Source organism: Ceratotherium simum, chromosome 39, assembly GCF_057802395.1.
Source record: "Ceratotherium simum simum isolate JZ-2026a chromosome 39, ASM5780239v1, whole genome shotgun sequence".
Classification (NCBI taxonomy): Eukaryota; Metazoa; Chordata; class Mammalia; order Perissodactyla; family Rhinocerotidae; genus Ceratotherium; species Ceratotherium simum.
In genome coordinates, this window is record NC_141938.1 from 5,163,406 (window position 1) to 5,307,584 (window position 144,179).

Below are 144,179 nucleotides of genomic sequence, written 5' to 3' on the forward strand. Positions count from 1 at the left end.
CTGCACATCCTTCTAGTTGCTGTATGTGGGATGTGGCCTCAGCATGGCCGGAGAAGCAGTGCGTCGGTGCACGCCCGGGATCCGAACCCCGGCCACCAGCAGCAGAGCGCGTGCGCTTAACCACTAAGCCACCAGCCGGCCCAACTCCCAATCCTCTTATTGTGAATCTGACTATAGTGTTGGAAGGATGCCCACCCAGTGCAGCCCTGATATTGTAATTGAACTCAATGGGTTCGCCTCTTGGTCAATTTTGGAGCCAAAAAGCACAACCAAGGCAAAAGTCGGTGAAATAAGGTTTATTACTTGCACAGGCAGTGGAGAACACCAGACACCTCTCCCAAGCCGCGTGTCCCATCATAAGGGTTGGGGGGTCCTTTTATTGTTAGATCATAGCCCAATGCATGAATATTCAGTTAAGGAAAACGCAGAAGATCAGGTTTGTTGCCTAACAGTCACATTCCTTTAAGGCTCACGGGGTAGTCTGTACACGTGCTACTACATATATCATACGATCTAGAAATATCTTCTTGGCCCCTCCCAGAGGAGGAGAATTTAAAATGTTAATGAGATTATAATGGGGACAGTTCGCTTAAGAGCAGTTTGGGGCGGCTAGAACTGGCTTCAGCTAGCTTTCTTGTGGGAACCCTCTGTGGTTAGGCTCTTCCTGAAACTTTCCCTCTGCAAACACTCAACACATGTTAGTTTTTATCAGATCCTTGGTACCCCTTTCTTTGCCTAGTTCCCTAGTCACAGTATCTGTGCCTGTGCACCTATTTGGCAAAACTATATCAGACTCCAGTTGTCAACAAAGATCAAAACGGAGAGAGACTAATTATTGCATATGGTGAGGGGACTTTCAATTGTGTGTGTAAAGAAGGATCACAGTTCCACCAGTCGCCTCCCCACACAACCTTTCAATGCAATTTCCCTGCAGAGGTCGAGCTCTGGCTGGCATTCTACTGAGACACCTAAACTAAGTGAGCTGTCACTCAGACACAAGGGGGCGAGTCTTTTGAACTGTCCAATCAGAGGCGGCGCTGGGGCAGGTGGGTGGGGCGAAGCGCCCCAGCCACCCCGGAAGTTGTTGCTCGCTGCAGCCACGCTGGGGATCGCGTCTCCCCGCCATTAAAGGCTCTAGGTGGCTCTGCCGCCTCTTCTGTCGGGTCGTGACCTGTAGCGATCGTGGGAGTCATAGGAAGGACGCCAGGAGACCCAGGAAACCTAGAAATGGTGAGATTTAGGGCCCGGAGTCAGGATTTGGGGGAGGAGTGTCTGGCCAAACGTGGACTTCCCTTCTCGCTCCTGCCGTGCTCGGGGTCGGCTGTCACCTGCCGTTAACGGTCCCTGGTGGCTCTGTCACAGCCTCTGTCACGCTGTGATCTGCACTGGCCGTGGGAGTCATAGGAAGGACTCAGGGGGACCCGGGAGACTAGAAATGGTGAGTGTGCGGCCCCGGGTGAGGAGACGGGGAGGAGGGTCTGGTCGGAACCGGCCGTGGGGAGACCGGCCTCCCCGCGGTCACCTCCGAGTCTGCGGACCCGAGTCCGCGGGGGCGCCGCTCGGACCTCAGTCCCCTCCGGCCGCAGCGTGGGGGCGGGGCCGGCAGCCGGGACCCCGGGCGTCCTGTGGTCACTGCGCGCGGCGACTTCGGCCCCGGAGCCTCTCTGGGCAGCTCTGCGCCCGCAGCCCCGCGTGTCCCCAGATGGTGCGGCGACCACGGGGAGGGTCACCAGGGACAAGCGTGACTCGGTCTCTGCGGTTCATTCGTGGGAGGAGCTGTGGCCTGTGGTGTCCCCAGTCCCTCCTTTCTCCCTGGAGGTCACCTGTTTTCTACTGATTTTTCTATATATTTGGGGAGCAGAGTCTCAGATCCATCACACTATCCCCCCAGTCTAGGTCTTCCTAGGGCTGGCCACAAATGCCTAAATTTCCAATTTCGCCCAGCATTCCCAAATGCTAACTTCCTGGCTGTGATTCACAGCATTATTATCAAATGTTTGTCCTCCTGGTGGATTTGGAACAGATCCAGTATTTTAATTGTTTATGGTTTTCACACCATCAACCGATGGCTGTTTTAAAAAGATTTATTTTGTGTATGTGGGTATTTTTCATGAGTGAAAAGCAGCCTATAACCACCTGGAACTACGTTGTATGAAATCCTTGCGCCCCTCCCACCAGGTCTTTCCGGGGTACAGACAGCCTAGGGGAAGTCTTCTGGGTGGTGGTCCCTTTTTAGAAAAGTTTTGGATGATCTGTCCTGTCAGCACTGCCCCTACCTGAATTAGTCACCTTTAAAAGATTTCTTCACTTCATTTTAGTCTCAGCTTTTCAATGAATAAAAACTTATTTAATCAGTATGATTTGAAACGCAATATAACATATTTCTAAAGAGGCGAGAAAGAGGTGAATTTCAGGAAAAATAAAATATTCCAGTTTTACACTGCATGTAGTAAATTCTTCTTTCCCTTTTTTCCTCCCGTCGTGGGTAGTAATATTCTGAGGTCTGTTCTTTCATTTTGGGTGAATTCAAATGGATTTCCAGGGCTTAGACTTGCAGACCTGAAGTGTTCAAGTGTGATTAATAGTTTATAGAACAGTTTCTTGTCATGGAAATAATACTATATTAACATCTTCTTTTTCCCCCAGATTGCAATACATTCTTGTGGGGTTTCTTGTTGTGCCAGCAAAGTGTCATAGAATTTTCTTCCTCATTTCTACGTAACGACTGGTTTGAGTGTTGTACCTGGATTGTTCAAACAATGGGTTTGTGTATTTAAAATATCAATAGTGGTCCAAAAAAACTCCAGTGAGGGCAGAGGCGTGAGGGCAGTGGATCTAAGCTAAGGCCCCCTTGGGCCTGCAAAGGGAAGGACTTGAAGGCCCAGTTGTTCTTCCTGGGGAGCCTCCCCCTGCAGGTGTCCTGCTGCTCACACCCCCCATGGAAGGAGCCTCTATACTGTGAGGAGCTGCAGAGCCCTGGAAAGCTCATGGGGGTGGGGTGGTGATGCCCTTTCTGAGGTTGTAACTGGTTTCCTTGGGCCTATTTCTAGACGTAAGTGGGAGTTTTGCATCTACGGAGTAGATGCACTCAGAGTGTCATTTGTTTACATTGAGAAAGTCTGTGAAAGTCAGGAGTTCTGTGTCCTGGATTAGGGTCCGTTAATTTGGGAGTTCATTTGGGTCAGAACCTTTAACTGAATCCAGCTGAGTTTTCCTCATTGTGGGAAGGGAAGCCTGAGAGAGGGAGTATTTGCATTATTCCCTGGGGAGAGGAGGGTGTGTGGCGCTCCCAGAGTTCACTCCTGTGGCTGCTCAGGTGCCCCACCCTCCTCCACCAGGGACTGACCCACTCCAGGGGTTCTGTCTCAACCAGGAGGGTCAGGAATATGGAAGCTTCTGAGTGTGGCTTTCCTTCTGTCCTGTGGGAAGCAGGCTGCTTATCTGTGCTGATTCCACTATTTCTTTCCTTTGGATTCCTTTATCGCTTGAATAATCCAGCCCTTAGGCTCTAGTTTCCCTTAGCACTTGGGCCCTGAAACTATAAGTTGATTGAGAGAGAGGATGTGAGGAAAGCAAGAAAATGTTTTCATTTTTAGACCAGTTTTTCTATGTGCATGTCTCTAGAGAACATAGAAATTAAAAAGGCTAAAGCAATTGACATTCTGTTTTAATTGATGTGAGGAAAACATCTAAAAGCTTATGTAAATCTTTGAAAATCCAATAGATTTAAGGGGTTAAACTCAAACCCTGCATTATAATATGCCACTTATTTTTGAAAATACCCCGGTGTTAGATATAGGGGAAGGACAAACAAGGATATCGTATATCCTTTCATTAAGAAAGAGATTTCAAAATTTTGTTTCGTATGGTGTACACTCTTGTAACTGTTAGTGTTTAAAGGAATTAAATTTTAAAATGTTTTCCTATATACGAGTTAAAATTTAAAAATGTAAATTTCTCTGTTTATTTGAAATAAATCTATAAGATAGCAAAGTCTCACTCAAGAAGACTCACTGTCAACACAGTCTGGTCCCCTCTACCTCTGTTACTCAAGCCACCCCGAAATACGTAGTTTTGATCATTTTTGAGCCTCCTGTTAGTGTTTCTTTGTATAAGTCAATCAAGAATCCATATTTCTCTTACCCACTTTGTTTTTGTAATGAGCAGTCACACTACACATTTTCTGATGAGTGCTCACAGCTTCAGCCTCACCCCACCCTCTTCCCCTTGTGTCCCCACCTGGACAAGCTGATGAGAAAGCCTGGGTGTTCTCTCCTCTAGAGCAGGCAGGAGATTCCACCACACAAGCCCCTGACTGTATGCAGAACTGTTGCCCCAGCCCCACCCTCAAGCCCAGTGCACACCCAGGCCAGGCTCCATTCCTTGCTTTCTGAGCCCTTTCAGAGCTGCTTGAGAGGCTGGCCCTGCCCTCCCCTTCAGACCACTGTTATATGAATCCTAAGCCTTTTCCTTCCCTGTGTGTCTGACTGTGTGCGCCACACTGGCATCAGTCTCAACAAGGAACCTCCCCTCCGCAGTGACCATAACAATTGGTGCCCTGAGCAGCATGTCTAGACATGACCCCCACCTCCACCCCACCCGTGGGTCTGTCTTCTGCTCGGACTTGCTCACCTGCTCTCTGCCTGGTGGCGGCCTGCACTGTGGGCTGCTGCTTGCTGGGGAGGCTGTGCTGTGAGCTGTGCTGCCCCCTGTTGCAGTGTTGACCCACCAAGCCTCAGTTCTAGGCTCAGCTGACCAGAGTTGGGAGTTTCAAGAATGTATAGGCATTTAGCAGCAGGACGATGGGATTGGGGCCTCCTTAAATGAGTCCTGGGTCAGGGTCTTTTTCAGGATTTATCTGTGCATTAGAGTGAAGCTGTGCCACAGGCTATGTTGGCCTGACATTCCCCAGGGATGGGGGTATAGACAGGAACTACACCCTTTGCAAGAGGTGAGTCCATCAGTTGGTCACTCCTGAAAGAGCAGTCAATTTGAAATAAAAGAGAAGAGGGGGGAAAGGCAGGCAGTAGGTGGCAGGCTGAGTCCACACTCCTAACATCAGAGGGCTCACCAGGACCCTTAAGTACCTCTGCTGCTGCTGCCTCTGCCTCTACTGCCACAAAGATCCTGACCTTCAGGGTTATAGGGGACAACATCCATGGCTCCCATGTGGCACAAGGTATTAGTTCAAACCTAACTTAAGCCCAGGGTTTAAACCCTGTAAAGAACCAGTTGTCACAGGGGAGGCTCCTAACCCTGATGGTGCTGTTTTGAGGCTCTTGGGGGGAAACAATTTATAAATACCAGGATAGAGACGCATTCCCTCCCCTAAGGTATATCCCGTGAGAAAGAAAACAAAACAGGGAAGATCAGGAGGAGGGAAACAATAGATAAAATACTGAAACAAAAGCTCACAATTGAACCCAACTGGAAATCCAAAATATATTGAAGAGTTTACATAACAAAACAGATAGAGGTACACTGGTTGGCTTTTGGGCCTGTACAACATAGGTTCTGAATTAATTTTGCTATCTGATGTAATATACTAATTCAGAAACTAATTCAGATATTGATTAACTTCAAGCAGTTAATCAATACTAGGGGTCAAATTATAGTTATACCTGGGATCCCACTAAATTTAAGGAAGGTACCCCTGATGATCTTAGCGGTGTTTTTTTTTGTTTGTTTGTTTTCCCCCAAAGCCCCAGTAGATAGTTGTATGTCATAGCTGCACATCCTTCTAGTTGCTGTATGTGGGACGTGGCCTCAGCATGGCCGGAGAGGCAGTGCGTCGGTGCGCGCCCGGGATCCGAACCCCGGGCCGCCAGTAGCGGAGCGCACGCACTTAACCGCTAAGCCACGGGGCCGGCCCTTAACGGTGTTAATGAGTATAATATAGAGGATGAATAGGACAAATGTTTCATCTTTAGCCATCAGGACTGTGCTCTTGCCTAAATTCTCCTTAGTCATAACGCCCATTGGCTCACAGTATCCCATAGTGAGCTGGGAAGCTCTGAACCAATGATCAAGAATTAAATAAGTTATTTGCCACTTACAAATTGGCTTGACACATTGGGACCCCAGGGACCTTACCCCCCAAATCAATATGGCCCAATGTAAATTACCCAGGGCCTTGAAGGATTGAAAACTGTATGGGAAACCTAGTTAGTGAAAGGTTGGCTGTTCCCAGTGCTTCTTTTAACAGCCCAATTTGTCCTGTAATTAAACCTGGAAAAAATCAAGGACACTTCAGACTAGTTTACCTCAACTTGAGGCTATGGTTGCACCACACAGACCTCTATACCCAGTCCCCAGCAGTATGGAAATTACTGACTACAACCAATCAGCTATTGGTAAATATCCTGCTATCACTGATTTGGCTAGGTCTGTTCTGTTCAGTGCCTATGTCAACAGCCTCCCAGCTGCACTTGGCCTTCCCCTCTGAAGGGACATGATGCACCTTTACTGGGTTATCCTCATGGATCTCAACAGCTGTGCCCTCCCACACAGTCACTGCAGCAGGATCTGAACTGCATCCTGGTTTCTCCAAGGACACAGGTACGATGTTACATTAATGACATGTCCTCTGAGAATATTTAGGTCTTACAAATATTTTAAAAAGGAGCTCACAAAAAGTGGATGGGACATTGCCATACATATAATATGAGGTCCTGACAACTTTGCTAAATTTGTGGAAATTATTTGATAATCTGATTCCCGCTCCTTCTCTGACACGTGAAGAAATAGCTATTGTTCTCTTCAGCACCCACATCTACTAGGTTCTTTTGTTGTTCCAGACGTAACATATTCCTTGTTTACAAATTTTATGTGACCCCATTTGTGCTGTTACTTGCAAATTTGCCATCTTGAATGGGCACCCCTACCACAAAATCTAGAGACTCTCCTGTAATTGTCATACAATCTACAGTCCTGTTAGTGCCCTCAGAGACTCCTTCATTGTAGAGGCCTCAGTGACCTTCTGTCATGCCTCCTGGGGTACCCGTGATGGCCTTTGTTGTCAGTAGGCTTCTGACACAAGAACCTGCCCTGGGCCCTATACTGTATGCCATTAGAGCTGCAATGACCTCTGCTTATGAGGCTATCCTGTAAGTAGATGGCCCTGAGCATGAGACCATCTACCCAGCAGTCCATTTTGAGTTGGGACCTGGAAGGAGCACCTCAGGGGCTCAGTATGGTTACCAATACCCTGTGGAGACATTGTGGAGCCAAACCTGGGTCCTCTGGGATATCCTACCTGCAGGAGGAGGTGGTCTTCCCTGTCTTCTGTCTCTTGCTATTGCCATGCTGTTGAAGGAGGTCACCCATTTTCCAGAACCCCCAGGCTCGGGGGATATCTTTCAGATTCCCTGAGTGAAAAGCAATGAGTGTTCATAGACTTTAGGGATGACATCACCACATTTGTATGTGGTGGAGCTCAGGCAGAGTTGTTGCTTTTCCTGTCTTAATTGGGACATGTCTGATGAAGGACTGGACCCAAAGGTCATCACACTGACCATACATCCAGCAGTCATCTTAGCACCCACCAACAATGGGCTCCAGCTGCGGACATTACAGACTATGGGTGATTCCCTGAGAGTTGCCCCTTTGTAGTAAAAGAACTCCAAGGATCTCTTGCCTCACAGTTACCTACAATAGAAATCAAAGTAACACTTGTCTCTACACATGTGAAGGCTACACACAAGCCTTGTCAGGACACTCTATCCACATGGGAGTCCCAGACACTACTGATAATAATGAAGGCCCTCATTTCACTTCTCAGAATATACAGTGCTGGGCTCTTAACAAGGCATTCAGTGGAAGGTTCTCCTCTCTTCCAAGTCTGAGGGTGCAGGCCTCATGGAGCACCATTATGGTTTATTAAAATAAGTTCTAATTAATTGAATGAAAGATGGTCTGTTTCTGTCATCACTTGGTCATCAGAGGTGGATGTTAATGCATCTCTCTTTATCTTATTTTTGTGTGTGTGAGGAAGACTGGCCCTGGGCTAAAATCCATGCCCATCTTCCTCTACTTTATATGGGATGCCACCACAGCATGGCTTGACAAGCCGGGTGTCAGTCCACACCTGGGATCCCAACCTGCGAACCCCGGGCCACCAAAGCAGAGCCTGCAAACTTAACCACTACGCCACTGGGCCTGCCCCTGTCTTTATCTTTTTTTCCCTAGTAAACTTTACTTTTTTTTTAAGAGCAGTTTTACGTTTAGAGAAAACTTGATGGGAAAGTACAGAGATTTCCCACATAATCCGTCTGCCGCCACACAGTTTGCCCTATATTTTATATCTTGTATTACTGTCATACATTTGTTACATTTGATGAGCCAATGTAATTCATGAAAGTTCATAGTTTACATCAGTGTTGACTCTGTTATACAATCTATGGGCTTTTGCTAATGTCAAATGACGTGTCTCCATCATTTCTGGATCGTATGGAAGACTTGCACTGTCCTAAAAATCTCCTGTGCTCCGTCTATTCATTCATCCCTCCCTCCCTCCCCAAAACCCCTGGCAACCAGTGATCTTTCAGTGTCTTGTATTTGGTCTTTTCCAGAATGTCACATGCTTGGAATCACTGTGTGTAGCATTGAATTGACTTCTTTGACTAGCAATATGATTTTAAAGTTTCTCCATGTCCTTTTGGCTTCATAACCTCATTTCTATTTGTCATTGAAGAATATTTTTTCCTATGGATGTACCAGCAATTGTTTATTTATTCACCAATTGAAATTATCTTGGTTACATCCAGGTCTTGGCAGTTATGCATAAAGCTTCTATAAACATTCACATGCAGGGTTTTTTTGTGAACATCAGTTTTCAGCTCATTTGGGTAAATTTGAAGTGTGATTGCTACATTGTGTGGTGAGAGTAGGCTTAGTTTTAAGAAACTGCCTTTCTTCCAAAGTAGGCATACCATTCTGCATTCCCACCAGCAATGAATGAGAATTCCTATTGCTCTCCATCTTTACCATTGTTCGGTGTTCTCAGTGTTTTTAATTTGCACCATTGTAATAAGTGTCTGGTAATATCTCATTCTTCTTTTATTTGCAGTTTCCTAGTGACATGATTTTGAGCATCTTTTCATGTGTTGGTAAATAATCTGTATATCATTGTTGAAGTGTGCATTCAGATCTTTTGCCTATGTTTAACTGGGTGGTGTGTGTTCTTCTTTTTGAGTTTTAGGAGTTTTTTGGATGTTTTGGGTACCAGTCCTTTATCAGATAAGTGATTTCCAAAGATTTTCTGCCAGTTTGTGGCTTGTATTTGCATTCTCTTAATACCGTGTTTCATTGAACAGAAGTTTTTCATTTTAACGAAGTCAAATTAATCACCAAACCCAAGGTCACTTAAGATTTTCTCATATGTCATCTTTTGAGTGTTGTAGTATTACATTTTATAGTAAGATCTATGATTTATTTTGAACTGATTTTTTTTTTGTGTGAGGAAGATCAGCCCTGAGCTAACATCCATGCTAATCCTCCTCTTTTTTTTTGCTGAGGAAGACTGGCTCTGAGCTAACATCTATTGCCAATCCTCCTCCTTTTTTTTCCCCAAAGCCCCAGTAATAGTTGTATGTCATAGTTGCACATCCTTCTAGTTGCTGTATGTGGGACACGGCCTCAGCATGGCCGGAGATGTGGTGCGTCGGTGCACGCCCGGGATCCGAACCTGGGCTGCCAGTAGCAGAGCTCGCGTACTTAACTGCTAAGCCATGGGGCCGGCCCTTTTGAACTGATTTTTGTGAAAAAGGTAAAGTCTGTGTCTAGATCCTTTTTTTTTTGTATGTGGATGGCCAGTGTTTCTGATATTATTTGTTGAAAAGACTTTTTTCCCCCAATGAATTGCCTTTGTTCCTTTATCAAAGATGAGTTCAGTGTATTTGTGTGTATCTATAGGAAATAAATGACTTTTGTATATTAACATTTTATCTTTCAGCCTCCTCTTCTCTCTTCTTAGTTCAAGGGCTTTTCTTTGTTATTGAGGATTCTTTGAGATTTTCTCCATAGACAATCTTGTGCCACACAGACAGTTTTATTTCCTGCTTCCCAATCTATGCACCTTATATTTCCTTTTCATATCTAATTGTATTAGCTAAGAATTCCGGTACAAAGTTGAGTAGGAGTGGTGGAAGGGGACATCCTGACCTTCTTCCTGAGTTACTGGAAAGCGTCTAGTTCTTTCAGTGTAGTCCACTAATATTAAACAAGAGCCGAGTTGATGTAGAGGTAGGTGTGGCCAGAGGGGAAGCATTCTCTAGTCCAGTGATTGGGTCTCAATCTTTAGTGAATCTGTGTCCCTGGGCTTGACCTTCTGTGATATAATAAGGAAGATATTTGGTCTTTGGCCTCAGTTCCTAGCAAAAGCCTCTTGAAACCCTTGGAATTACTTGAGTGATAAGGATGGTAGAGTGTCTTTTGTTTTAATGAGGCAACTCTTGGCCAGCTCCTAGATGGCTTCAGGATGGGGGTTAGATACCAGAAACACCAAGCCTTGATTATAGGCTTGAAACTTGTCAGTCCCAACTCTCAGCCTCTGTGGAGATGAGAGGGGCAGGAGATTTAGTTGGCCAATGTCTAGTGATTTAATAAATTTTGCCCATATAATGAAACCAGCATAAAAACACTTTCAGACAGAATTCAGAGAGTTTCTGGGTTGGTGAACACATCCAGGTGCAGGAAGGGTGTAGAGTCCACAGAGGATGTGGAGTCTCTGCAGCCCCCTCCATCTCCACTCCCTTGACCTGTACCACTGCCCTACTTTGCCCTGTGCATCTCTACCTTTTGTCTGCTCCTGAGTTGTATCCTTTATAGTAAACCACCAATAGTAAATAAAGTGGTTTGCTGAATTCTCAGAAACATTTCAGTAAATTACCAGTTGTAATGAGGTGTTGAGAGAATCTAGGAATCTGTAGATGGCTGAGTAGAAATGTTGGTGGCCTGGGCACCCCGTTTGTGGTTGGCATCTAAAGAAGGGGTAGTTTGTGGGACTGAGCTCTCAACCTGTGGAGTCTGACATGAACTCTGGGTAGTTAGTGTTAGAATTGAGTCAGACTGTTGGACAGCTCTTTGGTGATATAGAGTTAGAGAAGGGGCATTGGAACAGACACCAAATATTCAGCGTGAGGAAGGTAAAAAACCCATCATCCTCACAATTGCACCACCTTTGAGAGCAGAAAGGCTGGGAAAGTCTCAAGTTGGCTATTTCAGTGCCCCCTGGTCAGTTAGGCTTCGGGAAAATCCCAGTCAATTATGTTCTTGTGAAATAGGTTGTTTTCATGTATTTTTTTAAATTGCTATCTTTTTGTCTCTCTTTCTAATTGTGGAGACAGTGGTTTACCCCACGACCTCAATTCTCTGATGGAAGAATTGTTGATTTCAAGTTTCTTGGCTTTTTTCTTTTGAGAGCTGGAATCTGGCTTCTGAGCTCCTGGCATGACAGTCCAGACACTAGAAGTCTCTGACTCCTTTTTTTTTCAGTTTTTTTCAGTAAAAAAATGACATATATGAGTGTATAATTTTAAGGTGTATAACATGATGGTTTTATTTATACATATTGTAAAATGATTACAATAGTTCAGTTAACATCCGTCTTCTCATATAGATAAAATGAAAAGAAAAGAAAGAAAGAAAGAGTAATGAAATAAATTTTCTCTTTGTGATGAGAACTCTTAGGATTTACTCTCTTTAACAGCTTTCCTACATATTACACATCAGTGTTTGGTATAGTTGTCATGTTGTACATTACATCCCTAGTAAATATTTATCTTACAACTGGAAGTTTGTACCTTCTAAGCATCTTCCTCCAGTTGCCCCTTCCTCCCCCTCCCCCCACTCCTCACCTCTGGTAACAAGTCTGATCTTTTTTCTATGAGTTTTTTCTTACATTCCATGTATAAGTGAGAGCATAAAGTATTTGTCTTTCTCTTTTTGACTTATTTCACTTTGCATAATGCCTTCAAGTTTCATCTGTGTTTTCACAAATGGTAAGATTTCCTTGTTTTTTATGGCTGAATAATTTATATACCACAACTTCTGTGTCCATTCATCCATTGATGCTTGTATACCTTCTTTATGGTAGGCAGGAGACTCAGTGAGTGAGGGTGTCATCATTGATCGTTGTTTTCTCACCATCTAATACATCTTAAGCACTGTTGGAGGAACTGCTCGTGTGTGGATGTAAACAATGGACAGAAAAGTAAAAGTCCTGCATTCTTGGGGTTAACAGTAATGGTTTCCCATAAAGATAAAGGTTTAGACAGAGTTCAACTTCATTTTAGCCATGGTTAAACATTTTACTTAATGTGCTGTTTGATCATGGTCCAGATACTTCCATTGCTTTGGGTCATGGAGATTTGTGGTATTTATATTTCTATTTAATATCAGTTGAAAGGATTTGAAATTGCCTTTTGATTCACCATATCATTTCACTGCTATTCAGACTGAGTGACAGAATTTGGACCCAATGAAACCTTTGAATTTCTCCTAGTCTGAGGAAGGTTCTGGTCATCTGCACAGTGGTAACCCATCATGGGTTTTCCTACGAGTAGAGTGATGTCTGTGCAAGTTCAATGTGATTTCCTGGTTAAAACACTGAAAAGAGCTGTGAATGTGTAGAGCGTGATGATCTGAGCAGTAACTGAGGTGAGCTGTAGACAGACACACAGTGTCACTTTGAGTAACGTTCTGTGTGGTGGCAAAGGAGGTAAATTTGACATCCTCAAACTGGGAGATTTTCTATGCGTTTTTATAAGAGGAGTAGCTGGGAGGTTTTTGTTTCAGTGATGCACAAAGCCCTCAAAGCCCATTTTTACTGTTTTCAGGGATCATTTCTGTATGTTTGTATTTCCAGGAGACTTTATGAAGTCAGGGTAAAACTTGACAGTTTTTGTTTCATTAAACAATGGAAATCCAAACTTGTTTCCTTTTTTCAGTGCTAATTTATGTTTTCTTAGCAATGTAGAGATTGTGTGATTTTATAATTATTAGAATTTCTTTTGATCCTCTTCCCCCATCCTACCTCCCATGATGCAAATGAAGAAAGTTAAGCACGGTCTTACTCAAATTCACATAGCTCATAACAGTGGAAAATGTTAGTTTTGAAGGCTAATGTGTGCCCCTCTCCTGGGTAATGTCAAAAATTTCAAACTCACAAGAACACTGCAAGATTTGTGTAATTATGCACTTTTACAAATGTGGCATCAAAGTTTCCAAACAGAACCCATAAGGCAACATGGTGTTCCACTTATATGACATTCTGGAAAAGGCAAAGGTATAGGAACTTAAAACAAATCAGTTCTTAAGGGTGTTCGGGTTCAGTATAAATGGGCACCCTGAGAGTCTACCTTTGGGGTGATGGAGTGTTCTCCCTCCTGATGGTGTGAAAGCTCAAAACTACTCAAATTAGTGTGAGTATATACTAAAAACAATTAATAGAAAACAACAAAAATGTCTTCACATGCTAGGAGAATGTGAAACTCTCCTGAACTTTGACTGCTATGTGTGCAAAACTTCCTTCCACCCCCTTGGGTTCCTTCCTGGGAAAAGAAGAAGTACTGGGGAAGAAGGACATAGGCCACTGGTACCCAGTCTGAAGTTAGAAAACTCCCTCTAGTGTTACACGTGCCCTCATGTCATTCCCGTAACTGGTGAGAAAGTGATAGGGCTTCCAGCCTCCGTCTTGTAGTTGACACCAGGTTTCTGGGTCATATCCTGGGAATGTTGCCATATGCAAGAGAAAGAGGTTTTATCCTTACATGACACCACATACAATAATTTACGAGAAATGATAAGACCTAAACATAAGAGTAAGTGATAACACAATTAGATAAAATATAGGAAAAAATTCACCACCCTGGATTTGGCAAAGAATTGTTAGATAAGAGACCAAGAGCAAAAACAGGAAAAAAATAGGTAATTTGGACTTCATCAAATTAATGACTTTTATGCTTCAAAGGACACCATCAAGAGAGTGAAAACACCCTTTGGAACCCTTGTGCGCTATCGCTGGGAATATAAAATTGTATTTTTTTATATAATTTAATTAATTAATTTATTTTTTCCCCCAAAGCCCCAGTAGATAGTTGTATGTCATAGCTGCACATCCCCCAGTTGCTGTATGTGGGACGCAGCCTCAGCATGGCCAGAGAAGCAGTGCGTGGGTGCGCGCCCGGAATCCGAACCCGGGCCGCCAGCAGCAGAGTGCGCGCACTTAACCACTAAGCCACGGGGCCGGCCCCTATAAAATTGTATTGATGGTGTGAAATACAACATGGCAATTCTTCCAGAAATTACAAATGGAGTTACCATTTGAACTAGCAATTCTACTTCTGAGAATTGAAGTAGAATTAAAAGGAGGGACTTAAACAGATATATGTCCACTTGTGTTTATATTAGCAGTATTCATAATAGCCAAAAGGTGGAAGTAATCCAAGTGCCCTTCAACAGATGAATGTATCAAAAAATTTGGGGACATACATACAATGGCGTATTATTCAGCTTTAAAAAGAAAGCAAATTCTGACATGAACTACATCTGAGCTATACACTTAAAAATGGTTAAAGTGTAAGTTTTATGGCATATGTATATTACCACGATTAAAAGTAAAATTTTTTTTGTGTGTGTGAGGAAGATCACGCCTGAGCTAACATCCATGCTAATCCTCCTCTTTTTGCTGAGGAAGACCGACTCTGAGCTAACATCTGTTGCCAGTCTTCTCCTTTTTTTCCCCCAAAGCCCCAGTAGATAGTTGCAAATGTCATAGTTGCACATCCTTCTAGTTGCTGTATGTGGGACACTGCCTCAGCATGGCCGGACAAGCAGTGCGTTGGTGCGCCCGGGATCCGAACCCCGGCCACCAGCAGCGGAGCGCGCGCTCTTAACCACTAAGTCATGGGGCCGGCCCCTAAAAGTAAAATTTTTAAGGCAGGAGAGTGAAAACACAAGCCACGGAATGGAAGAAAATTTTGCAACTCATATATCTGATAAGGAGCTGGTATCAAAAATAGCTAAAGACCTCTTAAACTTAATTATAAAAAGTCAAATAACTATTTAAATATGACAAAGGATCTGAGTACACCTTTTTCCAAGGAAGATAGACAAATGGCCAAGAGCATATGAGAAGATGCTGAACATTGTTAGTCATCAAGGAAATGCAAATCACAACCCCAATGAGATACCACCTCACAACCACTGGGATGGCCAGAGTCAAGAAGTGATGTAAGAACAAGTTTTGTTGAGGATATGTTTAGAAATTTGAACTCTTGTACATGAGTGGTGCGAATATAAAATGGTGTAGTCACTGTGAGAAAAGGTCTGGGAGTTCCTCAAATATAAAACCTAACATTACCATATGACCATCAATTCCACTCCTAGTACTTATCTCTGTGTGTGTGTGTGTGTGTGTGTGTGTGTGAGTGTGTGAGTGTGTGTGGTGAGAATGCTTAATCCACTGTTTTAGCAATTTCAAATATACAAATTATATATGTATATCAAATCATCACGTTGTAATCTTTTTCTTTTATTTATTATTTTTTTATGAGGAAGATCAGCCCTGAGCTAACATCCATGCTAATCCTTCTCTTTTTTGCTGAGGAAGACCGGCTCCGAGCTAACATCTATTGCCAATCCTCCTCATTTTTTTTTCCGCCAAAGCCCCAGTAGATAGTTGTATGTCATAGTTGCACATCCTTCCAGTTGCTGTATGTGGGATGTGGCCTCAGCATGGCCAGAGAAGCGGTGCGTCGGTGCGCGCTGGGGATGGGAACCCCGGCCGCCAGTAGCGGAGTGCAGGCGCTTAACTGCTAAGCCACGTGGCCGGCCCCCTGTAATCTTTAAATATAGGCAATTTTATTAGTCAGTTATACCTCGATAAAACTGGGGGTGGGGGAAGAGTTTCCAGGTCTATCCCACATTTACATAAGGATTTATTTTTTTTTTATATCAGTGAAATAGGAGTCAGTTGCCTTAGATCTGGATATTATAGCGGTTAACATTTAAAATGTCTCTAGGGACATGGGCAAAAACTGATCTAAAATAAATTTCCTTCCAGTGTAAAATGTACACCTGAGACTTTAATGAGTGTATGTCACGCCCTGTGGTTAGACTGAAAGGGACCTTGCATTCAGGCTAGGGCTGTGGGATTCAAACTTCCCACCAGAGCCAAGTGCTCTGGGATTCTTTATCTTAAGCACCAAATGAGTGGGGTGGGGTAGGGATGGGTGGTAGCTAGGATCGCAGATTAAAACGGAGCCTGACTCGGTTACAGATGGTGAGGTCACATTCAAATGCGTTTCTAAAAAAGGGTCACAGTTCCATGACTGGCCTGGGAACTTTATGACAAGTCCTTGACACATAGAGCACATGAGACCCTCTTGTGTCATTGTGGCCTGGCCTGGGCCACCCTCGTTTTCTGTACTTGCTCCGTTTGAAACTCAGTCAGGAGTTCCCAGTGCACAGTGGTGCCCACGTGTTTTCAAAGAGCTGAGTGAAAACGATAGAGGCAACCCCAGGCCTCGAAAAAATTCTGTTTAAATTCAAATGTGCCCGGTGAGTTAGGTTCCTGCTCACCAGCCTGGGCTGATTCCACTGAGACCTGCAGCCACCCGCCCACTGTCACTCAGGCATAAGGGGGCGGGGCCTTGTGGACTGTCCAATCAGGGGAGCCGCTGGGGCAAGTGGGTGGGATGATGCTCCACGCCTACGTGCATGTCCCTTCTAGGTACTGCGGTGCTGCAGATCGGTTGTCGCCTCGTTAACAGTCCTGGGTGGCTCTGCCGCAGCCTCTGTCACGCTGTGATCTGCACTGGCCGTGGGAGTCATTGGAAGGACTCAGGGGGACCCAGGAGACCTAGAAATGGTGAGTGTGCGGCCCCGGGGTGAGGAGACGGGGAGGAGGGGGTAGTCGGAACCAGCTGTGGGCGGACCCGAGTCCGCTGGTGGCCCCTCAGACCTCAGTCACCTCCGGCTGCAGCCTGCAGCGTGGGGGCTGGGCCGGCAGCCAGGACCCTGGGCGTTCTGTTCATCACTGTGCATGGTGGCATCAGACCTGGATCTTCCCTGGACAGCTCTGTGCCCACAGCCCTGCGTTGTCCCTAGATTGTGTGGTGACCACAAGGAGGGTCATCAGGGACAATGGTGACTCAGTCTCCAGGATTCATGTATGGGAAGAGCTCTGGTCGGTGGGGTCCTCAGTGCCTCTTTTCTCCTGAGTGGACACCCGTTTTCTCCTGAGTCTTCCAGTTGTTTGGGGAGCAGGGTCTCAAATCCAGGGCCCTGTCCCTCCAACCTAGCTCTTCCTAGGACTGAGAATAAGTCTCTAAATTTTTATATTTCTCACCGCATTCCCAAAGCCAACTTCCCCTTTCCGATTCACAGCATCTTTATCAACTCTTCATTCTCCATGGTGCGTTTCAAACAGACCCAGTATTTTAACTGTTAATCCTTATTCTGCCGAGCCATGCATAGCTCTTTTCTAAAGAGTTTATATTTGTCTGTGGATGTTTTACATGAGAGGAAAGCAGAGAATAACCGCCTGGAACTACATTGTATGAAATCCTTGTGCCCCTCCCCCCAGGATCTTTCTGGGCACAGACATCCTATGGGAAGTCCTTTCGAGGTTCCTCTTGAGAAACTTTCCTGGGTGATCTTGTCCATTGGCACTGCCCCTCCCTAGGTTTGTGACCTAGAAAAATTTTATTCACTTATTTAACTCTGTTTTTCAATAAGGGTAAGTATATTTAATCAATAGAGCTTGGAAGACAATATAAAAGAGTTCCAAGCAGGCAACAAAGAGGTGAATTTTAGAAAAAATATAATGTCCCTGTGTTACATTCCATTTGTTAAGAATAGTTGTTTCACTCTTTCTTCCCCTAAATGTGTGTAGTAAGTTTCTGAGGTCTATTCTTTACTTTGTATGTTTTCAAATGAAATTCCAGGGCTTAGACATGCAGACCACAAGCGTTCAAGTGTGATTTCTTGCCATGGAAATAATGTAACCACAGGACCAGGAACAGAATTTGCCAGCCCAAAACATACGTCTTTGGCATAAGGGCTGTTTTGAGCTGATGATTATTAAAAAACAGCAGACACAGGAAAAGCTCTGAAAATCTAGAAGAAGTTACCGTTTTGTAAGGGAAATTTACATTTATAAGAGAAATGTCCATTTTTAAGGGTGCCTCCCTCTCTGTGCCAGGAAGGGGAGGATGACTCTAAATCTCTAGAAACTCTTATCAGTGGAGAAGGCAATGACTTAAATCTGCATTACAACTTTACCCTTGTTTACTGTGCTTTTCCTGATAATCTCCCATAACTAACCTCAGCTTAACTACTGGATGTTAAAGCTATTTTTCTGGGGAGGTGAGCCAGGCAGGAGCATGTGCAGAAGAGAAAGTTTTGATCTGCCAATCAAATCTCATCCTGCCAAGGGCCTCTGCATACCAGCTGGCCCTCCCTGCTCCCTTGAACCTCACCCCATAGTTTGGGGGAGACAGAGTTGAGAGCCTGTCCTTCTGTCTCCTTGCCAATGAATGCACAATAAACTGTTTCTTCTTTCCAAGATTGGTGTGCCACAGTATCAGCTTCTGTGTGCATCGAGTGGTGAGTCCTTGCTCAGTAACAGTAATAAATTACTGACTTCTTTTTTCTGAAAGAAATAGATATTTTGTGTTTTCTAGTCGAAGTAGTAAAAGTACCTTATGATTTTCTTCTCGATTTTCCATGGAGAGACTGGATTTAAGTGATTTTTCTGGATTATTCAAACATTGGGTTTGTGTCATTTAAAATAACAATGATGTTCCAAAGCATCTCCAGTGGGAGCAGAGGTCCACAGTCAGACTAAGGCCCCCTTGGGCCTGCAAAGAGAAGGAATGAAGGCCCAGTTCTTCCTGGGGAGCCCCCCCTGCAGGTGTCCTGCCTGCTCACACCCCCCATGGAAGGAGCCTCTATACTGAGAGGAGCTGCAGAGCCCTGGAAAGCTGGGGGTGCACGTGCTCATGGGGGTGGGGAGTGATGCCCTTTCTGAGGCTGATGCCCTTCCTTAGGCCTGGACATTTTAAACATTTGAGTTTTGCATCCACATTGTAGGTGCACTGAGAGTGCAATTTGTATACATTGAGAAAATCTGTGACGATCAGGAGTTCTGTCCTGTGCACAGAGGGTTTATAAATTTGGGAGTTCCATTGGGTCAGAACCTTAAACTGAATCAGGCTGAGAGTCTCCTCAGTTGTGAGAATGGAAGCCTGGGGGAGGCAGTGCTTCCATGCTCACAGGAGAGGGGAGGGTGTGTGGAGCTCCCAGAGTTCACTCCTGTGGCTGCTCAGGTGCCCCACCCCCCTCCACCAGGGACTGACCCACTCTAGGGGTTACTTCTCAACCGGGAGTGTTTAGACGCTAAATTTGGAAATATGGTCAACTTTCTGAATGTGGGTTTTTCTTGTGAACTGTGGACAAGCAGACTGCTTCTATGAGCTGATTCAAATATTAATGTTTCTGTCCCTGCATTCCTTTATCAACTGAATATTGCAGACTTTGATTCTAGTTTCCATTAGTACTTGGGGTTTTAAAATGTAAGTTGATTGAGAGAGATGATATTAGTAAAGCAAGAAAATGTAGAACCAAATAGAATTTCTGTTCCATTTAGATAAGAGAACAAGATCTGAGATGGGTGTACTAAGTTCTCACGTGCATTTTCAAATTTTAGGTCAGTTCTTGTGTCCATGTCCCTAGAGAACTTTGACATTTAAAAGGCTATACTATTCCTAAGGCAAATGAATTCCTATTTTAATGGATGTGAGGAAAAAGCACTTGAATTTCTGTTTTCATTTTTTTTTTTTTTTTAAAGATTTTATTTATTTATTTTTCCCCCAAAGCCCCAGTACATAGTTGTCTGTCACAGCTGCACATCCCTCCAGCTGCTGTATGTGGGACGCGGCCTCAGCATGGCTGGAGGAGCGGTGCTTCGGTGCGCACCCGGGATCCGAACCCGGGCCGCCGGCAGCGGAGCGCACGCACCCAACCGCCAAGCCACGGGCCGGCCCCTGAATTTCTGTTTTCATTGATATGAGGAAACAGGTCAATCCTTATGTAAATCTTTGGAATTTCTAGTTCATTGCAGGGCTTAATTGCAAACCTCTAATATATTATAATATGCTACTCTTTCCTGAAAATATCCCCAGTGTGAAATATACTGGAGGGGGTACAAACTAAACTGCCCCTTGTCTTTTTGTTACAAAGGGATTTGTAAATTTTTTATTGTCTGCAGTTTTATATTGGTTGATATTTAAAGGATTAAGTCTTAGAGAAGTTTTGTATGTAGAAACATTAATATTAAGTTAATTTTAAAAAGCCAAAGTTAATTAAAAATAATGATCATGCATAGGAAAATATGGTGTATATAAATTTATCTCTTTATTTTAAATAAATAATGCATGAGAAGGTTAAAATATTTCTAAGAGAGGAAACTAACTTTTTTTTTTTTTTTTTTTCTTTTTTTAAGGATTTTATTTATTCATTTTTTTCCCCCCAAAGCCCCAGTAGATAGTTGTACGTCATAGGTCCGCATCCTTCTAGTTGCTGTACGTGGGACTCGGCCCCGGGTTGGACGGAGAAGTGGTGCCTCGGGGCGCGCCCGGGATCCGAACCCGGGCCGCCAGCATCAGAGCGCGCGCACTTAACCGCTAAGCCACGGAGCCGGCCCAGAGGAAACTAACTTAAGGAGACTCCCTGCCTGCACGTCCTGCCCCACTCTTCTGCTCTCACTCCAGCCTCCCTCAAATGACCAGTTTTGATCACTGCTTCATCATCCTGTTAGTGTTTCTTTATATAAAAACAAGCCAGTGTGAATGCCTATTTTTCTTACCTGTGTCTGTTCTTATAATGAGTGTCCAGGGTCCACACATTTGGTGTTTGGCTTCTGAACACTTAAGCCTCACCCCTCCCTTTCCCCTAGGCCTTCTTGTCTGGACGGGCTGATGAGAAAGCCTGGAGGCTCCTGCACTGTGAGCTGCTGCTTGCTGGGCAGCTCCTCCTGTGAGCTGTGCTGCCCTGTGTGCACTGTTCACCCACCACGCCTGGTTCTGTTATGTACAGAGGACTCTGAATTGGCAGTTTCAGGTCCTTTGGGAGCTGGAGTCTGGGAATGGGGCCCTCCTCAATGAGGTCCTGGGTTTTGTCTTTGGTGGAAACTATCTGTGTGTTTAGACTGCAGGTGAGACTGAGGCCAGGGTTACCTTGACGTTACAGGGTGTCTTGCGTTATGAGGATGATTATACTCTGTGAATGAGCTGAGCTCCTCAGATTGTCGCTGGTTAAAGAGCAATAATTTCAGAGAGAAAGAGACTGGAAAATGATCCAGTAGGTAGCAAGATTCCAGAGGGATCGCCAGGACCCGTAAATAACTCTGCTGCAGCTGCCACCCCTGTGTCTATTGCCACAAAGATCCTGACCCTCTGGGTTATAGTGGACAGCACACACAGTCTGAGTTTCGCCCAGCAAAGGGATTAGTGCAAACTCGACTTAGGCCCGGGTTCCTTAAACTCCATGAAGCAGCCAGCTGTCATGGAGGTGGCCTCTAACCCTGATGACAGTGATTTGAGGCTCACTAGAGGAGGGCCTTAAGTTGTCATTAGGCTTCTGATGCAAAAAACTGCCCCACGCCCCACACTATATGCCATTAGAGCTGCTATTGTCACCAGGTACTGAGATCTCTTGAAAATAGAGGCTCTCACAAGCACTGAGCATTTTACCTTCTACCAAGGTGCCTATTTTGCCTTTGGCCCTGGAAACAGCCTCCAATCAACTCAGCCAGGGTGGTGACACCTACTTGTGATGTGATGGAGCTGAACCTTGGCCCTGCAGCTTATGCCGCCTGCAGGAGGGCATAGACTTTCTTCAGTTCATTGAAAGATGCTAGGGTGCTGGAGGAGGTCACCCCTCTCCCAGACACCTTGGTTCTCTGAGTAGTTCCTCAGGACTAAGTGAATGCACAGCCCTGGGGACTGTATAGACTTTAAGGATGACAATGCACATTCATACATGATGGAGCTCAGTGGAGAGTTGCTGCTCTTCATCCCTTAATTGGGACATGCCTGATGAAGAACCAAACCCAGGTGTCACCAGAGCTAAGCAAATATCAGTCAGTCATTTTACTAGTGGCCACAAAATGGCGTCATCTGCATGTGTTCACAAACTCTTGGATGATGGTCTAAGGGATGCCCCTTTCTTTTTTTTTTTTTTTTTATAAGAGAATATTTATTGATAAATGGTTTCTTGCTTATTTCAACATTCTGAGTATATTTGTTTCACCAACAGTCTTTTTTTTTGTTTTTTTTTTTTGTGTTTTATTTTTTGTTTATTGCAGTAACATTGGTTTATAACATTGTAAAAATTTCAGGTGTACATCATTGTACTTCTATTTCTGCATGGACTACATCATGTTCACCACCAAAATACTAATTACAACCCATCACCACACACATGTACCCAATTATCCCTTTCACCCTCCTCCCTCCCCCCTTCCCCTCTGGTAACCACCAATCCAATCTCTGTCCCTATGTGTTTGTTTATTGTTGTTATTATCTACTACTTAATGAAGGAAATCATACGGTATTTGACCTTGTCCCTCTGACTTATTTCACTTTGCATCATACCCTCAATGTCCATCCATGTTGTCACAAATGGCTGGATTTCATCGTTTCTTATGGCTGAGTAGTATTCCATTGTGTATATATACCACAGCTTTTTTATCCATTCGTCCCTTGATGGGCACTTAGGTTGCTTCCAAGTCTTGGCTATCGTGAATAAGGCTGCAATGAACACAGGAGTGCATGTACCTTTGCAAATTGGTGTTTTCAAGTTCTTTGGATAAATACCCAACAGTGGAATAGCTGGATCATATGGTAGTTCTATCCTTGATTTTTTGAGGAATCTCCATACTGTTTTCCATAGTGGCTGCACCAGTTTGCACTCCCACCAGCAGTGTATGAGAGTTCCCTTCTCTCCACAACCTCTCCAACACATGTTGTTTCCTGTCTTGTTAATTATAGCCATTCTGACAGGCGTGAGGTGATATCTCATTGTAGTTTTGATTTGCATTTCCCTGATAGTTAGTGATTTTGAACATCTTTTCATGTGTCTGATGGCCATCTGTATATCTTCTTTGGAGAAATGTCTGTTCAGGTCTTTTGCCCATTTTTAATTGGGTTGTTAGTTTTTGTTGTTGAGATGCATGAGTTCTTTATATATTTTGGAGATTAAGCCCTTATCAGATGTATGGTTTGCAAATATCTTCTCCCAATTGTTAGGTTGTCTTTTTGTTTTGTTGATGGTTTCCTTTGCTGTGCAGAAGCTTTTTAGTTTGATGTAGTCCCATTTGTTTATTTTTTCTATTGTTTCTCTTGCCCGGTCAGATGTGGTGTTTGAAAAGATGTTGCTAAGACTGATGTCGAAGAGCGTACTGCCTATGTTTTCTTCTAGAACTTTCACAGTTTCAGGTCTTACATTCAAGTCTTTAATCCATTTGGAGTTAATTTTTGTGTATGGTGTAAGGTAAGGGTCTACTTTCATTTTTGCATATGCCTATCCAGTTTTCCCAACACCATTTGTTGAAGAGACTTTCTTTTCCCCATTGTATGTTCTTGGCTCCTTTGTCAAAGATTAGCTGTCCATAGATGTGTGGGTTTATTTCTGGGCTTTCGATTCTATTCCATTGATCTGTGTGTCTGTTTTTGTGCCAGTACCATGCTGTTTTGGTTACTATAGCTTTGTAGTATATTTTGAAATCAGGAGTGTGATACCTCCAGCTTTGTTCTTTTTTCTCAGGATTCCTTTAGCTATTCGGGGTCTTTTGTTGTTCCATATAAATTTTAGGATTCTTTGTTCTATTTCTGTGAAAAATGTTGTTGGAACTTTGATAGGGATTGCATTGAATCTATAGATGGCTTTAGGAAGTATGGACATCTTAACTATGTTAATTCTTCCAATCCAAGAGCATGGAATATCTTTCCATTTCTTTGTGTCTTCTTCAATTTCTTTCAGAAATGTTTTATAGTTTTCGGTGTACAGATCTTTCACCTCTTTGGTTAAGTTTATTCCTAGGTATTTTATTCTTTTTGTTGCAATTGTAAATGGGATGGTATTCTTTTTTTTTTTTTTAAAGATTTTATTTATTCAGTTTTTCCCCCCAAAGCCCCAGTAGATAGTTGTACGTCATAGGTTCACATCCTTCTAGTTGCTGTACGTGGGACTCGGCCTCGCGTTGGACGGAGAAGTGGTGCCTCGGGGCGCTCCCGGGATCCGAACCCGGGCCGCCAGCATCAGAGCGCGCGCACTTAACCGCTAAGCCACGGGGCCGGCCCTGGGATGGTATTCTTGATTTCTCTTTCTGCTACTTCGTTGTTAGTGTGCAGAAATGCAACTGATTTTTGTATGTTGATTTTGTATCCTGCAACTTTCCCATATTCGTTTATTACTTCTAAGAGTTTTCTGGTGGATTCTTTAGGGTTTTCTATATATAAAATCATGTCATCTGCAAATAGTGACAGTTTCACTTCTTCCTTTCCCATTTGGATCCCTTTTATTTCTTTCTCTTGCCTGATTGCTCTGGCTAGGACTTCCAATACTATGTTAAATAGGAGTGGTGACAGTGGGCGGGATGCCCCTTTCTGGTTAAAGAACTCTGGCAACCTCTTTAATCAGAGATACTCCAAATAGAAGTCAAAGTAACACTTAAGTCCGCAATACAAGGACTCACCAGGACACTCGTTATCCACCTTGGAGTTCTGACACTACTGATAGTAACCATGGCACCTCTCAGAGTATGCAGTGCCCTGCTCTCCAACAAGGCATTCGGTGGAAGTTTCGCCTCCCTTATGGGTCTCAGGCTCGTAGAGCACCATACTGGCTTATTGAAATCAGTTGGATGAGAGATGTCCTATTTCAGTCATATGGGGTGAAGTGTAATGAGTTTGTCTTCATCTCTTTTTTTTGAAAGTCTTCAGGTTTTTTTAGAGCAGTTTTTGGTTTACAGAAAAATTGATCAGAATTTACAGAGAGTTCTCACAAAATCCTTCTCTTCTGCACACAGTTTGAACTCTCTTTCACATGTTTTACTACTGTGATACATTTCTTATGATTTCCAAACCCATATTGATGCATCACATGCTCAGTGTACATTATTATTGACTCTGTGTTATACAATGTGTGGGTTTTGGCAAAAGTATAATGACGTGGATCCATCATTTCTGTTTCACATAGTACAGTTTCACTTCCCTAAAAATACTCTGTGCTCCATCTATTGCTTCATCCCTCCCTCCAGCCATCAGTCCTTCACAATCAATGATCTTTCTACTGACTCATGCTTTTGTCTTTTGCAGAATGCCATGTACTACATAGCTTTGTCACATTGGCTTCTTTCCCTTAGCCGTATAATTTTAAGGTTCCTCTATGTGTTTACATGGCTTGATACCTCATTTCTTTTTATCACTGAACAGTGTTTCATTGTATGGATACACCATTGATTGTTTTTGTCTATTCCAGTCTTGAAAGACATCTCGTTTAAAACTCTTAACTCTTGCCAATTATGAATAAACCACCTATAAACATTCATGTGTAGGTTTTGTGTGAACTTAAGGTTACAGTTCATTTGGAAAAATACCAAGGAGTGTGATTGTTGGATCTTACTCTACGTAGTAACAGTGTATTTTGTTTTGAAGGAAAGTTCCTGTCTTCCGCTGTAGGTGTACCAAATTCCATGTCCATCAGCAGTGAATGAAGATTTACCTGTAGCTTCACATCTTCACCTATATCTGATCTTCTGAGTGTTTTGAGTTTTAATCATTTAATAAGTGTTTAATGATACATCACTGTTGTTTTATTTGCAATTTCCCAATGACATTTGATGTGGAGCAAGTTTTCATATTGCTTATTTCCCATCTATATATCTTCTTCAGTGAGCTGTCTGTTTAGATCTTTTGCCCATTTTTTAATTGTGTTCTTTGTCTTCTGACTGGTGAGTTTTAAGAGTTCTTTGGGTATTTCGGATACCAATCGTTTACCCAATAACAGTTTTACAAAGATTTTCTCTGACTCTGGGAATTGTATTTTTATTCTCTTAGCACTGTCTTTCTCAGAGCAGGAGTTTTTTATTTTAATGAAATAAATATTTTGGTTTTTTCTTTATGGGCCTTTCTTTTTGCTTTCTTATCTAAAACTTCAGTTCAAAATAAGTTTTCTAACTTTTGAGACTTCTTCTTTGATCCTTTGTATTACTTTGAAGTATCTTGTTGAATCTCCACATATTTTGGGGTTTTCCAACTCTCTGTTATTGACTTCTAGATGAATGCCTATGTGGTATCAGAGCATATTTTGTATGAGTTCTGTTCTTTCACATTTGTTAAGGTGTGCTTTATGTCCCAGAACATGGGTTGTCCTGGTGAATGTTCCCTGTGAACTTGAGAAGAGTGTATATTCTGCTGTTGTATGAAGTATTCCATAGACTACAATGAAATCCAGTTGTTTCACGGTGCTGTTCAGTTCACCTCTCTCCTCCCTCATTTCCTGCCTCCTGGAATTTATAATTCGCCATAAGGGGGTGTTGAATTCTACAGCTGTAGTACTGGATTCATCTGTTTCTCTTTGCATTCTATCAGTTCTAGCCTGATATATGTTGCCCCTCTGTTGTTATGCACATACGCATGAAGGATTGCTGTGCTTTCTTGGAGAATAGACCCCTTTGTCAATATCTAATGCCCCTCTCTATCTCTGAATTTTCATTGATTTAGAATCTGCATTTTCTATAATTCGTATAGGTATGACAACTTTCTTCTGATTAGTGTTGGCGTGGTCTGTATTTCTCCATCCCTTTACCCTTCATCTATCTGTGTCTTTATACTTAAAGTGGGTTTCTTGTAGACAATACATAATTGTGATTTCTGATATCCGATATTACTATGTCTTTCAATTGTATCCAGACTATTGATGATTAAAGTGGTTATTAATACAGTTGGATTAATATTTACCAAACCTCTTACTATTTTTCATTTGTACCCTTGTTATTCTTTTCTTTTTGCCTTACACTTTTTTCTGCCTTCTCTGGCTGAAATAGAGCATTTACTCTGATTCTTGTTTTTCTCCTCTGTAAGCGTATCAGCTACACATTTTTCAAGAACAGTTTGTAGTGGTTGCCCTTGAGTTTTTAGTGTACATTTAAAACTAACCCACCACTTTTGCCAAATAACACTATATCAATTCATGTTGTGTAAGTAGCTCTTAACACACTATCCCCAATTTCCCCTTCCCTGTCCCTCATCACACTGCTGTCATTTATTTCACTTGTCTGTAAGCTTCGCATTACCAAATACATTGTTGCTGATATCATTTTAAACAAAGCATTGCCTGTTATATTAATTATAGGAAATATAAATGATATTTTACTTTCATTTTTTCTTTTTCTAATCCTCTACCTTTATCATTTACATTCTTTCTGATAAATTTTTGAACATTTCATTCAAAGTAGGTGTACTCATGACATATTTTCTCAACTTTTGTCTCAGAAAGTCCTTATTTCTCCTTTATTTTTCAAAGATAATTTTCCTTTTTTTTTTTTTTAAAGATTTTATTTATTTATTTTTCACCCCGCAAAGCCCCAGTAGATAGTTGTATGTCATAGCTGCACATCCTTCCAGTTGCTGTATGTGGGACGCGGCCCCAGCATGGCCAGAGAAGCGGTGCATTGGTGCACGCCCGGGATCTGAACCTTGGGCCGCCAGCAGCGGAGCGCGCACACTCAACCTCCAAGCCACGGGGCCGGCCCCTCAAAGATAATTTTCCTTGACAGAGCATTCTAGGGTAGTGTTTTTTTATTTTCAAAACTTTATATCACTCTACTCTGTTCTTTCTTGCATGGTTTTTGAAAAGAAGTCCAATTTAGTTCAAATCTTTGTTTCTTTATACCTAAGGTGTGTTTCTTCTCTGGCATTTCCCAATATATTCTCTGTCTCTGATTTTTCTGTGGTTTGAACAGGATATCCTTGGGTGTGCACTTTTGTAGTTTATCATGTTTAGTGTCCTCTGAGCTTCCTAGATGAACAGTTTGCCAGCTATGATTAAATTGAATGGGTTCACGGATACTGGGTTCTGTCTTTGCATTAGATTCGGGTGAAATACATTTTCTGTTTAGTACAGGCCTTATTTTTTTTTTTTTTTAATAATTTTATTTATTTATTTTTCCCCCCAAAGCCCCAGTAGATAGTTGTATGTCATAGCTGCACATCCTTCTAGTTGCTGCATGTGGGATGCGGCCTCAGCATGGCCGGACAAGCGGTGCGTCGGTGCGCGCCCGGGATCTGAACCCGGGCCGCCAGCGGCGGAGCGCGCACACCCAACCGCTAAGCCACGGGGCCGGCCCATTACAGGCCTTATTAAGAATAGAATATCTGGGGCATATTTCAGAAATGCCATCTTCTTTTCTCTTTCCTAATTATAGAGACGCTGGCTTGCTCTATGACCTCAAAGATCTCATGGATCTAAGAAGAGTATTTCATTTCAAGATTGTTCATTTTCTTGTGAGATCAAGAATGACAGCTTCTAAGTTCCTTAAGTGTAGGATCAGAAGTTGACAGGACGTCATCTAGAGTGTCTGGTTAGGAAACACTTCCTCTTGAAGTTGGAGAATTGAGATTTTATGTTCTTTTGGAGGAAAGCAGTGTTAAATCCTTCACATATTTTATAATCATGGGCAAATTTACTGTCAAACCATTGTGAACTCCCCGCAATCTGCAGCTCTTAACCTGCCCCTCAAGGCCAGCAAGGCCCAGGGTCCACTGTTAGTGTTTGACCTGAAAGAGCTCTTATGGCACATTATCTCACTGTGTGTTCTAGAAATTGGTGGGAAGTAGCTTTGAGGCACATGAGTATAGGAATTTTATGGTTTAAGTTGTCATGCCTTCTTCCTTTTGTCTGAGCTCAAAGTTCCAAATAACTTTCTAGCCCCATCAAATCATATGCATAGAGAAAGGAAGAACTAAGTCTATGATAAGTATACACAAGTTAAAAGCAATGCTTCCCCAGAAGAATATTTACATTCAGCCAGCTGCATCTCATTACTTGTAATAACCTGGAGTACTTTAGGAAAATAGGGCCAGCTGGGCTTTGTTAAATGATTGGTTTCTAGAGACCTCCTGGACTGTGTTTGGTGATGGGATTAGACAAAAAAAGCCTCTACTCCTTCACTGTGTTTTTATCCACTGAAACCTCATGCAGATTTGACCCTCTGCCTCATGGAGTGCTGTAACTGGTGGGTAATAAGGAAGAAGATGAAAGAATTTTTCTCACAAGGAACCATCAGTCTTAAGAGGATAATATTTGTTTGATTTGTATTTCATTTCTCTCATTTCCAAACATGCTCCACACCCTGCCATTAGAGAGAAATACAACGTAATGTGATCACAGTAAAAATGTGTAAAATATTTCCATGTGTTCATCATGCTGTTAAATTGATGATGAAGTATGTGCAGAAAAACAGTGAGTTTTTTATGATTACGACAGAGAATAAATGTTTGGAGATGAGAGAATCATATGTAACTTTCCTACAAATGGAGTATAGGTCTCCACTGCTGTTACACTTATGCATCCTACTCTACACATATATATGATGTTTTAGGACTCAGTCACCATTGAGGATGTGGCTGTGAACTTCACCGCAGAGGAGTGGGCTTTACTGGATCCTTCACAGAAGAAACTCTACAGAGATGTGATGTGGGAAACCTTCAGGAACCTGGCCTCAATAGGTAAGAATGAGGACATTTCTTCACTTCATCAGTCAGAGAACAAGTGTCTCTTGCCCATCAACATATTTCCAAGATGTAGAATGGGAAAAGGGGAGATGTTGGTAAATAAACTAGAAATGATCATAGCTCATCATGGACTTAGAATCTAAAAAGTTTTATAATTTCTAATACTTTGGGATCAACTTTGTGAGTCTGCATTTCAGGAAAAACATGGGAAGATCATGATATTGAAGATCAGTACAAAATCCAAGGGAGAAAACAGAGGTGAGTCACAGTCACAATAGAAAACAGTGTCTCATGTGAGAATCCTGGTATCTTAGGAAATTTTAAAAAGATGTAAACAAAACAAATAATCCTTGCTTCAAATTTAGCTATTGTTAGAAAATTTTCACCAAATATACTTTCTGAAATGTGATTTAGAGGTTCAGTTTTTGCAAAAGAGTTTACTTGGAAACGAATCAATCAACCCTACATTTGAATATCACTCTTTGGATAATAGTAAGGGTGATGCCCTCTTGCAGAGCATTCGGTGTATTCGGTTTCTGAGCATTCAGACAAGGCAGAAAACCAACACTTTTCCTATAAATCAATAAGTATAACAAATATAAAATCATTAATGAAGAAATCATTAAGAATGTGCTTCTCATTTTTTACAGAAGTCATATGGTAGGGAGACTCGGTGAAAGTGAAGAGGGTAGTCAGTGTGGAGAAAACTTCAGCGTTATTCCAAATCTCAATCTGAACAAGAAAACTACTGGAGCTAAACCATGTGAATGCAGTGCATGTGGAAAAGTCTTCATGCATCATTCGTCCCTTAATAGGCATGTTAGATGTCACACTGAACACAAACCATATGCATTTCAAAAATATGGAGAGAAGCCACATACATGTAAGGAATGTGGGAAAGCCTTCACTTTTCCCAGTTCTCTTCGAATTCATGAAAGAACTCACACTGGAGAGAAACCTTATGAATGTAAAAACTGCAGTAAAGCATTCATTTCTCTCAGTTCACTTCAAAAACATGAACGAATTCATACTGGAAAGAAACCCTTTGAATGTAAAATATGTGGTAAAGCATTCAGTTTTCCCAGTAATGTTCAAGTACATGAAAGAACTCATACTGGAGAGAAACCGTATAACTGTAAGACATGTGGGAAAGCCTTCAGTTTATCTTGTAGTGTTCAAGTACATGAAAGAATTCATACCGGAGAGAAACCCTATGAGTGTAAGGAATGTGGGAAAGCCTTTATAACTTCCTCAAGCCTTCAAGCACACATGATTTCTCACACTGGAGATGGGCCTTATAAATGTAAGGAATGCAATAAAGCATTCATTTCTCCCAGTGCATTTCGAACACATGAAAGAATTCATACTGGAGAGAAACCCTTTGAATGTAAAATATGTAGTAAAGCCTTCAGGTTTTCCTATTCTCTTCGAAAACATCAAAGAACTCACACGGGAGAGAAGCCCTATGAATGTAAAAAATGCAGTAAAGCATTCACTTCTTCCTGTTCTCTTCAAAAACATGAAAGAACTCATACCGGAGAAAAACCTTATGAATGTAAAAAATGCAGTAAAGCATTCAGTTCTTGCAGTTCTCTTCGATTACATGAAAGAAATCACACTGGAGAGAAACCCTATGAATGCAAAAAATGTAGTAAAGCATTCACTTCTGCCAGTTGTCTTCGAAAACATGAAAGAACTCATACTGGATAGAAACTGTATGAATGTAAAAAATGTAGTAAAGCATTTAGTTTTCCCAGTTCACTTCAAAGACATGAATGAAGTCACAATGGAGAGAATTCCTGAGGATGTCAATAAAATGGGAAAGCCTTTATTTTTCATGAATACTTTCAAGGATATGCAAGAATGTGCACTAGAGGAAAAACCATGTAAATGTAAAGAATGTGGGAGAGCTTTATGTCATCCCAGTTCTTTCTGAAGGCATGAAGGACTCACTTGATAAACACCTCTTGAATGTAAACAGTGAGGGAAGGATTTCAATTGGCCTACATCCTTCTCTGTGAAACTCCCTCCAAAAAGAAATATAAATGTAAGTCAGGAAAGCTTGATGGAAATTAATTTGCATGTAATGTTCTAAAAAACTTTCAACATGAAAGAGTTGTTATAAAAGTTATAAATATATTGTTTACTAAGCTTCTTTCTTAAAGTGCAACATTGGATTGTGGATTTCTACTAATAACTTTCAGAAATGAATATTGAGGTGAGAAAATTCTGCAAGTCACTCTTTCTTAATACTACATAAAGATTAATAGGTGGTGCTTTTTTCTTAAATCAGTTAATAATATTTTCTCCTTTAATTTTTTTTATAATGTTTTAATTGTTCTGTGTTAAGGGGCCATTGAAAAATGGCAGTTTGTTGTTGTCCAAACTTTTTTACTCGCATTGTATTGAAATTCCTGGATATGCCTAATCTGTTGTATATATTGTACCTTTCTTACAGAAAGCTCCTTTTTTGGGGTGATAGGTGTAGGAACCTGTTTTTATTTTCTATATTATTAAACAGTTGGAATAAATTTTAATGTACGGCAAGTTTGTCAAAGAATATGCTTTCCTGTGAATTGTTATTTTCATATTTGGGCCTTTGCTCTTTGTCCTTCCTTCTGACTGGTGTTTGGTGAATAGACCTTGAATTAAGTAGAGGCCAGTGATAGGGCAGCAAAATCTAGAGCTGGACATATCATCCCTGTATTGTTTTATGTAAATGAGGGTAATATGGAGAACTTCATCTTCAACAATCCATCCCTTTATGGTTCCGTGTTGGAATTCACCAGTAGCCTCACTTTTATGAGATTTGGAAGGCAGAAGCAAATAAAGCGTTAGTCCGATTTTGGAGCCACCATACTGGGAGAGAGACGGTTACATAGGAGCTCTGAGGACACCGTGTTCCATCCCATTCTCTGGATTCTTTGCCCTCCTAGTCAAGAGTATCTTGAAAACCACCACCAACTGTTTGATTTACATTTTCTTACAGGTGTATTTTCCACTGATCTTTTCACAAGTTTCACACCAAAGTCCGTTAGAGTTAGGATTTTTTTGTAAGGCCTCTTGTGCCCACAAGGAAATCTAATTCAGACTTTAGTGGTTGGGAGTATTCTCTGATTCCCCTCTTCTCTAGATGATATCTGAATAAGGTCCAGTGTGTATAGGAAACACCTTATGATGTTAATAGTGCTAGTGAGCATGTTTCCTGATTCACCATGACAGCTACAGTGGGGCATAAACAGAAGGACTTGGGCGTTTGTTTCTCTGCTGCATTGTGCAGTGGCTGCCTTGACCTAGTTCTTCCACGTGAGAACAGTCACCTTTCTCATGTCAGGAAGACTGTGTGTGTTTCCTGTTACTTGCTGAACATAGTCCCTCAATAAGTTTTCAATAATGTTTGATCGTGTGCCATTAAAACTACATGAATTTCAGGGCTGCCCGGTGGCGCAGCAGTTAAGTGCATGTGCTCCACTGTGGTGACTGGGAGTTTGCAGGTTGGGATCCCAGGTGCGCACCGACGCACCACTTGTTAAGCCATGCTGTGGCGGCATCCCATATAAAGTGGAGGAAGATGGGCACGGATGTTAGCCCAGGATCAGTCTTCCTCAAGAAAAAAGGGGAAGATTGGCATTGGATGTTAGCTCAGGGCTAGTCCTCCTCACACATACACACACATAAAACTACCTGAATTTCCTTGTGAAATGAATACTTCTGTAGTTGTTTCATTGGTATATTTTATCAACTGTTTTCTAATTTATCATATGGTGATAAATATTACTGTGGTTTTCATTTCCTTAGAGAATATATTAAAACCTATTTTAATTATGGATTTTCAGATATACTTTACAATTTTCTTCATTTAATCATTTTGCATTGTGATTCAATTTATCATTTGCATTCAAATTCAAGTATTCTTTCCTTAGGCTAGCTTTATTTTTTTGTAGTTGCAATTTTTGTCATGAAACTAATTTCTTGTTCATTCTTAACCCAAGTCTTTAAAATCATGTCTTTTCAGTGCTCTCTTCCAGTGACCTGGGGGATTGCACCTGTAATCAAAGAGAGGAATGTAATGCACTCTAGTAAGAATGACTACAGACCATAAGGGACTGTGAGGTATAACAGTGACAGTGTGCTCAGAAGGACTTCTTACAAGATTTTGGCATGTGATTGTGGATTTGATTGCTATTCAGGGAAGCAAGTTGTTTTCTGTATTGAATGTAGTGAGGAGGTAAACTTTATTCTATCTTTGGTAAACATTTTATCTTTGGTAAACCTAATCATTGTTTTCTAGAAGGCAAAAACAACGTAGTGAAACTAAAGTTAATTTATAAGAAGTTCCAGTCAGTCATGTTAGTAAGAAGAGGGGGATATTAGTCATTTTTATGATTTGGGATTTTATCTTTTACCATTTTTACTGGTATGGTTACAAAATACCCTTAGTTTTGTCTTGGTAACTGTGTACCTTTGATGAAGGAGGTGTGTGAGATTTTTCTTTTCAGCAGGATGAGACTTGGCCTTGCAGTGACTGCAGGCAGCTCCTGGTCCTCTGGGACAGCTTTTTCCTTTCCTGCTTATTATCAAAACACTGATGTATTTCCTGTGGCGTATTAGACACTGTTGACCATGAAGTACCTCAGTTAAAATACATAAATTCACTTCTTAGTATACTACATAATATTTTTTTTTTTTTTTTTAAAGATTTTATTTATTTATTTTCCCCCCAAAACCCCAGTCGATAGTTGTGTGTCATAGCTGCACATCCTTCTAGTTGCTGTATGTGGGACGCGGCCTCAGCATGGCTGGAGAAGCAGCGCGTCGGCGCGAGCCCGGGATCCGAACCCGGGTTGCCAGCAGTGGAGCACGCTCACTTAACCACCAAGCCACGGGGCCGGCCCCATAATATTTTTAATATTAACTTTTTGACTCAACGGAGGCCTTTGAGTTTAGGTAAATTGTGAAACAATACAAACCTAGCAAGGGAGAGAGACAGGAGCACTCTGCCAATCAAGCCTTTCTTTCTCAGAGACTGTGCTCTTGATGCTAATGTTTCAACATCCCTCACATGCCATGTACTTTAGACTCTGTGTACCCAATTTAGCAGAAATGAGGCAGGATAGGATTTGGATATAGTGACATGAAACAAGTTCTTGCAGTCCTGGTGCTTATATGTTTGTGGGAAAAAAGATGGTCAACAAATGGTAACGCTTTGTTGGATAAGATGGAAATAAGGGCTTTGAAGGAAAGTACAAAATAACATTGAGCTAATAGGCAGGCTGAGGTGTGTACATATCTTTTCTACGAGGGTAGGAGTGAGTGAGGGCATCATTATTGTTGTTTAGAGGTAATCATCTAAGGAATAATTCAGGGGAGCTGCAGAGATATTATTTTGAATAATATCCTAATTGAGTATAAATGGAGAATGGGAAATTTTCAACATCTTTTCATCACAGGAGTGGGTGGAAGTCTTTAGTTTCAATGCTACACAAAGCCCCACAGCCCATGTAGCTGTTCACAGGTTTCATTTCCATGTGCTTAGATGCCCAGGCCATTGGTGTGGAAAAGTGGGAAACAGCAGTAATAGCTTTCAGGTTTAAAACAGCAAAGGAAATGGAATGTTTTCCTTTTGTTTTTAGTGTGAATTTATGTAATGGACAGGTTTTGTTCAAGTGGCCACCACAAGAGTGTTCTTTTGGAGTGATGGTACGTTTTTCATCCTCTGATGGCAGTGTTTCTAACATTTTGTGAAAACTCATTAGTGCACATAATATATTTTATATATGTTTATATATGTGTTAAATAATTATTGGAAAATTAATAATATAATTGCTTTCATATGCTAGAAGAATGTTAAGCTTTCTTGAACCTTGATTTTTATGTGTTTAAATCTACTTTCCATCACTGTGGGATCCTTCTTAGGAAAAATTGGAGGACTGAACAAGAAGGACTTAGTCGTCAACCGGGCTTTCTTGCAACCCTGTCTTAATTGAAAAATAACCATGCTCTAGAGCTGCACCTGCCCTCATCTCGTACTCATAACTAGGAGTGAAGTGAAAGAGCTCCCAGAATCTGTCTTTGAGTTTAAATCAGGTTCATGGACAGATCTTTAGTAATACTATGGTTCTAAAACATAAAATTATGTCCCGAAAGGGATCTGCCTGGGGACATCCTCGCTCATGTGCATCAGCATCAGTTCTTTTCACTGCCATCCATAGACCATTTCCAGCTGTTCGTTTCCCACATCAAGCCTACCCTGTGCCTGCTTACTTGGAACCATCTTTAGAAATCCACACGTGTCCCCCTCTGGAATATTTCTCTGAGGCAATAGGAGGAGCTGTGAGCTGAGAGGGGGACAGAAGCCGTGGTAGAACCCATGTCACGGGCACATTCTGTCAGCTGTCAGCCACAGTGACCACAACATCCCATATTTATCGGATCTGCTTGCTTACTTATTCATACAACACTTAGAAATGGACTGACTTTGAATTGGGAAACATGTTGCTCTAGAATTTTTTGAAATATCAATCCCTCCATTAATGCCTCCCTTAACACACCCTTTTACCATAGAGGCTTTAGTGGCCTCCCATTATGCATCCAAGAGTCTCTAAACCTCACAGTGAACATAAGTTGCCCAAGGCATTCTTGTACTGAAATTATTCTCATCCAGTGCGGCACACAATTAGAGAAGCCACTGCTGGCAACTGACAGAGTCTTTTTGTAACTAGAGGCCCTCCCAGGGCCTGAGTTGATGGTCTTCCACAGCCAGCTTCTCATTTTGCCTTAGGCCGTGAATGCAGGACCCCTCATGCTTGCTAATCAGAGAGACCCCTTCATTGAAGAGATATGGGAACTTAGAGTGTAGAACGAAATACTGTGCTTCTGGCATATCCTACTTAGAGGAGGGAGTGTGTTCCCCTCTTCTCTGATTGATATAATCCATGTGGGAGAGTACACTTCCTTTACAGGCACAATGGCCACTTGGGGAGTCATCTGGGAGCCCATGAGTAGCTGGCGTGTTCATATACTTTATAGAGAGTGTGCTGCCATGATGCCTGATGGAGTCCAGTGCAGAGATGCTGCGTTCTTTTCCTAGATCAAACAGGCCATCTTGGATCAAAGATTGGACCCAAGCATGAGATCAGTTACTCAAACCCCAGACAGTCATGCTATCAACCAAAAATTCCCCAGCTAAGAATCAAACTCAGGCACATTTTTACAGATCCCTTGGCCATTGCAAATGATCTAGCTGTCTCATCACAACACTAACAACAACTTCTTTTGTAAAGTTGCCCCTGTTGCCACACAAAGGGCTTGATCTGCTCACCACAGGACAAAAGCCAATCCGTCAAGAGGCAAGATGGTGGTAGAGAAAGGACTTTTATTAGCAAAAAGCCAGCTAATCAGAAGATGGTGGACTCGTGTCCTAAAGAACCATCTTAAAGAGAATAGAGAATCTTGAAGCAGTTATATAGGGCTAGTGGCCTATAGAGGAGGGGGTCCAGAATGTTGACCATCTGATGCTGCACACTGGGGGTCGCCACAGCATCTGTTGCTGACACCACACAAGACTTTTCAGCTGTCATTGATGATGTATACCAGTACAGAATCTCTCTCCAGGGGTTGTTGGAGGAGAAGGTCAAGAAGGTTGTCCATCTGGCACCACAGACTGGGGGTCGCTACACTTCTAAGGAAAGCAAAAGAACAAAGTTACTCTCTTATCGCAGCTGGGAGGTATAAAGCTAAGCAGGGGTCATAAGTCATAATGCTTAATGCGGTTTTCTTTATGTTTCAGTTATTTATTCTCTAGCTTACGTGCAAGCCAGAGTATGTCCAGCTGGGTTAATTACTTAGAGGTTTTCCATAGTTACAACATGGCTCCCTTTCTACAAAAATGGCTTCCTGTATGTCAAGCTCATGTTGAGCCAGTATCAAAACCAATAACCCCCAAACAAGAGACTGATAGAGAAAAACCACTTACCCAGAATGGAAGCCATTGGAGCCAGCAACATCTAGGAACACATAAACTGTAATATGTGAATTGCTGGAGACACAGTATAGATTATCTTGAGAGTTAAATGCTCTCGGGAGGCCAGCCTTAGGGGGCCCCCACAGTTCATGAACGTTTCCTTCAGCAGCCCAACCTGGTTCTCATAGTGAAGATAGGAATACATTGCCTCCTGCTTCATGCAGGAAATGGAGGAAAACAGTTTGATATGCACACAAAGTATTTTGTTCTTTGTAACTTGGACCTTCCCTCAAAGGAAACTAATGTGCCAGAGTCTTATCTGAAGTGCGAATAGACACCTGCAGTCACTTCAGGCTCCTCTCTGACAAAAGTGGAGGAAATATAAGTGCTGAGAACCTGTTTTGAAGTTCATAATCCAGGGATTCTTTACCACCAAATACTGCAGTTTTAATCGTAACAGAAGGGGACATTTGCCCTTTCAAATACCTGACACCACATCAGCAGGGTCCCAGTATAAAAACAGTGGATTAAAACATAGACCTGCAGGACACAGACTCTACTTAAGAATAAGCTACTAGGGAAATCCAAACACACCAGGGAGATAAGTACAAGGAAGCTACAGACTATGAAGCCCCTGACACCTCCAGCTGCAGCACACATAAACATAGTCTGATATCCATTCAAGAAATAACACGTCACTCTAAAGGTCTATTCATCTGAAATCCTATTTCTTCATACATCATGTCTGGGTTTCAGATCAAAAATTAGAGGGCATACGAAAAGGAAAGAAAAAAACATTTTAAAGAGACAAAGCAATCATCAACACAAGATTTGGGTACAACAGAGATTTTGAATGACCAGACTGAATTTAAAATAACTATTAATTTCACACAAAGCCGACTTCAGAAGAGGTAATATATCTGAAAAGGCACATGTATTGAAAATGTATAAAGACCTATTATAACGTAATAATAAAAAGTCAAATATCTCAATTTAAAAATTGGAAAGGATCTGCATACACGTTTTTCCAAGGAAGGTAGACAAATGGCCAAGAGCATATGAAAAACTGCTGGACATCATTAGTCATCAAGGAAATTCAAATCAAAACCCCAATGAGATACCACTTTGCAACCACTAGGATGGCTAGAATAAAAAAGTGAGATAATATCAAATCTTGTCGGGCCGGCTCTGTGGCTTAGCGGTTAAGTGCGCGCGCTCTGATGCTGGCGGCCCGGGTTCGGATCCCGGGCACGCCCCAAGGCACCACTTCTCCGACCAACCCGAGGCCGAGTCCCACGTACAGCAACTAGAAGGATGTGAACCTATGACATACAACTATCTACTGGGGCTTTGGGGGGAAAAAAATGAATAAATAAAATCTTTAAAAAAAAAAAAAAAAAATCTTGTCGAGGATACATGGCGAAATTGGAACCCTCCTACGTGGGTGATATGAATATAAAATGGTGCAGACACTCTGGAAAACAGTCTGGGAGTTCCTCAAAACTTAAACCTGTAATTCCCACATGATCCATCAGTTCCTCTCCTAGGTATATGCCCAAGAAAAATGAAAACACATGTTCACACAAAAACTTGTACATGAATTTTTAGCACCTTTATAGAATCCAAAAGGTGAAAACAAATCCAAATATCATTTAAAGGATGAGTAGATAAATGTGTTTTAGCCATACACTGGAATTATTCGGCCATAAAAATGAATCAAGTATTGATACATGCTACAACATGGATGTGCTTTGAAAAATTATGCTAATGCTAAGTGAAGTCAATCACAAAGACCATATATTATATAATTCTATTCATATGTAAGACCTGAATAGGGAAAACTATAGACAGAAAGCATATGAGTGGTTGTCTGGGGCTGGGATTGGAGAAGGAAGATGGGTAGATTGGGAGCGATAGCTAAAGGGCAGAGGAGTTTCTTTTGAAGTGACAAAATGTTCAAAAAATATCGTGATGATGATCACACGTATCTGTGAATATACTGAAAACCGTGGAACTGTACACTTTAACGGGCCACACTGTACAGTATGTGCATTACATCTCAACAAAGCTGTTGAAGTAAATCAATAAATGCATTCAAGCTCTGCAATCCAGGCTTTTAGGCATATAAGAATTTCCAGGTTAATTAACTGAATACCGTGGAACTGTACACTTTAACGGGCCACACTGTACAGTATGTGCATTACATCTCAACAAAGCTGTTGAAGTAAATCAATAAATGCATTCAAGCTCTGCAATCCAGGCTTTTAGGCATATAAGAATTTCCAGGTTAATTAACACATCCATTACCTCACATAGTTACCTTGTGTGTGTGTGTGTGGTTGTGTGGTGAGAATGGTTAAGAGCCATTCTCTTAACTAATTTCAATTGTACAATACAGAATAAATATATCGAATCACTCCGTTGTAGTCTTTGAGTACAGACACATTTATTAGTCAATTATATCTTATCAAAGCTGGGGGGAAAAGAGTTTCCAGTTGCATCCCATATTTACATAACAATATAGTAGTGAAAATGGGAATCAGCTGCCATAGGGATATTATACCGTTTACATTTCAAACCTCTAGGGACACACGAAAAAACTGATCCAAAATCAATCTCCTTCCAGTGTAAAACGTACACTTGAGAATTTGGTGAACACATCTCATTGCTTGTGGTTGGTGAGAAGAGACCCTGTACCCAGCTAGGGCTGTGAGGTTCCAACTTCCCACGCGAGTCAAGTGCCCCGGGATTCTTGATCTTGAGAACCAAATGAGTGGGGGTGGTGCAGGGACGGGTGGAAGGCTGAACGCTGGCAAGGAGGAAAGATCAAAATGGAGCCAGAGTCTTTATTATAGATGGTAAGGTCACACTTAAGTGTCTGCGTTTCTAAACAAGGGTCAGTGTTCCACGAGTGGCCTCGCAGCCTTACCCCAAGCCCTTGACCCTTAGAGGACATAAGAGCCTCTTTTCCAGTCTGTCCTGGCCCGGGCACCGTCTTGTCTGCACTTGCTCCTTCTTGAAACTGAATCAGAAATTCCCAGTGCACACCTGTGACCACTTGTTTTGCAGAAGCTGCGGGAAGAGCGGAGTCAGCCCCAGGCCGGGAAGGTGTGACCCAGATGGGGGCAGATTCCGGCCCTCCTGGGGAAGGTGGTTCCCTGGAGCCGAGCGTCCTCGCTGTGTGATGTCACTCAGCGGCGAGGGGGCGCGGCCTTGGGAGCTGTCCAACTAGGGGCGGTGCTGGCGCTGTGGGCGGGGCGACGCAACGCACCTGCGTGGACGTCCGTATTCCGGCCTCGCTCACAGTCGCGCGTCGCCTGCCTTTCACAGTCCCTGGTGGCTCTGCTGCGGCCCCTGTCACTCTGTGATCTGCACTGGCCGTGGACGACATAGGAAGGACTCGGGGGACCCAGGAGACTAGAAATGGCGCGTGCGCGGCCCCGGGTGAGGAGACGGGGAGGAGGGCTGGGCGGGACCGGCTTCCCCGCGGTCACCTCCGAGTCTGCGGACCCGAGTCCGCGGGGGCGCCGCTCGGACCTCAGTCCCCTCCGGCCGCAGCGTGGGGGCCGGGCCAGCGGCCGGGATCCCGGGCGTCCTGTGGTCACTGCGCGCGGCGACTGCGGCCCCGGAGCCTCTCTGGGCAGCTCTGCGCCCGCAGCCCCGCGTGTCCCCAGATGCTGCGGTGACCACGGGGAGGGTCATCGGGGACAATCGTGACTCGGTCTCCGGGGCTCCTGCGTGGGAGGAGCTGTGGTCCGTGGGGAGGGACCCAGTCCCTCCTTTCTCCGCAGGGGGAACCTTTTTTCCCTGAATTTTCCATATATTTGGGGAGTACAGTCTCAAATCCACGACCGTGTCCCCCAGTCCAGGTCTTCCTAGGGCTGACAACAAATACCTAAATTTCCAGTCTCTCACCGCGTTCCCAAAGCCAATTTCCCGTCTCCAGTTCACAGCATCGTTATCGACTATTTGTCCTTCTTGGTGCATTTCGAACAGGCACAGTATTTTGTTTATCCTTTTCCCCCAGAGCCATGGCTGGCTCTTTTGTAAAGATAATGTTTGTGGATATTTTACACGAGAGAAAAGCAGCCTATAACCACCTGGAACTACGTTGTGTGAAACCCTTGTGCCCCTCCCCCCAGGGTCTTTCTGGGCGCAGACAGCCTCTGGGAAGTCCTTGGAGTGGAGGTTCCTTTTTGAAACTTTCCTGGGTGGTCTGCGCTGTCAGCACTGCCTCTCCCTGGGTTTGTCATCTTGAAAAGATTTATTCACTTATTTAAGTCTCCGTTTTTCAATATGGGTAAAATGTATTTAATTGAGCTTGAAAGACAGTGTAAAATATTTCCAAACTGGCAAGAAAGAGGTAAATTTCAGAAAAAGTAAGATATTGCATTCCATTTGTTGAGAATTCTGCTTTCAGTGTTTCCTCCCCTGAGCATGTGTAGTTTCTGCGTCTGTTCTTTACTTTTGAGTGTTTTAAAATGACATTTCAAGGCTTAGACTTGCAGACCACAAGTGTTCAAGTGTGATTAATTTTTACAAAACAGTCTTGCCATGTTAATAATAATTAAAATTGACATCTTTTTTCCTTAAAGGAACAGAAATTAGGGGTTTTCTGCTTGAACTAGTGAAAGTGCCTTACAGTTTTTTTCCCTCCTTTCACATAAAAAATGGGTTTGAGAGATGTTGCTGGATTGTTGAAACTCTGGGTTTGTATCATTTAAATAACAGTGTTGTTCCACAGGGGCTCCAGTGGGGGCAGAGGCCTGAGGGCAGTGAATCTAAGCTAAGGCCCCCTTGGGCCTGCACAGGGAAGGACTTGAAGGCCCAGTTGTTCTTCCTGGGGAGCCTCCCCCTGCGGGTGTCCTGCTGCTCACACCCCCCATGGAAGGAGCCTCTATACTGAGAGGAGCTGCAGAGCCCTGGAAAGCTGGGGGTGCACGTGCTCATGGGGGTGGGGGGAGATGCCCTTTCTGAGGTTGTGATTTTCTTAGGCCTGGACATTTTTTTTTCAATTATTTTATTGAAATCATAAAGGTTTATAACATTGTATAATTTCAGGTGTACATTGTTGTTTATCGATTGCTGTATAGACTGAATCCTGCTCACTATCCTTAGTCTAACTTTTATCCGTCACCATAGGTATGCACCCCTTTTTCCTTTTTGCCCACACCCCAGCCTCCTTTCCCTCTGGTAACTACTAGTTTGTTCTCTTTACCCATGTGTTTATCTTCCACGGATGAGTGAAATCATGTGGTATTTGTCTTTCTCTGTCTGGTTTATTTTGCATAACGTCTTACCCTCAAGGTCCATCCACGTTGTCGCAAATGGGACAATTTTGTCTTTTTTTTTTTTTTTTTTTTAAAGATTTTATTTATTTTATTTTTTCCCCCCAAAGCCCCAGTAGATAGTTGTATGTCATAGCTGCACATCCTTCTAGTTGCTGTATGTGGGACTCGGCCTCAGGATGGAGGGAGAAGTGGTGCCTCGATGCGCACCCGGGATCCGAACCCGGGCCACCAGCATTGCAGCGCGCGCACTTAACCACCAAGCCACAGGGCCGGCCCAATTTTGTCTTTTTTTATGGCTGAGTATATATATCCATTGTATATATATGCCACATCTTCTTTATCCAGTCATCTGCAGAAGGGCACTTGGGTTGCTTACACGTCTTGGGTATTGTGAATAATGCTGCAGTGAACATAGGGGTGCATAAATATCTTTCCATTGTTGATTTCAAGATCTTTGAATGAATACCCAGTAGTGGGATAGTTGGATCATAGGGTACTTCTATTTTTAATTTTTTGAGGAATCTCCATACTGTTTTCCATAGAGGCTGCACCAGTTTGCACTCCCATCAGCAGTGTATGAGGGTTCCCTTTTCTCCACATTCTCTCCAACATTTGTTACTTTTTGTCATGGTGATTACAGCCGTTCTGACAGGTGTAAGGTGGTATCTCATTGTAGTTTTGATTTACATTTCCCTAATAATTAGTGATGTTGAACTTCTTTTCATGCACCTGTTGATCGTCTATAAATCTTCCTTGGAGAAATGTCTGTTCATATCCTCTGCCCATTTTTTGATCAAGTTGTTTTTTTTTGTTGAGTCAAATGAGTTCTTTATATAGTTTGGAAATTAACCCTTTGTTGGATATATGATTCACAAATATTTTCTCCCAGTTGGCAGGTTGTCTTTTCTTTTTGTTCACGGTTTTCCTTTGCCTTGCAGAAGCTTTTTAGTCTGATGTGGTTCCATTTGTTTATTTTTTGTTTCCCTTGCCTGAGTAGACATCGTATTCAAAAAGATGCTGCTAAGACCAATGTCAAAGAATGTATTGTCCATGTTGTCTTCTAGGAGTTTTATGGTTTCAGATCTTACGTTCAAGTCTTTAATCCACCTTGAGTTAATTTTTGTGAATGGCGAAAGCAGATGGTCTACTTTCATTCTTTTGCATGTGGCTGTCCAGTTTTCCCAGCACCATTTATTGAAGAGCCTTTCCTTTCTTCCTTGTATGTTCTTGGCTCCTTTGTCGAAGATTAGCTGTCTGTAGATGTGAGGTTTTATTTCTGCGCTTTCAATTCTGTTCCATTGATCTGTGTGTCTGTTTTTGTACAAGTACCATGGTGTTTGGATTACTATAGCTTTGTAGCATATTTTGAAGTCCGGGATTGTGATGCCTCCAGCTTTGTTCTTTTTTCTCAGGATTGCTTTGGCTATTTGAGGTATTTTGTTGTTCTGTATAAAGTTTAGGATTCTTTGTTCTATTTCTGTGGAGCATGTCATTGGGATCCTGATTGGGATTGCATTGAATCTGTTGATTGCTTTAGGTAATATGGACGTTTTAACTATGTTTGTTCTTCCAATCCATAAGCATGGAATATCTTTCCATTTCTTTATATTTTCTTGAATTTCTTTCAGTTAATGTCTTATAGTTTTCAGTGTACAGGTCTTTCACCTTTTTGGTTAAATTTATTCCTAGATATTTTATTCTTTTTCTTGTGATTGTAAATGGGGTTGTATTCTTGACTTCTCTTTCTGCTAGTTTGTTAGTAGTAGTATGGAAATGCTACTGATTTTAGTAAGTTGATATTGTACCCTGCAATTTTGCTGTAGTTGTTGATTATTTCTAATAGTTTTCTGATGGATTCTTTAGGGTTTACTATATATAGAATCATGTCATCTGCAGAGTTTCATTTCTTCCTTTCCATATTATTTGTGACTTTCCCAGCTTTTTTCTTGTAGTTGATTTCTAGTCTCCTAGCATTGTGATTGGAAGAGATGCTTGATGTGATTTCAATCTTAAATTTGTTGAGGCTTGCCTTGTCTCCCCACATATAGTCTATCTTTGAGAATGCTTCTCGATACACATTGAGAAAAATGTGTATTCTGCTGTTTTTGGGTGGAATGCTCTCTATATATCTGTTAAGTCCATCTGATCAAGTGCTTCATTTAAATCCACTATTTCCCTGTTGATGTTCTATCTGGATGATCTGTCTATTGACAGAAGTGGGGTGTTGAGGTCTCCTACTATTGTGTTGCCATCAGTTTCTCCCTTTAGGTCTATTAATAGTTGCTTTATATACTTTGGTGCTCCCTGTGTTAGGTGCATATATATTTGAAAGTGTATATGTCCTCTTGAAAGTGGAAAGTCCCTTTTATCGTTATATACTGCCCCTCTTTGTCTCTCATTGCCTTTTTTATCTTGAAGTCTACTTTGTCTGATATAAGTATGGCAACACCTGCTTTCTTTTGTTTGCCATTAGCTTGGAGTATTGTCTTCCATCCCTTCACTCTGAGCCTATGTTTGTCTTTAGAGCTGAGATGTGTTTCCTGGAAGCAGCATATTGTTGGGTCTTGTTTTCTAATCCATCCAGCTACTCTGTGTCTTTTGATTGGAGAATTCAATCCATTTACATGTGGAGTGATTATTGAGATATGAGGGTTTAATACTGCCATTTTATTTCTTGTTTTCTAGTTGTTCTATATTTCTATTGTTTCTTTCGTTTGTATTTCTGACTGCCGGTCATTTTGGTGCTTTTCTGTGGGGGTTTTCTCTCTTTTATGAATCGTGGCTCTGCTCTGATTTTTTGTTTAGTGGTTACTGTGAGGTTTGTATAAAAGATCTTGTAGATGAGATAGTACATTTTCTCATAGCCCCTTATCTCCATTAGCCTAAGCAGGTTCCATTCCTTTCCTCTTCCCCTTCTGAGTTATCGTCACAAATTATTCTGTTTTGTGTTGTGAGTTAGTGGCTAAGTTGAAGTGTTTATAGTTAACTTTTGATGCTTTCCTTCCCTTTATCTTTTAAGGAAAAATTAATTATTTGCTACCATGTTCTGAAAGAGAGCTGCAGTTTCTTATTTTGTCTGTCTTCTTGCTCAAAGCTTCGTAGATCTTTTCCTTTTTTTTTTCAGGTATGAGGGTATCCTTAATAATTTCTTGTAGGGAAGGTCTAGTGGCGATGAACTCCCTCAGTTTTTGTTTATCTGGGAAAGCTTGTATTTCTCCATCATATCTGAAGGATAGTTTCACTGGATGGAGTATTCTTGACTGCAAGTTTTTGTCTTTCAGTATTTTGAATATATCATTCCATTCTCTCCTAGCCTGTAAGGTTTCTGCGGAGAAATTTGCCGAAAATCTGATAGGGGGTCCTTTGTAGGTTATTTTCTTCTGTGTTGCTGCCCTTAATATTTTTCCTGTCATTGACTTTTGCCAGTTTTACTATTATATGTCTTGGAGAAGATCTTTTAGCATTGATGTAATTAGGAGTTCTCTTGGCTTCATGAATTCATAAGTCCAGTTCCTTGCCCAGGTTTGGGAAGTTTTCATCTATTATTTCTTTGAGCAAGCTCTCTGCTCCTTTCTCTTTCCCTTTTCCCTCTGGAATACCTATAATCCTTACATTGCTTTTCCTAACTGAATCAGATATTTCTCAAAGAATTCCTTCATTTTTTAAAAATCTTGGTTCTTTCCTCTCCTCCACCTGAAGCATTTCTATCCTCTGACTCACTAATTCTTTCTTCTGTAATGTCAGCTCTATTTTTTTTTTTTTAAGATTTTATTTATTTATTTTTTTCCCCCCAAAGCCCCAGTAGATAGTTGTATGTCACAGCTGCACATCCTTCTAGTTGCTGTATGTGGGACATGGCCTCAGCATAGCCAGAGAAGTGGTGTGTCGGTGCGCGCCCGGGATCTGAACCCGGGCCGCCAGCAGCGGAGCGCGAGCACTTAACCGCTAAGCCACGGGGCCGGCCCTCAGCTCTATTTTTTTGTGTGTGTGAGGAAAATCAGCCCTGAGCTAACATCCATGCTAATCCTCCTCTTTTTTTTGCTGAGGAAGACCGGCTCTGAGCTAACATCTATTGCCAATCCTCCTCCTTTTTTTTCCCCCCAAAGCCCCAGTAGATAGTGGTATGTCATAGTTGCACATCCTTCTAGCTGCTGTATGTGGGACGCGGCCTCAGCATGGCCGGAGAAGCGGTGCGTCAGTGTGTGCCCAGGATCCGAACCTGGGCTGCCAGTAGCAGAGTGTGCGCCCTTAACCGCTAAGCCACGGGGCTGGCCCCTCAGCTCTATTTTTTAAGGATTCTAGATTATTTTTTATCTCCTTAATTGTGTTCTTCATATCCAGAATTTCTGCTTGGTTTTGTTTTATAGTTTCAGTCTCTTTGGTGATATATTCCTTATTAATTTTATTCCTGAGCTCATGGAACTGTCTTTCTGAGTTTTCTTGTAACTCATTGAATTTCTTTATGACAGCTATTTTGAATTCTCTGTCATTTGGATTGTAAATTTCTGTGACTTCAGGGTTGGTTCCTGGATATTGGTCATTCTCCTTTGACTCTGAATTGTTTCTGTAGTTTCTCTTGGTGTTTGATGAACTAAGCTTTTGCAGGGGCATTTGTGGTAGTGTCATGTCACAGATTCCACCTGCAACCACTAGGGGGAAGCAGGAGCTGTGTTTCTGATCCTACTCCATCTGCTGGAAGTTGTGCAAGTATGGTGGATGGTCCCACCAGCCGCGAAGGTGTTCACACGCAGGCTCCGGGCTTCCCCCACATGGAGGTGTTCCCACTTGTGGGGCCTCAGTGGTACTATGGGCACTTGTGCTGGCCAGGAAAGCTTTCGTGTGTGCGTATATCTGCCGTCGCCTCTTCTTCCGGTCGCACCAGCCACCGTGCTTGGTGAGTGGGGCTTCTTCACAGAGTCTGAGCAGTGTGGGCTCTCTCACCAACCAGGAAAGCGTTCCCTCACAGGCCCCAGGCTACCACCACCCCTTCCCGTAGTTGTGCCAAGGTGTGCTCCCACTTTTGGGGCAGCAGCAGTACTGTGGTCACTCACACCACCCGGGAAAGCATTTGGGCATGTGCACAGGGCTGCTGAGGAAGGAAGGGTTGCACTCAGCTCTCTCTATCACTTCCCAGGGGCCAGTCCATCCACCTTCATATGTATAGCTGCGTGGGTCTCTCAGCTGTCCTGTAGTGCTGTGTGGGTATGTATGTTCCATTGGTCAGGGAATGTCTGTTTAGTCGTAGTTTATTTTTTTTTATTTTTTGTGAGGAAGATCAGCCCTGAGCTAACATCTGCCAATCCTCCTCTTTTTGCTGAGGAAGACTGGCTCTGGGCTAACATCCATGCCCATGTTCCTCTACTATATTTTTTTATTTTTTATTTTTTTTTAAAGATTTTATTTATTTATTTTTTTCCCCCCAAAGCCTCAGTAGATTGTTGTATGTCATAGCTGCACATCCTTCTAGGTGCTGTATGTGGGACACGGCCTCAGCGTGGCTGGAGAAGCGGTGTGTTGGTGCATGCCCGGGATCTAAACCCGGGCCGCCAGCAGCGGAGCGCACGCACTTAACCGCTAAGCCACGGGGCCGGCCCCATCTTCCTCTACTTTATATGGGACGCTGCCACAGCATGGCTTGCCAAGCGGTGCGTCGGTATGCGCCCGGGATCTGAACCAGCGAACCCCGGGCCGCAGCAGCGGAGCGCGCACACTTAACCGCTTGCACCACCGGGCCGGCCCCTTAGTTGTAGTTTAAAGGGGGAAAGATAAAGGGAACAGCTCACTCTACCATGTTGCTGACATAACTCCTAGGCCTGGACATTTTTATACATTATGTTCAAGTTTTGCATCCACAGTGTAGGTGACTCAGGGCATGATTTGTGGACATTGACAAGTCTGTGAAGATCAGGTGTTTTGTCTCCTGGACAAAGGGGTTTATGAATTTGGGAGTTCATCTGTGTCAGAACCTTAAACTGAATCAGGCTGAGAGTTTTCTCACTTGTGAGAAAGGAAGCCTGGAGGAGGCAGTGCTTCCATGCTCACAGGAGAGGGGAAGGTGTGTGGAGCTCCCAGAGTTCATTCTTGTGGCCGCTCAGGTGTCCCCTCCCTCCTTCACCAGGCACAAAGCGCTCTAGGGCTTACATCTCAACCGGGAGTGTTTAGACCCCAAGTTTGGGAATATGTTCAATTTTCTGAATGTGAGTTTTCCTTTTCAACTGAGGAGAAGCAGGCTGCTTATCCATTTTGATTCTAATATTTGTGTTTTATTCTTTTGGATTCCTTTATCAATTGAAGATTGTAGCCCTTTGATCCTAGTTTCTGTTAGCACTTGGGACCTGAAACTGTAAGTTGATTGAGAGGTAGGATGTGAGTAAGGGAGGAATATTGTGGAACCAAGTAGATTTTTTTGTTCCATTTAGACAAGAGAACCTCAGGATGTGAGATGGGTATGTTTAAGCTCTCAGTGCATTTACCAGTGTTAAGTCCCTGACTGTATGTCTATGCCTCCAGAGATCCTTGACGTATTAATGGCTATCCTATCTCTAAGGCAAATGAATTCCTATTTTAATGGATATGAGGGAGAACCAATTGAGTTTCTATTCTAATTGATATGAAGAAAACACTGCAAAGCTTCTGTAAATCTCTCAAATTCCTGTACATTTCAGGGCTTAATTGCAAAACCCCTAATGCACTGTAATATGCTATCCATTTCTGAAAATATCTCCAGTGTGAAATATAGTGGAGGGACAAACTGTAATGCGCCTTGTCCTTTTAGTCAGAAAGGATTTGTGAATTTTTTATGGTTTACATTTTATATCCATTAGTGTTTAAAGGATTAAATCTTGGAGTGGTTTCCTATGTAGAACAGTTTAAATGAAGTTAGTTAATAATGGAAAAGTTAATTAAAAATAATCCTCATGCATAGGAAAATATGATTATATAAATTTGTCTCCTCATTTTAAATAAATAACACATGGGAAGGTTAAAAAAATTCCTAAGAGAGGAAACTAACTTAAGGAGACTCCCTGCCTGCATATCCTGCCCCACTCCTCTGCTCTCACTCCAGCCCCCCTCAAATGACCAGTTTTGATCACTGCTTCATCATCCTGTTAGTGTTTCTTTATATAAAAACAAGCCAGTGTGAATGCCTATTTTTCTTACCTGTGTCTGTTCTTATAAGGAGTGCCCAGGGTCCACACATTTGATGTTTGACTTCTGAGAACTTAAGCCTCACCCCTCCCTTTCCCCTAGGCCTTCTTGTCTGGACGGGCTGATGAGAAAGCCTGGAGGCTCCTGCACTGTGAGCTGCTGCTTGCTGGGCAGCTCCTCCTGTGAGCTGTGCTGCCCTGTGTGCATTGTTGACACACCACGCCTGGGTTCTATATACGGAAGACTCTGAGTTGGCAATTTCAGTTCCTTTGGGAGCAGGAGTCTGGGAATGGGGCCCGTGGTCCTGGGTCAGTGTTTTGGGTGGTCCTGGGTCAATGTTTTAAGAGTGATGGTGGGTCTGATACGGGGGTCACCGCAACATTAGGGGGATCTGAGGGAAATAGAAGGATGATTATACCCTGTGAATGAGGTAAGCCCATCAGATGGTCACTCCTTAAAGAGCAGTTATTTCAGAGAGAAAGACAAGTAACAGAGAAAGGCAGCCAGTAGATGGTGGGCTTAGTCCACACTCCTAATACTAGAGGGCTCGCCAGGAAGGACACTTAAGTACCTCTGCTGCTGCTGCCCCTGCCTTTACTGTAACTAAGATCCTGACCCTCTGTGTAATGAGGGACAACGCTGACAGCCTCACTGTGGCATAGCAAAGGGATTAAACTGTCTTAAGCCCAGATTATTTAAAAGTCTATAAAGCAAGCAGTTGTCATGGAGGAGGCCTCTAACCATGTTGGCAGTGATGTGAGTCCCTCTGGTGGGAACAAAAATAGTGACTATCAGGATAGAGAGGAAACCCCCTCCAGTAAAGTATATCCAGTGACCAAAATACAGAACAGGGAAGGACGGTAGGGAGGGAACAAGAGAAAATGTACTGAAACAAAGATCTACAATTTGACCCAATTGGAAATCCAAAATGTGCTAAAAGAGTTTACATGACAGCAAAGACGAAAGAACCTTCCTTGGCTTTTGATCCTCTACATCATAGGTTCTGAATTAATACTAACATCCCCTGTAACGCACTAATTCGCAAAACTTGATGAAATTAATCAAACTATATTTCTTTTTTTTTCTTTTTCTTTTTGTTTATAATTTTTATTTATTTATTTTTCCCCCAAAGCCCCAGTAGATAGTTGTATGTCATAGCTGCACATCCTTCTAGTTGCTGTATGTGGGACGTGGCCTCAGCATGGCCAGAGAAGGGTACGTCGGTGCGCGTCCGGGATCCGAACCCAGGCCGCCAGCAGCGGAGCGCGCACGCTTAACTGCTAAGCCACGGGGCCGGCCCGCAAACTACATTTCAAATTATAGGTATACCTGGGGATTCCACTAAATGTAAGCAATTCCCCTCATAACCTTAAGGGGACTTACTGAATATAATATAGAGGACAAATAGGTGTAGCTCATTTTAACAGCAGAATGCTCACCTTGCCTAAATTCCTCATAGTCATAACACCCATTCTCCTAAAGTATCCTCTAGTGAGGAGGGAAGCTCTGAATCAATAATTCATAAATTAAAATTAAAGTAAGTCTTTACTACTTCCAAATTGGCCTGACAAAATGGGACCCCATTGCCCTCAGCTTCCCAGTTAAGTTAGTTAATGTGGCCAAATGTAACTTAAAGAAGTGATTATCCCCAGTGCTTCCCCCTTTAACAGCCTTATTCAATCTGTTCTTAAACCTTTAAAGAAAGAATGACACCTTGCTTTGGATCATCACAACCCTGAGAGCGAGGTTGCACCAAAAAAGCGCTATACCCTGTCCCCAACATTATGGAAATTACTGACTCCACCCACTCAGCACCTGGTAAGCATTCTGCTCTCACAGATTCGGCTCAGTCTGTTATGTTCAGTGCTGTGTCCACGGCCTCTCGGCTGCACTTGGCCTTCCCCTCTGAAGGGACATGACACGCTTTACCTGGTTACCCTCAGGGAACCTCAGCAGCCTTGCCATCCCACAGGTTCTGCAGGTAGGATCTGAACTGCATCCACTTTGCTCCAGAAACACAGGTCTGACATTACGTTAGTGACCTGCTCCTCTGAGGACATTGACTTCACATTCGTTCAGAACATACAAATATTTTTAAAAGGAGCTTTCAAAAAGTGGATGGGCCATTGACCCACATATAATGTGAGGTTCTAAAACCTTGGTTAAGTTTCTAAAGATCCTTTGGTGATCAGACAGCTGCTCCCTCCCTGACACTGGGAAGAAATAGCTATAGCCCCCTCAGCAACACGACATCTACTAGGTTCTTTTTTTTTTTTTTTTTAATTTTATTTATTTATTTTTTCCCCCAAAGCCCCAGCAGATAGTTGCATGTCATAGCTGCACATCCTTCTAGTTGCCGTATGTGGGACGCGGCCTCAGCATGGCTGGAGAAGCGGTGCGTCGGTGCGTGCCCGGGATCCGAACCCGGGCCGCCAGTAGCGGAGCGCACACACTTAACCGCTAAGCCATGGGGCCGGCCCATCTACTAGGTTCTTTTGCTGTTGGGCAGGCAGTGTATTTCTTGGTTACAAACTTTAGTTGAGCCCATTTATGCTGTAACTTGCAAATTGGCCCACCTTGAATGGGTACCCCTACCACAGAAGGCTCTAGACCCTGTTTAAATTGCCACACAGGGGCCGGCCCCGTGGCTTAGCGGCTAAGTGTGCGCGCTCCGCTGCTGACGGCCCGGGTTTGGATCCCGGGCATGTACCGACGCACCGCTTCTCCGGCCATGCTGAGGCCGCATCCTACATACAGCAACTAGAAGGATGTGCAACTATAACATACAACTGTCTACTGGGGCTTTGGGAAGAAAAAGGGAAAAGAAAGGAGGATCGGCAAAAGACGTTAGCTCATGGCCAGTCTTCCTCAGCAAAAAAGAGGAGGATTGGCATGGATGTTAGCTCAGGGCTGATCTCCCTCACAAAAAAAAAAAAAAAAAAAAAAATTGCCATACAACAGGCACTCCTGTTAGTGCCCTCAGGATTTCCTTCAATATAGAGGCCTCAGTGACCTCCTTTCATGCCTCCTGGCGTACCCACGATGGCCTTAAGTTATCCATAGGCGTCTGGTGCAAGAAACTGCTTGAGGCTCCATGCTACATACCCTTAAGAGCTACAGTTACCATCACGTACTGGGCTTTCTTGAAAGTGGAGGCACGTAAGCACTGAGCATGTGACCTTCTACCAAGCTGTCCATTGTACCTTTGTCCGGGAAACCACCCCCCTCAGGTCAGTATACCCACCAACACTTCCATGTGATATGATGGAGTCAAACTTTGGCTCTCCAACTTAAGTCACCTGGAGGAGGGCCTCTGTTCTATTCAGTCCCCTGAAAGACTCTGTAGTTTTAGAAGAGGTCACCATTCTCCCAGGTGGAGAGTTCCCTCACAAGTTCCTCAGGATTAACTGAATGCACAGCTCTGGGGAGTGGATAGACTTTAAGGACAACATCACATATTCCTACATGATGGGGCTCAGTGGAGAGCTGCTGCTCTTCATCCCTAGTTGGGACATCTCTGATAAAGGACCAAACCCAAGGGTCACACAGCTAACCAGATGTCAGGTAGTCATCTTACTGCTGGCCCCATCTACGTATGTACACAGACTTTTGTACGATTGTCTGAGAGTTGCAGCTTTGTGGTAAAAAAAAAAAAAAAAAAAAAAAAAAAACTGTAGGAATCTCTTGACTCAGAGATACCCAAAATATAAATGTAGGTAACCCTCGTTGTACCTGAACTAGGACCACAGTACAAGGACTCAACAGGACACTCCTCATCCACGTTGGAGTTTTGACGCTGCTGATAGTAACCATGGCACCTCTCAGGGTATACAGTGCGCTACTCTCCAACAAGGCATTCGATGAAAGTTTCACCTCCCTTATGGGTCTCAGGCTCATAGAGCACCATACTGGCTTATTGAAATCAGATGGATGAGAGATGTCCTATTTCAGTCATCAGTCATCAGGGATGAGTTGTTATGAGGTTGTCTTAATCTTTTTTTTTTAATACACTTCAGTTATTTCAGAGCAGTTTCATGTTTCCAGAAAAATTGATGAGAGGGTACAGAGAGTTCCCACATAATCCTTCCGCATTCACACAGTTTGCACTACTTTTTTTTGTCTTGTGTGACAGTGGTACATTTGTTGTAGTTACTCACCAATATTGATACATAAAAGTGCACAGTTTACCTTAGCATTGACTCTTTATATTATAGGATCTGTGGGTTCTGGCAAATGTTTAATGACATATATCCTTCATTTTTGTATCATACAATGTGGTTTCACTTCCCTCAAAATCTCTTATGCCCCACCTATTCATTCATTCTTCCCACCCACCCTCAAATCCTTCACAACCAGAGGTCTTTTTAATGGCTCATCATTTTTTCCTTTCCAGAATGTTAGGTACTTGGAATGGTACAGTATGTAGCCTTCTGAGATTGGCTTTTTTCACTTAGCCATATACTTTTAAGGTTCCTCCATGTGTTTTCATGGCTTGATACCTCATTTCGTTTCATCACAGAACAGCACTTCATCATATGGGATATACCAATGATTGATTATCCGTTCGATTCTTGAAGGATATCTTGCTTAACTCCAACTCTTGGCAATTAAAAAATAAGTGCCTATAAACATTCCTTATATAGGTTTTTGTGTGAACATAAGGTTTTAATTCATGAAAGTTAATACCAAGGAGTGTGATTGCTGGATCTTACTCTGTGTAGTAAGAGTGTGTTTAGTTTTGACAGAAAATTCTTGTGTTCCGGTGTAGGCATACCAATTTCCATTCCCAGCAGTAATGAATAAGGATTACCTGTAGCTTCACTTTTCACCAATATCTGGTGTTCTGAGTGTTTTGAATTTTAGCCTTTTAATAAGTGTGGAATCTTTGTTGTTTTATTTGTAATTCCCCAAAGATATAAGTTGAGCATGATTATATTGCTTATTTCCCAGCTGTATATCTTCTTTGGTGAGGTTCTATTTAGATCTTTTGTCCATTTTTAGTTGGATTGTTGTGTACCTGACTACTTCTAAAGGACTGGGGTACTTTAGAAACAGTATGGCCAGTTGGACCTTATTAATAGTTGGATTTCCACAATTCTCCTGGACACCAATGTCCGATGTTGGGAATGGAAGAAAAAGCTTCCAGTTCTTCTCTTTATTTTTATTCATTAAAACTTTATGCACATTTGATACTCTGTTTCATAGAGTGCTGTTAATGGTGGGTAGTAAGGAAAGAGATGAGTTTTTCTCACAAGGTATTGATGGTCTTAAAATTTGTTTCATTTGTGTAGAATTTCTGTCACTTCCTAGCATGCTTGGACCCTCCTATTAGAGAGTAATAAGATGTAATGTGATCCAGTAAAAGTGTGTAAATAATTTCCATGTGCTCATGATGCTGTTAAATTTATAAGGAAGTGTGGACAGAGAGTAACTTTCTGATGATCAAGTCATAGAATAAATGTTTGGAGATGACAGAATCATACATAATCTTCCTACAAATGGAGCATAGATGTTTAGTGCTCTCAGTCTCATGCATCCTACTGTACACATATTTGTGATATTTTAGGACTCAGTGGCCTTTGAGGATGTGGCTGTGAACTTCACCCCGGAGGAGTGGGCTTTATTGGATCCTTCACAGAGGAAACTCTACAGAGATGTGATGCAGGAAACTTTCAGGAACCTGGCCTCAATAGGTAAGATGATGACTTTAACCTTTACTCGTCAATTAAGAGAATAAGTGTTTCTTTCCCGTCAGCATTGTTCCAAGATGTGGAATATGGAAAGGTAGGATGTTAGTAAATAAATCGGGCATGGTCATAGCTAACAATGGACATAGAATCTAATAACTTTTCTATAATTTCTAATATTTTGGAATCTTTTTTCTCAGTCTGCATTTTACAAAAAAATGGGGAAGATCATGACATTGATGATCAGTACAAAAACCGGGGGAGAAAACTAAGGTAAGTCACTCTCAGAATAGAAAGTCGTAGCTCACGAGAATTCTGTTATGTTATGAAATTTTAAAAGAAGGAAACAAAACAACCCTGCTTCAAATGTATTTATTCTTAGAACATTTTCACCAGAAATACTTTGTATATGTGACATAGATGTTCAGTGTTTGCAAAGTAGTTCACTTGGAAACAGTATTAATAAACCCTATATATGAATATCACTGTTTGGATAATAGCAAGGGTGAAGTCCTCTTACAGAGCATTCAGTGTATTCAATTTCAGAGAATCCAGACAAGGCAGAAAACCAACACTTTTCCTATAAGTCATAATAAACATAGCAAACATAAAATCATTAATAACGTGCTTCTCATTTTTTACAGAAATTGTATGGTAGAGAGACTCTGTGAAGGTGAAGAGGGTAGTCAGTGTGGAGAAAACTTCAGACTTATTCCAAATCTTAGTCTGAACAAGAAGACTACTGGAGTGAAACCACATGAATGCAGTGCATGTGGAAAAGTCTTCAAACATCTTTCATCCCTTTATAGGCATATCAGATGTCACACTGGACACAAACCATATGCATATCAGAAATATGGAGAGAAGCCATATAAATGTAAGGAAGGTGGGAAAGTCTTCCGTTATGTCCAATTTTTTGAAAAACATAAAAGAAATCACAATACAGAGGAAAACAATCAATATAAGGAATGTGAGAAGACCTTTAGTTGTTCCACTTCTTTGAGAAGACATGAAAGAATTCGCACCAAGGAGAAACCCAAACAGTGTAAACAATGTGGAAAAGCCTTTAGGTATCATCATGCTTTTCAAAGGCATGAAAAGACTCACATAGAAGAGAAAACCTATGAACGTAAGCAGTGTGGTAAAACTTTCATTTCTCATCAAGGTCTCCGAATACATGAAGGAGGAAATCACAATGGAGAAAAGCCCTATGCTTGTAAGGAATGTGGGAAAGCCTTCCGTTATCGTGCATCCTTTCACATACATGAAAGAATTCACACTGGAGAAAAACTCTATGAATGCAAGGAATGTGGGAAAACCTTTATGTGGTTCAAAAGCTTTCGAAGACACATGGTAATGCACAAGGGAGATGTTCCTTATATGTGTGAGGAATGTGGAAAAGCCTTTAGTTGTTCCACTTCATTGCGAAGACATGAAATAATTCACACTGGGGAGAAACCCTATCAATGTAAACAATGTGGAAGAAGCTTTAGGTATCATCAGACTTTTCGAAGACATGAAAGTACTCACACAGGACAGAAACCCTATGAATGTAAGCAATGTGGTAAAGGTTTTGTTTCTCACCAAGGTTTCCAAACACATGAAAGAAATCACACTGGAGAGAAACCCTACAAATGTAAACAGTGTAGTAAAGCATTCAGTTGTCCCTATTCTCTTCAAAAACACGAAAGAATTCACAGTGAAAAGAAACCCTATGAATGTCTGGAATGTGGCGAAGCCTTTAGTTATTCCACTTCATTGCAAACACATAAAAGAACTCACACTGGAGAGAAACCCTATCAGTGTAAAACATGCAATAAAGCATTCACTTCTTCCAGTTCTCTACGAACACATGAAAGAACTCACACTGGAGAGAAACCCTATGAATGTAAAAAATGCAGTAAAGCATTCAGTTGCTCCAGTTCTCTACGAACACATGAAAGAACCCATACTGGAGAGAAAACCCATGAATGTCAGGAATGTGGGAAAGGATTCATTACTCTCGGTTCATTGCGAATACATCAAAGGAGTCACACTGGAGAAAAACCCTATGAATGTAAACAATGTGGTAAAGCCTTCAGTTATTACCTTTCCTTAAAATTACATGGAAGAATTCATACTGGAGAGAAACCCTATGAGTGCAAGGAATGTGGGAAAGTCTTCTCCTATCACCAAACCTTAAAAATACACTTGAGACTGCACACTGGAGAAAAGCCCTATGAATGCAAGGAATGTGGGAAAGCCTTCTCTTATCACCAAGCCTTAAAAATACACCTGAGACTACACAATGGACAGAAATCCTATCAATGTAAACAATGTGGTAAAGCCTACAAATATTATGGTTTCTTACAAATACATGAAAAAAGGCATACTGAAGAGAAACCCTATGAATATCAGGAATACGGGAAAGCCATTATTTCTTGAAGAAATTTTCCAGGACATGTAAGGATGCACACAAGAGAAAAATGTAAATGTGAAGAATGAGAAAGCCTTCTGTCATCTCAAGTCCTTACGAAGACGTGAAAGTACCCACTTGATAAAAACCTCTTGCATGTGAAGCAGCCTGGGGAATACTTCAATTGGCCCTCACCCTTATATGCAAAAACTCCCACTGAAGAGAATTGAAGAAACATGGGAAATTAATCCATATATAATTAATTATATATGGATTAATTTTATATAATTATATATATTTATATATATACAATTATATAATATATATAATCCATATATAATTAATCCATATATAATGTTCTGGAAAATTTTTAACATGAAAGAGTTGTTTTAAAAGTTGTAAGTATATTGTGTTTACCAAGCCCCTTTCTTAAAATGCAACATTGGACTGGATTTCTACTAATTACTTACTTTTAGAAATGAAGCAAGAGTTCTGTGAGTTGTCTTTCAAAAACAGTACATAAGATTAATAGGTAATGCTTTTTCCTTAAATTGGTTAATATTTTCTCTTTCCGTTTTGCAGCCTGTTGGATCCATGGGTGAATTGAGGTGTATTTCTAATATGCAATTAGGCTTAATTTTTTTAATAATGTTGTATTTGTTGTGTTAAGGGGCTATTGAAAATTGCTACTTTGGTTTTTGTTGGGATTTTCCTACTCGCCATGTGTAGAAGTGCCTAGATATCCCTAACCCATTATATATATTGTACCTTTCTTACTGAGAAAGCTTTTTTGAGGTGGTGGGTGTGGGAGCCTTTTTCTGTTTTGCATACTATTAACATTGAGAATAAATTTGTACATATGGCAATTTCATCAAAAAGTATAGTTTCATGTGAATTATTTTCATATTTTGGCCTCTGTTCATCCTTCCTTCCAACTGATATTTGGTAGACTTTGAATTAGTTAGACCTGTGAGAGGGCAGCAAAATCTAGAGCTGGCCGTATCACCTAGATTGCATTACGTCAATAAAAGTGTAATGTTAGGAACTAGATTTTTCAGTCCACCTCCTTTATGGTTCCGTGTTAGAATTCACCAGTAGCCTCACTTGCACGGGATTTGGAAGACAGAAGCAAAAAGGCGTTAGTCAGATTTTGGAGCCACTATACTGGGAGAGAGACAGATGAATAGGAGCTTCGAGGACACCATGCTCCAGCCCACTTTCCAGATTCTTTGCCTTTCCAATCAAGAGTATCCTCAAAACTAACACCAACGGTTTGATTTCTATTTTCTTAGAGATGTAGGTTTCCACTGAGGTTTTAACAAGTTTCACAGCAAAGATGTATCAGAGTTTGGGTTTTTCTTTAAGCCCTGTTATGTGCACCAGGAAACTAATTCAGTCTTTTGTGCTTGGGAGTATTCTCTGATTCCCTTTTTCTCTAGATGATATTTGTATAAGGTCTAATTTGTATAGGAAACACCTTATGGTGTTACCAGTGCTAGTGAGCATGTTTCCTGATTCACCATGACATCTACAGTGGGGCAGTAAAAAGAAGGACGTGGGAGTTTGTTTTTCTGCTATACTGTGCAGCAGCTGCCTTGACTCCTTGCATGTGAGAATAATCACTTTCCTCCTGTCAGCAAACCTGTGGGTATTTCCTAGGCAAAACTCGAAGTACTTCTCTCTGCCACGGCTAACATAGTGGCCAACCAGTGCACCTAACGTGAAAAAACGTCACTGGTAACATAATCGATGGACCTACTTTCCAAGCCTAGGAAGGTGTCCCTAGAGCTGAAAGCAAATGGACTTCAAAGAGCCCTTTACCCCCGCCACTAGTTCCTTGCTGTGCTCTGACCAGGATACTTATATAGACAAATTCCTCATCCTATCATACATGACCCTACTGAAGCCAATATGCAAGGACTGCCCAAGACACTCTAGGAATTATTGATATTATCAACTCAAGCCTAGAATACACAACATTAGGCTCTTGGAAAGGGCATTCAGTGGACCTTGTACCTCTCTTTTAACCCCCGTCTACAACCCTCTTAGGATGTCCTAATGTCTTCAAGCTTGCTTTGTTATAAATAGGTCTTCCTGCTGTTCGAGAGATTAGTTACATTCAATCCCCAGTGCTTGGGGCCTGTTACTTTGTTCTGATCATCAGGGTTACTGGCACCTTTTAAGTAGAGTATTTCTATACTAGACTTTTCTGTCAGAATGGTCACTCCTATAGGACTTTGGTTTACTGTAATAGTGCCTCCTGGCCACCATTTTTATATCCCACTCCTGGATCTTCCTCCTAACATCACCTGTAGTCTGTGTACCTTGCATGTCAGCATTTCATTTTTGACACTCCTTCAAAACCCCTTCAGCCCATGCAACACAGATACACTGTTTTCCTACCATTTTCTCTCATGTGCTCATTGTTGTCGGAGTCACTGGTACTGACCTAGGCACACGTGATGTTTAACACATACATAATTAATGCCAGCCCCAAAAATGTCCCAAACACTCAAAATAACATGTAGCAGGCAACTGATGTTTGAGATGTTTTCCATGAAGGAAAACTCCCTGGCAGCCATCATAGCTGATGACCACTTGCCTTGGACTATTTATTAATCAGCCAGGGAGAGTTCTTTTTCCTTAAAAGGGCTGTTTGCTGCATATGGGTAGGCGATGCTAGCAATGTGACACCAATAATACAACAAATGAGACAGCAGAGTAAATAATAACATTACTAAAATAATTGGGTTTTTTTGGGGGGAGGGGGTGGAACTATACTGACACATTTTCCTGGATCTGCAACCCAGAGATGACTGGATGCATTTGTTTTTTTCAGGCTTTGTCATCTTAATTATAATATATTGCTTGTGCTTTTCACATGGCTTTTAAATTAATAATGAAATTCATTTAAAGGAGATGAGGCATCCAAACCTCAGGAGGGAACTTGAATAAAGATGCTGACCTGTTTTGATATTTGACCCTTAATCAGCATTAGATACCTGTTCACCCTGCCTGGCCCACAATGGGTAAACAAGTGGCCATGTTGACACATGCCTCTTTCTGTGTGCATCAGTGGGTAGGAAGGTCAACCCTTGAAAACGTGCAGCTTCTAACCCTACATATCTCAAAGAGTCAAGCCATTCTTTGTAGAAGCCACCTGTACCTTGCCCTACTCTCCTTAGAAATTACCCTTGGGTCATAATCATTTTTCTATTCACTTGATGCATGTGGTGACATAGTCTTGACATTCAGTCCCATTTTAGCTAAGGCATTAATCTTGCTCCTAAGAGGGCAATGATAAAACAGAAAGTAACCAATGGAGAATGTCTTTGTGGTGAGAAACGGCTGTGCAGTGTAGAGAATTTTGAAAAGATGAGGATAAGAAATCCAAATGCAGAGGTATCATTATGATAATGTTTCTAGATGCAATGGTCACCAAAGAAAAACTTTGAAACTACCCACATGGGCAGTAGTTGTAGAATCAATCATTGGAAACAGTATAGTCTCCCAATGGAAAATACAGAGCAACAGAAGTGAGTGGATGGTTCTTGTTCCAGTATATGAAGAGCTTGGAGTCATCCTCATCTTCAGTAAATAAAAAATGCTGAACAAACTGAAAATTAACACCTCTTCTTAGATCCATGAGAGATTTTAGGTTGTATGGCAAACCAGTGCCGCCAAAACAAACTGGTGAATATGGAGAATTACCACTTAACCAAAAGCAAAGCCACTAGAGCCAATGACCTCTAGGAACACATAAACTGTTAGAGATGAATTGCTGGAGACACAGTATGGACTAGCTTGAGAGTTAAAAGCTTTTAAGGGGTTCCGTCTTAGGGTTCCTCCCACAGTTAATGAATTTTTTTTGCAGGAGCCCAAACAGGTTCTCAGAGTGAAGATCAAAAAAAAAAATAGCCTCATGCTTCTTGCAGGAAATGGGAAAAAAAATTTTGATTATACGCACAAGGCGTTCTATTTTCTGTAACTTAGGCCATCCCTCAAAGAAAATTTGCCAAAGCCTTATCTAATTGGGCAAAAAGCAGTTGTGCCACTCCCACAGCCTACAGGTTTCCTCTCTTGTGGAAGGGGAGAAATAAATGCTAAGAACCTGTTCTGAAGTTCGTAGTGCAGGGATTGTGTTCTACAAAAATAGTACAGGTTTAGTCATAACATAATAGAACATTTTCCCACCGAAATACCCTCCCAACATAATGGCTCCAGTATAAAAACAAAGTGTTAAAACAGCTGTAAGACACAGACTTTACTTAAGATTGAGTTTCTAGGGATGCCCAACCACACCAGAGGAGAAAAATACAAGAACACTAGAGGATATTGAAGCCCCTGCCACCTACAGCTATGGCAAACATTAAATATAGTCTAATGCCTATTCAAAAAAACCAGTAAAACCCTGTTTACCTCAAATATTGTGAAAATTCACAAATATGTGGAAATTAAGTAATACACTTGGACAACCAGTGGTTCAAAGACAAAATCAAAAGGAAATTTAAAAAATTTATTGAGACAAAAATGAAAATACAACTTACAAAAATGTATGGGATGCAGCATAAGGAGTACTAAAAGGGAAATTTATAGTGATAAACACCTATGTTAAGAAAAAAGATGTCAAATTACCAACCTAAATTTACACTTAAAGGAACTAGAAAAAAATAAAAGCACAGTAAGCAAGAGTAAGGTTACTATGCAGATTTAAGGCCTTGCTTTCCACATTGACAAGTTTCTAGAGATGTCATCCTCTCTTCTTCCCAGTACAGAGAGGGAGATACTTTTACAAAGGGAGATTTCCCTTACAAATGTAAATATTTGGTAAACAGAACTTTGATAAGGATGGGCGTAGCAAGGACCCTTCCAGTGTATCGATACCCAGAGTTAACTATGGTGATTGCCTGTCCTGGGGAGGGGCCTGTTAAATTCTTTTAGGCAGTTAGTGGGGTGGGGAGGTCAAAGGGTCTTTCAGAAAATAACCAAGGTAAAGAGACGTATTTTGAGGTGGCCAATTCTGATCCCCTACAAGGTCAACACATCCCAGGAGACACAAGCCAAGAGAATATCAGGCTGCTGTTCCTCCCCACCCCCACTGAGTACTCAGGTCCTAGAAAGAGAGTGTTGTTCAGACAGAAGCTTGCCATTGTCCCTACCCAAGCTCCAGAGCCCTAGCAGAGAGATCATGCCTGAAGGTGAGGGGAAGGCAAGCTGTAAAACAGCTCATAATCTCTTGGCAAAGAATTAACTTCAGTTATTACATATCATGAGAATTCCAAGCCAACCCCCCACTCCACTCTCAAGACAGTAGCAATAGACTTGAAAGAAAATTGGCAGATTTTAATGAAGATACAGCCTAGTCTGTAGGCCAGATAATTTGCAGGAGAAAACCAGGGAGTAAGACTGTTGGGAGGAGCCCACTGAAAGTCAGAACAAATATCAAACACTGCCTTCAGGCAGTATTCTTATAAAGGAGCCACAATATGTTTGGGTTAGTTTGTAGGGCAAATTTGCCCCAGGACTTTGTTGAAAACTATAGAGCCATCAGCCAGCAATTAGCCCATTTTAACAACTGGGTGTGGCCCAAGAAAGAGAAGAGATTCCTACCAATACCACTGTCCCAGATGACTCTGGACACAATCAGAGCTGTACACCTCCACCTCCCAAAGAGCAACATCGGAGGCTCAACACTGTCAGGCAGACACAAGCTTCTGAAATAATCCAGGCAGTCACTAAACAACAAAAACCAGGCAAATAACAATAACAAGGCCTGGGGGAGTGGGACATACCCAGAGAAGGTGTAATAGATTATTGCACAGAGCATACAAAATGGAAGAACTCATGCTAAGGACTTGGCACAAGAAAATGGAGTTATGAGCATAACTAACACCACCTTAAAGGAATACCTGTGGAACACCCAAAACCACAAAAACCACAGACACCCCGAGATAAGCAGATGGTAGGACTGCAGACCTGGATCAGATATGGAAGCAGCATAAAAGGAAGAGACAAAGGAACACCATCACCTGCAAGCCATACCCAGAGAGAGGACGACACACTGCTGTTTGCCTTGCTAATTCCCATGCCTCTCGCTGTCCCCATCAGCTGGACCAATTTCCCTTTCCAACTCATTGGACCATGCCAAGGACCTTCTGAATTTTGGTTCATAACCCCTTGCATGTTGAATGCTGTGTTTGGTGTTAATTAATGTGTCTTTATGATACTCGTATGATTTAATGTGTGATATTTGATTGAGTCTCTATAAAAAGATGCCAGCTTGTTACCGCTGTTCCAGGACCTCAGTCACTTGTGACAGGATCCTTTGAATTTACCCTAATAAATTCTGGCATTGTGGAAAGACACAAAAGTGAGTGGACAGTCCATTATTAACCACTCATAACAATTACCTAAAATGTCCGGTTGCAAATAAAATCATGAGAAATACAAAGAAACAGGAACATATGACTCATACACTGATGAAAAAGAGCAGGCAATAGAAACTGCCTCTGAGAGTAACAGACATCAGATTTAACAGAAAAATACTTCAAAGTAGACATTATAAAATACATTCACAACTGATAGAAAGCATGATTAAAGGAGTAAAGGAAATAACCTCACAACCATTAGGAATTCTATCAAAAAAAATGTTGGTGAGAACGTAGAGAAATTAGAATCCTTGTGCGCTATTGGTTAAAATGTAAATTGGTGCAGCTGCTATGGAAAACCATATATCAGTTTCTCACAAAATTAAAAATAGATTTACCATATGATCTGGCTGTTTCCCTTCTGATTATATACTGAAAAGAATTGAAAGCAGGGTCTCAAAGAGCTATTTGCACATCCATGTTCATAGCAGTCACATTAGTCAAAAAGTGGAAGCTATTGATTGATGAATGGATAAACAAAACGTGGTGTATACATATTACGGAATATTGAGCTTTAAAAAGGAAGGAAATTATGACACATGCTATAATATGTGAACCTTGGGGACATTATGCTAAGTGAAATAACCCATTCACAAAAGGACAAATGCTGCATAATTCCACTTATATAAGGTCTGTAGAGTAATGCAATGCATAAAAACAGAATGTAGAGTGCTTGGTGCTGGGAGCTGGAGGTGAGGGATATGGGTAGTTTCTATTTAATGGGTGTAGAATTTCAGTTTTACAAGATGTGTTGTTTTGTTCATCATGGCCCCTAAGCATAAAAAATCCACTGCTAATGTTGCCTGTAAGAGGCCACATTGAGTGATTGACCTGGAAACAAAATTAAAAGTGATTAAGGACTACAAAGGTGGAAAATCAGTGATGGTTATTGTTTGCTGTCTGGCATGTCCCGTTCTACCATAGCTACCATCTTGAAGAACAAGAAGAAAGTGACGGAAGCTGTTAAACCACCTGCTTCATTGAAGGCAACAAACTAACAAAAATTCAAGATGGGCCTATATCAGACATGGAGAAACTTCTAATGACCTGGATTGAAGACCAGACACATAATCCTATCCCTCTCAGCACCATGACGATCAAAGCCAAAGCAAAAAGTTTGTGTGCAATGTTGAAAGAAAAGGCTGGATGCAACTATGATGTTGAATTTACTGCTAGCTCTGGGTGGTTTAAACAATTCAAGAATTGTTATTCACTACATAATGTGAAAGTGAGTGGCGAGTCTGCAAGTGCTGAGGTGAAGGCAGCTGAAGAATTTTTGGAAACTCTAGATGAGCTAGTTGTGGAGGAAAATTACTTGTCAGAGTAAATATTCAATATGGATAAAACCTCCCTATTCTGGAAACGGGTGCCTAAAAGGACTTTCATCCATAAGGAGGTCAAGTCAATGCCAGGTATCAAGGCTTTTAAGGACAGGATAGCAGTCTTGCTTGGGGGTGATGTTGCAGGCTACAAATTAAAACCCTTTGTGATCTGGCCCAGTGAGAACCCCAAGGCCTTCAAGCATATCAGTAAGCACGCACTGCCAGTGCACTAGAGGAGCAATAAGAAGTCGTGGATGACCCAGCTCCTCCTCCAAGATGCCCTCCTGAATTGCTGTGCTGTGAAGTGGAGAAGTACTGTTTGGAGAATAACATACCTTTCAAGATTTTGCTTCTTGTTGATAATGCTCCTGAACATCTTTTTATTGATGATCTTCATCCCAATATCAAAGTGGTATTTCTCCCTCCAGACAGCACCACTGTGATCCAACCCATAGATCAAGGAGTTATAGCAGCTCTTAAGGCCTGCTATCTGAGGAGGACCTTTGCCCAGGCTATTGTTGCAACCAAGGAAGACGCTGACACAATTCTGGAAAGATTACGACATCTATGACTGCATCAAGAACCTTGCTTGGGCTTGTGGTGATGTCACCAAGGAGTATGTGAATGCCATCTGGAAGAAGACACTCAAGAGGTTCATCCATGACTTCAAAGGATTTGCCAAGGATGAAGAGGTTGCAAAAATCAACAAGGTTGAGATGGCAAACAACTTTAACCTGAATATGAATGAGGATGACATTGAGGAACTCCTAGAGGTGATTCCTGAGGAACTGACTAATGAGGAGCTGTTGCATCTGGAACAGAAACACATAGCTGAAGAGGCAAGAGAAAAGGAAACTGCAAGAGAAGAAAAAGAACCCCTCCCCCCAAGAAAATTCACAATGAAGGGTTTAGTGGAAGCTTTTGCAGACCTCAACAAGCTCCCTAAAAAGTTTGAAAACATGGACCCCGACACCAAACATTTTCATTAATAAAGAGGAATGTTCATGGTGCATTATCTGCTTACAAGCAAATCTATGATGAAAAAAAGAAAGCAACCAAGCAAACCACCGTGGACATACTTCTGAAAAGAGTGACAGCTCCTCAAGAAGAGTCTCAGGCAGGCCCCTCAGGAGGTGTTCCAGAAGGCATTGTTATCATAGGAGAGGACAGCTCCATGCGTGTTATTGCCCTGAAGACCTTCCAGTGGGACAGGATGTGGAGGAGGAAGACAGTGATATTGACGATCCTGACCCTGAGTAGGCCTAGGCTAATGTGTGTGTTTATGTCTTACTTTTTAACAAAAAAGCTTAAGAAGTAAAAGAAATAAGTAAATTTTTTTAAATAGAAGAAAGCTTACAGAATAAGGACATAAAGAAAATATTTTTGTACAGCTGTATGTGTTTGTGTTTTAAGCTATGTGTTATTACAAAAGAGTCAAAAAGTTAAAAAACATTTAAAAGTTTATGAGGTGAAGTTATAGTAAGCTAAGGTTAATTCATTATCAAAGAAAGAAAAGTATTTTTTATAAATTTAATGTAGCATAAGTGTACAGTGTTTATAAAACAGTAATGTCCTAGGCCTTCACATTCAGTCTCCACTCACTCACTGACTCACCCAGAGCAACTTTCAGTCCTGCAAGCTCCATTCGTGGTAAGTGCCCTATACAGGTGCACCATTTTTTATCTTTTATACCGTAGTTTTATGGTACCTTTTCTATGTTTAGATACACAAACACCATTGTGTCATAATTGCCTACAGTATTCGGTACAGTGACGCGCTGTGCAGGGTTATAGCCTAGGAGCAAAAGGCTATACCATGTAGCCTAGGTGTGTAGTAGGCTATTCCATCCAGGTTTGTGTCGGTGCACTCTATGATGTTTGCACAATGATAAAATAGCCTAACGGTGCATTTCTCAGAATCTGTCCCCCTTGTTAAGCGATGCATGACTGTACTCCAAGAAGTGCTTAATCCAGATGGCAATTTAGATCTCAGGATGGAGCAAGACAAAATGACACAGTGGTGAGCAATAGATATAGGTAAGTGTAAATGGTTGATGATGTCATGACTGAGTGTACTTTTTTAAATAAATTTTTAAGTGAGAACTCTTGAAACAGAAGATTCACACTTAGAAGTAGTCCAGGACTGAAAAGTTAAATAATCTCAGCAAAATCCAGGAGCTTGGGTGGAGAGCAGAGGATGGGATGACAAAGGTTTTTAAACGTTTCATTCATCCTGCAAAAGAGAGGGTAGATAAAACATCTTATTGGATGGGATGTTGCTATTTAATTTTTGTGTATTAATAGTGAACTCAAGGTTTGATTATGGCTGTTAGAAACACCATAGCCAGTATTCTATAATATGACCAAGAAGCAAAAGAAAGAAAGAAAGAAAAAGGAAAGAACTACATTGCACAAAATAAAGGGTAAGTGTAAAATATGATGGAAGGAATAAAATTATTTGTTACAATATCCAATGTGAATTGATATCAAAAACAGATTGTTAGTTGCATTGGAGAAAATATCTAGCTGGAGGTTGTTAATTTGAAACATATGAACAACAATGTGAAAAAAAGTTACAAGTAAAGAAATGGGCAAAGAGATATAGGCAAATGCATCAAAAAGAAATCAGGAGTCACAGGATTAATATCAGTGTGATGTACATGGCCAAAAGCACGAAACAGGATGAAGTAGTTATGATGTAACTTAAAAGTCTGTGGAAAAGCTACAAACCATTATGTGCTAAATAACATAGCAGGCAGGACATAAGATAAAAATTCCTTGACCTACAGATAAATGTAATAAAAAGATATAATTGGACACTTAAATATACTTGTTTCAAAAATTGATGGATCAAGCAAGCAAATAATCATCTCATGTATAGAGAACTAGGTAATAGAATCAACAGCTCAATTTAATAGGTACATTTAGAACTTCTGACACCATAAATAAAGAATATACATCCTTTTCACGTGTCCATGGAAAGTTTACCACAATTAGTCGTCTACTTGGCCACAGTGGAAACTTCAATAAATTCTGAAAAGTAGAGATTTCAAAAGCAGCATATGTTGATGATAGAGCAAGAAAACTAGAAATCAATAAGAGAAAATCTCTCAACTATTTGAAAATTATGAAACATTTTTCTACTTGCAGACCAACAAGAAAATTGAAATTAAAAAAGCAAATTTTCTAGAGAGAGTGAAGTAAAGAATACATCTACAACCTATGAGTTACAGTAAATCTGTACTCAAAGGAAATTTTATGGCCTTAAATTCCTTTTTATTTAAAATTGGAGACTGAAAATGCATGACTTCATTCATTTTAAGAAATGAGGAAGAAAAGATTGGCCAAATATGTTCTCCCACCCCCAAAAAGGAACAGGATAATAACTTAAACCTACAAATCAAGAAATAGTATTGTTATTATGCTATTAAAGCATATAAACATAAATTGCAAACAATGACTAAAAGAATTGAAACCAGTTGCCTGTAGGAGGACAGGAATTAGAATTAGGGAGGTATTATAGGGGACCACTTTTTGTTGTTAAAAGTTTTCTGGTATTATTTGACTCAAACTATATAACTATATTACTTTGATAAAAATGTAAATTTAAAACATTTTAAAGAGTGAATGTAAAGCAGATCTGGGAGCTCTGACCCGTCCTGCTATAGGGGAAAGGGTATGGCGAGTCACAGCTGAGTTTGAATCTTGCTTCTACTGCTTGTGATTAATAGGATCTTGGGCGTCTGGGTTTCTTCCATTGTAAAATGGGGCGTTGACTTGTACACCCACTGTAGGAGAAGACAAGGACGGGCTCCACCCTCCTAGGATAGGCCAGGTGTCCACTCTCCCTGTTCCCTGGCTCAGGCAGGACCCCAGCCACAGACACTTTCAAATTAACTCAGCCCATGTGCTCCCTGGTTTCACTTCTTGGTTAAAATAGTGGTTTTGGTTTTGGTTTTCCATAAACCATAAGCATTTCAGGTATTTTTCATAGTTTCATGGTCCCTGGTCAGGAATTAGCCAAACTTTGGAAATTTTAAGTAGAAAACAGGTAAATGTTGGATTTGAGATCATTAAGGCTACACATCTTTACATCCACAGTCGAAGAGAAAATGTATATCTTTGTGCTTCAACACTGTAAAAGGATAAATTACAAAATTAAAACCTAGGGTAAAATTTAAAATCTTAAGAATAATTAAGCTTACCTCTTGTATTGTTGTAAACAACAACAACGTGCAATTTTTTATCAAACAAAAGTTATATGGAGGTTTCTTAGAAATATCATATTAGCTGTGTTTGCAAATAACGTGTATACAAACAAATGTTATTGCCTTTATTTTTTATTTACTGAGAGCATATATTAAAATATTCCTTCTTGGGGCTGGCCCTATGGCATAGCGATTAAGTGTGTGCACTCCACAGCTGGTGGCCCGGGTTCTGATCCCGGGCGCGCACCGATGCACCGCTTGTCAGGCCATGCTGTGGTGGCGTCCCATATAAAGTAGAGGAAGAGGGGCACAGATGTTAGCCCAGGCCCAGTCTTCCTCAGCAAAAAGAGGAAGATTGGCATCGGATGTTAGCTCAGGGCTGATCTTCCTCACACACACACAAAAATATATTCCTTTTCCATTATGGATTTTCAGATCGACTTTGTAATGTTCTCCATTTAATCATTATATGTTCTGAGTCAATATTAGCATGTGTGTTGGGGCCAGCCCAGTGGTGTAGTGGTTAAGTTCATGTGCTCCACTTTGGTGGCCCAGGGTTCACAGGTTCGAATCCCAGGCGTGGACTGATGTACTGCTCACCAAGCCATGCTGTGGAGGCGTCCCACATACAAAATAGAGGAAGGTGGGCACAGATATTAGCTCAGAGCCAATCTTCCTCACCAAAAAATAAATAAATAAATAAATAAATTGAAAAACAAAACAAAATAAAATGTTAGCATGTGCTTGCAAGGTCAGGAATTTTTTCTCAGGCAAATTTGTTTTATTCTTATATGTGAAATTTTAATATAATTTAATATAAAATTTAATATAAATATAATATAAAAATTTAATATAATATTTTAATATGTTAGTTTAAATTTTTGTCATTAAGCTAACTTCTCATTCACTCATAATACCAAAAACTTAACTCATGTTTCTATCAGTGCCCTCTTGCAAGACCAGCAGGGCACACCTTGGTCATAGAGAGTGGTGTATTGACTTATAGGAATAAGCATAACCACAAACAATAAATGACTGTGGGTGTGTCAGTAAGAGGGTGCTCCAAAGGACTTCTTAGAGAATTTGGACTGGCATTAGGTGATTTAATGGCTATTTGATGAAGCAAGACGTGGCTCTCTCTTGGTTGCTGTGAGGAGGTAAACGTAATTCTGCGATTGGTAATCATTATTGTTTGGAATGTTTGGTCATTTTTGTGGTTTAGACTCTGTTCTCTTTTACCTTTTTTTTTTTTTGGTGAGGAAGATTGGCACTGAGCTAACATCTGTGCCCATCTTGCTCTATGTTGTATGTAGGATGCCACCACAGCATGGATTGGTGAGCGGTGTGTAGGTCCACGCCCGGGATCCGAACCTGCAAACCCCACACTGCCGAAGCAGTGTAACTGCACTTAACCACTACACCACCAGGCTGGCCCCTCTTTTACCATTTTTAGAGACATGATTACAGAGGTCCCTTGATCCTGTTGTGACCCATCACAGTCACCAAACATCATTGTCTGATGGTGGAAGTCTATGACATTTTTCTCTTCAAAGAATAAGACTTGGCCTACTGGTGAGTGGGAGGCAGCTCCTAGTTATCCAGTGCTGTTTTTCCTTTCTTTCTTATTATCTAAACATTTAAATATTTCTTACTGTGTAGTTAACATTGTTTTAAGTGTTTCCATGCAGTAACTTACTTATAATATACAAATTTACTTTCTTCTTAGTAAACTGTAATACTTGCATTATCTGTTTTGTTGAAATAAATTTTGAGGCCCAAGATAGAGCCGTTGCTGCCTGGGGTGCCACGTAGGCCAACCAAAACTTAGATAACTTTCCTGTTCCTGTAAATACTCTGCTTGACCACAAACATCATATATCTGGCCAGCCAGTCCTCAATTGCCCAGAATCTATAATGATTTCCTTCTTCTTAGTAAGGTCAGATATGCAACCCCAGCCAATGAACTGAAGCCAAATCCTCTCTCCTTATTCCGTGAATACCTTTCTCTACCAAAGCTTGCAGTCATGATCTTTGCTTTGCAGTTTTCTGGACTCTTGAGAGTGGAGACTGCCTGCTTCATGAAATAAAATTTGCTTAGATCAACTAAATTGTTCTCTTTGATTATTTTAACACTTTTAATGAGTCAACTGAGGCCTACATGTTTAGATAAAATGTCATCTAGCAAGGGACAAAGATAGGACCACTATTCAAATCAGGCCTTTCTTGCTGAGGGACCATGTCTTGATGTTAACTATTGAGTGTCCCTCTTCTACCAGGGACTCTAGACTCAAACATATGTAATTAAGCACAAAATTAGTCCAGGCACTCTAGGATCTGGATACAGAGGCATGAAACAAACAAGTTCTTGCATTCCTGGTGCTTTTAGGTTTGTGGAGAGAGAAACATTGTTAACAAATGACAATGCTTGGTTTATGAACCAGAAATAAGAGCTTTGAAGGAAAGTTCACAATGACATTGAGAGAACAGGACCTGGGAGTGTGTTGTATATCTCCTCTATGGAGGGTAGTGACCTCAGTGATTAAGGATGTCATCATGAATCATTTCTATTTCCATCATCTAATACATCATAAATTAACACTGTTTCAGGAGTTGCTCAGGTATGAATGTAAATAGTGGGTGCAATACAGAGAAATTCCTGCATTTGTGGGGGCAACAGTAATGTCTGCTATAAAAATAAAGGTATACTCACACACATTAGAATGAGTAATATGAGAAAAAACCAAAATAGAAAATAAGTGTTGGCAAGAATGTGGAGAAATTGGAAGTCTTATGCATTGTTGGTGGGAATGTAAAATGGTGCAACCAATATGGAAGAAGGTACAGTGGGTACTCAGAAAATAAAAAACAGAATAACCATAAATACTGCAATTTCTCTTCTGGGTATACACCCCAAACAGTTGGAAGCACAGTCTCAAAGAGATACTTATAAACCTATGCTCATAGTAGGCAAATGATGGAAGTAACCCAAATGTACATGAACTGATGACTGGAGGAGCAAAATGTAGTACACACATATGATGGAATATTATTCAACCTTAAAAAAGAAGGAAATTCTGACATATGCTATAACATGGGTAAAGCTTGAGGACATTATGTTAAGTGAAGCAAGCCATTCATTTGAAGACAAATACTTTATGATACTACTCATATGAGATACCTAGAGAAGTCAAATGCATCGAGAGAGAGTAGAATGGTGGTTTCCCGGGGGAGGGGAGACAGAGAGGGCAATGGTGAGTAGTTGTTTAATGTGTATAGAATTTCAGTTTTGAGGGCCGGCCCTGTGGCTTGGTGGTTAAGTGCGCGCGCTGCGATGCTGGTGGCCCGGGTTCGGATCCCGGGTGCGCATCGAGGCACCACTTCTCCGTTCATCCTGAGGCCGAGTCCCACATACAGCAACTAGAAGGATGTGCAGCTACGACACACAACTATCCACTGGGGCTTTGGGGGGAAAAAATAAAATAAACAAAATCTTAAAAAAAAAAAAAGATTATTAAAAAAAAAAAAGAATTTCAGTTTTGGAAGACGAAAAGAGTTCTGGAGATGGTAGGTGGTGCTAGTTGCACAACAATATGAATGTAAATACCAATGAACTGTACACTTGAAAATGGTTAAGATGGTAAATTTTATGTTATGTGTATTTTACCACAATAATAAAACATGGTAAAAAAGCCACATGACTGCACAGACCCCATCGGACCCCAAAATGCCACAAAGCCCTAAGTTTCTTTCCTCATTTTCAGCACTAGGTTTGTCCATTCTCCTGTGGCCGTGAAGGAACTTTTCCAAAGCAGTGCCTTTGACTCTGGGGCTGTCTCTAAACTTGATCCCTGGCTTGGCTCACCTACCTCTTCACCTCTTCTCTCCAGACCTTGGAACCCCGTTCACTGGCCTAAGGCCCAAGGACTGTGTCCTGTTGTCTGTTTAGGAAAAAATTCATTTAAAAAAGTAAAATGCGGGGTGGCCCAGTGGCGTAGTGGTTAAGTTCACACACTCTGCTTTGGTGGCCCAGGGTTCACAGGTTTGGATCTCGGGCATGGACCTACGCACCACTTATCAAGCCATGCTGTGGTGGTGTCCCACAGATAAAGTAGAGGAAGATGGGCACGGATGTTAGCCCAGGGCCAATCTTCCTCAGCAACAAAAAAGAGGAGGATTGGCAACAGATATTAGCTCAGGGCTAATCTTCTTCTTTAAAAAAAAATTAAAATGCTACATTAAAGAATATTCAATTTAATAGAAAAGAAATCAATAAAGAAGAAAAAGTCGGACTGAAAAAGACATGAGAACTATAGAAAATAAAAAGTAAAATGGCAGCTGTGGGGCCGACCTGGTGGCGCAAGCGGTTAAGTGCACACGCTCTGCTGCGGTGGCCAGGGGTTCGCCGGTTTGGATCCTGGGCGCGCACCGACGCACCGCTTGGCAAGCCATGCTGTGGTGGCGTCCCATATAAAGTGGAGGAGGATGGGCATGGATGTTAGCCCAGGGCCAGTCTTCCTCAGTACAAAAAAAAAGAAAAAATGGAGGATTGGCAGATGTTAGCACAGGGCTGATCTTCCTCACAAAAAAACAAAACAAAACAAAACAAAATGGCGGATGTAATTGGAATTATATCTATAATACCAAATGTGAACGAGTTGCTTAATACAACCAAGAGTCAGAGACCATCACTGTAGATTTAACAAAAAAACTCAACTATATGCTTTCTACAGAAGACACTTTAGATTCAAAGATGCAAAAAGATTGAAAGTAAAAGGATGGGGAAAAGATACATATGTAAATATGGAAAAATATCAGGGAAAAAATAGACTTTAAAACAAAAAATATTACTATAGATATAGAGGGCTATTTCATGAAAAAGTTCATCAGGAAGCTATAACAATTATAAACATATGCACCTAAAAGCAAAGTACCAAAATAAATGAAGCAAAAGTGACAGAAATGAAGGGAGAAACAAATAATAACAATAATTGGAGACTCCAGTATCACACTTTGAATATTGTGTACAACTAGGCAAAAGATCAACAAGGAAATAAAAGCCTTGTAAACCACTATAAACCAAGTACACCTAACATCTACTGAACACTCCACCCAACAACAACAATATATATTCTTCACAAGTATACATGGAACTTTCAAATGCTAGGACATAAACTTTATTAAATTTAAAATGATAGGAATAATACAATCTATGGTCTATGACAACAATGGCATTAAATTAGAAATCAATAACTTAGGAAAAACTGGAGAAATTCAGAAATATGAGGAAATTAAACAACACGTTCCTAAATAAGCAACGTGTCAAAGAAGAAATCAATACAGAAATGAGGACATAATATACAAAAGTTTATGGGCTGCATCTGAAATAGTACTTAGAGGAACATTTGTAGCTATAACTGCGTATACTAACAAAGAAGAAAGATCTCAAATCAATAACCTAACTTTCCACTTTAACACACATGACAAGATGAGCAAACAAACCCCAAGCAAATGAGATGAAGGAAATAATAAAGATTAGAGCAGAAATCAATGAAATAGGGAATAGAAACACCATACAGAAAATCAATGCAACCAGAAGTAGGTTCTATGAAAAAGATCAATAAAATTGACAAATCCTGAGCTAGACTGGCCTAGAGAAAAAGAGGGAAGACTCAAATTCCAAAAATCAGAAAAAGGGACTATTACTACTGACCTTATAGCCATAAAAAAGGACTATAAAGGAATTCTGTGAACAACATTATGCCAACAAATTAGATAACAGATGAAATGGACAAATCCATAGAAATGTACAAACTACTAAAATTAACTCAAGAAAAAAGAGAAAATCTGACTAGAACTATAACAAGTGTTGAATTATTAACCAAAAAGCTATCCAAAAAGAAAAGCCCAGGCCCACACAGCTTCACCACAGAATTCTCCAAAACATTCAAAGATGTAATATGATTCTTTACAAACTCTCCCCTAAAATAGAATCAACATAATGCTTGAAAGCTATTCTATGAGACCAGTATTACTCTGATACCAAAACTAGACAAAAGCATCACAAAAAATCTAGAGACCAATTTCTCTTGTGAAAAAGGAGGCACAAAACCTAAACAAATGCTAGCAAACCTAAGATCCAGCAGCATCTTGAAAGAATGATACAACATAACTAAGTTGGATTTGTTCCAGGGATGCTACATTGGGTTAACACCTCAAAAGCAATTAATGCAATACAATGTATTAATAGAGTAATAAGCAAAAATGGCATAATCATATCAGTAGACTCATAGAAAGTATATGACAAAATCCAACACCCTCTCATGATAAAAAAAACTTCAGGAAACCAGGAAGAGGTGGAAATTTCCTTAATATGAAAATGAGTGCCGATGAAAAACCCACAGCTAATATTATATTTAATAAAGTCTAGATGATTTCCCTGATGATCAGAAAGAAAATAAAAATATCTACTCTTGGGCCGGCCTGGTGGCATAGTGGTTAAGTTCATATGCACTGCTTTGGTGGCCCGGGGTTTGCAGGTTTGAATCCTGGGCGCAGACCTATGCACTGCTCATCCAGACATGCTGTGGCAGCATCCCATATATAAAATAGAGGAAGATGGGCACAGATGTTAGCTCAGGGCCAATCTCCCTCACCAAAAAAATAAATAAATAAAAGAATATCTGCCCTTACTACTTCCATTCAACAATGTCCTGGAGGTTTTAGCCAGCAGAATTATACAATAAAGGGAAATAAAATGAATCCAGATTGGTTAGGAAAAAGTAAAACTATTTCTACTTGCAGATGAAGTGTTTTGTGTATAGAAAACCCTAAGGACTCCACTAAAAAAAAAAAATATTAGAACCAATAATTGAGTATGGCAAGGTTGTAGGATACAAGATCAATATATAAAAATCAGTTGTATCTCTGTACACTTGCAACAAACAACCTGAAAATCAAATTAAGAAAACAAATCCATTTACAATAGCATCAAAAATAATAAAATACGACTAAATTTAAGAAAAGAGACACCAAGTTCTCTGAAATCTATAAAATGTGGAGCAAAATTAATAAAGATCTAAATAAATGGCAGAACCTCCCATGTTCAGTTCATAGATTGGAAGTACAAAAGTAGTTCCAATTTTTTGAGATGGCAGTACTCCCCCAAAATGATCTACAGTTTCAACACAATCCCTGTCAGAATCCCAGCTGACTTCTTTATAGAAATTGGCAAGCTCTTTCAAAAATTCGTCTAGAATTGCAAGGCATCCAGAATAGCCAAGCCAGTCTTGAAAAAGAAAAACCAAGTAGGAAGACGCACATTTCCTTATTTCAAAACTTCCTACTAAACAATGATAATGAAGATAATGTGGTACTGACGCAAGGATAGACATATTCATTGTAATAAAATTGAGATTTCATAAATAAATTCATACATCTATGGTTAATTGATTTTTGAAAGTGATGCCAAGAATGGGAAAGAATATTCTTTTCAAAAATTGGTGCTGGGACAACTGGACAGCCGTATACAGAAGAATGAATTTGGACATTTACATCACAACACAAATAAAAATTTACCAAAATCGATCAGAGACCTAAATATAAGAGGTAAAACTGTAATACTCTTAGAAAAAAAATAAGGAAAAATATTCATGACTTTGGATTTGGCAATGAATTCTCAAATACGACACCAAAAGCAAAAAGAAAAAAAAGATATTTTTGTATTTCATCAAAATCAGTAACTTGTGTACTTCAGAGGATATCATCAAGAAAGTGAAAACACACATTGGGACCCAGGTGTACACCTGTTGTGGGAATGTAAAATGGTGCAGCCACTATAGAAAACGGTATGGTGGTTCCTCAAAAAGTTAAATACATTGTTACCATATGATCCAGCAGTAATACTTCTGGGTATATGCCCGAGAGAATTAAACACAGGGACTCAAACAGATATTTCTACACCCTTGTTGATGGGAGCATTAGTCATGAAAACCAAAAGGTGGAAGCAACTCATGTGTCCATCAATGAATGAATGGATCAATAAAATTTAATATGACATACAATGGAATATTATTCAGATTTAGAAAGAAAGGAAATTCTGACATATGCTGCAACATATGTCAGGTGAACCTTGAGGACGTTACGCTAAGTGAAATAAGCCATTCAAAAAAGGACAACTACTGTATGAATTCACTTATATGAAGTACCTAGGATAGTGAAATTCATAGAAATAAAAAGCAGAATTGTGGTTGCCAGGAACTGAGGGAGGGGGGATGGGGAGATGTTATTTAATGTGGATAGATTTTTAGTTTTGAAAGATGAAAACAGTTCTGAGACTGGTTTCGCAATGTCAGTGTACTTTTCATTACTAAACTGTACACTTCAAAATGGTTAAGATGTAAATTTTACAGTATGTATATATTACCACAATTAAAAGTAAAAATTTTAAAGCAAGAGAGTGAAAACACAACCCATAGAATCAAAGAAAATTTTGCAAATCATATACCTGATAAAGGATGTGAAACAGAATAAAGAAAACTTCATTTAAAAATAACAGAGTTGGGAAGCCAGAAGGCAGAGCCCTCACACTACTACTCAGTGTCAATTACAGATCCCAAGAAGGAAGATATCAATTACAGACCCCAACAGGAAGAATCATTAATTACTACCCCAGCAGGAGGAAGGAGGATTTCCTCCTTGCCAAGCAACTCAGCCAAAGAGAAACCATCACCACCCTAAACTCTCAGTTTCCACCGATGGACTTGCATTCAAAACCACCCCTCCCAACTTCCTCCTTTTTCTCTATAATGTAACGTTTCTCTGCTTTGTTTGCTGGACTTGTTTATGGCTTTTGCTATAACTTGCTTGTCCCGAATTGCAATTTCTCTGCTATTGCCAAATAAACCCATTTTGCTGGTAAGGTAACTGGCTGTTTTATTTGTTTAGGTCAACAGGGACTTGTATCAAAATATATAAAGAACTCATAATACAATAATAAAAAGTCAAATAACTCAATTTTAAAATGTCAAAACATAAATAGACGTTTTTCAAAGGAAGGTGTACAAATGGCCAAGTGTATATGAAAAGATGCTGGACGTCATTAGTCATCAAGGAATACAAATCAAAACCCTACTTCACTGCAGCCACTATGGAAAACAGTACAAAGATTTCTCAAAAAATTAAAAATAGAAATACCATACGATCCAGCTATCCCACTACTGGGTATTTATCCAAAGAGCATGAAATCAACAATTCAAAGAGATTTATGCACCCCTATGTTCATCGCAGCATTATTCACAATAGCCAAGACATGGAAGCAACCCAAGTGCCTGTCAATGGATGAATGGATAAAGAAGATGTGGTATATATATATATATATACACACACACACACACACAGTGGAATACTACTTAGCCATAAAAAAGACAAAATTGTGCTATTTGTGACAACATGATGGACCATGAGGGTATTATGCTAAGTGAAATAAGCCAGACAGAGATAGACAAACACTGTATGATTTCACTCACATGTGGAAGATAAACTAATACCCACAAAAGGAGAACAGATTAGTGGTTATGAGAAGGGAAGGGGGTTGGGGGTAAAAGAGCACATACGTATGGTGAAGGGTAAAAACTAGACTATTGGTGGTGAACACGATGCAGTCTATACAGAAACTGATATATAATAATGTACACCTGAAATTTACACAATGTTATAAGCCAGTATGACCTCAATAAAATAATTTTTTTAAAAAACTCTACTTCACAACCACTAGGATGGCTTGAATAAAAAAGTGAGATAAGTTTTGTCAAGAATATGGAGACATTGGACTTTCATACGCTGCTGGTGGGAATATAAAATGGTGCAGCCGCTTTGGAAAACAGTCTCGCAGTTCCTCAAAAATTAAACCTAGAATTACCATAGGACCCATAAATTCATTCCTAGGCATATGCCCAAGAGAAATGAAATATATGTTCACTCAAAAACTTGTACATGAATATTTATTGCAACATTATTCATAATAGCCCAAAGACAGAAACAAACCAAATGTCCATTAATGGATGAATAGATAAACAAAATGTGTTTTATCCATACAATGAAATGTTATTTGGCCATAAAAATGAATGATGCATTCATATATCATTCCTGGAAAAATTATGCTAAGAGGCTGAAATCCATTATAAAAACAACATATTCTGTGATCCCATTTATATGGAAATACAGAATAGGAAATTCTATAGATACAGAAAGTAGATTAGATGTTGCCTAGGACTGTGGCTTGGAGGAGGAAGATGGAAAGACAGGAAAGTGATTGCTAAAGGGAACAGGGGTTTCTTTTCGAGGTGACAAAAATGTTCAAATATTGTGTTGATGATTGCGTGCATCTGTGAATATACTGAAAACCATCGAATTGTACACATTAAAGGGATGCATTGTATGGTATGTATATTATAGCTCAATAAAAGTATTCAAATTAATACACGCATTAGGAGTTTTGAACCAATGTGTTAGGTATATTGAGTTTTCAGGTATATCCCATATTTACATAACGTTTTTTTCTAATATTGGTGAAAATAGAAATTCAATTGCCTTAGGAATATCATAGGCATTTACATTTCAAAATCTCTAGGCACACACTCAAAAACTATCTCAAATAAATTTCTTCCTACTGTAAAATGTACACCTGAGAGTTTTGCTGAACACATCTCATAGCTCTCATAGTTGATCGGAGAAGAGTTTCTGCGCCCAGGCGAGGGCTGCAGGGTTCAAATTTCCAACCTGAGCCAGGACCTTGGGAGGCCATGGGATTCTTCAGCTGAAGTACCAAGTGTGCGGAGGTGGAGGAGGGATGGGTGGCAGCCTCAGCGCTGCCGACAGTCAAAGATCAAAATGGAGCCAGACTCTTTATTACATATGGTGAGGTCATTTTTAATTGTGTTTGTAAACGACGTCACAGTTCCATGAGTGGCTTCGCAGCCTATGCCAACCCCCGACCCGGGGAGGACCTCAGACCCTCTGTCCCAGCCTGGCCTGGCCTGGACTCCCCTCTTTCTGCGGCCAGGGGTGTGGAAATTGACTCTGGAATTCCCTGGGCTCAGCGTTCAGAAGGAGCTGGAAGAAGTCGCCACTGTCCCTCTAGGGCCAGGAACAAGTTCTGTTGAAAAGCAAACATCACTGGAGGAGAGGGATCCCGCCAGCAACAGAACCTGGTTCCGCTTAGCTTTCTGACCTCCCGCCCTGCCGTCACTCAGACAACAGGGGGCGGGTCCTTGCGAACTGTCCAATCAAGGGCGCAGCAGGGGTAGGTGGGCGGGGCGACGCTCCGCACACGGCGCGCACGCTCCTGGCGCTCTCGGGACCGCGTCTCACCTGCGCTTTACAGCCCGGGTGTGGCCGCTGCGGCGTCAATCCCGCTGTGACCCGCGCCGGCCGCGGGCGAGCGGGGACGACGCTGGGGACCCAGAAGCGGGAAGTGGTGCGTGCGCGGCCCCGGGTGAGGAGACGGGGAGGAGGGGCTGGTCGGAACCGGCCGTGGCGGGACCGGCCTCCCCGCGGTCACCTCCGAGTCTGCGGACCCGAGTCCGCGGGGGCGCCGCTCGGACCTCAGTCCCCTCCGGCCGCAGCGTGGGGGCCGGGCCGGCAGCCGGGACCCCGGGCGTCCTGTGGTCACTGCGCGCGGCGACTGCGGCCCCGGAGCCTCTCTGGGCAGCTCTGCGCCCGCAGCCCCGCGTGTCCCCAGATGGTGCGGTGACCACAGGGAGGGTCATCAGGGACAGTCGTGACCCGGTCCGGGATTCGTGCGTGGGAGGAGCTGTGGTCTGTGGGGTCCCAGTCCCTCCTTTCTCTCTAGGGGACACCCGTTTTCTCCTGAGTTTTCCACATGTTTGGGGAGCAGGGTCTCAAATCCACGACCCTGTCGCCCAGCCTAGCCCTCCCTAGCACTGGCAACAAATCCCTAAAAAGCCAACGTCCCCTCTCTGATTCACTGCATCATTATCAACTGTCTGTCGTCCATGGTGCGTTTCAAACAGACACAATATTTTAACTTTATCATTATTCCCTAGAGTCATGGATGGCTCTTTGTTAGAGATTATATTTGTCTGTGGATGTTTTACGAGAGGAAAGCAGAGAAAAACCACCTGGAACTACCTGCGTGAAACCCTTGTGCCCCTCCCCCCAGGATCTTTCTGGGCACAGACATCCTATGGGAAGTCCTTTGGATGGAGGTTCCTCTTTGGAAACTTTCCTGGGTGATCCATCCTGTCGACCCTGCCCCTCCCTGGTTTGTCACCTTGAAAAGATTTATTCACTTTTTTTTAAGTCTCCGTTTTACAATAAATGTAAAATGTATTTAATCAACGGATCTTGAAAGACAGTATAAAGTAGTTCCAAAGAGGCAAGAAAGAAGTGAATTTCAAAAAGATAAAATATAACAGTATCATATTGCATGTGTTAAAATTTCTTGTTTCACTTTTTATTTCCCCTACCAGGTTTAGAATGTTCTGAGGTCTGCTCTCACTTTTGGGTGATTTCAAATGGAATTCCAGGGCTTAGACTTGCAGATGAGAAGTGTTCCAGTATGATTAATTGTTTACAAAACAATTTCTTGCCATGGAAATAATAATCAGTTAAGATTATTATTTTCTTTTTTTTTGCTGGGAAAGATTTGCCTTGAGCTGACATCTGTTGCCAGTCGTCCTCTTTTTCTTCCCTTCTCCCCAAAGCCCCAGTACATAGTTGTATATTCTAGTTGTAAGTCCTTCTAGTTTTTCTGTGTGAGCCACACACAGCGTGGCAACTGACAGACTAATGGTGTGGTTCCACGCCAGGTGACCAGGCCGGGCCACCAAAGGGGAGCGTGGCAAACTTTAACCACTGGGCCATCGGGGCTGGCTCAAGATTATTATTTTCTGAAAGCAGTAGATACTCGTGGGTTTTCTTGTTGAGCTAGTGAAATGCCTTACAGTTTTCTTCCCTCCTTTCCACCTGAACAGTGGCTTTGAGTGATTTTACTGGATTGTTCAAACACTGGGTTTGTGTATTTAAAATATCAATGGTGTTCCAGACCAACTCCAGTGGGGGCAGAACCCTGATGACAGTGGATCTAAGCTGAGGCCCCCTTGGGCCTGCACAGGGCAGGAATGAAGGCCCAGTTGTTCTTCCTGGGGAGCTCCCCCCTGCAGGTCTCCTGCCTGCTCACACCCCCCATGGAAGGAGCCTCTATACTGAGAGGAGCTGCAGAGCCCTGGAAAGCTGGGGCTGCACGTGCACATGGGGGTGGGGAGTGATGCCCTTTCTGAGGCTGTAACTGTGGTTTCCTTGGGCCTCTTTCTAGACATAAATTGGAGTTTTGCATCCACGGTGTAGGGGCACTCAGAGTGTAACTTGTTTACATTGAGAAAGTCTGTGAAAGTCAGGAGTTCTGTGTCCTGGATTAGGGCCCATTAATTTGGGAGTTCATTTGGGTCAGAACCTTAAACTGAGTCCAGCTGAGTTTTCCTCATTGTGGGACGGGAAGCCTGAGAGAGGGAGCATTTGTATTCCCTGGGGAGAGGAGGGTGTGTGGAGCTCCCAGAGTTCACTCCTGTGGCTGCTCAGGTGCCCCACCCTCCTCCACCAGGGACTGACCCACTCCAGGGGTTCTGTCTCAACCAGGAGGGTCAGGAATATGGAAGCTTCTGAGGGTGGCTTTCCTTCTGTCCTGTGGGAAGCAGGCTGCTCATCTGTGCTGATTCCAATATTTGTGTTTCTTTCCTTTGGATTCCTTCATCCATTGAATAGTGCAGCCCTTTGGCTCTAGTTTCCCTTAGCACTTGGGCCCTGACACTGTAAGTTGATGGAGAGACAGGATGTGAGGAAAGCAAGAAAATTGTGGAACCAAGTAGAATTTTTGTTCCTTTTAGACAGGAGAACCTCAATATGTGAGATGTGTCTGAGAACTTCAATACATTCATTTTTCATTTTTAGATCAGTTTTTCTTTGTGCATGTCCCTAGAGAACATTGAATTTAAAAACGCTAAAGCAATTGAATTCCTATTTTAATTGATTGGAGGGAAGCTTCTGAAAGCTTATGTAAATCTTTGAAAATCCAGTACATTTAAGGGGTTAACTCAAATCCCTATTGCATTGTAATATGCTGCTTATTACTGAAAATCCCCCCAGTGTGAGACAGAGGGGAAGGAGAAACTAGGATCCTGTGTGTCCTTTCAGTTAGAAAGAGATTTGAAAATTTTCATTTTGAATGGGGTACACTTATGTAACCAGGAGTGTTTAAAGAAATTAAATCTCAGAATGGTTTCCTATGTACAAAGTTAAAATTAAAGAAAGACTAGTACACAGTAAAATATGATGTATATAAGTTTCTCTTTATTTGAAATAAATCTGTAAGACAGCAAAGTCTAACTTAAGAAGACTCACTGCCAACATATCCTGGTCCCCTCCAGAGCTGTTACTCCAGCCACCCCCAAATACACAATTTTGATCATTTCTTGAGCCTCCTATTAGTGTTTCTTTATATAAAAATAAGCCATTGCAAATGCATATTTTTCTTACCCACGTTTGTCCTTAGAATGAACAGTCAGAGTCCACGTTTTTTGTTGTTTGCTCACAGCTTAAGCCTCCCCCCTCCTTCTGCCCCTTGTGCCCCGACCTGGACAAGCTGATGGGAAAGTCTGGGGGCTCACTCCTCTGGGACTGGCTTCAGATTTAGACCACCCAAGCCCCTGATCTTGCCCTGTCCCCACCCCCAACCACAGTGCACACCCAGACCAGGTTTTTTTCCTTGCTCTCTGCAGCTTTTCAGAGCTGCTTGAGAGGCCAGCCCTGCCCTCCTGAAACCTCTAATTATGTGAGTCTTAAGCCTTTTCCTACCCTGTGTGTGTGTGTCTGACTGTGTGTGCCACCCTGGCGTCAGTCTCAACAAGAACCTCCCCCGTCTGCAGTGACCATAACAGCTGGCACCCTGAGCAGCGTGTCCAGACATGACTCCACCACCCGTGGGTCTGTCTTCTGCTCGGACTTGCTCACCTGCTCTGCTGCCTGGTGGCGGCCTGCACTGTGGGCTGCTGCTTGCTGGGGAGCCTGTGCTGTGAGCTATGCTGCCCCGTGTTGCAGTGTTGACCCACCAAGCCTCAGTTCTAGGCTCAGCTGAGCAGAGTTGGCAGTTTGAAGAATGTATAGGATTTGGGAGCAGGACTATGGGATTGGGGCCTCCTTAAATGAGTCCTGGGTCAGTGTCCTTGCTGGGATTTGTCTGTGTGTTAGAATGAAGCTGTGACAGAGGCTGGGTTGGCCTGACACACCCCAGGGATGGAGGTGTAGACAGGGACTATATCCTTTGCAAGAGGAGGGCCCATCAGATGGTCACTCCTGAAAGAGCTGTCATTTAAAAAAAAAAGAAGAGGGGGGAAAGGCAGGCAGTGGGTGGCAGGCTGAGTCCACACTCCTAACACCAGAGGGCTCACCAGGACCCTTAAGTACCTCTGCTGCTGCTGCCCCTGCCTCTACTGCCACAAAGATCCTGACCCTCAGGGTGATAGGGGACAACAACATGGCTCCCCTGTGGCACAAAGTATTAGATCAAACCTGACTTAAGCCCAGAATTTAAACCCTATCAAGCAACTAGTTGTCATGGGGGAGGCTCCTAACCCTGATGGCACTGTTTTGAGGTTCTTGGGTGGAAAAAAAAATTATAAATAGCATGGTAGAGAGACACTCCCTCCCCTGAACTATATTGGGTGATGAAAAGCAAAACAAAATAAGGGAGGAAGGGAGAGACAAAGCAAAAGAAAAAAATAGTGAAGCAAAAGTCCACATTTTGACCAATTAGAAATCCAACATATACTGAATTTACATAACAAAACAGAGGTACACTGCTTGGCTTTGGGGCCTCTGCAACATAGATTCTGAATTAACTTCACCATCTGCTGTAATGCAGTAATTCAGGAACCTTCATACAAATAATCAAAATGAGGGTTCAAGTTATAGTTACGCCTGGGGATCCCACTAAGTTTGAGCAAGATATGCCCATAGTCTTAGGGCGGTTACTGAATATAAAATAGAGGACAAATAGGTATGCTTCGTGTTAATCATCAGGAAATTGTGGTCCTGCCTGAATTCCCAGTGATTGTAACACTCAGTGTCCTAAAATATCCCACACCAAGCATGGAGGCTGTAAACCAATGAGTCATGAATTAAATTAAATTAAGTCTTGGGCACTTTCAAATTGTCTTGACAAAATGGGACCCCACAGACCTTTAACCTCCAGTTAAATTACCATATTTACACCATATTAATGGCCCAGTGTAAATTAAACAGGGCTTTGAAGGATTGAAAACCATTGTGCAACGCCTATTTAGGAAGAAGTGATTATTCTGTGTGCTTCTTTTCACAGCGGAATTTGTCCTGTATTAAACCTGGAAAGAACGAAGGACACCTCACAGTGGATTACTGCAACCTGGAGGCTGTGGTCGCACCAAGTAAACTCTTATTCCGAGTCCCCAGCAGTGTGGAAATTACTGACTCCACCCCATCAGCACCTGGTAAGCATTCTGCTCTCACAGATTCGGCTCAGTCTGTTCTGTCAGTGCTGTGTCCACAGCCTCTCAGCTGCACTTGGCCTTCCCCTCTGAAGGGGTATGATCCACCTTTAGCTGGTTACCCGCAGGGAACCTCAACACCATTGCCTGTGCGCACAGCCTCTGCAGGCAGGATCTGAACTGCATCCACCTTGCCCCAGGGGCACAGGTCTGACATTACGTTAAACGGCATCCTCCTGCCGGGACATTCAGTTGACATTCATTCAGGACATACAAATACTGAAGCAAGGAGCTCACAGAAAGCAGATGGGCCATTACCCACACATAATGTGAGGCCCTGACACCTCGGTTAAATTCCTAGAAATTATTTGATAAACAAGGGGCTGCTCCCTCCCTGATACTGTGAAGAAATAGCCGTTGTCCCTCACAGCACACACAGATCTTCGAGCTTCTCTCAATGTGTGAAAGGCGATATATTTCTTGTTGACTAATTCTACTTGAGCCCGTTTATGCTGTTATGTGGAAATTGGCCCACCTTGAATGGGCACCCTTACCACAGAAGGCTGGAGACTTGCTTCAGATTGCCATACAACCAACACCCCTGTTAGTGCCCTCAGAGCGTCCTTCATTCTAGAGGCCTCAGTGACCTCCTGTTGTGCCTCCCGGGGTGCCCACGATGGCCTTGAGTTGTCCACAGGCTTGTGATGCAGGAACCTGCCCTAGTCCCCACACTATATGCCATTAGAGTAGCAGTTACCGCTACGTACTGGGCTCTCCCCAAGCGTGTGCTTCTCCCCCCAGCTGCCCATTATGCTTTGGGTTCTGGAAACAGCACCCCATGAGTTCAGCTTGGCTACTGAGACCTCCTTGAGACATGATGGAGCCACACCTGGGCCCTCTGGTTTGTATCTGTGCAGGAGGGGGTAGCCTTCCCTCCCCTCAGTTCCTTGCCAGGTGCCATTGTTCCGGAAGAGGTCACCCCTCTCCCAGACCCCTTGGCTCCCTGGGGAGCTTCTTGGGTTTAACGGAGTGAACTGCAATGTGAGTTTGCAATCTTTATGGATGACATCACCACATTCGTACGTGATGGAGCTCTGGGGAGAGTTGCTGCTTTTCATCACTTAAGTGGGACATCCTTGATAAAGAATGGGACCCAAACATAACTAAAATATCCCAAACTAACCAAACATCAGGCGCTTATATTATTTTAAAACTTCTTTAAGAGATGTATCCCCTCCTCACCAGCAAATGGGCTCACCGACATCCGGGGATCGAGAGAGAGGCATGCGGGTCACGTGATGCTGAGGGTGGGGGTCCGTCGGAAGCGGGTGCAGCCTAGGTCAGGTGCCCATCTGACAGGATCAAAGCTGCAGGAGGATGGACACTGGTCCAGAGAGATGGAAGGATCTTGGATTTGACTGACGATGCTTGGCGAGAAGACAAGCTGCCTTGTTGAGGATGTTGCAGCACCACTGAGTGAGCTTCCGGAACCTGAACAGGACAACGGATGCCACCACAGAATCTGTTCACGAACAGGAAATGAAGCGGACGGACTTCGCCTGACAGTACCTCCGTGAGAACGTTCCCCCCATAGGAAACGGTCACCTGGCTCCTTTTTCATGGATGGAAGTTTTAAAAATACATAGATACGAAGTGCTTTCTTGCAGCCTCCTAATTCAAATCTTTTAGTAATAGATTAGCACTCAAAAATGCACACCCACTTAGTCTGTGGCAGCAAAGCGCAATGTGGAAATACTCACCAGAGTGAGCAACCGATTGCGAGTTCTCAGGAATGCAGAGTATTTGAACCTCAGGTTCTTCAGGCACTAGGTTGTGTTTAAACGTGATTGGTTACAACATTTGCCTTCAACTCTGATGCTGCTTTGCTATCAGAGGTTAACACGTTGCAACTGCTTATCTGTGTCCTGTGACGTGGGCCGCTGAAGTTATGAGGAAAAGGCAAAGAAGAGGAAGCCAGACGTAAGGAGAATTATTAACTTCTCGTAGACGCCCATGAGAAGCATTCTGAGTGGCTGTGTGTGAAGCCTGTGGATGTAATGGGTGAATACCACATTCACTGCTTACTGGCGTTCCCAGGGTTCCTCATGGTAGTTTCAAACTTTGGTTACATTTACAGATTAAAAAGTCATCCGACAGTTACCTCTGCTCGCCCTACAGCTTCCTTTGGTGCTGCTGGAAAGGATCTTTGGCTGGATGGACCACTAGTTTTATCCAGTAGTGGGATTTCTTATTTGCTCAAAGCTCTTTCAGATCTAACTGAAATACCGTGGAGTCAGGATTTAGTTACACGTTTGTATAAGCACATGTATTTCGCAGAACCCGTTCATGGACATTTATCTCCCGGAATTGTTTCCTCTGTTAAGTGGTGTCTGTCTTGTTCTCTGCCCAGATTATAAACTCTGTGGGAAGAGGCCCTGGCTTATACGTCTGTTTCCCTCACTGAAAAACTGAAAACACTAAATGATTGGAAAATAAAAAGAAATTTTAAAAAACAGTAGGAAAAATGATCAACTAATTAAACTACAACTTCCAAAATTGTTTTGTATTAGAGAAGTTCCCATCTAGGTTCTTTTCCCTTCATGATAATTGTCATGGAAACAGAATATCGCATTTCAAAAATTGCTTCCAGTTCTTATAATTGCCTTAAAAGCAGTAAAATAGTATACTTCTATTCTTTTGACAATTTCTCTTTTTTTCCAGCTTTGTCACATTATAATTGACAAATAGAATTTGCATACATTTAAAGTGTACAATGTAATGATATACATTGTGAAATGATGACTACAATCAAGCTAATTCACACATCCATCACCTCACATGGTTATTCTATCTTTTTTTGTGGTGAGAACACTTATGATCTCTCTAAGCAAATTTGATGTATGTAATACATAATGATTAACTATAATCACCAGGCTGTACCTTAGATCTCCAGAATTTATTCATCTTACATAACTGAAGTTTGTACCCTTTGACCAATATCTCCCTTTGTGCCTCACACTCCCAGCCCCTGGTAACCGTCATTCTGCTGTTTCTCAGTTGACTTTTTTAGATCCCACGTGTAAGTGAAATCATGCAGTATTGTCTTTCTGTGACTGGCTTATTTCACTTAGCATCATGTCCTCCAGGTTCATGCATGTTCTTGCAAATGTCAGGATTTCCTTTTATCAGGCTGAATCTATTCCTTTGTGTGTATATATATACCACATTTTCTTTATCCAGTCAACAACAGACACTAGGTTATCTCCATATCTTGCCTGTGTAATGCTGCAGTGAACATGGGAGCGCAGATATCTGGTCAAGATTATTTCTTTTCCTATGGATATATACTCAGAGGTGGGATTGCTGGATCATATGGTAATTCTATTTTATATTTCTTATGGACCTTCATGCTCTTTTCCATAATTGCTGTAGCAATTTACATTCCCACCAACAGTACACAAGGGTTCCCTTTTCGCCATATCCTTGCCAAAAGTCTCTTCAGACTTTTTTATAATAGCCATTGTAACCTGTGTGAGGTGATATCTCGTTGTGATTTTGATTTGCATTTCCCTGATGGTTAGTGATGCTCAGGACCCTGTAGAGGAAAACCTACAGTTTTTTCCTCCTGTGTGTCTCCTTTACTACTTACACAGAACACTTCACTTCTGACACTTCTGATCACCAAATATGTGGTGGGGGGTTCCCACAAGAAATTCTCTGTGACACTAGCTGGGTGTCCTACAATTTAACGCAATTCTAACACTATCTACTTGGTGATAACGTCAGATCCCACAGGTTAAGGGCTCAGTCCCATAAGACTGCTCCCCACTTCAGAGGCTAATCCCAAGTAGTAGGTCTCCAGGTTACCCACAACTTCTGTCCAATTTGGCTACAAATCAAAGGTTTTCATGACCTCTTCCTCATAGGATTCAATTATTTGCTAGAGCGGCTCACAGAACCTAGGGAAACGCTTATGTTTACCAGTTTATTAAGGGATATGATAAGGGAAACAGATGAATAGCTAGATGAAGAGATACATAGGGCAAGGTCTGGGGGTACAGTCACAAGTGCAGGAGCTTCTGTCCCCGTGGAGTTGGGGTATGTCACCCTCCTGGTACGTGGGTGTGTTCACCGACCTGGGAGGTCTCCAAATCCCCTCCTATGGGGATTTTTATGGAGGCTTCATCGCATAGTGATAGATCATTAATTCCATTTTCAGCCCTTCTCCCTTCTCAAGAGAATGGAGGGCAGGGCTGAAAAGTCCAAGCTCCTAATCATGGCTTGGTCTTTCTGGTGACCAGCCCACATCGATGAGGCGCCTACCCTGAGTCACCGCATTAGAACAAAAGACACTCTCATCACCCAGGAAATTACAAGGGTTTCAGGAGCTCTGTGTCAGAAGCTGGGGTCAAAGATCAAATATTAGGACAAAAGATGCTTCTAGTGCTCTTATCACTTAGGAAATTCCAAGGATTTTAGGAGATCTGTGCCAGGAACAAGGACGAAGACCAAATATATTTATTATTATAAATCACAATATCACAAGGACTTTTTCAAATACTGGTTGGCCATTTGTATGTCTTCTTTAGAATAATGTCTATTCAGGTCTTTTGCCTTTTTTTTTTTTTTTTTTGGTGAGGAAGATTGTCACTGAGCTAACATCTGTGCCAGTCTCCCTCCATTTTGTATGTGGGACGCCACCACAGCATGGCTTGTTGAGCGGTGTGTAGGTCCGTGCCCAGGATCCGAACCCTCAACCCCAGGCTGCCAAAACGGAGCACATGAACTTAACCACTATGCCACCGGGCTGGCCCCCCTATTTTTTAATAAATTTTTTTTCCTTGCTGTTGCATTGTATGAGTTCTGATGTATTTTGGATATTCACCCCTTATGAGATATATGGTTTCCAAATATTTTCTCCCATTCATTAGCGAGAAATGTTGATTGTTTCCTTTACTGTCCAGAAACTTTTTAGTTTGATGTAATCCCACTTGTTGATTTTTGCTTTTGTTGCCTGTGCTTTTGGTGTCAAATCCAAAAAATTGTTGCCAAGACGGATATGAAGGAGCATTCCTCCTATGTTTTCTTCTAGGAGTTTTATGGTTTCAGGTGTTATGTTTAAATCTTTAATCCATTTGGAGTTGATTTTTGTGTGTGGTGTAAGATAGGTGTCTGATTGCATTCTTTTGCATGTGGCTGTCCAGTTTCCCCAGAAAAGAGAACAATGATTGGATTAAAGGATTGAAGACTATCTTTGCACAATTGTGTATGGTGTATTTTGGCAACTTTGTTGAAGATTACTTATCTGTATATGTGTGGATTTATTCTTGGGCTCTCTTTTCTGTACTATTGGTCTATATGTCTGATTTTCTGCCAGTACTATGGTTGTTTTTAATTACTGTAGCTTTGTAATATAGTTACAGGGAAATTAGGAAGTGTGATGCCTCCAGCTTTGTTCTTTCTCAAGATTGCTGTAGCTATTCAGGGTCTTTTGTGGTTCTGTGCAATGTTAGGATTTTAAAAAATATTTCTGTGAAAAATGCCATTGGAATTTTCATAAGGATTGCATTGAAGCTGTGGTTCACTTTGGGTAGTATGGCTATTTTAACAATACTAATTCTTCCAGTCCGTGTACACAAGTTATCTTTCCATTTATTTGTGTTGTCTTCAATTTCTTTCATCAATTTTTTTTTTTTTTGGTGAGGAAGATTGGCCCTGAGCTAATACATGTTGCCAATCCTCCTCTTTTTACTTGAGGAAGATTGGCCCTGCACTAACGTCTGTGCCAATATTCCTCTGTTTTTTGTATGTGGGGTGCTGCTGCAGCATGGCTTGATGAGCGGTGTGTAGATCCACGTCTGGAATCCGAACCTGTGAACCCCGGGCCGCTGAAGCAGAGCGCACGAACTTAACCACTACGCCCCTGGGCCGGCCCCTTTCATCAATGTTTTATAATTTTCAGTTCACAGATCTTTCACCTCTTTGGTTAAATTTATTACTAAGTATTTTATTGTTTTTGATGCTATTCTAAGTGGACTGTTTTCTTAATTTCTTTCTTGGATATTTCGTTGTTAGTGTATAGGAATGAAACTGATTTTTCTATGTTGATTTTGTATCCTGCAACTTGACTGAATTTGTTTATTAGTTCCAGCAGTTTTTTGGTGGAGTCTTGGGGTTTTCTGTATATAAGATCATGTTGTCTGTAAACAGAGACAGTTTTGCTTCTTTCTTTCCAATTTGGATGCCTTTTATTTCTTTTTCTTGTCTAATTTCTCTGGCTAGGATTGTCAGTACTATGTTGAATAGAAGTGGCAAGAGTGGGCATCCTTGCCTTGTTCTGGATTTTAGAGGAAAAGCTTTCACTTTTTAGCCATTGAGTATGATGTTAGCTCTGGGCTCTTCATATGTGGTCTTTATTGTGTTGAGGTAGGTTCCTTCAATACCTAATTTGTGGAGAATTTTTAACATGAAGGAGTGTTGAGTTTTGTCAAAGGCAATAGATGATCATTTATACTTCATTCTGTTAATATGGTTATCACATTGATTTGTCTAGCTTTATTACCAGAGTAATGCTGGCCTAGTAAAATAAGTTTGGAAGTGTTCCCTCCTCTTCAGTTTTTTGCAAAACCTTGAGAAGGATTGGTGTTAATTCTTCTTTAAACGTTTGATTGAATTCACCAGTGAAGCCATCTTGTACCGGGCTTTTCTCTGTTGGGAGATTTTTGATTACTGATTCAATCTCCTTACTCATTATTGGTCTATTCAGATTTTCTATTTCTTCATGATTCAGTCTTGGTAGATTGTTTCTAGGAATTTATCTAATACTTTTAGGTTATCTAATTTGCATATAGTCATTCATAGGAATCTCCTCATCCTTTCTATTTCTGTGATATCAATTATAATTTCTCCTCTTTTATTTCTGATTTTAGTAATTTGAAGCTTCTCTCTTTTTTCTTAGTCTAGCTAAAGGTTTGTCAATTTGGTTTATCTTTTCACAAAACCAACTCTTAGCTTCTTTGACCAGTTACTTTCATATGTTTTCCTGTAACTAATTAGCATCCATTCATTTCAGCTTGAAGAAAGCTCTTTAGTATTTCCTATAAGGCAGGTCTAGTGGTGATGAAGTCCCTCAGCTTTTGTTTGTCTGAGAAAGTCTTTATCTTTCCTTCATTTCTGAAGTACAGCTTTTCTGGATAAAGCATTCTTGGTTGGCGGTTTCTGTCTTTCAGCACTTCGAATATGGCATCCAGTTCTGTCCTGGCTTGCGAGGTTTCTGCTAAGAAATCCATTGGTAGTCTGATTGGAGTCCCTTGTATGTGACGAGTCACTTTCCTCTTGATGCTTTCAGGTTCTCTCTTTGTCTTTGATTTTTATAATTTGATTATAATGTGTCCTTGTGAAGTTGTCTTTGTGTTGAACCTGTTTGGAGATGTTTAAGCTTCATTTACCTGGATGTCCTTATCTCTCCCAAGATTTGGGAAGTTTTTGGCCATTATTTCTTTAAATTAGCTTTCTCCTGCTTTCTCTCTTCTGCTTCTGGGGCTTCCTTATTGCATATGTTATTTCTTTGATGGTATTCCATAAATCCTGTGAGCTTTCTTCATTCTTTTTTCTCCTCTAATTGGATAATTTCAAATGGTCTGTCTTCAGTTTCACAGATTCTTTCTTCTGCTTGATCAAGTCAACTCTTGAAGTTCTCTATTGCATATTTCATTTCATTCATTATATTCTTAAGCTCCAGAATTTGTTTCATTTTTGTGTGATTTCTATCTGTCTGTTGAATTTCTTGTTTTGTTCATGTATTGTTTTCCTGATTTCAATGGATTGACCATCCAGGTTCTCCTGAAGCTGATCTTCGTTACAATTCTTTTGGATTCTTTGTCAGACAATTTGTAGATCTCCATGTCTGTGGGAACAGTTACTGGAAAATTATTGTGTTCCTTTGTGGTGTAATTTTCCCTTGATTTGTCATGTTTCTTGAAGTCTTGTGTTGCTGTCTTCACATTTGTAGAAGCGGTCATCTCCTCAGTCTTTACTGACTGGCTTTGGGAGAGAAACACCTTCACCAGTCAGCCCAGCTAGATATTTTGAGGCTCTTTCAAGCCTTTCCTATGGATGCACCCACTTCATGCCTCTTGTTCCCTCTTTAGGGGGAATTCCTAAGATTGTATGCCTTCTCTCAATCCCTCAAAGCTGAGCTGGGTGCTGAAAGCCTATCATTTGTTCCTTAAGGTGGTTCCTTAAAATAGTCAAGTGTATGTGTCTTCTCCCAGTCCCACCAAGTTGAGCTGGCTGAATGTACATGCTTGCGAGACATCTGCAGAGGCTTGTGCTCATCATCTGGGGAGTGTGTGGAGCTGGACACAGGGTGGAGGTTGAGACATGTGGGGTATCAGGCATGCCCGTGGGCCATTTGGAAGTGTCTGTAAGCATAGCATCCCAAGTGGCTGCTGTGTGAGCCTCCTGATAGAATCCTCAAGCAGCTAGTAGGGTCTGCAGCCCTTTTTTGATTTCCGAGCCCTGGTTGGTGTGAGTCCTGTAAATTTCCCAGTACCAGCTTTCCAGCCACTCATCCGTGCTGATCCTCTTGGTATTCTTAGGGAGACGAGAAAGCAGTGAGCCTCTTGGGCAGTGTCCCACACCACTGGGGAAGCCAAGTGCTCAGCCACTATGCTGTCACCTTCCCCTGTGGAAGGAATTGCAGACCAAGCTGAAGGGGTCTCTCTTGGCTATGAGGAGTGCTGCTTTGAGGGAGGGGTAATATGGGTGAAGTGAAACTGTTCTTGTTAGTGTCTACAATGTGTCTGTTCTCAGTTTATTTGCCCCCCGGTGGTGTGCTGGAACTTCTCCACTTGACTCCCAAAAAGGTACTCATCCTTGAGTGATTGTCAAAATAGGTGAGCTGTGGGGAAAACTACTATTCCACCATCTTGCTGACATCACTCACTCACTCACCGTTGCATAGTTCAGAACTGGGTTGTTTCATCTCCAAGTATTTAGAGGTTTTCCAACTATCTTTCTATTATTGATTTCTAGATTAATGCCATTGTAGTCTAGGAACATATTTTGTATGATTTCCCTTCTTTCAAATTTTTTAAGGTGTGTTTTATGTCCCAGAATGTGGTCTATTTTGGTGACTGTTCCATGTGAACTTGAGAAGAATGTGTATTCTGCTGTGTTTGGATGAAGTGTTGCGTGGATTTCAATTAAATCCACTTGTTTGATGGTGCTGTGTAATTCAACAATGTCATTCCTGATTTTCTGCCTGCTAGAACTCTTAATTACTGGTGGGGAATGTTGAAATCTCCAACTACAATAGTGGATTCATCCATTTCTGCTTGCAGTTCTATCACTTTTTTCCTTGTGTATCTTGGCCCTCTGTTGTTATGCACGTACACACTAAGTATTGCTATGTCCTTTTGGAGAATTGACCACTTTATCATTATGTAATAACCCTCTTCATCTCATGAGTTTACCTTGCTTTGAAGTCTGCTTTGTCTGAAATTCATATAGCTGTGTCAGCTTTCATTTAGTGTTAGCATGATATAGCCTTCCCCATCCCTTTACCTTTAATCTACGTCTTTATAGCTAAAGTGTGATTCTTGTAGACAGCGTATAATTAGGTGTTATTTTATTATCCCCTGTGACTTCCACTATCCACAGTTTGCGTCTTCCCCTTGTTGCATTTAGACCACTGATGTTTAAAGTGATTTTGATATAGTTGGATTAAACTGACCGTATTTTTAAATTTGTTTCTTTGTTCTTTGTTTCTTTTTTGTCTGCCACTTTTCTTTTGCCTTCTCTGCCTTTTTTTGAGTGTTTTACCTGATTCCATTTTTTCTCCTCTCTTAGCTTATCATTATACGTTTTTTTCATAGTTGGACTTGAGTTTGCAGTATGCATTTACAACCAGTGCAAGCCCTCTCTGTGGTAACACCATGGCACTTCACTCATCCAGTGCCATTCCTCCCTCCTCGTCCCCTGTAACATTGCTGTCATTCATTTTACTCATCCAAAAGCTATAATTACTGAATACATTGCTGCTGCTATTATTTTCAACAAAGTGTTATCTGTCAGATTGAGAATAACAAAAACAAATGATTTTATTTTACCTTGATTTATTCTTTCTCTAACACTCTACCTTTCTTTATCATTTATCTTCTTCATGATGAATTTCTTTTAACATTTCTTGCAGAGCAGGGGTACTGATGACAGATTCCCTCAATTTTTGTCTCACAAAGTCTTTACTTCTCCCTCACTTTTGAAGGATAATTTTGCTTGACAAAGAATTCTAGCTAGGTGGTTTTTCTTTCAACACTATTTCATAAAACTCTTCCTGCTTGCATGGATTCTGAAAAGAAGTCTGATTTCTTTTTTTTTTTTTTGTGAGGAAGATCAGCCCTGAGCTAACATCCATGCTAATCCTCCTCTTTTTGCTGAGGAAGAACAGCTCTGAGCTAACATCTATTGCCAATCCTCCTCCTCTTTTTCCCCAAAGCCCCAGTGGATAGTTGTATGTCATAGTTGCACATCCTTCTAGTTGCTGTACGTGGGACGCGGCCTCAGCATGGCCAGAGAAGCAGTGCGTCGGTGCGTGCCCAGGATCCGAACCCGGGCCGCCAGTAGCAGAGCGCGTGCGCTTAACCGCTAAGCCATGGGGCCGGCCCGAGAAGTCTGATTTCTTATCCTTGTTTCTCTATAACTAAGGGGTTTTTTACCCCTAACTTCTTGCAAGATTTTCTCTTTGTCTTTGACTTTCCTTGAGTTTGAATATCTGTTTCTAGGTGTGCATTTTTTGGTTTTTATCTTATTTGGTGATCTCTGAGCTTCCTAGATCTGTGTTTTGGTGTCTATCATTAATTTTGGGAAAGTCTCACTCATTATTTCTTTTTTTTTTTTTTTACAATTTTTATTTATTTTCCCCCAAAGCCCCAGTAGGTAGTTGTACATCATAGTTTCACATCCTTCTAGTTGCTGTATGTGGGAGGCGGCCTCAGCATGGCTGGAGAAGCGGTGCGTCAGTGCGCGCCCGGGATCCGAACCTGGGCCGCCAGCAGTGGAGTGCGCGCACTTAACCACTAAGCCACGGGGCCGGCCCTCACTCATTATTTCTTATTTCTTCTGTTCATTCCTTTCTTCTCCTTCGTGTATCCCCATTATGTGTATGGTACACCTCTTGTAATTGTCCCCAAGTTCCTAGATTTCTGTTGTCTTCCTTGTGCTTTTCATCTCTTTGCATTTCAGTTTAGAAGGTTCTATTGACGTCTCCTCTCCTCAAGCTCACTGATTCTTTCCTCATACATTTCCACTGTATTGATGAGCCCCTCAAAGGAATTCCTCATTTCTGTTTTCTTGTTTGTCTTTTATTTCTTGCATTTCCCACTTGGTTCTTTCTTAGAGTTTCCATCTCTGCTCACATTGCCTATCTGTTCTTGCACGTTATCTACTATTTCCATTATAGCCCTTAACATATTAATCTTTGGTAGCTTTACATTTCTGGTCTGATAATTCTTACATATTTGCTACATCTGAATCAGGTTCTTTTGCTTATCCCATCTCTTCAAACTGTGTTTTTTAAGTGCTTTAGTATGCCTTTTAAGTTTTTTGTTGAATGCTGGGCATGTACTGTGAGAAAGGGACAGAGGTAAATAGGCCTTTAGCGTGAGGTTTTATGTTTATCTGTCTGGGGTTTAGGCTGTGTTTACTATTTGTGTAGCTGTCAGAGGATAAAATATCCTCAGGTGTCCTTGCTACTGTCTCCCATGTCATCTTTTGGGGATAGAGGCTTCTGAAATAAGTTTTGAAACGTGCAGTTCTTTCAGTGTATTCTGCTGTCATTACACAGAAGGCTTCCTGATGTAGTGGTGTGTTGTGGGTGGAGAGGAAGTGTTCTATAGTCCTTTGATTTGGTCTCAGAATTTTAATGAGCCTGTGTCCCAGGCTGTGACCATCTTTGATATAATAAGAAAGATATTTGGTCTTTGTCCATGGTTCCTAGCAAAGACCTCCTAAAGCCCTTGAAATTTCTTGTGTGAGAAGGATGATAGGAACCTCTTATGTTCCAGTGAGGTGACTGTTTGTGGGCCCCTTGAGAGCTTAATGATAGGGGTTGATTGCCAGGAAGACCAAGCTTTGATTAGAGGCTTAGAACTTTCACCCAACCCCCAACCTCTGGAGAGGGGAGAGGGGTTGGAGATTGAGTTATTCACCAATGGCCAATGATTTAATCAGTCATGCCTACATGAAGAAACCTCCTTCAAAATTTGTAAACCTTGGGGTTCAGAGAGATTCTGAGTTGGTGAACACTTCAACGTGCTGTGTCATGCCTGGAGAGGGCATGGAAGCTTCCTGCTGCCCCTCCCATGCTTTGCCCTGTGCATCCTTTCCATTTGGCTGTGCCTGAGTTGTATCTTGAACACTAAACTGATAATAGTAAGTAAAGCACTTTCCTGACTTCTGATAGTCGTTCTAGTGAATTATGGAACCTGAGGGCGTGTCCAGGGAACCTCTGAATTTGTAGTTGGCCGTGCAGAAATGTGTGTAGCCTGGGCCCCGCATTTATGGCTGGCCTCTGACATGGGGGCACTCTTGTGGGCCTAAGCCCTTAAACTATGGAGTCTGCCATTAACTCTGGTTAGTTAGTGTTAGAATTGAATTGAATTGTAGGCCACCCAGTTGGTGTCAGAGGGTTGGAGAAGTAGTTTTGGAAAACACACTACTTATTTGCTGTCAGGAGGAAAAAAACTATGAATCTCACAAGTGTTTCTAAGTCCTCCCTGCCCCCCCCAAATTAGGTCCGGCAGAAAGGCTAGAAGGGACTCAAGTTGCCTATTTCCCTCCCTGCATGTCAGTTAGGCTCTGGTAAAATCCTAGTCTGTTTGGCTCTGGTGAAACAGAATACTTTGAGGACAGGCCTTAAGAAAACAGAATGTTGTAGGCATATTTCAAACTGGCTATTTTTCTGTCTCTCTTTCCACTTTTGGAGGCAGTGGTTTGCCCTGTGATTAATGCTTTGATAGATCAGTGTTGTTGATTTTAAGTCCATTAACTTTTTTCTGGTGAGGATGGGAATGTCACCTTCATAGCTCCTTACGCGCCAGATGAGAAAGCAGAGGTCTCGGACTCCATTTTTTAATGTTTAACTGCTGACAGCTTTGAAAGCCCTATCCCTCCTTCATTCCCTTGTGCCCACATCTGGACAAGGTGACAAGAAAGCCTGGGTTCTTCCTCCTTTGGCGCTGACAAGAGATTCAGTCCCTGGAAGCCCTCACCTGTGTGTGTGAACTCTCAGCCTAGGCCGCTCCCTCACCTCCATAAAAAACCCAGGCCAGGCTCCTTTCCTTGCTCTCTAGGCGTTTCCCACTTGCCTGAGAGGCCTGCCCTGCCCTCCCCGGACACTTCCATTGTGGAAGTAATAAACCCTTTCATGTGTTTCTGGCAAGTAAATGTTGTCAACCAAACCTTGGGAGGGGGCCCACCTGACTCTGCTGGTGACCATGACAGTTATAGAAGGGGGTAACATGGTATATATATTGCAATACGCTTTGCTTCATTGTCCTGTTGATAAATACTCCAGATCTTTACATATCAATACATGCCGCCCTTTGTTTTCAAAAGGTACATATGATGATGAGTTTATGTAACCCATTCTTTCTAAATGGGCATGTGGCTTGTTACCAATTTTTGCTGCCAAAACGGTGAAGGAAAACTCAGACTGCCACCTTACAGGGCAAACAAACATATACAAATTATGCTCTTTTCCAACCTTAATTACTTCTTAAAATTTTCATCAAATATATTCAGAAAGGAATGTACAAAATGTTTTGTGGTAAGATTTAGTGATAACAATGTAAACATCCTTGGAATCATCATCAAGATTCATAGTGGCCTGTGGGCAGTGACGAGTCTCCTGACGTTCTGTCCCTGACTCATCTCTGACCTGCCCTGTAGGTGACCACTGTCCTAACTCTTTCGTAATTCTTCATCCTTTCACCATCTATTATTTTCCACTAAGCAATGTTCTTTCACTTTTACCTCCTTTGACCTTTCAACAAATGAGTATTAATGGAATTGCATTGACAAGATTTTTCCAGTGGTTTCTTTGCCTCGGTGTGTTTCACACACGCTAGTGTCTGAGGCTTTGGGCCTGGTCCGGGGCTGTGGAGTTCAAACTTCCCGCCAGAGCCAGGTGCCGTGGAGCCCCCGGGATCCTTTAAAGAACCAAATGAGGGGCGCTGTGGGGCTGGGCGGACGTCCCCCCGCTGGAAACGGTCACAGATCAAATGGAGCCAGGCTCAATGTGACGGATGGTGAGGTCACTTTTAAGTGTGTGTGTGTGTGTGTGTGTGTGTGTGTGTGTGTGTGTGGTGTGTGTGTGTCAGAGTTCCGAGAGTGGCCTCGGGACCTTATGATTCACTGCAGCGACCATGGAGAGGTCAGGGTCTGGCCTGCCGCCAAGGCAAGGTCGGCTCAAAGACGTGCCCCCCGGCCTGCTGTCACTCAGGCACGAGGGGGCGGGGCCTTGCGAGCTGTCCAATCAGGGGAGTCGCCAGAAACGTACGTGGGGGCGCCGCTCCGATAATGGCGTGGACGGCGTGGACCGCGGGCTCGTCGGTGGTCGCTCCGGCTGTGCAGCGGGTGGGCTGTCCCTGCCGGTAAAGGCCTGAGGTGGCTCCGCCACGGTGTCTGTCGCTGTGACCTGCCCGGGCCGCGGCAGTCGCAGCGTGACCGGCTGGGAACCCCAGAAGCCGGAGAATGGTGAGTGTGCGGGGCCGGGTGTCGGGAGTCGGGGCGGAGGGACCGGTGGGCACCGGCGGTGGCGGCCCCGGCCTCCGCGGTCACCCCGGAGTCTGCGGACCCGAGTCCGCGGTGGCGCGGCACGCAGCCGGCACCGGGCGTCCTCGCCGTCACCGCGCCGCCGCGTGTCCCCAGATGGTGCGGTGACCGCGGGGACGGTCACCAGGGCAGTCGTGACTCGGTCTCCGGGTCCGTGCGTGGGAGGAGCTGTGGGCTGTGGGGTCCCCAGTCCCTCCTTTCTCCCTGGGGGTCCTGTTTTCCCTTCACTTTTCCAAAGGTTTGGGGAGCAGCGTCTCCAATCCACGACCCTGTCCCCCCAGCCTAGCCCTTCCCAGGGCTGGCAATAAATCCCTCAATTTCCAGATCTTTCCCCGCATTCCCAAACGCCATCTTCCCCTCTCCAGTTCACAGCAGCATTGTTAACTGTTTGTCCTCCGTGGTGGTTTCAAACTACGCAGGATTTTAATTGTTATTTGTCCACAGACCCATGGCTGGCTCTTTCTAAAGATTTATTTTTGTGGATATTTTACATGAGAGGGAAGCAGAGAATAACCACCTGGAACTACGTTGCATGAAATCCTTGTGCCCCTCCCCCCAGGATCTGTCTGGGCACAGACATCCTGTGGGGAGTCCTTCGGGTGAGGGTTCCTCTTGGGTAACTTTCCTGGGTGATCTGTCCTGTCAGCACTGCCCCTCCTTGTGTTTGTCAGTTTGAAAAGATTTATTCACGTATTTGAGACTCAGTTTTTCAATTAATTTAAAATTTATTTAATCAGTAGAGCTTGGTAGACAATATAGAATATTTCCAAAGAGGCAAGTAAGAGGTGGATTTCAGAAAAAATGTTTCATTATTTAATTTCATTAGTTGAAATTTTTATTTCCCTTTTTTTCCCCCTAAGTGTCAGTAGTAATGTTCTGAGGTCTATTCTCTTCTTTTGGGTGATTTTAATGGCATATCGTGGCTTAGACTTGCAATGTCCAGAAGCGTTCCATTATGATGGTTTACAAATCAATTTCTTTTCTCGGAAATAATAACTGACACCATTTTTTGATAGAAATAGGTATTAGTGGGTTTTCTTGTTGAGCTAGTAAAACTGCCTTACAATTTTCTTTGCTCCTTTACACACCAACACTGGGTTTGAGTGATTTTGCTGGATTCTTGAAACACTGGGTTTGTGTCATTTAAATTATCAATGGTGGTCCAAAGCATTGTGACTGGGGAACAGAGGCCTGAGGCCAGTGACTCCAAACTAACGCCCCCCTGAGCAGACAAGGGGGGTTTCTTAGGCCTAGATGTTGTTAAATGTTATGTTTGAGTTTTGCATCCAAGCATTCAGAGTGTCATTTGTGCCCATTGAGAAGTCTGTGAAGACCAGGAGTTCTGCCCTGTGGACAGAGGGTTTATGAATTTGGGGGTTCATTTGGGTCAGAACCTGAAACTGAATCTGGCTGAGCGTGTCCTCACTGTGAGAAGGGAAGCCTGGGGGAGGCAGTGCTTCCATGCTCACAGGAGAGGGGAGGGCGTGTGGAGCCCCCAGAGTTCACTCCTGTGACTGCTCAGGTGTCCCTACCCTCTTTCCCAGGGACTGACCCACTCTAGGGGTTCTGTCTCAACCAGGAGAGTCTAGACCCGAAGCTGGGGAATGTGTTTTAACTTTCTAAATGTGGGTTTTCTTCTGTCCTGTGGGAAGCAGGCTGCTTGTCTGTGCTGATTTGAGTATTTGCATTTCTGTCATTTGGATACCTTTATCTGTGGAATATTTCAGACCTTTAACTCTAGTTTCTTACTTTAGCAGTTTGTAATTTTATTTCCTGTGTGAGTGTGTAAGATGTTTGATTTCTTGGGCTTTGAAAGTATAAGTTGATTGAGAAATATGTATGGAAGGCAAGAAAATCCTGGAACCAAACAGAATTATTGTTCCTTTTAGGCAACAAGAGTCTCAAACTTTAAGATGGGTGTTTTTTAAGTTCTCAGGCACGTTATTAATTTTTAGATCATTTTTTGTATGTGCATGTCCCTAGAGAACTTTGATATTTTAAAGGCTATATTGTTCTTAAGGCAAGTGAAGTTTTACTCAAATTGATGAGAGGAAAAAGCTATTGAATTTCTATTTTAATTGATCTGGGAAAAACTATCAAGCTTATGTAAATCTTTGAAAATCGTAGTAGGTTTCAGGGATTAAATGCAAACCCCTAATGCATTATAATATGCTATTCATTCCTGACAGTATCCCCAGTGTGAAATAAAGTGGAGGGACAAACTATGATGTCCTTTGTCCTTTTAGTTAGAAAGATTTGAAACTTTTCTTTCTTTCTGTTTGTTTGGTTTTTTTTTTGAGGAAGATTGGCCCTGAGCTAACATCTGTTGCCAATCTTTCTCCTTTTTTCCTTTTTTCTCCCCAAAGGCCCAGTAGATAGTTGTATGTCATAGTTGTACATCCTTCTGGTTGCTGTATGTGGGACGCGGCCTCAGCATGGCTTGATGAGCGGTGTGTAGGTCCGCGCCCAGGATCCGAACTGGCAAACCACGGGCCGTCAAAGCAGAGCACGTGAACCTAACCGCTGCACCACCAGGCCGGCCCCTGAAACTTCATTTTTTATGGTTTGCAGATTTATACCCATTAGTGTTGAAAAAATTAATCTTAAAATGTTTTCCTATGTAGAAAGATTAAAATTAAATTAATTTGAAATTAAATTTAAAGTAGCAAAAGTTAATTAAAAACAGGCTATTAAATAGTAAAATATGGTATATATATGTTTCTCTATTTTAAATAATACATTCGAAGGATAAAAAAATTCATAAGAAACTTCTAGACTTCAAAAAAAACTTGTAAGTACAGGAAAATTGATCAGAAAGTACAGAGTTCCCACTTGAACCCTCTGCACCCACAGAGTTTGCAGTATTTTTTTACATCTTGTATTACTGTGGTACATTGGTTACGATTGATGGACCAATATTGATGCATTCAAGTCCACTGTTTACATTAGCATTGACTCTTGTGTTACACGGTATATGGGTTTTGGCAAATGTGTAATGATGTGTGTCCATCATTTCTCTATAATAGAGTGTAGTTTCACTTCCCTAAAAATATCCTGTGCCCCACCTATTGATTCATCCCTCCCCCAACCTCCAAATCTCTCACAAGCAAAGATCTTTTTGCTGGCTTATAGTTTTGTCTTTTCCAGAATGTCATATACTTGTAATCACACAGTGTGTAGCATTGTCACATTGGCTCCTTTCTCTTAGCAATATACTTTTAAGGTTCCTCCATGTGTTTTCATGGCTTGATACTCATTTCTCTTCATCACAGAACAGTGTTTCATCCTATGGACATACCACAGGTTGTTTATTCATTCTACTATTGAAAGCTATCTTAACTCTTTAACTCTGAGTTGTTTTTTTTTTTTTTTTTTTTTTTTAAGATTTTATTTATTTTATTTTTTCCCTCCAAAGCCCCAGTAGATAGTTGTATGTCATAGCTGCACATCCTTCTAGTTGCTGTATGTGGGACTCGGCCTCAGGATGGATGGAGAAGTGGTGCCTCGATGCGCACCCGGGATCCGAACCCAGGCCACCAGCATTGCAGCGCGCGCACTTAACCACCAAGCCACAGGGCCGGCCCTAACTCTGAGTTTTGTGGATGATGAATAAAACAGCTATAAACGTTCGTTTGCATGTTTCTGTGGGAATACAAGCTTTCAGTTCATTTGGGCAAATACCAAGGAGTATGATCACTAGATTCTATGGTAAGAGTATGTTTAGTTTCGTGAGAAACTGCCTGTCTTCCAAAGTAGGCGTACCATTTTCCATTCCCACCAGCAATGCATGAGAGTTCCTGCAGCTTTACATCTTCACCAAGATAGGGTGTTCTGAGTGTTCTGAATTTTATCCATTGTAATGTGTCTAGTGATATCCATTGTTTTATTTGCAATTCCCTAATGACATTTGATGTTGAGCTTCTTTTCATATACTTGTTTGCCGTCTGTATATCTTCTTTGGTGATGTGTGTTCAGATCTTCTGCCCATTTTTAATTGGGTTGTCATCTTCTTGTTGAGTTTTAAGAGTTCTTTGGACATTTTAGATATAGTTTTTATCAGATAAGTGTTCTGCAAAGATTTTCTCCCAATCTCTGACTGTCTTTCCATTTTCTTACCACTGTCTTTTGTAGAACTCGAGAGGTAGGGGGGAGGTTCCTTTCAATGAACTGAAGCTTACCATTTTTTTCTTTCATGGATCTTGCTTTAGGTGTTGTATCTTAAAATTTGTCAGTTAACCCAAGGTCACCTTGATTTTCTCCTGTGTTGTCTTCTAGGAGTTTTTACTTTTGCATTTTACATTTAGATGATTATGATCTATTTTCAGTTAATTTTTGTGAAAGGTGTAAGGTCTCTATCTAGATTCATTGGAGGCGGGGGGAGGTTGCATGTGAATATCTACTATTTTCACTTGAAAAGACTTTCTTTTCTCCGTTGAATTGTCTTTTCATCCTTTGTGAAAGATCAGGGGTCTATAGGAAAGGAGTTGACTTATGTATCCTTCAACCTTGTATACTCTTTTATTAATTCCCTGAGTGATCACTGTTGTTTTGGATTCTTTCAGATTTTTACATAGAAAATCATGTCATCTGCAACAAGGACAGTTTTATTTCTTGCTTCCCATCTCTATACCTTTTATTTCCTTTTCTTGCTTTATTGCATTAGCTAGGTCTTCTAGTACAATGTGAGTAGGAGTGGTGAGAGGCGACTTCTTACTCTGTTGCTTATCTTACCAGAAAGCATCTAGCATCTCACCATTAAGTATGCTGTTAGCTACAAGTTTCACGTAGATGTTCTTCTTCAAGAACAGGAACCTCCCCTCTATTTCTAGTGTGTTATCGTAAATGGGTGTTGGATTTTATCAAGTGCTTTTTCATTTTCCCTTCATTTCATTCCTGATATTGGTAATTTCTGTCTTCCCTCGATTCTCAGTTAGCTTGACTAGACATTTATCAGTTTTATTAATTATTTCACATACCACCTTTTGGTTTCCTTGATATTCTCTTTCAAGTTCCTGCAATTTTTTTGTGTCTTCTCTAATTTTTTTTTTTTTGCCATTTTATTTTATCTTGTTTTTATTGAGATATGATTGACATGTAACATTATATTAGTTTCAGGTCTACAACGTAATGATTTGATATTTGTATATACTATGAAATATCACAATAAGTCTAGTTAACATCCATCATGACGCAGAAATTTTTTCTTGTGTTGAGAAATTTTAATATTTATTCTCTTAGCAACTTTCAAATATACAATACAGTATTATTAACTATAGTCACCATGCTGTATGTTGCATCCATATGACTTATTTATAACTGAAAGCTTGTACCTTTTGACCCCCTTCACCCATTTCCCTTACTCCCATCCTCCACCTCTGACATCACCAATCTGTTCTTTGTATCTTTAAGCTTGGTTTTTTGTTTGGGGGTTTTTCTTAGATTCCATATCATAGGTAAGATCATACAGTATTTGTTTTTCTCTCACTTATTTCACTTAGCGTAATGCCCTCAAGGTCCATCCATGTCGTCACAAATGTTAAGATTTCATTTTTTGTAATGGCTGAATCATCTTCCATTATCTGTGTACACCACATTTTCTTTATCCATTCACCTTTTGATGGACACTTAGGTTGTTTCCATATCTTGGCAATTGCAAATAATACTGCAGTGAACATAGGGGTGCATATATCTTTTTGAGTTTGTGTTTTTATTTCCTTCAGATAAATACCCAGAAGTGGAGTTGCTGGATCATATAGTAGTTTTATTTTTAATTTTTTGAGGAACCTCCATACTGTTTTCCATGGTGGCTACACCAACTTACATTCCCACCAACAGTATGTGAGGGTTCCTTTTTCTGCACAACTTCTCCAGCACTTATTTCTTGTCTTTTTTAATAATAACCAGTCTAACAGGTATGAAGTGATATCTCATTGTGGTTTTGATTTGCATTTCCTTGGTGACTAGTGATGTTGAGCATCTTTTCACTTACCAGTTGGCCATCTGTATGTCTTCTTTGGAAAAATATTTATTCAGATTCTCTGCCCATTTTTTAATTGGATTTTTTTTGGTATTGAGTTGTATGAGTTCTTTATATATTTTGGATATTAACTTCTTATCAGATTTATAATTTGCAAATATTTTCTCCTGTTCAGTAGGTTTCCTTTAGATTTTGTCAATTATTTTATTTGCTGTGCAGAAGCTTTTTAGTTTGACGTAATCCCACTAGTTGATTTTTGGTTTTGATTTCAAATCCAAAAAATCACCAAGACCAATGTCAAGGAGTTTACTGCCTATGTTTTCTTCTAGGAGTTTTATGGTTTCAGGTCTTATGTTCAAGACTTTAATCCATTTTGAGTTGATTTTTGTGTATGGTGTAAGATAGTGGTCCAGTTTTGTTCTTTTGCATGTAGTTGTCTAGTTTTCCCAACATAATTTTTTAAAGAGACTGCCCTTTCTCTATTGTATATTCTTGGCTCCTTTGTCATAAATCAATTGACTATATAAGTGTGGGTTTATGTCTGGACACTCCGTCCTGTTCCATTGATCCGTGTGTCTGTTTTGATGCCAATACCATACTATTTTGATTACTATAGCTTTGCAATATAGTTTGAAATCAGGAAGCATGATGTCTGCAGCTTTGTTCTTCTTTCTCAGGATTGTTTTGGCTAGTCTAGGTTTTTGTGGTTCCATACAAAGTTTAGAATTGTCTGTTCCATTTCTGTGGAAAATGCCTTTGGAATTTTGATAGGGATTGCATTGAATCTGTTGATTGCTTTGGGTAGTATGCACATTTTAACAATACTAATTCTTCCAATCCATGAACATGGAATATCTTTCCATTTATTTGTATCTTCTTCAGTTTCTTTCATCAGTGTCGTGGTTTTCAACATACTAGTCTTTTACCTCCTTGGTTAAATTTATTCCTTGGTATTTTATTCTTTTTTGATGTAGTTGTAAGTGGATTTTTGTATTATATACTTTTTCTGATAGTTCATTACTAATGTATAAAAATATAACACATTTTTGTGTATTCATTTTGTATCCTGCAACCTTACTGACTTTATTAGTTCTAACAGTTTTTTGGTGGAGTCCTTAGGGTTTTGTATATAATAATATGTTATCTGCAAATAGTGACAGCTTTACTTCTTTCTTTCTGATTTGGGTGCTTTTTATTTCTTTTTCTCACATAATTGCTATGGCTGGGACTTCCAATACTATGTTGAATAAAAGTGGTGATTGTGGGCATCCTTGTCTTGTTCCTGATCTTAGAGGAAAAGCTTTCAGCTTTTCACCATTGAGTATGTTGTTAACTCTGGGGCAGTCATATATGACCTTATATTGTTGAGGTACTTTCCCTCTGTAGCCACTTTGAGAGTTATCATAAATGGATGCTAAATTTTGTTAGATGCATTTTCTAAATGTATTGAAATGTTCATATGATTTTTATTCTTCATTTTGTTAATGTGATGTGTCACATTCATTGACTTGCAGATGTTGAGCTATCCTTGGATCCCTCAAATAAATCCCACTTGATCATGGTGTATGATCCTTTTAATGTGTGATTGAACTTAGTTGCTAATATTTTGTTGAGGATTTTTGTATCTATGTTCATCCAGGATATTGGCCTGTTAATTTTTTTTTCCTTGTAACTTCCTTCTCTGGTTTTGGTGTCACATTAATGCTGGCCTTGTAAAATGAGTTTGGAAGTGTTCTCACGTATTTTTTGAAGAGTTTGAGGAGTGGTATTAATTCTTCTTTAAACATTTGGTAGAATTCACCAGTGAAGCCATCTGGTCTTGGACTTTTCTTTTTTGGGAGGTCATTACTGATTGAATCTCCTTACTAGTAATTGGTCTGTTCAGATTTTCTATTTCTTCATAATTCAGTCTTGATAGATTGTTTGTTTCTAGGAATTTGTCCATTTCTTCTAGGTTGTCCAATTTGTTGGCATATAATTGTTCATAGTAGTCTTTTATGATCCTTTGTATTTCTGTGGTGTCAGTTGTAACATCTGTTTTGTTTCTGATTTTATTTGAGTTCTCTCTTAGTGAGTCTACCTAAAAGTTTGTCAATTTTGTATATCTTATCAATAAACCAGCTCTTAGTTTCCTTGATCTTTTCTATTGTCTTTTTAGTCTCTATTTCGTTTATTTCCACTATGATCTTTGTTATTTTGTTTCTTCTAAGTTGGGGCTTCATTTTTTCTAGTTCCTTGAGGTGTAAAATTAGGGTTTTGAGATGTTGTTTGTTTCTTGATGTGGTTTTTTTTTTTTAGCAGGAGAAAATAATACCAAGTTTAATAACATATACATGGGAGAAACCAGGGACACTGCATTTCTCAACACAATAGCAGAAGTTCTCGTCTTAAATACCATCTTGATGTGGTTATTTATCACTATGAAATTCCCTCTTGGAACTGCTTTTGCTGCATCCTGTAGTTTTGGTATGTTTTATTTTCATTTTCATTTGTCTCACAGTATTTTTAAATTTTCTTTTGATTTCTACTTTGATCTATTTGTTGTTCAGTAGCATTTTGTTTACTTTCCACATACTTGTGAATTTTCCAATTTTCTTTTTGCAGTTGATTTCTAGTTTCATACCATTGTGGGTGGAAAAGATGTTTGATATGACTTGAATCTTAAATTTATTAAGACTTGTTTTATGGCCTAACACATGATCTATCCTGGAGAATGTTTCATGTGCACTTAAGAAGAATGTGTATTCTGTTGCCTTTGGATGCAATGTCTGGTGAGTCCATCTGGTCTAACGTGTCATTTAAAGCTAATGTTTCTTTGTTGGTTTTTTGTTTGGATGGTGTATCCATTGATGAAAGTGAGGTATTAAAGTAAGTCGTCTATTGTTGTATTGCTGCCTGTTTCTCCTTTTGGGTCTATTAATATTTGCTTTATATATTTAGATGCTCCTATGTTGGGTGTATAAATATTCACAAATGTTATATCCTCTTGTTGGAGTCACCCCTTTGTCATTATATAATGACCTTTTTTGTCTATTATTACAGTCTAGGTCTTAAAGCCTATTTTGTCTGATACAAGTATGGCTACTCCAGCTTTCTTCTGGTGTCCATTTGCATGGAATATTTTTTGCATCCCTTTACTTTCAGTTGGTGTGTGTCCTTACATTTGAAGTGAGTCTTTTGTAGGCAGCATGTAGATGGTTTTTTTTTTTTAATCCGTTCAGTTACTTTATGTTTTTTCTTTGGAAAATTTAGTCTATTTACATTTAAAGTAATTATTGATAGGTATGTACTTATTGCTATTTTGTTAATTGTTTTCTGGCTGTTTTGTAGTTCCTTTGTTCCTTTTTTCTTCTCTTGCTCTCTTCCTTTGTGATTTGATGATGATATGTAGTGGTATGCTTAGGTTCTTTTCTTTGTCTTTTGTCTAACTATAGGACCTGTTTTGTGGTTACCATAGCTTACATAGAATAACTTGTAACAGTGAGTTTTAAGATTCTAACAATTAAGTTTGAAAGCATTCTAAAACTTTATGTTTTTACCCCCACACGCACATTTTATGTTTTTGGTGTCACAATTTCTTTTTGTGTATCTATTAACAAGTTATTATAGTTATACTGATTTTTTCTACTTTTGTTTTTTAATCTTCATACTTGTGCTACAAGTCACTAACCCACCATGTTTATGACATTAGACTACTCTGAATTTTACTATATATTTCCTTTTAATATTGATGTTTATTCTTGCATATGTTTTCCTCTTACTAATTAGCACCCTACTGTTTCAGCTTAAAGAAGTCCTTTAACATTTCTTGCAAGGCCAGTCTAGTGGTGATGAACTCCTTTAGCTTTTGCTGGAAAATTCTTTTTTCTTTCAATTCTGAATGACAGCTTTGCTGGGTAGAGTATTCTTGGTCGGCAGTTTTATTCTTTTAGCACTTTGGATATATTATGCCACTCCCTGCTGGCCTGCAAAATTTCTGCTGAAAAATTTGCTGATAGTCTTATGGGAGTTCGCTTGTATGTAACAAGTTATTTATCTCTTGCTTCTCCTAAGATTCTCTCCTTGTCTTTAACTTTTGACACTTTAATTATAATGTATCTAATGTATTTAATTATAATTATAATGTGTAATGTACCACACAATTGGTGTGCGTCTTGTTGGGTTCACCTTGTTTGGAACTTTCCAAGCTTCCTGGATCTGGATGTCTGTTTCCTTCCTCAGATTAGGGAATTTTTCAGCCCTTATTTTATCAAATGAGTTTTCTGCTCCTTTCTCTCTTTTCCTTTTGGGACTCCTATAATGCAAATGTGGGTCTACTTGATGTTCCGTAAGTCCCTTAAACTATCTTCACTCTTTTTCATTGTTTTTTCTTTTTGCCACTGTGATTGGGCGAGTTCCACTGTCCTGTCTAAGATCAGGTTCACTGATCCTTTCTTTTGCTTCATCTAGTCTGCTGTTGAGCCCCTCTATTGGATTTTTCAATTCAGTTATTGTATTTTTCAGCTCTGACGTCTATTTGGTACTTTATGTTTTCTGACTTTGTTGAAATTCTCACTTTGTTCATCCATTCTTCTGAGCCAGGTGAGCATATTTATGACTGTTATTTTGAACTCTTTACGAGGTAAATCACTTATTTCCTTTTTATGAAGGTGTTTTTCTGAGATTCTGTCTTGTTCTTCATTTGGAATATATTGTTTCTTTGTTTTCCTTGACTCTCTGTGTTGGGTTCCATTCATTAGGTAAAACAGCCACCTCTCCTAGTTTTGAAGGAGTGACCATGTGTAAGAGGTGAAACTTATTCAGTCCCTCCCTAGCTCTTGGGAAATCACAAAAGCTTGAGAGACAACCAAGAAGCCTATTTCGTTTTTAGTGGCTCTCAGTAGTTGAGGGTGTGCCAAGACCTGTCAGTGCCCCAAAGGGGAGATCTCAGTCGGCTCCTAGATTCAGGATGATTGGAAGCCAGACCCTCAGGCAGCATCTTTTCAAGTATCGTCATGCGTTGCTTAACCATGGGGATACATTCTGATAAATGCATTATTAGGCAATTTTGTCATCATGTGAACATCATAGAGTGTACTGATGGGGAACAAAATGTGCCACCCTAAAATGTGTGTTTTTAATGTGAGGATTATTTGATGCTGATTATTTTTAAGAAACGAAAGACCAAGAAAGTTTTTCTTGTTACCTTCCCCTTAACTGCCTAAAAACATTCAGATAAAGCTGTCTCGGGAAGCAAGTTATCACCTTAGCGTAACATGAACTAGGTGGTAGACAGGGAGGAACCTAGAAAAGCCTGTTTGTTGGGCTTTCCTTTGTGTTCTGTTTCTGTGTGGCCAAACACTTGTTTTCCAAGCATTGTGCTCCTTTTCACCTGTCTGTGACTTCCTTTTCTTTGAAGTCCCCGACTCCCTACCGCCAACAACTTTTGTGTTTAGCTGAGGATGGTATTTAAAGTGACGGCTTCGACCATTTTGGCAAGTTACTCGGTTTTCCTGGGTTTGTCCAATGGATATATGTTAGGAAACTTTTGTTTTTCTCCTGTTAATGTGTCTCATGTCAACTTAATTCTTAGACCAGCCAGAACAACCTAGAAGGGTAGAGGAAAATTCTTCTTCCCCTACAGTACTTACACAAACCTAGATGATATAGCCTATTACACATCAAGGCTGTATGGTACTAATTTTATGAGATCACCATTGTATATGCAGTCCATTGACTAAAATGTTATGTTGCACATGACTGTATGCAATATCCTCTTTCAGGGGAAGACTGGAAGATGGGTGTTTCTATCTGCTTCCTCTGTGCTGAGCCCTGGTGGGATAGCCAGTTAAGAACTGTTTCTTTCTTTACTGCAATCCTGTTGAACCCATGAAAAGAAGTCCTGTTGGCCATCAGAGCCAGGCTATCAAGGGATGTGTCCTCTAGGTGGCAGACACAAAAGCTGGGGTGCCAGGCATGTATACAAGCTTCTTTTTCGGAGACACCAAAGATCTCAGGCTGCACAGAGGGAGAGTGTGAAGATCGCCCACTGTCCTCCCTGGTCTCTGGAGAGGATGTAGTCAGGCCCTTGATGTGTGTTTAATTAGAAGTCTAACTCTTGGACCACAGCTATGAAGATAAGCTAATAGGTAATAGGTCTCTTGCACAGGTAGTGGCGACATGGAACAAGGCAAAGGGAGGGCACAAAGATGGTGTCCTCTAGCTTTCATTTCTGGAGAGTATCTCAGTAGGCCTTTAGATGTGTGCCAAACCAGAAGCCTTCCTCTGAGGCTGAAGCTCCTGGACAAGCAAATAGGCGTCTTTCAGAGAAAGACTGGGGGTGTGTTTCAGTCTGCTATCTCTGCACTATGCCCTGGGGGTGGCAGCCAGCCAAGACCTGTCTCTCTTTTATAGTCCCATGGGACCCATGAATGAAAGCCCCACTGGTCACCAGAACTGTGTGATTTAGGGTGTACCCTGAGTAGCGGCCCCAAAAATTAGGGCACCAGATGAGTGTAGAAGCTCCTCTCCAGGAGACACTGGTGAACTGAGCAAGGCAGAGAGAGAGCATGAAGATAGTGCCCACTGACCTCCATCTTTGGAGAGCATTAAAGTAGGCCTCTAGATATGTGTTAAATCATTTCAGGCTGTCACTGTGAAGATAAGCTAATGGGCCTCTTTCACAGAAAGACTGGGTGCTTCAGTCTGTTGCCTCTCTGCTGTGCCGTGAAGGTGGTAGCCAGTTAAGAACTTTTTCCATTTGTTACAGTCCTGTGGGACCTACAAGCGTAAGCCCCGCTAACCACCAGAGCCAGGCAATCTAGAGGTGTTCCCTGGGCAGTACCTGCAACAATAGGGGCATCAGACAAGGGCACAAGCTCCTCCTGGAAAATACTGGAGAGCTGGAGCGAGGCAGAGGGAGGATGCAAAAATTGTGCCTGTTGGTCTCTGTCTTTGGAGAGTATTTCATTAGATCCGTAAATGTGTGTTAAGTTAGATGTCTGCTCCTCAGGCCAATGCTTTAAAGTAAGTAAGCCTCTTTTCACAGAAAGTCTGGGTGTTTTGCAGTCAGCTACCTCTGTGCTGGGTCGTGGAGTAGGTGAGTCTACACACGTGAACCCTTTAAGAACTTTCTCAGTTCGACAGGCTTGTTGGTCTGGGGGATGCAAGCCCTATTGGCTTTCAAAGCTAGATGTTTTAGGGACTTGTCTCCAGGTGCAGGTCTTAAAAGTTGTGGTGCCAGATGTGGGGTTCAGACCCTTCACTCCTGGGGGAGAAGCTGGGGGTTTTGAGTTCCCTTCCAGTTGTGGATTGCCACACCAGGGTTGGGGTTTATGGCAAGATGGTGTCTCAGCCTCTCCTACCCACTTTGATGTATGTTTTTTCTCATTTGCCCAATGTGTGGGAGTCGCTCAGCTAGTTTTGGGGATTTTTTTCAAGCAAGTTGTTCCGTATGTAGCTGTAGATTAAGTGTATCTGTGGGAGGAGGTGAGTTTAGGATCCTCCTATGTCACCATCTTGAACTGAACTATTTCTTTTTTTTGTTATTTTGGGTTTAATTTGCTCTTCTTTTTATTGTTTCCTCAAGTAGATACTTAGATTATTGATTGCATATCTTTCTTTTTCTCTTTATTTGTTCAGTGGTATAAATTCTTCTCCAGGCACTACTGTTGCTGCATCAGATAACCTTTGATATGTTCTGTTTTCATTTCACTTAGTTCAAAATAATCTTTAGTTTCTCGAGAGACTTTTTTGATCTCACACATTATTTAGAAGTGTTATTTAATTTCCATGTCTTGTGAGGTTGGGAATGACGGCTTCTATATCTTTCTTCATCCTTTTATCTTAAATTTAGTTGTGTTTTTGTATTTAAAGTGTGTTTCTTGGAGACAACATATAATTAGGTGGGATTTTTTTAATCTGCTGTTATGGTATCTGTCTTTCAATTGTAGGGTTTAGACCACTGATGTTTAAAGTGGTTATTGTTATACTTGGATTAATATCTACCATATCCCTTACTCTTTTTTGCCCTTGTTTCTTTTTGTCTTCCACCATTTTCCTGTCTTCTCTGGTTTTGATCGAGCATTTTACCTGATTCCATTTTATCTCCTCTCAGCATATCAATTATAGTTTTTTTAGTTTATTTGTTATCTTGAGGTTCCAGTATAAATTTACAACTAACCCAAGTCCTCTGTCAGGTAACACTATACCACACCACTGGTTGTGCAAGAACCTCATGACAGAGTATTCCCAATTCCTCTCTCTCTGTTCCTTATAACATTGCTGTCATTCATTTCACCTGTCCATGAGCTATAATTAGTGAATACATTGTTACTTTACTGATTTGAACAAACTGATATGTTAGATTAAGTACAATTAAGAAAAAAGATATTTTACCTTCATTTATTCCTTTTCACCAAATTTCTTTTAATGTTTCTTGCAAAGCGGGTGTACTGATGTCAAATTCTCTCAATTTTTGTCTCACAAAATCTTGCTTTCTCCCTCGCTTTAGAAGGATAACTTTGCTTAACAGAGAATTCTAGGATAGTGGTTTTTTACTTTCAGCACTTTAAATATTTCATCCACTCTCTTCTTGCTTGCATCGTTTCTGAAAAGAAGTCTGATTTACTTCTTATCCTTGTTGCAGTATAACTAAGGTTTGTTTTCCTCTCTGATTTTTTTCAGTATATTCTCATTGTCTGTTTTTTCTCCAGTTTGAATGTGATATATTTGGGTGTGCATGTTTTGGTGGGTTTTGTTTTTCATGTTTAGTGTTCTCTTAGCTTTTTGGATCTGTAGTTTGTTGTCTGTCACTAATGTTACGAAATCTGAGTGATAATTGCTTCATTCATTTGTTCTGTTCCTTTCTGCCTTTTTCTTTCAGGTATTTCCATTATGTGTATTTTACACCAGCTGTCATTGTCCCAAAGTTCTTGGACAGTGTGGGAACATTCTGGGTATATTTCAAAATAGTTTCTTTTCTTTCTCTCCAATTTTGGAGACAGTGGTTTGCTCTGTGTCCTCAATTCTCTGATGGATCTAAGAAGGGTTCTTCATTTTAAGTTTCTTTGCTTTTTTCTTGTGAGGTTGGGAATCATGATTTCTAAGTTCATTATATGACACAAAAAACTGGAAGTCTCTGACTCCAGTGTTTGGTTTGACTGCTGACAGTTTTGAAGCCTTGTCCCTTCTTCTTCCTCTTGTGACCCGCATTTACCCAAGGTAATAAGAAAACCTCAGTGCTTCCTTCATTGGCAGTTGTGAGAGATTCAGTCCACGCAAGATCCTGCCTTTATATGTGAACTCTCACTTTAGTCTACCCACAGCCTCAATAAAAAAACGCGTTCATACAGCGTGCTCTCTCAAGCCATTTCATGCCTGCTTTGAGAGGCCTGCCGTGCTTCCCAGAGACTTCGATTATGGAAGTAATAAACCCATTCATACCCTGTTGGCAGATTGTAATGTCATCAACTTAGAGATTCCTACATTCAGGGGTGGGCTGTTATGCTTCTCTGCTCTGTATGGGAGCTCAGAAATAAGCGAAGTTGGGAGAGCTGCCTCTAGAATAGCTGGTTAGGAAACTTTCTTCCGAAATTAGAGAACGGAGATTTTATGTTCTTTTGGAGGAATGCAGTGTTGAATCCTTTATGTATTTTATAATTATGGGCAGATTCACCAACAAACCATGGTGGACTTAATGAACTCCCTTGCAATCTGCAACTCTTAACCTGTTCCTCAAGGGTACACTGTTAGGGTTTGACCAAAAGATCTCTTCTAGCACTTTATTATCTCAGTATGTGTGCCTGTGTACGCTAAAAACTGGTGAGGAGCAGCCCTGAGGTTCATGTGTATAGGGTTTTGGTGGAGGTCTAAGTTGTCATGTGTTTCTGGCATGTCATAATCATGCTAAGTTGTCTGAGCCCTAACTTCTGAAAAACGTCCTAGCTCCCTGAAATGGAACAGAGAGAGAATAGAAAAACTGAGTCTGTGATAAATATTACACGAGTTAAAAATACTACTTCACAAGAATATTTTCATTAGCCAGCTCATTTGACTACTTCTGATGGCTCGGAGTACTTCAGGTCAATATGACAAGCTGAACCTTGTTACAAGTTGGATTTCCACAGGCCTCCGGGACTCTCATGTTTGGTGATGGGAATAGAAGAAAAAGCTTCCAGTTCTTCACTGTGTTTTTATTCATTAAAACCTCATGCAGATTTGACCCTGTACTTCATGGAGTGCTGAGTTAAATGGTAGGTAATAAGGAAAGAGATGAGTTTTTCTCACAAGGAATTGATGTGCTTAAAAAGATATTTGTTTCATTTGTATAGCATTTCTCTCATTTCTCCATGGTGCTATAGACCCTGCCCTTAGAGAGCAATAACTCTTAAAGTGACCACAGTGAAAATGCATAAATAATTTGCATGTGTTTATGATGCTGTTAAATTTATAAGGAAGTAAGCTTGGACAGAGAGTTAGTTTCTGATGACCAAGACATAAAATAAATGTTTGGAGACCACAGAATCATACATAACCTTCCTATAAATTGAGTATAGATCCCCAGTGATGTCAGTCTTTGCATTCTACTATACACATATCTGTAATGTTTCAGGACTCCGTGACCTTTGAGGATGTGGCTGTGAACTTCACCCTGGAGGAGTGGGCTTTACTGGATCCTTCACAGAAGAAACTCTACAGAGATGTGATGCGGGAAACCTTCAGGAACCTCGCCTCAATAGGTAAGATGACGACTTCACTTTGTTTTCTTGCCATGATCATTTTTCCAAGATGTAGAATGTGGAAAGGGAGGACATCAGTGAATAAACTAGGCATGGTCACAGCTAACAATGGTTATAGAATCTAATACTTTTTCTATAATTTCTAATAATTTGGAATTATTTTTTTGGTCTCTGTTTTAGGGAAAAAATGGGAAGGTCATAACATTGAAGATGGCTTGAAAACCCAGGGGAGAAATCTAAGGTGAATCACACTCATGAGACAGCACTGTCACATGTGAGAATCCTAGTATGTCATGAAATTTTTAAAAAAAGCAAATAAAACAATGCCAGCTTCAAATTTGTTTATCCTTAAGTTTTTTTCACTGAAAATACTTGCTTAAGTATGACATAGATGTCCCATGTTAGCAAAATTATTCACTTCAAACAGTATTAAGAAACCTTGTCTATAAACATCACTGTTTTCATAATAGCTATGGTCAAGTCCTCTTACAGATTATTTAGTATATTCATATTCAAACACTACAGAAAGGGCAGAAAATCTACACTTCTGCTGTAAATTATAAAAATGTTATTCATTATCCTACTAATAAATAAAAAATTATCGATAAATCATTAATAACATGCTTCTCGTTTTTTTACAGAAGTCAAATGGTAGAGAGACTCTGTGAAAGCAAAGGAGGTCGACAATGTGGAGACACTGTCAGCCAGATTCCACATCTTAATCTGAACAAGAAAACTCCTTCTGGAGTAAAGCCATGTAAATGTAGTGTGTGTGGAAAAGTCTGTGTGTGTCATTCATCCCTTAACAGGCATGTCACATCTCACACTGGACACAAACCATATGAGTATCATGAATATGAAGAGAAGCCATATAAATGTAAGGAATGTGGGAAAGCCTTCAGTTACCGCAAATCTGTTCACAGGCACGAAAGGACTCACACTGGAGAAAAACCCTATGAATGTAAGGAATGTGGGAAAGCCTTCACATGGCTGACAACCTATCGAAGACACATGATAACACACACTGGAGATGGACCTTATAAATGTAAAGAATGTGGGAAAGCCTTTAGTTGTTCCACTTCATTTCGAACACATGAAAGAACTCACAGTGGAGAGAAACCCTATGAATGTAAACAGTGTGGTAAATCCCTCAGGTCTCCTCTAGGTTTACAGATACATGAAAGAAATCACACTGGAGAGAAACCGTATGAATGTAAACAGTGTGGTAAAGCCCTCAGTTGTCCCAGTTCCTTTCGAAGACATGAAAGGACTCATACTGCAGAGAAACAATATGCGTGTAAACAATGTGAGAAAACCTTCAGTTCTCCTCTTGGTTTGCGAATACATGAAAGAATTCACACTGGAGAGAAACCCTATGAATGTAAGGAATGTGGGAAAGCCTTCATTTCTCTCTCGAGCATTCGAACACACATGATAACGCACACTGGAGATGGACCTTATAAGTGTAAGGAATGTGGTAAAGCATTCATCTGTCCCAGTTCATTTCGCTCACATGAAAGGACTCACACTGGAGAAAAGCCATATGAATGTAAACAGTGTGGTAAAACCTTCAGTTGGCCCAGTTCCTTTCGAATACATGAAAGAACTCATACTGGAGAGAAACCCTATGAATGTACAGAGTGTGGGAAAACCTTCATTTATCGCACAACCTTTCAAGGACACATGAGAAAGCACACTGGAGAGAAACCCTATAAATGTAAAGAATGTGGGAAAGCCTTCATTTCTCCTTCAAGTGTCCGAACACACATGATAATGCATACTGGAGATGGACCTTATAAATGTAAGGCATGTGGGAAAGCCTTTAATTTTCCCAGTTCATTTCGAATACATGAAAGAACTCACACTGGAGAGAAGCCCTATGAATGTAAACAGTGTGGTAGAGCCTTCAGTTGTTACACATCTTTTCGAACCCATGAAAAAACTCATACTGGAGAGAAACCCTATGAATGTAAGGAATGTGGAAAAGCCTTCGTTTATCGCACTACTTTCCGAGGACACATGAGAATGCACACTGGTGAGAAACCATACAAATGTAAAGAATGTGGCAAAGCCTTCAGTCGCCCCAATTCCTTTCGAAGGCATGAAAGATCTCATACTGAATAGAAACCTCTTGAATGTAAGCAGTGTGGGAAAGACGTCAGTTGGCCTTCATCCTTACATGTGAAAACTCCCATTGGAAAGAAATCTTATAAATTTAAGTATGAGAAAGCCTGATACAAATTAATTCATGTATAAAAGAATCATAATAGTTAAAAATATATTGTTTTTATCAGTGCCTCATTCTTAAAGTGGATTTCTGTACTGTGGGTATTTACTCCTTACTTTCAAAAGTGAACATTGAGGTGAGATAATTCTGTAAGTTCTGTTTAACCAATATTATGTAAGATTTATAGGTATTGTTTTCTCATTGAATCAGTTAATAACATTTTTTTCTTTGCATTTGGAACCTGTTTGATCCATGGGAGAGTTGAGGTGTAATATGCAAGTAGGTTTAATTTTTATATAATGTTTCACTTGTTTTGTAAGGAAGGAGCTATTGATAAATGGCATTTTGGTATTTGTTGGGATTTTCCTACTGGCCTCCTGTGCCAGGTACCGGATGTCCTTTACACATTATATATTCATTCTTTCATTCTTATGAGAAGATTAACTCTTTTGTTGTGGCCAGAAGAGCCTTATTCCATTTTCCTTGCTAATAAAAGATGGCAAAAATTTGTAAATATGTAAATATGGAGAGTTTATCATATAGTCTCATGTCAGTTATTTCCATGTGTTCCCTTTGATCTTTGTCATTCCTACTGGCTGGGATTTGAATAATAGACTTTGCCTTAAGACAGACCTGTTGGACAATAAAATGTAGAATTGGAGATGGCTCTCCTAAATTGTTTTGTTACCTGGGTAATGTAACATTTTCTAGAATCTGTGTCCTTTATGGTTCCATGTTAGAATTCACCTATAGCCTCACTTGCGTGAGATTTGGAAGGCAGAAGCAAACAAAGCATTAGTCAAGTTTGGAGCCACCATACAGAGAGAGAGAGACGACATGCATAGGAGCTTTGAGAACACCTGCTTCCAGCCTGTTTTCCTGATTCCTTGCCCTGCCAATCAAGCATATTCTCAAAACCACAATCAACTGCTTGACTTCCACTTGTTTAGAGGTGTAGGTTTCCGCACATATCCTCACAAGTTCCACGTCAAAGATCCATCGTAGTTTGGGTTTTCCTACAAGCTGCCACGTGTCCACCAGGCAACTAATTCGAACTTTCTCTGATGCTTGGACTTCCATCTTCTTTAGATTGTATTTGTTTAAGGTCTAATTTGTGTAGTAAACACCTTGTTCTGGTAATGGTGCTAGTGACCATGTGTTCATGATTTCGCTGTGACAGCTACAATGGTGTGGTCCAAAAGAACCTCCACTGCACTGCGTGGCAACTGCTCTGACCCAGTTCTTCCACGTGAGAATAAGCACCTTCCTCATATCAGGCAGATTATGGATGTTCTCCATTGCTCACAGCTGTACAAAACTCCACAGTACATTTTCAGTCATGTTTGATTGATTGTGACTAAAAACAATAGCTTTTTGTCAAAATCTTCTGTAGTTGTTTCTTAAAACTACTGTTTTTTGTTTCTTAAGCACATAATAAAATATTTTGTTGTAATAATGGATTTTCAGATCAACTTAATAATCTTGTCAAGGTAATTGTTATATATTTTCACTCAATATTAGCTTGTGTGTACAAGTTCAGGTATTTCTTACTCATGTAGATTTTATTTTTTATTCTTTTATAGTTAACAGGTTTTGTCATGAAACTAATTTCTCATTAGTTTTGTCAGTGCGATCTTGCCAAAACCCACCAGGATGACACCAGCAGTCAACAAGAGTGGTGTAATGAATTGTAGTAATAAGAATGAGCACAAAGCCTGAATGACCATGGATTTATCAGTAAGAGGGCGCTCAAAAGGACTTACATGATTTGGGCTTTTGTTAGGTGATTTGATTGCTATTGAAGGAAGCAAGACTTTTTTCTTGAATGCTGTGAGGAGGTAAACTTTATTCTGTCATTGGTAATCATGATCATTGTTCTCCAGAAAGCAAAATCAGTGTAGTGGAGCTAACCTAGAAGCTCCAGTCATGTTAGTAAGAAGAGGGGAATGTTGGTCATTTGTGTGATTTGGAGTTGTTTCCTTTACCATTTTTAGAGAGATGGTTACAACACACCCTTTTTTGTGTGTGTGTGAGGAAGATCAGCCCTGAGCTAACATCCATGCTAATCCTCCTCTTTTTGCTGAGGAAGACCGGCTCTGAGCTAACATCTATTGCCAATCCTCCTCCTTTTTTTCCCCCAAAGCCCCAGTAGATAGTTGTATGTCATAGTTGCACATCCTTCTAGTTGCTGTTATGTGGGACGCGGCCTCAGCATGGCCAGAGAAGCAGTGCGTCAGTGCATGCCCAGGATCCGAACCCAGGCCTCCAGTAGCGGAGCGCGCACACTCAACCGCTAAGTCACAGGGCCGGCCCCAACAACACACCCTTATTTTTGTTTTGATCCATCATGATCACTGAATAGGTTTGTCTGATGGTGGAAGTGAGTGGCATTTTCTCTTCAGCAGGATGAGACCTAGCCTTCAGCAGGCAGCTCCTGGTCCTCTGGGACAGCTTTTGCCTTTCCTGCTTATTATCAGAACGCTGATGTATTTCCTACGATGTGTTAGACACTGTTTACCATAAAGTACTTGAGTTAAAATATAGAAATTCACCTCTTAATCAAGTAGGTAATACCTTTAATATCTCTTTTATGACTTAACTCAGGCCTATAAGTTTAAGTAAATTGTGAGAGACCACATACCTAGCAAGAGAGAAAGACAGGACCATTGTTCCAAGCAAGACTTTCTTTCTCAAAAAGTATATCATTGTTGCAAGTTTTTCAACATGCCTCATCTACCAGACACCATAGATTCAAAACATACCCAATTTAGCACAAATAATCAAGGGCACTGTAGGATTTGGATGTAGAGACACAAAACAAACGAATTCTTGTAGTCCTGGTGTTTATATTTGTGGGAAAGGAGAGGTGTTAAATGGTAAAACTTCGGTTTATAAGATGGAAATAAGTGATTTGGGGCCGGCTCCGTGGCTTAGCGGTTAAGTGCACGTGCTCTGCTGCTGGTGGCCCCGGTTTGGATCCCGGGCGCGCACCGACGCACCACTTCTCCAGCCATGCTGAGGCCGCATCCCACATACAGCAACTAGAAGGATGTGCAGCTGTGACATACAACTATCTAGTGGGGCTTTGGGGAGAAAATAAATAAATAAATCTTAAAAAAAAAAAAAGTGATTTGAAGGAAAGTAAACGATGTGTGATAATAGGGGGGCTGGGGTGTGTATATTCTTTTCTATGAGAGGAGGAGCCCCAGTGAGGGAGGATGTCATTATTGATCACTTGAATTTCTATCATGTAATTCATCTTAAACACTTTCATGAACTGCTTGGGTGTGGAATAAATAGACGGTGGCAATATAGAAAGTCCTGCTTTCTTTGATTAACAAAGATTCCCCAGTAAAGTAAAAGTATAGGGCCAGCCCCATGGCTTAGCGGTTAAGTGCGCGTGCTCCGCTACTGGCAGCCCGGGTTCGGATCCCGGGCGCGCACTGATGAGCCGCTTCTCCGGCCATGCTGAGGCCGCATGCCACATACAGCAACTAGAAGGATGTGCAACTATGACATACAACTATCTACTGGGGCTTTGGGGGAAAAAAAAAAGGAGGATTGGCAATAGATGTTAGCTCAGAGCTGGTCTTCCTCAGCAAACAAAGAGTAGGATAAGCATGGATGTTAGCTCAGGGCTGATCTTCTTCACAAAAAAAAATAAAGGTGTAGACATGATTCATCTTCATTTTCACAGTTTCCTATGTATAATGTGATCTTGAGTTTGGACATGGGTATCTGGGACTTAAGACTTCCCATTGATTTGGGCCACAGATACCTGTGGTGTCTTTTTGTGTTTAACATCATTTAAGAGGATTTTTTTTTTTTTTTTTTGCTGAGGAAGATTGGCCCTGGGCTAACATCCATGCCCGTCTTTCTCCACTTTATGTGGGACACTGCCACAGCATGGCTTGACAAATGGTGCATTGGTGTGCGTCCAGGATACAAACCTGTGAACCCTGGGCCGCTGAAGTGCAGCGTGCGCACTTAACTGCTGCACCACTGGGCTGGCCTCTGTTTAAGAGGATTTTAATTTACTTTTCACTATTTTAAGTTTTATAGTATTTGGCATTTTCATTTTGCTGCTATACAGACTGAGTGTGCATATCCCCCATTAAACCATGGGGTTCCTCCCATTTAGAGAAACAGTTGCATTCCTCTGCACTGTTCTAGCTCATCCTGAGTGTGTTCTATGGGTAGAGTGACATCTATGCAAGTCCACTGTGATCTCCCAGTGGAAACACCAGAAAGAGCTGTGAGTGCTTAGAGACAATCATCCAAAGAATAACGGAGGTGAGCTGCAGAGAGAGTATCATTTTAAGGAATACCCTAATTTAACATAAAAGGAGAGATGGGAAATTTTGGAGGCCTTTCTGTAAGAAGGGTAGTTGGCAGCTTTCTGTTTCAATGTTGCGTAAAGCTGCCAGCCCATCGTACTGTTCACAGATGTCACTGCCACGGGCTTGGACTTCACGTGTTATGGGCTAGCAGGGTACAAAAGTAACAGCTGTGAGTTTTAATAAAGGGCAAAGGAAAGCCCATCTTTGTCCCATTTTTTAGTGCTAACTTTCTGCACTGCAGAGATGATGTCATTTCACAGTTCTTAGCCTCATTTGATGACCTACCAGTCATTCCTTCCATCTTACAGATGAGAAAGTTGAGCACAGGAGAACAAGTTATTACCCAGACTCAAAAAGCTCATAGTAGTGGGATCTCTCAGCTTTGAAGGCCTAATGTGCCACCTACTTAACTAAGTACTGTCAGAATTTTAAACTCAGAAGAACGGTGCAAGAAATTATGCACTTCTACAATTGTGGCATCAAATTGCAAAATGACCCATATGGTAATACATTGTTCTGTTTATATTCTGGAAAGGGCAAACATAGGGACCGAAAACATCAGTCCATGGTGAAGGGGTTTAGTACAAAGGGGCGTCACAAGAGTGTTCTTTTGGGGTGATGGAGTGTTCTCCATCTTTTGATGGTAGCATAACTATACATTTGTGAAAACTGAGAACTACACTTAAAATAGTATGTAGATATATTCAAAGTGATTAATAGAAAACAAAAGTGCTTTCCCATACTACAAGGATGTTAAACTCTCCTGAAACTTGATTTTTACATGTGCAACAATTCTTTCCACCATCTTGGGATCCTTCTTAGGAAGAACTGAAGGATCAGGGAAGAAGGACTCAGTCCCCAACAGGCCTTTGTTGAAATCTCGTCTTAATTTAGATAACACCCTCTTAGGCCTGCACCTGCCTTCATCTCATAACAGGAAAGAAGTGAGAGGCCTCCCAGAATGTGTCTGAGTTTAAATCAAGTTCCTTGGTGAGATCCTTAGAATACTGTGGTTCTGAAACATAAAGGCAGCTGCCACAATTCTCCCCAAGTGGGATCTTCCTGGGGACATCCTGCTTCTTGGGCGTCAGCATCATGTTTCCATTGCCATCTTGAGGCCGTTTACAGCTCTTACTTTCCCATCTCAAGTCTACTCTGTGCCTGCTTAATTGGGAAGCATCTTTAGAAATCCACACCTGTCGCTTCTGGAAAATTTCTCTGTGGCAACACCGGGGGTCTGTGAGCTGAGAGAGTGGAAGAACCGGGCGTAGAAATCATATGGGCACGTGCCCCTTAGCTGCAACAATCCTGTAATTGTCATCTCTACTTGCTTACTTACCAAATACTTAAAAATGGACCGACTTTGAATGGGGAAACAGTGGCTCTAGCATCTGACTAAATAACAGGCACTCCATTAGTGTCTCCTTCCCCAGACTCCTATACCACAGAGGCTTCAGCAGCCTCCTCTCATGCCTCCCAGAGCCTCTAAACCACCTATGATGGCCATGGCATTCTGGAGCAAGTATCTATTCTCAGCCTGGTGCTAAACACATTTAGAGCAGCCACTGCTGGCAACAAAGTCTTTCTGGAAATGGAGGCTCTCAGAGGCCCTGAGCTGATGATCCAACGCAGACAGCTTTCCATTTTTCATTGGGTCATGAAAGAAGGGCCCGTCAGCCTTGCTTCACCACGCAGACCTCATCATTGAAAAGATATTGGTCCCTACAGGATAGAGCCAAAAATGGGCCCTCTGGCGTATCCTACCTACAGGAGGAAGTGTGTTCCCCTGTCCTCTGAGAGATGCAGTCAGTCATTTTGGAGGAGGGCACCCTTTTTCTAGACTCTGCTATTTGGAGAGTCCTTTGGAATCCCATGAATGACCAGGGTGTTCATGTACTTCATGGACCCCGTGCCACCACCACACCTGATGGAGTCCACTGCCGAGATGCTGCCTCCTGTCTCCAGGTCAAACAGGCCATCCCTGATCAAAGATTGCACCCAAGCATCAGCTCAGTTAGTCAAATTCCGGCAATCATACTAGCAGTAGATGCCCTGGCCAAGAGTCAAATTCATCTTCACGTTTTCACAGGTCTTTTGGCTGATGCCAATGATCTAGCTGTCTGGTCCCACCAATAGCAACAAGAGTGTCTTATTCAAGGTTGCCCCCTTTGGGATAAAGAACTCGGAATATCCTGCCTCACAGTTACCCAACAAGATCACTACTAACTCTCTACATATTAAACCTCAAACTACAGAGGCTTATTTCAATGCTCAGGGCAATTAATTGACTCAAATTTCTGAGACTGATACCAACTCCTCAGACCTGATGGTATTAACTTGGCCCTGTGAACTCATGAAATATGAAACCATTGAAAGACCCCTACCCTAAAAGCTCTAGGCAGAATGCAAGGGACTTCCCTCCTCTGCAATGGCTAGCTTAATGACTGACCAATGCACCTGATATGAAAAAAACGTATCACAGGTAATATAATCGATGGATGTAATTCCCAGGCTGAGGAGGGGTCCCTACAGCTGATGGAAAATAGACTGTGGAGGCCCCTCACTCTCTGCAGGGCTACTTGGCTATGCTCTGACCACGGCATATACTTACGTAGACATATTACTCACTTACCCTATCAGACATGCCACTGATGAAGCCAGAATAAAGCCAGAACGTAAGGACTCACCAAGACATCACACAGATGTGATCAACTCATTTCTCAAAAAACACAAAACACTGGGCTCTAGAAAAAGGCATTCAGTGGAACTTTTACCGATGACCCCAGGCTACAGCTGTCATAGAATTCAGAATGGCTTCATTAAAGAAACCGTGCTAACTTCTAAATGAGTCATCTTGCTGTTCAAGGCATTAGTTAGAACCCCAGCCAGTATGGGCCCATTACTTTGTTCTGATAATCAAGTTTACTGGCACCTTATAAGTACAGGCCTTTCTTTACCAGACATTTCTGTCAAAATGGTCATTCTCACAGGCCTTTTGTTTATTGTAATAGTGTCCAGTAGAAAAACAGTCTTATATCCCCTCCCCCGAGACCTTCCTCCTAACGTCACTTGTACTCTGTTCCCGGGGTGTCAGTATTTCATTTTGGGCCCCCTCCTTCAAAACCCCTCCAGCCCATCCAACGTAAATGTGCTGTTTTCCTACCATGTGCCCTCATGTGCTCTTTGTCATGGGAGTCACTGGCACTGCCCTGGGCACACATGATGCCATTCAACAAACTCACATCATTGATCCTAATCAAGAAATATCCCAAACACTCTAAACACATGCAGCAGACCACTAGTGTTTTAGAGGGTTTCCGTGAAGGGAAACTCTCCCTGGCAGCCATGGTAGCTGATGACCACCTGGCTTTGGACTATTGGCCAGCCAGGGAGAGTTCTGTTCCCTTAAAGGGGCTGTTTGCTGCATGTGGGTAGACAATGCTGGCAAGGGGCCACCAATAACTGAACAAATGAGACAACACATGAAAATAACCAATAAAATTACTAAAGTAATTGAACAGCTCTGGAACCCCACTGACATTTTCATGGATCTCTCCAACACCCTGTGATGACCGGATTTGAATGCTTTTACAAAGCTTCCTCATCTTATTTATTACATGTGGCTTGTGCTTTTTCACAAAGCTTTTTAAATTCATACTCAAAAGCAAATTCATGTAAATGAGGTGTAGCACAATTCAGTCAGCAATCATCAGGAGTGAACTTTTTAGACACTGACTCTGTTTTTGATGTTTGACTATTAATTGGCTTTAGATGCTCACTCACCCTGCGTGGCCCACAAGAGGCAATCAAAAGGATTCGCACGTGCCCCTTTTCTTTTTGTGCCAGTGGGTAGGAGGGTCAAACCTTGAAAACCCACAGCTTCAACTCCTTGACAATTTAAGGCCCAACCCACTCTCTCCCCTTTGCACCTGAACCTGCTTACACTTGCCCTGCTCTCCTAAAAAGTGCCTTTGAGTAGTAAACTGGGAGCAGAAGCCGCTTGAGCCAGTAACCTACAGGAACACACAAACCATAATAGATGAATTGCCGGAGACACAGTATACACTAGCTTGAGAATTAAAAGTTCTGGCGAACCTAGTCTTAGGGGCCCCTCAATTCCTGAATTCTTTCTGCAGGGGCTGAATTATGTTCTCACCATGAAGATCAAGAAAAGCTGCCTCCTGCTTCATGCAAGAAACAAACATCTTGATATACACACAATGTATTCTGTTCTAACTTAGGCCATCCCTCACAGAAAACTAATTTGCCAAAGCCTTTTCTGATTGGGGAAAGAGCAATTAGAGAACTCCAGCCCTCTTCAGCTTTCCTCTTTGACAAAAGCAGAGGAAAAATAAAGGCTGAGGACCTTTTCTGATTTTCATAGCCAGGGATTCTGTCCCATCAAAACATTGCAGATTTAATCATAACATAATAGAACATTTTCCCTCCCAAATACCTTACCACCATATCAGCAGGGCCCCAGTATGATAACAGTGGATAAGAATAGAGAGCTGCAAGACACAGACTCTACTTAAGAATGAGTTTCTGAGGATATGCAAACATACCAGGGGAGAACAATACAATACAATACAAGAGGACATTGGAGTCCCTGACACCTCCAGCTGCAGCAAACATTAAACATAGTCTAACTCCTATTCAAGAAATCATAACACCTCACACTAAAGGCCTATTTACTTTTCAACCAAAAATTAGAAGGCATACTAAAAGGCAAGAGAAAACACATTCCGAAGACACCAGAAGAAGACTCAAGTACAGCAGATTTTTTTGAATGACCAGGCTATGAATTTAAAATAATTTCACACAAAGCAGACTTCAGAAGAAGGAAGGTTATCAGGGAGAAAGAGGGACGTTACGTACTGATAAAAGTGTCAATTATCCAGGAAGACATAATAAGCCTTAATATATACGTGTCAAACAACAGATTGTCAAAATAATTGGTGCAAAAAATGTACAGAACTGCAAGGTGAGATGGACAAATCCACGATTATAATGAAGACTTCAACATCACTCTACCAGTAATGGAGAGATGTAGCAGGCAGAAAATCAGTAAACATTATTGAAGAGAACAGTATCATCAACTGGCCTTATTTGATATTTATAGAATACTTCCTCCAACAACAGCAGAATAGACATTCTTCTCAAGATAACATGGAACATTTACCAGGTAGACCACATTCTGGGCCATAAAACACACCTGAAAAAAAGTAAAGAATAGAAATCCTACAAAGTATGTTCTCAGACCACAATGGATTTAAACTAGAAATCAGTAGCAGAAAGATAGCTGGAAAACCACCAAATATTGAAGATTGAACCACCCAGTTCTAAATAAAAATTGTATCAAGAGAAAAGTCTCAAGAGAAATTTTAAAATATTTCAATTAAGAGAAAATGAAAATACATCTTATCAACGTGCGTGGGATGCAGCAATAGCAGTGCTTAGGGAGAAATTGATAGCACTGAATGCATACATTAGAAAAGGAAAATAGAAAATAAATAAGGTAACCTTCCGCTTTGGGACACTAGAAAAAGACAAGTCAGAAGAAATAAAAGGATGAGAACACAAATCAATGAAATTGAAAACAGGAAATCAATAGAGAAAAATCAATACAACTGAAGCTGATTCTTTGAAAGGATCAGTGAAATTGATAAACCTCTAACCGGGGAAACCAAGACAAAGAGAGAAGACAAATTGTTAATATCATGAATTAGAGGCCATCACAACATCTCATGGGCATTAAAGGGATGACAAAGGAATATTATGAACAACTCCATGCCCACAAATTTGATAACCCAGATCAGTTGGACCAATTTCTTGAAAGACACAATCTATCAAAACCCACAAAAAGAAAAACAATAAGACATCCAAATTGGAAAGGAAGAAGTAAAACTGTCACTATTTACAGATGACATGATATTCTATGTAGAAAACCCTCAAGACTCCACCAAAAAACTCTTAGAACTAATAAATGAATTCAGTAAAGTTGTAGGATACCAAATCAATATACAAAAATCTGTGACATTTCTATACATTAGTAATGAACTATCAGAAAAAGAAAGTAAGAAAACAATCCACTTACAGTTGCGTCAAAGAGAATAAAATACCTAAGAATAAACCAATGAGGTGAAAGACCTATACTGTGAAAACTATAAGACACTGATGAAAGAAACTGAAGAAGACACAAATAAATGGAAAGATATTCCATGCTTATGAATCAGAATTAATATTGTTAAAATGTTCATACCATCCAAAGCAATCTACAGATTCAATGCAATCCCTATCAAAATTCCAATGACATTTTCCACAGAAAATAGAAAAACAATCCTAAAATTTGTGTGGAACTACAAAAGACCCCAAATAACCAAAGCAATCTTGAGAAAGAAGAACAAAGCTGCAGGCATCATGCTCCCTGACTTCAAACTATATTGCAAAGCTATAGTAATCAAAACAATATAGTATTGGGGGCCGGCCCCGTGGCTTAGCGGTTAAGTGCGTGCTCTCCGCTGCCGGCAGCCCGGGTTCGGATCCTGGGTGCGCACCGAGGCACCGCTCCTCCGGCCATGCTGGGGCCGCGTCCCGCATACAGCAACTAGAAGGATGTGCAGCTATGACAGACAACTATGTACTGGGGCTTTGGGGGAAAAATAAATAAATAAAAATCTTTAAAAAACAATATAGTATTGGCATCAAAACAGACACATAGATCAATGAAACAAAATAGAGAGCCCAGAAATAAACCAATGCATATATAGTCAATTAATTTATGACAAAGGACCAAGAACATACAATGGGGAAAGAATATTCTCTTCAATAAATGGTGTTGGGAAACCTGGACAGCCACATGCAAAAGGATGAAATTAGACCATTTTCTTACACCATACACAAAAATTAACTCAAGGTGGATTAAAGACTTGAATGTAAGACCTGAAACCATAAAACTCCTAGAAGAAAACATAGGCAGTAAGCTCCTTGACATCAGTCTTGGCAATGATTTTTTGGATTTGACACCAAAAGCAAAGGCAAAAAAAAGCAAAAATCAACAAGTGGGACTACACCAAACTAAAAAGCTTCTGCACAGCAAAGGAAACCATCAACAAAATGAAAAGGTAAACTACTTAATGTGAAAAAATATTTACAAATCATGTATCTGATAAGGGGTTAATATCCAAAATACATAAAGAACTCATACGACTCAATAGCAAAAAACACAAGTAATCCAATAGAAAATCCAATAAAAAATGTCTGAATCGACATTTTTCCAAAGAAGTTATACAGATGGCCAACAGGTACATGAAAAGATGCTCAACATCACTAATCATAGAAATGCAAATCAAAACCACAATGAGATATCACCTCATGCCTGCTAGAATGGCTATTATCAAAAAGACAAGAAAGAACAAGTCTTGGCAAGGATGTGAAGAAAGGGAACCCTTGTGTACTGTTGGTGGGAATGTAAATTGGTGCAGCCACTATGGAAAACAGTACAGAGGTTCTCAAAAAATTAAAAATAGAACTACCATAGGATCCAGCTATTCCACTTGTGGGTATTTATCAGAAGAAAATGAAAACACTAATTCAAAAAGATATATGCACCCCCATGTTCATTGCAGCACTATTTTCAACAGCCAAGATATGGAAACAACATAAGTGTCCATCAATGGATGAATGGATAAAGAAGATATGTTAAATATATACAATGGAATACTATTTAGCCATAAAAAAGAATGAAATCTTGCCACTTGCAACAAGGATGGACTTTGAGGGCATTATGCTAAGTGAAAGAAGTCAAACTGAAAGAGACAAATACTATGTGATCTCACTTATATGTGGGAATCAAATAACAACACAACAAATCAAGCTCATGGATACAGAGAACAGATTGGTAGTCGTAGGGTGTGTGTGGGGGGTGGGAGGAATGGGTGAAGGGAGTCAAAAGGTACACACTTCCAGTTATAAAATAATTGTCATGGGATACAATGTATGGCACAGTAACTATAGTTAATAATACTGTATTGCATATTTGAAAGTTGCTAAGAGAGTAGATCTTAAAAGTCTTCATCACACACACAAAAAAATTTGAACTATGTATGGTGATAGATGTTAACTAGACTTATTGTGATCATTTCACAGTATACAAATATTGAATCATTATGTAATATACCTGAAACTAATATGTTATATGTCAGTTATACCTCAATAAAAAAGAGAAACAGGTCATCTGAATAGACCTATGGCTATTAAAGTAATCAAATCAGTAACTAATGACCTTCTGAAAAAAGAAAGCACCAGGCTCAGATGAATTCACTGGTAAATTCTACCAAACATTTAAGTTAGAATTATATTGATTCTCTTTGTTCTTTTCCACAAAATAGAAACACAGGGAACACTCCCTACATCATTCTATGAGGCCACCATTACCTTAATACCAAAACCAGATAAAGGCATTATAAGAAAGGAAAAATTCAGATTAATATCTCTCATGAGCATACACACAAAAATCCTCAACAATATATTAGCAAATTGAATCTAACAATGTATAAAAAGGAACCATACCCCATGAGAAAATGGGTTTATTCCAGGTATGCAAGAGTAGATCAACATTTGAAAATCAATTAAAATCACCCATCGCATCAACAGGCTAAAGAGAATAATCACAGGATCATATCAATAGATGCAGAAAAGGCATTTGACAAAATCAAACATCCATTCCTGATAAAAACCTATCAGCTTCTAGGAATGGAGTGGAAATTCCTCAACTTGATAATGAACATGTAAGAAACCTTTCAGCTAATTCATTCTTTTGTGTGTGAGGAATATCAGCCCTGAGCTAACATCTGATGCCAATCCTCCTCTTTTTGCTGAGGAAGACTGGCCCTGGGCTAACATCCGTGCCCATCTTCCTCTACTTTATATGGGACACTGCCACAGCATGGCCTGACAAGCAGTACATCGGTGCACACCCGGGATCCAAACCCACGAACCCCAGGCCACCAAAGTGGAGGGCGTGAACTTAACTACTACACCACTGGGCCAGTTAGCTAATTCATTCTTAATAATGAGAAACTAGATTCTTCCTCCCTAAAACTGGGAACAGGATAAGGATGTCCTCTCTCACCTCTCATATTCAGTATTGTACTGGAAATCCTAGCTGATGCAATAAGACAAGAAAGGGAAACATATTCCTTCTCTTTTGCTTACAGTTTCCTCTGTTTTTAAAATCTTACATTAGTGTGGTGCATTTGTTATAATTATTAACTAAAGTCTACAGATTACATTACAGCTCATTCTGTTGTACACTTCTATGAGTTTTGACAAATGCATGATGTCATATATTCTCCATTACCATATTTTCCAGATACTGTTCACTATCTAAAAAATCTGTGCTTCACCTATTTATCCCTACTCACCTACTCCTCCACTCCCATTTTTCAAATCCTTGGCATCCATTGTTATTTTATTGTCTCCATAGTTTTTCCTTTTCCAGAATATGATATACTTGAATCCTACAGAATGTAGCCTTTGGGGAATTTTTTTCACTTAGCAATCTATATTTAAGGTTCCCCATGTCTTTTCTTGATAGCTCATTTCTTTTTCACTGAATAATATTCCATTGTTCAGATGTACCACAATTTCTTTATCCACTCACCTATTGAGGGGCCTCTTGACTGTTTCTAGTTCTTGGTATATATGAATAAAGCTTCTATACACATTTGTGTGTACATTTTTGTATGGACATAGGTTTCCAACTCGTTCAACTCATTTCAACTTATTCAAATATCTAGAGGCACAATTGCTGGGTCATATGGTAGGACAATGTGTAGTTTTGCAAGAAAATATCAGACTGTCTTCCAAAGTGGATTTCTCAGGCCCAAGATATATAGTTGGAATAGGTGTACTAGTAAAATACCTATATTGGTTTCCTAACACATTTGTTGAGGCATATTCTGGTGGGAAAGGCCAAACTGATGCTTCTTCATCTGTTCCCAACCAAGACAGTAACCCAGAAGTAATACCTTGTCCATGGAGGAACTACAGAGATACGTTCTGTCATCCAAGACCTGAGAGATACAGAGGTGTTTTTTTACCACCTTCTTTTTTAACTCACACATTTGGTTGTTACAAAACTATGGAGAGTGAGTTTAGAATATCACGAACTTAAATAGTTTGGAGTATTAATCACAGCTGTTTTCCAAATGTGGTGTCCTTACTGGGGCATATGAAGAAGGCTCGTGGCATCTGGTGTGCAGCTTCTGCTCGTTGCCTATCTCTGCCAGTGGAGCTCATCAGAATCAATTTCCTTTACTTGGCAGTCACAACAGTGTGCTTTTACTGTCTTGTCTTAGGGCTAGGTCAGCAGTGTTTGTCTTTGTCAAAATAGAGTACAGACCCATGCGTATCAGATGTTGGGGCATAAACGCTGTGAACATGCATGGGCCATGTATGTTTGTGGATTTTCTAGGGTTTCAGTTGTCTGAGAACAGGATGCAATGCCACCTGCAGTGTGGGAGACAAGCTGCTGCACCTTGTACTGCCTTCCAACAGGTAGGCATCACGGTCAGTGGGAATGTTTAAATTATGCAGACCACATATACGACGTTTGAGCCTGCCACTCAGACTCATTTACTGGCTGGCATCTGAGTGCCAGTTTTGCGTGTGAACCGGAACAGAAAAAGTTCTGCCTCATGTCAATGTTGCAGTGCAACAATACTGTATTATTAAGTACGCACTCTCAACGTGACTTATCACTGTTCATGTTGACCTTGGTCACTGGACATAGGTTGTGTTTCTCGAGGATCTACATGATAAAGTTATTCTCGTCCCCATTTCACACTGTGCTCTCTGCAAAGTCTTCATTATGCAGAGAACACGTTTAAGGACTGGGGAGTTACGCCTCACCTCCGGAGAGGAGTATCTGCATACATTATTTGGAATTCTTCTGCATGGGAGAGTTATTCTTCTCCTGAATTTATTTACTCAATCATTCATTTATATCAATATGGATCATGGACACTTATTTTATACTTTGGGTTATATCCCAACACTACGTTATTTACTTTGTTGCTCAAACTGTTCCAGCTTTCGCCATTGGGAGCTCTTTTCAGTTGGCTGTGTCCTTTTGTCATACCTTTTTTAAAGTACTTGCTCATATTATAAGATGCTCCAGGCTCATCTACTGTATCTCCTTCCCAGTCCTAACATCAGCAATTTCTCCAAGAAGGCTTGATTCCTTTTATTAAATAAGAGTCTTAGAAACCAAGATGTGGTACCAGGTGTGCTTTTTGCTATGAGGGTATTCTTTTTTCTAGGTATCGTAAAGTTTTACAATTATATAAATTTTGTTTTGTAAGCTGTTTCTTTATGAGACACGTATTCTTTTCTCTTTTTGCAATGTAAGGCTTGCATTTTTGTTCTAGGTCTTTGTACTTATTCCTTTTTAATTCTGGTATTTCTGTTTGCTTATTTAACTGTCCACTTTGCGGCTCATTACTAGGTTTGTCTTTCTGTCCTTCAGTGTCCTCCTATTGCCTGTGCATCAGTGAGTTTACTCCACTTCATTTTTCTGTCTCCCTCTTCTTCTCATTTACAGTTACTTCATTTCTGCCTTGTCAGGATGTGTAATGTTGGTACTTTTGTCTTCCACTCTCATATCCATGTTTGCTTTAGTCTTCAATGTATATTTAGATATTTTAAGTGCTCACCATCAGTCCTTTTGCTGGTTTCCCAATCATCACTTAGTTGGATGATGTTCATCCTCTAGTAAACTCAAGAAGCACTGATGGTAGCTGAATACGCTATGTTTCTATATAGCCCTGATATTTGAAGGAAAGCATATAAAATCCTTGGTGCACACTTACATTCATTAAGTCTTTTTTATTTTTATTTATTATTTTTTGTGTGAGGAAGATCAGCCCTGAGCTAACATCCATGCCAATCCTCCTCCTTTTTGCTGAGGAAGACCAGCCCTGAGCTAACATCTATTGCCAATCCTCCTCCTTTTTTTCCCTTTTTCTCCCCAAAGCCCCAGTAGATAGTTGTATGTCATAGTTGCACATCCTTCTAGTTGCTGTATGTGGGACGCGGCCTCAGCATGGCCAGACAAGCAGTGATCCGAACCCGGGCTGCCAGTAGCAGAGCACGCGCACTTAACCGCTAAGCCACGGGGCCGGCCCCCATTAAGTCTTTTTTAAAACACCGCTCCATTGTTGACTTTTTTGTACAAGAAGCTAATAAAATTGTTATCCAGGTATGTTCGGGTAAGGGGACAGAAGTGTGAGCTGACATGCTAGGAGCAAGTCTTCAGGTAGACTGTTAAATGTCAGGCTGATTGTCTGAAACTTGACATTCACTATTAATTCATAACAAAAATTTGGATTAATCATATGTGATGTTTAATTTTACAAGTCAAGTTGGCTGGGCCATGGTGCTTAGATATTTGGTCAAACACTACCGAGCATGTTTCTGTAAAGGTGTTTTTTTGGAAGAGATAAACATTTAAATCAGCTGACCTTTAGTAAAGCAGATTACCCTCCAGAGTGTGGACACACCTCATTCAATAAACTGAAGGCATTAATAGAACAAAGACTGACATATCCTGAGCAAGAAAGAATATTGCCAGCAGACCGCCTTTGGAACGGAACTGCAAGTCTTCCCTGGGTTGTTACCGCACAAAGGGCATGATCTACTCGCTGAGAGACAAAAGCTAATCGCCAAGAGGCAAGATGGTGGCAAAGAAATGGCAGTTTATTACAGCTTGCTAGCAAGGGGGAAGATGGCCCACTAATGTCTCAAAGAACCATCTTAAGGGGCCACAAAATCTTACAGCATATAGGCCCGTGGGTTATAGGGGAGGGAGTTAGGAATATTGACCCTTGGGTGTTACAGAATGGGAATTCCCACACCAGATCTTTCAGTTTTCATTGATGATGGCTATCAGCATAGACTCCCTGTTCGGGGGTCATCACATTCCTAAGGAACTCAAAAGAACAAAGTTATCATCTTACCACAGCTGGGAGGTACATGCACAAGCAGGGGTCGTAAAATCTACAGAGCAGTCAGATCTCCTGGAGGGTGCAGATCCAGCTGGGCTAGTTAGTCAGAGGTCATTCAAAGTTATAATAGGGCTTCTTTTCTACAATATGGCTTCCCTTATGTCAACCTTGTCTTGAGCCAGTATCAGGGTCTCCAGCCTGCCTGCCCACCTTGCAGATTTCTTATTTTTCAAGCCTTCAGAATCATGTAATCCCATTCCTTAAAATTAATAAATTAATCTCTCTCTCTTTCTCTCCATCTCCATATATACACATAGCCATGCTGTTGGTTCTGTTTCTCTAGAGACAGAGACTAATACAAATTTTGGTACCAAGAGTGGTTTTGGAGGAAGAGAATCTTAAGGATGAGTTTTCTCAGTTGGCTCTGGAGTCTCTGGAATTGGCTGATATGATTAGATATAAAGACACTAATGACTCTATTTCCAATAGTAAAGAGAGCCCTGACAGTGCATGATATGATGTGGCAATAGAGATATGCAAAATATCACCACTGCATACTCAAGCAAGTGTAAGAAGCAAGGTTCTGTATGATCACGTACATGATATCTTCGAACATTTTCATGAAACTAATGAGCGTAATGAGAATGGCTGGTTGCTCCTAATGTGACCCGTCAAAGTGGGTGAAGAAAAGGACGAGCTCAGGGATAGGAATTCCCAGACCAAGCGCTGCATAAATGAGATGAAAGTTTCTAAATCTGCCCTGACAGAGACCCTTATCTCCTGTAGCTGCAAACCTGAGATGCTGAAAACCAAAACCCAGAATCTCATGCTGTAAACGGCTGAATTACAAGACAAACTGAATTCTCAAATTCACAGGATGTCTACTGTTAAAGCAGGGCATTGATTGGGAAGGAGTGAGATAAGCAAATAGAAAAAGTTTTCAGTGGTCAGCACTGATATGGAAAGTTGGTCGAGGAGAGAGCGGGCATTGTAGAGCAGCGGCAAATAGCACCAACACTTTAATACCCGGGGCAGGGGCAAACTGTCATCTAATTGGAAAATGCACTGTATTCCCCTCTATTCCATGGATAACAATTTACTGTAGACTTAAATGTAAAAGATAAAACTAGGACACTTTCAGAAGTCACAGGCAAATATGATTTTGATGCAAGTTTAGGGATGGTTTTCTGATATAAGAAGAAGATTATGCCAAAGGAAGAGACTGACAAATTCAAATATTTTAAAATTAAGGGAGTAAAAAGGAAAAGCATAAATTGGGAGAAAACATCTGCAATAATGCAATATTAAAGGTTAGTGTGCAGAGTAAAAATGAACACATGAAAAAATGGGAAAATAAGCAAAACATATTTAACAGAAGATAAAAGTTAATATATGAGAAAGGTCCATCTCCCTGGTAAAAGGGAAACAGCCAAATAAAATGTCAGGTACATCCCATCTCACGCTGATTCGAAGGACAAAAATTAGTCTATTTGATACTCCCAGGTTTTGATGACCGCAGTGAACAAATAAATAGTTATGCATGAATGGAAGGTGTCAACTGACACACTCCATGGCTATTTCCTATCAATTTGAACTTGACCACTACCTATAGCCCAGGAAATTTTCTCCAACGTCTAGAAAATTTATTGTGTATTTGCTCTTGGAGACTGATTTAAAAAATGATAGGGATAGTATTTTTCACAAGAGCAAAAAATAAACTTGAAAAAGCTCAAACGCCATAACCATTGGAATGGATGAGTAAACTGGATGGCCTGCAGCCTCAGACACTAGTGTGTGTGAGACGTATGGAAGGAAAGAAACCATGGAATAACCTTTTCAGTGTAATTCCATTGATACCTATTTATGGGAAGTTGAAAGGAAGCAAAATTTCAAAGAATCAGGCAGGTGGTCATCTAGGGGCAGGATGGAGATGAGTCGAGGAGATCACATCAGGACCCTCTAACAACTGCCCAAGGCCCACTTATGAATCTTGATGATGATTCCAAGGATGCTTATATTGTTATTAAATCTTTCCACAAAAATGTCATGCATTCTTTTCTGAATATATTTGATGATAAAAATTTAAAGAATTAATTAAGTTTGAAAAAGAACATAATCTGTATATGTTTGTTTGCCCTATAACACAGCAATCTTAGTTTTAATTCACGGTTTTGGCTCCAAAAAGTGGTAATAAGCCAAGTGTCTATTTAGAAAGAATGGGTTACATAAAGTTACTACCATATGCCCCTTCTAAAAAGGAAGGATAGGGCTGGCCCCGTGGCTTAGCGGTTAAGTGCGCGCGCTCCGCTGCTGGCCGCCCGGGTTCGGATCCCGGCTGCGCACCGATGCACCGCTTCTCCAGCCATGCTGAGGCCACATCCCACATACAGCAACTAGAAGGATGTGCAACTATGACATACAACTATCTACTGGGGCTTTGGGGAGAAAAAAGGAGGAGGATTGGCAATAGATGTTAGCTCAGAGTCGGTCTTCCTCAGCAAAAAGAGAAGGATTAGCGTGGATGTTAGCTCGGGGCTGATCTTCCTCACCAAAAAAAAAAAAAAAAGAAAGACATTTCAGTATTTAATAAAGCTATTCAAAGAAAAAAAAAGGAAGGATACATGTATTTATATGAAAAGATCTGGAGGATTTTTCAATAGAATAATTTAGCAAAGTGCACTGCAATATATACACTATGTTGCCTTTTCTGTAACGGTTATGGTCACTTGCAGAGGGAGGTGGACTCTCACCTAAGGTTTGGTTCACATGTCCAAACTGATGACAACACACACATTCCTAGAGGGTACGAAAGGGTCTATTACTTCCGTAATGAAACTGCCAGGGGAGGGCAGGGCAGGCCTCTCAAGCGGGTGGGAAATGCCTTGACAGAGCAAGGAGAGGAGGGTGGCCTGGGTTCTTTATGGAGGTGAGGGAGTAGGGTAGGCCGAGAGTTTGCACACGAGGGCAGGGACTTGTGTGACTGAATCTCATGCCAATGCCAAAGGAGGGAGCACCTAAGCTTTCTTATCATCTTGTCCAGAGGCGGGGCACAAGGGGAGGCGGAGGGATGAGGCTTTAAAGCTGTCAGCAGTCAAATAATAAAAAATGGAGTCAGACACTTCTGGTTTCTGCTCTGGCACATAAGGAGCTTAGAAGCCAAGCATCCCGTCCTCACAGGAAAAAGGCAAGCAAACTGAAAATCAACAGCACTTCTTAGATCCGTCAGAGAATTGTGGTCAGAAGGCAAACTGCTGTCTCTACAACTGGAAAGAGGGACAGAGAAGAACCATTTTGAAATATGCCCAGAATATTCTGTTCTTCTTAACAAGGCCTGTCCTCAAAAGAATCTGTTTCACCAGAACCTAACTGACTAGGACTTTACTGGAGTCTAATGGTCCTGGGGGGCTGGAAATACCCAATATGAATCTCCCTCTAGCCTTCCTAACCCCTAACCCCTAACCCTAAGGGATATATTGATTTCAGACTCCAGAGGGAGGAAAACTCACAAAGATAAAAAGGGGAATTACGTAATGATAAAGGGGTCAAGTCTCAAGGAAGACATGGCAATCCTTTGTGTGTGTGCATAACAACAGAGCGGCAGAATATACTAGGCAAAAACTAACAGAACTGCAGAGAGAAGCAGACGAATCCACTGGAGCGTTCAATGGCCTTCTATCATAATTAGGAGAACCAGCAGGCAGAAAATCAGGAAGGATATAGTTGAATTCAACAGCACCATCAATCAACTGGATTTAATTGAAATTTATGGAATACTTCATCCAACAACAGCAGAATAAACATTCTTCTCAAGTTCACTTGGAACACTCACAAAGATAGATCATGCTCTGGGACATGAAACACACCTTAACAAATTTGAAAGACTAGAAATCATACAAAATATGCCCTCAATTTATCTAGAAATCAGTAACAGAGAAAGAGTTGGAAAACTCCCCAAATACTTGGAGATTAAACAACATACTACAAAATTGTACAAGGATAAAAGAAGGCTTAAGAGAAATTAGAAATTATATTGAACTCTGTGAAAATGAAAATACAACTTATCAAAATTTGAGGGATGCAGCAAAAGAGGGAAATTTATAGCATTGAACACACACTCTAGAAAAGAAGAGCTATAATCAATAAATAATCTGAACATATAGAAAACGAGTTAGGAAACTAGAAAAAGAAGAGCAGATTAAACTGAAAGTAAGCACAAGAAGAGACATAACAAATTAGAGATGAAATTGTGGAAAATCAATAGAGAATAATCAAGAAAATGAAACGCTGGTTCTTTCAAAAGAGGAATCAAACTGATAAATGTCTAGTCAAGCTAACTGAGAAAAAAAGAGGGAAGACAAATCATTAATTTCAGGAATAAAAGCAGGGAAAATGAAAAAGCATTTAACAAAATCCAACATCCATTTATAACAACAAACTAGGAATAGAGGGGATCTTTCTCTTCTTGAGAAACAACTACAACAAACCTGTGACTAACGTCATACTTAATAGTGAGAAACTCAATGCTTCCCTGATGAGATCAGGAACAAGACTAGGATGTCCCCTCTCACCACAACTAGTCAACATTGTACTGGAAGTCCTAGCTAATGCAATAAGACAAGAAAAGGAAATAAAACATATACAGATTGGGAAGGAAGACATAAAACTGTTTTTGTTGCATATACCATCATTCTCTATGCAGAAAATCTCAAAGAATCCATAATAACAAATAAAACTCCTGCAACAAACAAGAATATATAGCAGGGCCAGCCCCGGTGGTATAGTGGTTAAGTTTGCACACTCCACTTTGGTGACCCGGGGTTCGTGGGTTTGGATCCTGGGCACGGACTTACACACTGCTCACCAAGCCATGCTGTGGCAGCGTCCCACATACAAAATAGAGGAAGATGGGAACAGATGTTAGCTCAGCAACAACCTTCCTCAGCAAAAAGATGAAGACTGGCAACAGATGTTAGCTCAGGGCCAATCTTCCTCACCAAAAAAAAAAAAAAAAAGAATTTATAGCAAGGTTGAAGCATATAAGGTTAATAAACAAACATCATTTGCTTTCCTGCAGACCCACACAAACAGAGTCAACTGATCTTTGACAAAGAAATGAAAGCAATTCAATGAAGTAAACATAGTCTTTTCAACAAATAGTACTGGAAACTGGACACCCACATACAAAACAAAACAAATGTAGACACGGGCCTTACACCTTTCACAAAAATTAACTCAAAATGCATCCTAGATCTAAATGTAAAATGTAGAACTACAAAACTCTGAGAAGGTAACAGGAGAAAATCTAGATGACCTTGGGTTTGGTGATGAATTTTTAGATACAACACCAAAAGCAAGATCCATAAAACAGAAAAATGGTAAGTTTGACTTTATTAAAATTAAAAACTCCTGCTCTGTGAAAGACGGTGTTAAGAGAATGAAAAGACTGTCACAAACTGGGAGAAAATCTTTGCAAAATGCTTATCTGATAAAAGGATGGTGACTAAAATATCCAAAGAACTCTTAAAACTCAACAATAAGATGACAAACAACCCAATTTAAAAATGGGCAAAAGTTCTGAACACACACTTCACCAAAGAAGATATGCACGTGGCAAATTCTCAAATGAAAAGATGCTCAACACCATGTCATTAGGGAACTGCAAATAAAACAACAATGCAGTAGCAGCACACACTCTGTAGAATGGCTGAAATTCAACACTGAGAACACCATATGAAGGCAAAGAAGTGGAGGAACAGGAACGTTCACTGCTCATTCCTTCATTGCTGGTGAGAATGGAAAATGGCGTGCCTACAATGGAAGACAGGCAGTCTCTTTCAAAACTAAATATACCCAATATATGATCCAGCAATCACACTCCTTGGTATTTACCCAAATGAGTTAAAAACTTATGTTCACACAAAAACCTGCACAAGAATGCTTATAGGAGCTTTATTCCCAACTGCCAAGACTTAGAGGGAACTAAGATGTCCTTCAAGAGTTGAATGGATAACCAGTGAATGGTGTATCCATATGATGAAACACTGTTCAGGGATAAAAAGAAATGAGGTATCAAGCCATGAAAACACATGGAGGAAACTTAAACCCATATTGCTAAGGGAAAGGAGCCAATGTGACAAGGCTACACACTGTATAATTCCAAGTATATGACATCCTGGAAAAGACAAAACTATGAGACCATAAAAAGATCTTTGGTTGCCAGGGATTTGGGGATGGGATGGACAAATGAAGGAAGAGGAGGAACACAGTGGATTTTTAGGGCAGTGAAAGTATTCTGTA

The 144,179-nt window shown here is 41.1% G+C and overlaps 2 protein-coding genes across 3 annotated transcripts; both read left to right on the top strand.

The window, feature by feature from the left end:
• The first annotated feature begins 1,095 nt into the window (after positions 1-1,095).
• Positions 1,096-59,164, top strand: LOC101405469 (uncharacterized). 2 transcript variants are annotated; one of them, XM_014796965.2, is made up of 6 exons: positions 1,096-1,230; positions 16,733-16,870; positions 29,669-29,795; positions 29,999-30,059; positions 30,452-31,506; positions 56,919-59,164. In XM_014796965.2, the coding sequence occupies exons 2-6, from the start codon at positions 16,868-16,870 to the stop codon at positions 58,313-58,315; spliced, it is 2,643 nt and encodes an 880-aa protein (XP_014652451.2). In that variant the 5' UTR covers positions 1,096-1,230; positions 16,733-16,867; the 3' UTR covers positions 58,316-59,164. The 2 variants fall into 2 exon arrangements, with proteins under 2 accessions (XP_014652451.2, XP_087281534.1); XM_087425408.1 differs by lacking the exons at positions 1,096-1,230; positions 16,733-16,870; positions 29,669-29,795; positions 29,999-30,059; positions 30,452-31,506 and adding exons at positions 41,070-41,208; positions 55,771-55,897; positions 56,092-56,164 and having other exon boundaries at positions 56,536-59,164.
• Positions 59,165-81,666: 22,502 nt separating this feature from the next.
• Positions 81,667-122,011, top strand: LOC101404934 (uncharacterized). The gene is made up of 7 exons (XM_014796969.2): positions 81,667-81,734; positions 86,634-86,781; positions 109,889-110,056; positions 110,195-110,361; positions 118,182-118,308; positions 118,489-118,549; positions 118,950-122,011. Exons 4-7 carry the CDS (start codon positions 110,350-110,352, stop codon positions 120,430-120,432), a joined length of 1,683 nt encoding a protein of 560 aa, XP_014652455.2. The 5' UTR covers positions 81,667-81,734; positions 86,634-86,781; positions 109,889-110,056; positions 110,195-110,349; the 3' UTR covers positions 120,433-122,011.
• The last annotated feature ends 22,168 nt before the right edge of the window (positions 122,012-144,179 follow it).

Coding starts and splice junctions, on each gene's coding strand:
- LOC101405469 (XM_014796965.2), top strand. Junction 30,060..30,451: donor ATCCAAGGGAGAAAACAGAG/GTGAGTCACAGT, acceptor CATTTTTTACAG/AAGTCATATGGTAGGGAGAC. Junction 31,507..56,918: donor ACATGAAAGAACTCATACTG/GATAGAAACTGT, acceptor GAATTCGCACCA/AGGAGAAACCCAAACAGTGT.
- LOC101404934 (XM_014796969.2), top strand. Junction 118,309..118,488: donor CAGGAACCTCGCCTCAATAG/GTAAGATGACGA, acceptor TCTCTGTTTTAG/GGAAAAAATGGGAAGGTCAT. Junction 118,550..118,949: donor ACCCAGGGGAGAAATCTAAG/GTGAATCACACT, acceptor GTTTTTTTACAG/AAGTCAAATGGTAGAGAGAC.